Genomic DNA, 103237 nt, shown 5'->3' on the forward strand with positions numbered 1-103237 from the left:
ATGCAAGTAAGCTTCAGTTTCAGGACGTACGTGTACGAGTAAGCACTGATCGCGTCGTGCAACGCTGGGGTTGTTGGATGCTGCTTTCTGGAACAGCGTCCAAGATTCGTTGAACATTTCTTTCTGCATTCCAGAGCAGCAGTAGCGCAGCGAGATCGCTCTAGCGAAAGCTACCTGAAGCTATTTCCACCGTGTATGCAGTATGCTTTAACAGTAAAGCTCGTTCCAGATATTCAGCAGGGTCCTGTTCTTACCTTTTCACATGAAAATGATATGTTCCCACTTCGAAGATCGAGTTGCGTAGCGAAGGTTCAAGGCTACAGACTACTTCAATTCACAGACATTTGCTTGGGTTTCGAACAATCTAAATCCAATTTAAAAAATAACTCAAGCATCAAATCGATTTAGTCAAGCTCGAATTTATGCTTTGCCGAAATGTGAAGATTAGGATTGAGTATTGGCGAATAATCCTGAACTGCCGGCTTAATTGTTTCAAAACATAACAAGAGAATACGAACTTTAAGATTGAGTTAGGTGGCCCAGTTCCACTCCATGGAAGATAAACTAAGAATTGACTTGCATGCATGCATTGTTATGCCAAGCTGAAAAATGCTCGTTTTCTCAGTTTGCTCTGATCAATTTGTGTGCCCAGTCTATGGATGACTAAGAATTGACGTGCATTATTGTATGCAATGTTAAGCTGAATCTATAAAGCCCAATTCCTCTGTTTTTTTTTCTGAACTCTGATCGATTTTGTTTGTCTTCAGGCGGAAGCAAAAGGACCGACGGGCGCACCAACCCCGGCATACAATTGCTGCCGTGTAAAGCGCACAAGATGATCTGCATATCGGATAAGAGATTAGGCACTAGTATATCTCAGACCCCTCCTCTTTTCATCTCGCGTTGCACCTTTTCCTCTTCGTCTCTCTTCTGTCGCACAGAAGAAAAATGGAAAGGAAAAGAGGAAAAAAATCTCCTCGTGTGTCACTCTCCACTGTTCTCGAACTGCATTGGCATTGCCAAAGCCCAAGCAGGAGAGGAGTCCACCATGGCGAGAGAGCAGCAGGGCCCAGCTTTGTATGCTCCAATCCATCTCCTCTGCATATGGTTCGTTTTACGTCTCTTCAGAATCTGTCTCTCTGGACCAAGCACAGTGGATGATATCCGATCATTTGCTTGTCGAGGAGGAGAAATGGGACCGAGACCGAGATTTGACCTCCAAATAGTCGTCCACTCCTTTGTTCTTGGACGCATGGCAGGGGAAAAGATAAGAGGATCAGATCATCAAAAGAGTGTAGTGAAAAGAGAGAAATTCTGCTAGCTTCTTATTGCGAGCAGCACAGCACATGCTTTTGCCCTTCCACTGTTTTACCTGACCTCTGAACGTGGCAGAAGTCAATGCACCAGTGCTGCTGAGGTGGAGTCCATGCTGAAACCGATGTCGACATGACTGCAGCAACAGGTAGCCAAACACACTTCGAGCACGAAATAATAAATCTTACGGTTACTCCCTCACTTTCGTAATATTTATCCATAATCTCAGAAGTATATGTCTCAAATTATTTATCTATTACGGTAACAAGGATGTTTTATGGTTTATTTTCCTGCTATGCCTTTGAGTGTATGCATGTCTTTACTCGAACGTTGTTGAGTTGTTTGCTCTCATCCTTACATTGATTAGGGGTAGCATGGTCATCACTATGTATTTTTTACTCGATTTCAGTATTCTTTGGTTTGTACGTAATAGTGGGCGTGGATAAATATTGCGAAACGGAGGTAGTATCCAGTAATCTATATTCAGAACATAGGCGGACCGACCATTGGACGACTGTCTTACCTTTTAAGTGGCGAGATCTTCGCATCGACTAGATCTTCGCATCGACTATTTTGTATAGTATTTTTCATCTCTAGTGACATTAATTTATAGTTGAATGACTGACTGTTCTATTTATATTTTTAGACCGGATCCGCTACGGTCCAGAACAGCGTTAAGCATGCATGCTCATTCAATTCCTGGAAAATATATTCTTTTAAAAAATATTTCTGGACAAAATTATTCAGTTTCTAGATAAAAATTTACAGGCTGTGCGTGTCATGTGGTAGCTAGAATGCCTGCAGCTTCTGGTGAGCTAATGATCGAGAGCACGAGACAGGGATAGATGCGTCATGTCAATGCCATGTCATGCAAAGCGATAAACCAAGTCAAGTTGTATGCTAAAGAAATCTAAGTGTGTGTGTGTATGCATGGGCCAGATGAAAAAGAAGCAAGATTTGGGAAAACGCTTTTCGCCGAGATACAAAGCGACTACGTTTGCCATGTCGGCATTGCACATTTGCATTCCAGTGCAGCCGCTTTTGCATTCCAGTGGATGCTCTTACTTCATGGTGGAATGAAGAATGGAGTCATTGCGACTTCACTTCACCATGAGGTTAGATTGCAGATAAATAGGTAGAATTTGATGCTACATTAATTTTATAAACAGTAAAATTATTATACTGTTTTTTGCAATGTTCATCATTAGGCTACTGCTTATCATCTCACGAATCACTATTTATCTCTGACTTCAGGTGAAGCTAGAGGATTTAAGGTTTATTTGTGTAGGAACGAGAACGACGACTAGAGGGGTGAATAGACGTCTCAATAAATTTCTTTCGAAATAGATGATCTTTTACTATTTCTCACCCAACGTACATCAAAACGCTCCAACAGAAACAAAAGAATTAAAGAGACAAAGCAAAAAATACTACTTCCATGACAGCATGGCTCCACAGATGGAATATGAACCATATGTTTTATTCAAGATCATTTCATATGTCTTTATACATACAAACTCGTAACTTCCAAAGAAATTAGATAAGATGGACACCAGACAAGGTTATCCTCTAAGATAAAAGTCTAGTGGCAAGGGGACTCAAGATCCGCTCAAACACATAAGTATGTGAGTGTTTAAACCACTAACATAAAAAAAAAACAACCATACAAAGATGAAAAACTGCAGCTCAAAGAAAAGATCTCCGAGCAAGGAACCTCTCCAAGTTAATAATCTAGAGGCAAGTCTACTCAAGACCCATGAGCATACACTCGTATGTGAGTTTTTATATCTCTAGCAACAAGAAGAATGATCTCATAAGTGCTAAAAATTCAGCCAAAAAAATAAAACAAAAATCAAAACCAAAAATCGAAAAAATTGCGAACTTGGAAAGGAACCAATAGAGGGAAACTAGAAAGAGAGGAATTCAAAAATATACAAAAACATAAACTAAATTACTCAAAAAAATCAGCTCTATTTTAAACGGATTACAAAGATTTATCTCTCAAAACTCTCACCTATTACATATGCTAAGCACTCATCATGCTCTCCTCTAAAATTTTAGCTCTAAGGCTCTCAAATGTATGGCACAAAGGGGTTCAAGTGACTGGTTCAAAGTTTTTTTCTAGCTGTACCCCTCTATTTATAGGCCTAGGAAACTTGGTCCTTAAGTTTTCTAGCTTTTCCCCCAAATACCCCTATTTTGTAGTGCACTTCTAACTACCACCGATAGCATTTTGATCCATTTTCTTCTCCATTAATCGGACGGCTGCGACGCCTTCACGACTTAGCTTCGACTCGACGCAAGCTTTGCGATGGTGCCACATACTCCTCCAGTCCTCCCACGGTTTTGAGGCCAAACACGAAACCGCCTGCACGCTTCTCAAAGCGTGACTCACCGCTTTGCTTATACCTTAAGCAAGCGCTTTGATGTTGACGCGTGTATTTCGTCATGCAATCCGATCGCCTGCAAGTCTCTCCCGCTCTCGATCTCTCGGGTCACCTTGTCACTTACATTGGCATCCCATTCGTTTGACTTTATCAACACACCGTCTCTATCCACGTTTAATATTTTGCTTGCCCTCCACGTGTTCATCTAGGATCATCTTTGATCCCGTTCAGGCTCCTTAATCGTCTGGCATCAAGCACTCCGCTTGAGCTCGATCATCCCGCCGTCGACCGCCAAGTTGCATCCATCACGTGCACACCATGAGACAAGTAAACACATATCTTTCAATTAATTCTATAATCATTATACTCAAATAAAATCTCAAATCAATTCAAATCACATTAAAACTAATACAAAATTGAAGATCATCGAATCAAATAAATAACAATATCAATCACTCGTTACCAAAAAAATTAAAGCACATTTCAACATGGTTCTCAATTTGGTTCAGCGGCGATGCTCGTCCCGCCAATCGTTGGCGTGCCCACGCGATTTAGGCCGCCGCTTGGCTGGGAGCCCACGCGTTGGCGAGCCCATGCGTCGTCGAAGGAAATGCGCTCACACTAATTCATTTTCGCGCTCACACGCCGGCGAGACCAGGGCGGTAAAAACGTCCGCCAAAACGCGGGCACGCCTCGGCCGGGCACACCTTGATCCGCCTGGACCTCGTTGGTCGCGGCCGTTTCTAGGTGCTTGCCGTCGCTGGTGGGGGCGATGGGGGTGTCGGCAGCATGTTGATTTTTAGTTATCCGGCCTCTCCCTTTCTAATATTCTAATAATGGATCCTGCCATGGATAGATGCTGGCAAGCTGGAGATAATCTAGTTTATCTGTTAGATGCTGCTGATCCACAGGGCCCCGGCCAACTTTTTGGCTGAGTGCCTCGCTCTTTTTACCTCTTCATTTTGCAATTTTGCTTGCTGATCCGAGATTTGTCGTGGAGCAGCAGTCGTTGTAGTTCTTGGTAATAAAAGACTGCAGCTTGTTTGGTTCGTAGGGTTCCTGGGAGCTTTGGAGGGTTTTCCTCAAGAGGGAAGACAGTGGATTTTTTAACTTATATTTCTTAAATAAAAATTGTAAAAATAGGTGTCTATTTTGGAAAAAAAAACATATCTAGACTCTTGTCGTCCGTTAGACTGTCAACGGAGTCCAACGGACGATAGGTTTAAAAATAAAAAATATTACTTTTCATTGATTGCAAAATTCAAAATAGAAAACACTATAGAAACTGTCAAAAAAATTCTAAAAAAAACTTTATGGTGTATAGGATACTATGAATTAGCTATCAAAAAAATCAGATAAAAAATTATCCTTTTTGTTTCTCATTATATAAGTATATTGTTTGAGTTGAATTTTTTCGAAGAGCTAGATTATAACATCATCTATGCTATATGCTTTTTTAGAAGTATTTTGAATTTTAAGTGTTGCATTTTTTTAACATTTTTTATTTTTTAAATATGCCATACTTCCAACATGTGATATGAGTGTAGATTTGTAATTTTTTTAAATAGACGTCTAATTTTATAATTTTTTGATTTAAGAAATATAAAAATAAAAAAGTTCGATGACAGTGTGTGTGGATGCCTGACGATGAAATGCAGAGAGGAGGCCCAGTAGCACTTGGGCCACTGGTATCTACATTGGGGCCCAGCTGTTACATTGCCCTATCTCAGCTTGTTTCTTCTTGTCAGACTCTTTGGCATGCTTCAGTTCTCAAACAAGTTGTACTTGTGACTTGTGAATGTTTAATGGAAATTAAACACTTGAAAGTACTCCAGTAACTACAGGAGTGAAAAATACTATAGTACTAGTAACTTCTGGATGTCATTGACGGTAAATACTACGTATTTTGTACTGTACTACCTGTGCAAGAAGCAATCACAAAAGAATCAGCATCTGCCATGCATGCTCTGATGAGGTGGACCCAGACACTACCCAGCTTTTCAACTTTGAGACAGACTAGCCAGTAAGCAAATTATATATAATTCTGTTCTAAAAAAGACTCTCTTTTCTGTGATGATACGTGTTTACTCATTCTCTCTTATTTTAAATCCAGCTATTGAATCACAGAATGAATGACGTGAATAATATCTCACGAGAATTTTTTTGATAAAATTCTACAAAATTTGCTTTTGGCTAGGCTGCCTATCTGCTGGCAACCTTAGACCATAACCAACAGAACCAGAAACAGTGAGTCAGTGACCACTCGAAACTTGACAGTGCCATCAGATTTCACAGGCTGCCCAGATATTACAGCTGTTCCCGGTTGAGGAGTCTCGATGATTAGTAAAACGATTGGAGTTGAGTTAGTTTGAATTAAGTTGTCTTGATTATATCTCTGCCTTGGTTATATAGTCAGATCCGATTATATAGTCAGATGAAGAGGAGTTATGTCTTACTCAGAATCAAACATAATCGACTTAATTTGTATCTCCCGTGGTATATGAGTCATTTTGATTCTTTATCTCGAGATTCTTTTCAAGTACATAGATCTTGTTTTTAGAGAACGAGTTAATGTTATACGTACGCTTCTAGAAACCTCTTTATATAGAAATTAGACACATACACGATGAAGATTTCATCCTTACAATATATTGTATTTCTGCGTTATCCCTCCTCAAAAACGAATCAATTGATGCAAGTTGGTTGCCGCAATCTCAATGTGGAGATGCTCTCACTCCATCGTACTTAACCAATCAAGCTCTGCACTGATTCTACCTTGCTTTGCTTGCAAAATCGTACTGCTACAATATACTAATAAATAGCCCTCTCCTCCCCGATCCACAACGATTAATCTATACAATCAGAACTACGGCCCCAGGTCAAAGCGCCCGGCACATGGCGGACGCAGGGCGCTCGCGCGGCTGGACGAGCGGTGCCGTGCCCGCCGGCCCTGCCCCTGGGCGGTGCACGCAGGCATACGCAGGGGACAGCGACCGCGCGCGCGGGGCCGTGGCCCGTGGGTTCGCTCTACAACCGCAGGCGCTGCCACCCGCTGCAGAGGCAAAGCCACGTGAGCGCGGCGGCCGCGAGCGCCGGCAGCGAAGACGAAGCGCGTCTTGGCGCCGATGCGTACGGGTACGGGTACCCGCCGCCCCGCCTGGCGAAGGAGACCGTGTCGTTGACGAGAGGCAGGCCTGAGCCGGACGACGGGTTCGTGCTGCTGCTGCTGCTGCTGCTGCTCACGGACGACTTGAGGCTGGAGGAGACAAGAGCTTAGGTATTAGAGATTTAGAGACAAGATTTGCTGATGACGAGCTGTGTATAAACTGTACCAACGAACTATGTGTCACCGATCATGTGCATGTATTATCATTGATCAACGACCATCTGTTCCATTCATGCAATTATACATGTTCTGATGTTCATGTTAATGATTCACGTCTGCATGGGCCTTCAAGACAGTGGTCGGTACACGACACTAGCTAGACTAATGGGATGAATCTGTATTAGGCTGGATCGACTGAATTACCTGGAGATGCTAGGGCAGAACGTGATGAGGTAATTGGCTGTGCCGGACGAGCAGGTGAAGGTGGAGGTGGCGTCATCGTAGGCGTAGCTGTAGGCGCGCGGGCACGCGTTCTTGAAAAACTGAGAGCTGGCCGATGGCTGGCACGTCGCGGGGGTGCCGTACGCGCCGCTGCAGCAGTCCTCGGGCCGGCCGTACGCCCCGCAAGCGCTCTTGCACGCGATGCCGGCGCCGTCGGCGCCCACCACCTTGAGGTCGGAGGGGCAGGGCCCGTTCAGGTCCACCAGGCACCCCGTGGCGCCGCAGCTCGCGCCAGCGCCGCCCTGCGGCACCACGACCATCGGCAGATTGGACCCGTCCACGAGGCTCACGTCGTAGAAGTCGTTCCCGCCGGCTCCGTTGAGTGTGAACTCCGCTAGCGTGGCGGGAGGCGCGGCCCCGCCGCCTGCGCACTCCACCGTACCCGAGCCACACTCGCCCGTGGTGCAGGAGAACCTGCCGGAGCTCTGGCCCGCGGCGCAGAGCGTGCGGCCCCAGATGCGGCCCGACCACGCCGCGGGCGCGTCCACGGAGCGCGACTCCCCCGGCGCCAGCGGGAAGCCCGTGGTGGACAGCGGCGGCGAGCCCGTGCTCGACAGCAGCCCCGGCCACACCATGGAGCCGCAGGAGTTGGTCAGCGTGAACGTCGTGGACACAGCCCCTACACACAGCGAACACGACGTCGTAAGCAACATTTTACACCCGCGTCATCGACCGCCATGCATGCAAAAGCAGGTAGTCATCAAGAGCGTCGTACCTGAGAGTGAGTTCAGAAGGAGAGACATGGAGAGCAGCAGATGAATCGCCATTGCAGAAAGCAAGAACGCTAGATAGATCAGAGGGGGGCCGCTTGGTGTTTCGTTCTTGATTTGATTGGACTTTTGGGGCTGGGCGATGCAACCATGTGCCGACTTTATAAGAGGAGGGCTCGGACATGGAAGCTCGTGATGGACGGTGGTGCGTGTTGGGGGCGCAGTGTGCGGTCAACAGGTTGTCTGTCTGCAGTCCTGTGGCTGTTGCTGCTACAGTGCTGCATCGGACAGCGCTCTCTCGTGGCGCCTCTGGCACTGGCCTTGATGAGCGATGCAGCTGGCACAACGTTCGAGTGAGGAGCTCCCAATCGGAGGCATCCGCATGGTTTTGCGTCAGTTGTCAGCAAGAAACAATCAGATTCTCATGTGCACACCCATCAGCTGGAGGGAAAGATGGAAGATAAACCCGGTACCAAGCATGCATGATTACCGATCAATCTGCTCTGCGGTCTAGTTCTAATGATGATCATTTGCAGTTTTTACCATGTTCACTTGTCACGGACTTGGGCCTGGGCCAGGTCTTGGGCTGGTCAGCAATCAGGAGGCGTGGCCCACTTGGCTTGGAGCCGCTGATACCAAGCAGAGGCACGCACAGGAAGGGGCATGGAAGAACATTACATAATAGACTCCTTCTCGTAGCTCTATCTATATCCTCCCCCGAGTGCTTCTCTCATATCTCATTCCCCTGCTACTGGTCTCCATTCCGCATCCCCTTCTTCTAAACTTGCTATTTTCCCCATTTGTGCTGCTCTCTCTACAAACTTGTACCCATACTGTGTACTCAAATTGCGTTGGACAATATATCTCTTTGATGCTTAAGGTGAATTGAGGTGTTCATGTGTTGATTTGTGTGTTTGATCAAGCGGGATCGTGATAATTAGTATTAGAGCCATTCAATATGAGGAAGTTCGTGCTATGGAGAACCATTTCACCGAGATTTCTACGAGTTTGGCGGCGTTGCAGGAGTCCACGACGATGATTTTGGCATAGACGCGTGCTCTCGTGGTTTCTACAAGCACTCTAGCGACTTCATTGGCTACCACTTTGGCCCAGAACTCCAACCCCGCCACCGAAGTCACACACCACCATGCCCACCCTCTAACAGCGACGAACACCGCCCGATCTCACCGACGCCAGGCACGCCGCCCTCTCTACCGCCGCCGACAAGAGCTGCACTAGCACCCTCATCGGTGACCCCTCCCTCAGCCATCACCCCCTACATCGTGTCGCCCAAGGAAGCCCCATCAACTGCTGTGTCGGGATCCACCATCGCCGCATCTTCGGCCACGATATCTCCAATCGTCTTCGGTGCGTGCGCCATCGACTCTGCGTCGACAGCTCAGGACCAGTTTGGAGCCGCCTCCGCTGTGGAAGCCTTTGGCTCTGTCTTTCCTGGCACCGATGATGAGGGACCCATGTCTACAATCGAGCAGTTTCTTGATGACATAACGCATGAGATTTCCCTTCGGATCCCATGGGAGGTGGACCACGACCGTGTGCCCCTTATCTGCCGCACCTGGTGCAAGTCGCTTGAACCATTGGCAGTCCTACCCCTTTCGCTGCAGCTCCTGTGGCTTATATGCCCCTTCGATGGTGGGCCCTCCTTTGTCTGCATCCTCGGTGAAAAAGACGCGGGAGGCACCATCCACCACCTGCGCCTCTCAGAAGACATGCGCACGCTGCCTGATCGACAGCCTCTGCCATGACAGCCCGTTTGGCCAGCTACACCCATACCTACCCAATATGCCGATCTCGCTAACTGCATCGCAATCATCAACCTTCCCGGGCAGACGGCATCCAAATGCTTAACGAAAAGTTTCAACTGCTTCACCAAGCGCCCATGCATGGTGATGACTTCGGGGCGCCTCGATGATTCCACGACGTTCTCGACGTCAAGCTTGCACGCCATCTTGTGGCCAACCAGATTCCCAAGCTCCCGTCAACGTCCATATACTTCGACGAGTCGCTCCTACGTGACCAGGTCATGGTATTCCTTTATAAGGTTGAGGAGGAACAGGGCTGCACCACCGTCACTTTCGTTAAGCTCACGCGCATCTAGGCGCTCCTCGGCGTCTCGAGGTTTCCCACGCAGCTCCTCGTGCCCACGCCGACCAACACGCCACAACTTGGGTCTGTCTTTGAGGCCAAGGAAGGTCTCCTGCTGCCTAATGGATCAACGATGATGCAATGCTTCCTCGAGAATGTGGAATTGCTGCTTCTAAAGCTACATGTCATTGTTGTTTCCTTACCTCTACTGGCTGCAGAGGAAAACATCGATGAGTCCTAGTTGCACCGTGCCTTGGTGTTCGATGACTTCCCTGGGAAATCCCTCAAGTTCCACGAGAGAAGCAGAGGCATGGGCAAGGCATCGTCATCTGGGGATGATAGCTCCTTGCGTGTGGTCCATTCAGGTCCATGCCAGCTCCGAGAAGGGTGATGAAGAACTTGGCGAAGGCACCATGGAGGAGCTGGGAGAGTACATGGAGGAAGAAGGACTAGTCTGGAGTGTGCTCATCAATATGTTTATGGTGCCATTAGTAGAATTTCTGTAGGAGGACAATGAACACACTAAGATCCATATTCATGAGCAATTGGAGATGAATGAAACTATTGAAAAGGGTAATCTTATATGTAAGATTGATGTCTTCCTCAACAAGGTATCAATGGTCCATGGTGATGCAAAAGTTCGGGCGATGCTAGTTACCATTACAGATTTGTTGCCACATGAGAAAGTTTCAGTCTCATGCAGCTTCCTTTTAAAGTTACTGCAGGCAACAATTTTGCTGAAATGGAGAGAAGCTATTGCCATTATAGTTCTCATGTGATGGTAATATGGATACTTGATGTATTTGCTTAATCCTGTGGGATGTACTGATACAGCTGAAGAAACCCCAAATAATGATCCCCAAAATGATTGGTCATTGTCACGACACTTGGATCATCTTACTAAGCATGCTGACAGTTTGAGCAGTCCTTCTATAATTACAATGCACAGAGAGCAAAGGGTACAAGGAAGCAAAGGGACAAGTTATACATACAATTCACTGATGATCTCATTTGTCAAGAAGGGTTATTTAAAACAGGTGTGGGCTATTCTTCACGAGAAGAGTGGACAACTTTGTCCTAATGATATAGCGACATGTATTTTGATCATTCAAGGTCTTGGCCAGGTGGGAAAAGCATAGGTTTATTGCTCAATTATTGACCAGTTGCCAAAGAAAGGTGTTTATATGGACATGATCATGTCTAAACTTTGATCAATCAGTTGAGGAAGATTGCAAAGGGTGCAATAGCTATTGGTTTTGATGTTAATGTCATTGGTGATGTGGCCACTTTTCCCTTGAAGATGTACAATGAGTTTAGGAGAGTGGAACATGTTGACTATGCTAGGAAATCAGCCGAGCAAGTTGTCAAAGCAATCAAGGGCAAGGATAAGATAAAGGTGGTGCATGTAGAGTTGAAGCCACATCCTAATTGGCATGAGAATTGGAGCAACAAAAGCATGGTGGAAAGTCCTAGGGGTTGTGAGGGTTCTCTTATGGAAGATAGTAGCACAACGAGGTTGTTGAAGATCAAGGGCTTAAACTCTCCACTTCCTCATGAGAATCAGCTCAGCACCATGCAAGGTGAAGTAGAGGCGATGTTAGCCCATAGGCTGCATGATCAGTTATTCATCAAAGCTAGTTTCTCCTGTGTATGTCTGGCATGCAACACAGCATATCTATCCAAGCTGTATGCATTGAGGCACATTGTCTGGAAGGTCACAAAATCTCTTGTTCTTGTTACGAAGGCGATCCAAGTGTTAGACCTCCTCAAAGGGCATCTAAATGTGGTCACACCAGTGTCCCATGATGTCTTTGACATGAGCCATCCAAAGGAGGTATTACTTGTGATGGAGTTCTGGAATGAAGATTTTTGTGTTCCTGGCCATGGTGGGTATGTCGAGTGCTTGGTGGTGATGATGACAGAGAAGAAGATTTGCATTGGTGATGCAAGCTCTCTGGTGGGGTGCTGTTTATGTCAAGTTGAGGGAAAGCTGAGACTTAAGGAGGAGGGAATGCATGGACTTAGGACTAGGTCAGGTCATGGGATTATCGGTGTAATAGGTAAGGGGGTGCCTCACCAGGCAGACCCACACTGCCAAGTGTCAACCGACGGGTGGATGTCTTCAAGACCATGGTCTCATCTTGCGACCAGGACAAGGCTCCTTACAAACAGCCCCTGCTGGTCACATGGCAGGTACTCATCTAACCAGTTGAATTATATTTAAGGCTACTCACTCAAGTGTTTTCCAGTTGGCATGCTATGGAATCGGGAGGCGTGGCCCACTTAGCTTGGAGTGGTTGATATAACGTAGAGGCGCACACAGGAAAGGGACATCGGAGAACATTACAAAATATACTCATTCTTCTACCTTTATCTCTATCCTCCTCTGAGTGCTTCTCTCCGATTCCCTTTCCCTACTACTGATCTACATTCCTGGTCCCCTTGTTCTACTTCAGTCTAGACTTGCTATTTTCCCATCTATGTTGCTCTCTCTATAAACTTATATCCGTACTATGTACTTGGATTGTGTTGGATAATATATTTCTCTGATATTTGAGGTGAATTGATGTGTTCATGCGTTGATTTAGGGTGTGTTTGGTTCAGGAGATGGGGGGTGGGATGGGAGGGGACAATCCCTGTTTTTATATTTGGTTCAGAGACAACAGGAATGAGATACCCGAAATCCCCAAAAAAGAAGAAATAATTCCTCATAGGGAATATTTTTCCAATATACTGGATGAAGCTATCTCTCCAAATCGGTAGGACAAAGTCATCAATCTCTGCTAATTATACTTATTAGTATAATGATTAGTAATATTAGTATGTTTATATTACTTATAAGTATATATTACTAGAAGATTAGAATTGGTAAGGGTTTATGTGCTAATTAGTGGTAATTATTGAGCTGATTAGAGTATGATTAGGGTTAATTAGCATATTTCATTGTTAATTAGTAATGATTATGGTAAAAATAACATTAATACGGGTGAGTGCATGTTGATTAGTGTATTATTAATAATTATTATTTAAAATTAAAAAATATAATTAGTTGATAATTCTCGTCCCTCAAAAAAAAAAAAGACTCGTCTCATCTATAAAAAAAAATCATCCTAAGATAATAATATTTACTTTGCCTTCTAACCAAATATACCCTTAGGTGTTTTATCAAGTGGGATCGTGACATTACTTTACGCTAGATCACCGGCAATCTTCTCGGCTTTGCAGTAGCTTGAAGCGAATGCTTTGAATTGGGAGAGGAACAGCAGCATCGTGAATCTAGAGGAGATGCGCCATGCCTTTCATGCCAGAGACATTCGTCATCCCAGGGCGGCCGCTAAGCGGGATTCGCGGTGAAGAATCTCACTTATAGCTCCGAATTCGCTGCCGACTGCGTGCGCACCTGCATCTGCGTTTGCTCAAAGTCACGCTTCATCCCATCTCCACCATCACCACATGTTCCTCTGATTATCAATCGTAAATCTGCAGTACAAAATTGTGTTGCTGCTTGCCTTGAGTTCAGATGGACGGCTCATCTGTTCGCGAGGGTGTATGGATTGGATACATGCGCCGCAGACAAAATGAAGCAACCGTACAGTTGTATTGGCAGTATGCTGCATTGTTGCAAACACTGCCTCGCAGGATTTATACTACATAATTGCGAGATTCTCCTGCTATACCCAGAATTTTCTATGATGCGTTTCAGTCGATGAGTATTTGCGTGCGATCTCCCGCTACCAGGCCGGAGCAATTACTTTTTTCCCACCCTCCCCGATGTCACACTCTGAAACAACACTTTACCGGATGTTCTCTCCCATTTACCACATGTGCCATACGAATATACTGTTAGTGTTATGAACAGTACTAAGAGCTAAAAAATATAAAAAAATATATCGATCTTTTATATGCTCTATAATTCATAAACAACCCATTTTAACTAGTTTCACCTAAAAATCTTGTGTAGAATTTAAAATAAAATTTACTAAAAGGTGCTACTTTTACAACTTCTAGCAATTTATAGGCCTCACAAAAATTTCCAAAAAATCTGAAAAAATTATTAATATTCCTCTAATATGATTTACTAATTTATAAAATTATTTCTCACTCTAGGTTATAAGTGAAAAATGACTTCCCACCCTAGGTTACTGATAAATAAGTATTACGAAGGAACTCATTTTTTCACTTATAACCTAGGGTGAGAAATAATTTTATAAATTAGTACATCATATTAGAGGATTAGTAGTAATTTTTTTTAGATTTTTTGGAAATTTTTGTGGGGCCTACAAATTGCTAGAAGTTACAAAAATAGCACCTTTTAGAAAATTTTAGTTTGAATTCTATACAAGATTTTTAGGTGAATCAAGTAAAATAAGTTGCTTATGAATTATAGAGTATATAAAAAAATCGACACATTTTTTTAGTATATTTTTTTAGCTCTCGGATACTGTTTAAACCGTAACAGTGTATTTGCGTAGGCCCGTGATAAATGAGGAAAAACATACAGTAGAATGATGTTTCGGAGTGTGCCATCCCGAAGAGTGGTAAAAAAGTAATTGCGCCCGCTACCACGGGTAGGGCCTACCCTTGCCAGCCAAGACCAAGCTCGATTTGAGATGATTCTACACATCTCGTTTGAGATAGTGAAGTAACATTCCCACTGCTCTGTCTCTCTCTCTTTAGAGGATGGCACGATAACATTTGAAAATAACATCTTCGAACGCGCCCAGGCCATTGAGTGGTCCACGTAGGCAAACCCTTGTTGCAGCCGAGGTTCAGCTTACCGACCGAAGCTCGGTAACTGAGTTTCGACGGTAATCGAAAAATCACAGTTACCGTGATTACCGTCAAAATTTCAAAAAAAATCGAATAAAATTTATTTAAAAAATGAAAATTTGAGGAAAAAATTGTAATTTTGCCCGCTTGGTAACCGGTCAAATTTGACCGGTTACCGAGCGGTTTGCGGTAAATCGAGCGGTTTGATCAGTAACTGAGGGATAAAAAATAGTCCGAATTACTGTGATAACTGAACGATTTTGAGCGATTACCGAGCGGTATGGACGCATTATCAAATAATTGTGTAGGAAAATCATAAAAAACAAAAAATCACCAATAAATCATGAAAAAAATAGTATAGTACCATGGTATGTTTGTAATATCATATAAAATTTTTGCATGACCTTTGCTCTATTTTGGAAGTTTCGAAGGTAACAAATAAATAGTAATAGCAATTCGAGTACGAACATATACTTGTTGCTTCGAATATATGTGTACATTACATATGCAGCGCCTGAAATTAATAAATATATATCGAATTGTCCGTAGTAAAGCTAAAAACGCAATTACATCCCATCCTTCAGTACTTACCATGGTATCCACGCCACATGCAACCTACGAGATGAAAAAAATTAGTGTAATAACATGGTATGGAAATAAAGTAGTTGCAAAAGGTAAATTTACATCACCTTTATAACCACCAGCTTGGGGGGCGATTACATTCGGTCATATTGTACTCATCGGTGGACATTAACATTAGTCATCGTGTCGATAGCAACTCTGCCTTAAACTCAGCTCATGTTTACCCTGTCCATGTAGAAGTGGTTGACCATTGTCCTTGTAAAATGACGTATAACTCAGGATCTTGCCACTCATAGACCCACTGAATAGGAGGCTCTGACTAAGCATCGGGGATAGGATAGTGGTATGGATACGATACAAAACTACTCTCCATGCCATAGCTGCTGAAATAGCTCGCACTATCTTGTGGTCCATCGTGGCCACCATGTATTATATGACTTGGTGAGGATGGGGCACCGTGGTCCTGATCCTGTGTGGCATGCGAAAACTGACTCTCACCAGTGAATTGCACGGGAGGAACGATAGAGGATTGGCATGGAGGAACATTACCGCCCTGATCATCATCATCACCGATGTTAGTCTTTGACCTGCTGCCATTCGATTCTTAGTAAGTTGGGATCTTTTGCCCTTGCCCTTAGTCTTCTTGCTTTTCTTTGTATGCGTTATTTGCTTCTTCCGCTTTCCCGTGTGTGTCACCAACCACCGTAGCAGCCCATTGTTGTAAGTCAGGTGTGTTAGATGTGTCTGTCACTAGGTGAGTAGGCAGGGGTACGTCGCTATCTGTGTCCTCCTCGTCAAGCTCAGGGGCTGCATTTGATCTCCCGGTCTCCATCCAGTCCCGGAGCGGATTGTTATTCTCATTCAATGTGAGCTCCATAAGCCGCTGAAATGGATCATCATAAACAGTCGACCTGATACCTGCATCCAAGTTGTTCTGTATTCTCAGGTAAATTCATTACAAACTTAATCACTCACCCCATTTCTGTGTTTCTTTCACTGCAGCGACAAAGAATGCATCGTCCGTCCTTCTATCAGGAATGCCTGAAGTGTGGAAAAATTTGGACCATGCCACACCAATAGCTTCCTTGGCTTTCTTTCCCTTAGCCCTCCATGACCCGGTGTCAATCCTCGGCTGCACAGGGGCTTTTGCTAAAGCAACATTGTAATCTCTGACACTTGGTGGTGGCTCCCTTGTTGAAGATGCTCTTATAAGCATCCTCTTTAACACAGAGCCCCCTCTGTCAATACCACTACCACCTCCATATTCGTAGGACTCGCCTGCCCTCCTCCTGAACTCTTCCTCATCCCTCGATTGAGCCATGGCACGCTGCACCTGTTCCTCTTCCGTGTCCTCATTGTTGCTTGTCAAATCTACCTAAACTCTAGCTTATTCTTGCCTCCGAACCCTCTCCTCAGTCTTTCCCTTCCTCTTATCTCTTGCACTATCTAGCTCATGTCTGAAACAATCACGTACATCTGGAGGCACCCTATCATAATGTATAACATTCGATCCGCGCCCTGCCAAATGTTCTTTCAACCTTGTGGCACCACCGCCTCTCTTTTCCTTATTGCAATAATTGCACCTAAAATCGGGGGCCAAATTATCCCCATGCTGCCACACCACATCTTTATCTGTCATCGCTTAGTTTGCAATTTCTCTGTTAAAAGAAGAAAACTCGATGGTTAGCCTACTAATAAATAACTCCATACATGTTCAAATCGCTAGTCAACTCAATTGAACGAAAATTATCAATTGTTAGCCAACTAATACAGTTATTCGAACGAATATTAGCACCATTTGCATCTAAAATCGATAGTAAATGGCCGATTGTCTAGCACGAATATTACCAACATTCGCATGTATACGGACATTTCAATGTAATAAGGTCCATAACCCAGCGAATCAACTGCTACATGTTCCTAATCGACTACACGACGAACTGCTGCCCTTGTAACATCGCTTACCGAGCATATTACACGAAAAAACGCTAATAAACAGTCCACAACCGAACGCAACACGCACTGCATCGCCGAAATACCATGCAATCTACAACTACCGACCATATATCCTCGATTACCGACCGATAAACATTAAAAATTGAAGTAGTGGCGGCGGTTACCAAACTTTGACCGACAGTTACCGAGGTGTGGCGATAGCTGGCGAAGCGCTGGGTGCAGCCCGTCGGTTACCGCTCGGATGCGGTCGATAACCGACCTTCCTAGCTCGATTACTGGACCTGCCTCGCCGGATTTGCACCGGAGAACATCAGAAAAGGTCGGGCGGTCGCCGGTGCCGCGCCTGGTGCTGCAGGAGGTGGGGTGGGGAAAGTCTGCAGTGCACAGATAGCTCCAAACCGACGCATTCTTATCCACTGACTGTGGGCCGAAAACGGGCCGGTCTGTAATGTTCATTCGGCCCAGTACACAAAACAACCCATTTAAAAGAAATCCAAACTTTGCTCGTCAATTTGGAGCTCCAAACGAGATTTGTTTCAAATTTGGTTTTCACATATACTCTTAAAATTAGCTCTAGTTTTTTATCGATTTTTTTTTTCGATTTTTTGATTTTTTTTTTCAAAATCGGTTTGAATTTTTTGAATTCAAATTCGGTTACCGCTCGACTTTTGAAACCGAACCGGACCAAGAAGGTTGGTAACCGCGGTTTTGCTCAGTAATCGGCGCATTTTTAAACCGTGGTTGCAGCACCTATTACTACACAGGCTCAACTAAGGCTCGGCCCAGTATTGCCGTGTATAGAGAATTTTTTATTTTTATATTTTGAAGATAAAAAATTACAAAACAGGCATCCATTTGAAAAAAAATTGCAAATAGATGTATTTTTATTTTTATTTTTTTAACCTTTCACGGCGACAAGAGCATATTTTTGCAATTTTTTCAAACGAACATCTTTTCTTGCAATTTCTATTTTCGAAATATAAAAATAAAAAAATTCATCTATAGACGATGAGACAGGATGCAATTTTGGGCCATCAGCAAACCAAGCAAGCTAGATTCAGAATCGTGCCGTGATTTCGACAGGCGAGCAAAAAATCATATGAGAAGAATCAGAAGCAGAAGAGGGTAATCAAGTACCCCTCCAATAGCTTGTGAGCATGATTTCATCTGATTGAAACTTTGGCAACGTATCAAAGAGAAATAAAAAAGAAAGAAACATTGGCAACAAGACCAGTTAGGGGGAGCATTTATCGTACGACCGAAACTGCGTGGCTACCTTCAATAACAAGAATCAGGCTTACATGTTTTGCAGACATTTTAATGCAGAACACTGCCAAAGGTGGCTCTTATCTGGGACGAGATCGATCGGTGGTGTGGTGCTGGGGCGCATCAGCTCAGGGCCAGTCCAGAGGTAGGGTCGAACGGTGCAACCGTCTTGGATCTCTAAAATCCAAAGGGGCTATATATATATATATATATATATATATATATATATATATATATATATATATATATATATATATATATATATATATATATATATATATATATATATACTGTGTATATCGGTTTAAAAGTAAATTGAAAAAATTAGATCTGGACGATTTATATTAATAATGAGGCCCTATTTTTAATCTCTCCTCAGGCCACCGAAATGTCAGGACCGGACCTGCATCAGCTGGCTATTCTCAGAGAGCGGTTGCGTCTCTTTGTTCTGTAATTTAATTAGTTGCAGTGTCTTGCTTTTCTGGTTGCTATGTTTTCTTTGTAATTTCCATTCGCGCTAAGCCTATATGACTTGGGCCCGACGAGAGTCGCTGGGTAACTAATTTGTTTCTTCCGTCTTAATAAAAAATACGCAGTTCTTAAAAATACCATGACGACCAGAGTACCAGATGTGAAAACACATCTGATTTGCTTTGTTGGTAGGCACGTCGGCCTTTTAGCTGTCTGCCCCATTTACAATACATTCAGCACACTGAACAATCAAATGACGAATCAAGACATAAACAACTATCAGCCTCACCCACCGAACTAACCGATCAACCGGCGCCAACTAATCCACAAATCACAAGAGCATCATCTTCTCCCTTACAGCAAAAACCATCGATAATTTCCATTTAACATATACTAGTAACCATGCAGTGCGCATAATTTTTGTACACGCAATTTCTTCATTAGCAAATTAATCAGTTTTATCACAATAATTGAAGAGTATGCATTCACATGGCCAGTGTTAGTGGCCCTGTCATTCCTACATAAAGCAGAGGTATAGCGACATTGTAATGTTATTTCTTATACAATAGTAGATGAAAATATATTAACGAAGAAAGGAATTTCTTTCTCAGATCAGGCTTGTCAAATGGACATGTTCACTGATATTTTCATTTGCCATTTTCTCTACAGAAAAAAGGATATTTACACTTGTCAGCAGCCCATACTCACTTCGAGCAGCGGAGAGGATAAATATTTTCAGATTGCAGCGGTGCAGGCTTTGACCATCGACATTCTTTGCACAAGAGATGAAAAACTGTCAAACTGCAAGCCTACAATCAAACGAAAAAACCATTCAAGAACTCAGCCATGTTCAGGAATGGACCACAGGATCACCACATTGATCCGAATAATTGAGTCGACGGTGACAGATCCAAGGAAAGTAGGAAACTATCAAACCACAAAACAGGCCAGACATCGGCACTCTGAAGAATGGAAGAGCTCCACATGGCGATCACGCTACCTGCGCTGATGCACACCCAGCTCCTGCCTGCCTCAGGACCATCTGCTACTGTGGAGTGTGGACAGCAGAGTGGAACCTGACCTGCATGGCAAAGAAAAAGAAAGAAAAACTGAATTATAGAATGATATTGAGATCCAAAATGGATGCATGCACCGAAAAGATATATAAAAGATGAATACCTGAACTTCATGCACCGAAAAAAAGTTCATGCTATCTTGGATCGATACACCAATTATAGGGAAACTAAAAAAGATCAGCTGGCCCTTGTCGAGACTTTTTTGTCAGTAATAATTGATGAAATAGGTCACATAACAAGAAATTGGCCATCTTTTGTTTGGACTGAAGAAATGGATTGCAATACTAGGCAGGTTACATCATAGATCCATCGCACATGGAAGTTCTGAAGCAAAATTACTGTTATTGCACTTTGTATGGAAATAACCAGCATGATTTGAATCAGGGACACTGCCAGACTTCAGAGCCGAAGGCAACTACTTCAAAACTTCAAAAGATTCAAAAAGCAATTGCCGCCAAAATATTAGTTACTCCAAAATCAACATAATCACATGTGAGAAATATGCAAAAGGATATATGAAATAAATGGGTGTCCACTGAATCTCCAAAAGAACAGATGTACCGCATAACAAATAGCACTTTCCAATGTTCTGGCTACATTCCTATAGGCTATTGAAATCAATTTCACCACCTCAGACAATTCCAAGAGATAAATACACAAAAGAATGACCTTGGGAACTGGAACATCAAACATGTAGTAACCTATACTGCAGTAGATTAGTGAAAAAATTATAACCTCCTATTAAACCTTAAACATAAAGGAATGGGTGCATAGCCATCAATTGAACAGGAGAACATAACTGCAGACTTCAGATGCTATTTACAAGTGCAAGGCACTTGGATTGAAGAAAAAAATTCAGATTGATGAGTGAAATGTAATATACACGAATACACCATACATCATTAGGCCAAAGAGAGTACAAGATGCTAATCTCCCGAAACTATACCACCAAGAGCAACTGGAGTTCTGAACATCCAAGCCTACAAACAAAAATTACCTCCCTGTATCGAGACCCAACCAAAGATGTAACTTCAACAACTTTTGCCATGTTGGGGATCAAAAAGGTTTAGCCAGAGTATAAATAGAAGCCGTTCGATGTAATATACAGTACTTGGCCCATGTCAAGAAGAATGCCTTAATATTCTTCTTCCATGCATTTCCACAGCATGTGATCTAATGGTAGCCTTTTGCGCCTCTGGATTGATAAAGTTCCAACCTGATCTTTGCCTCTGGCAACAAATTCTCGATTATTGGGTCTTGCATCATGTAAGCTTGCTTGGAGGCCCATTCGAGCACTGTGAGGATTTCTGCTTGTGCCAACTCCTCGCTGTCTGGGACATTGTGTGCAATGTAGCATACAAGGGTGAGTGCTGCAATCTGAACCACCTGCTCACTGAAATACACAAGTTGAACTAGGTGCTTCGCGCCGCCTGCATTGATGATTGCTTTAGAATGGTCAACATGCAGGTAATTATCCGTGCATGCAAACTTGGTAAGGGAAATTGCTGCCTCTCGAGAGACATCTGCTTCCCTCTCATCAAGAAGCTTCACCAATGGTCCAATAATACGAGTCTCTGTAGCACGGAAAGTTCGGGACAAGCAACCTAACGAGATAATGCAGGGAATTAGGAGATCATCATAATCAGCCTTCTCGACAACACGTAGGAGCTGGTCAACGACAGTCCGGGCAGCAGGAGAGGTTGGCTTGAATGCTGATCGTCGCAGATCGGAATTCTGCTCGGCGACACAGCAGATCTCCATGAGAGCCATCGCAGAATTATATTGCACATCACCTTCACCTTTCTCAAGAAGAACTGCAAAGCAGAGCAGAGCCCTTGACTCTGTAATGCTCTTACAGATAGCTGCATTGCCCTTGGCGAGCTGCCACAACGCCTTAGCGGCATTGGCTTTCATGTATGCCTTTGTCTCAGGGTCCTCAAACTCCCTGGCCCTTGTACTCGTTCCTGACAATGATGCATTGTGCTGCTTCGTTGCCACAACACCACCATTACTAGCTATGTGCTTACCACTACTCCCATTAGACTTCGCAGCCATGGTAGACTGCACCAAACTGTGCATCTCATTCTTGCTCTGGGAGACATGTCCATTCGGGTACCTCATGACGCTGTGCTCCCCGGCATCCATCAAGTCTGGTTGAGCTGCCCCAACGGTGCTGTTCTTTTTGTCCATCACCACGGCATGTATGGACATCTTGGACGTGATGGCGTACTTGGAGTGCTCCTGCACCGTCTCGAACGCGAGGTGCCCGACGAGCAGCCGGATCACGTTGTGCTGCGCGAACGAGTCCTGGCACTTGGGGTGGTTGGCGGCAAGCTCTGAGACGGCCCAAGCCACCATGGCCTGCACCTTCATGGGGCCCTCCTTGAGCACCTTGGCGAAGGCCAAGCACGCCCCGGCGTGCACCATCTGCTCAACGCACTCTGGGTCGCGGCCGAGGAGCCCAATGGCGAGGGCGGCGTTCTCCTGCCCCTCGAGGCGGCCCTCCTTGACCAGCTTGAGCAGCGGCGGTACACCGTCCTCCTCTATGATAAGCTTGGAGTACCTGTCACTGTCGCGTGCAAGCGAGACGAGGCTGGCGGCCGCGTCGGCGCGGGCGTCGAGGTTGCCGGTGTAGAGCACGGCGATCTGCTCCCAGATGAGGAAGAGGATGGGCTCGTTCTGCGCGATGGGCGGCAGGCCGATGTGGGCGTCGAAGTCGTCGTCGTCGCTGGCCGATGAGGAGACGCGGAGGAGCCAGGAGATGTCGCCGATGGAGTTGTCGAGCTGGTTGGTCATCTTTTTGAAGGAGCCGGCAGGGATGATGGTGAAGACGCGGCGGACGAGGCCGTGTGCGCGGCACTTGTCGACGAGCGCGAGAGCCTTATCGAGAGCCTTCTCGGTGTCATCGAAGATGCGGCGGGCCGGGCGCTCGTAAAGGTCGGCGCGCGCGGCCTGGCGGAGCAGCCCGGCGAGGCGCTCGACCTTGGCCTTGAGCTCCATGCACTCCTGCCGCAACGTGTAGGCCTCATCGGACCACTTGATCACCTGCTCCGCGAGCTGGATCGGCCGCGCCAGGATCTGCTTGAGGTCGTCCATCTCGGCAGCCGACGACGCTCCCCCGCTCGCCGCGCCGGCGCGGTCAGCCAACCGAATAGCGGCCGGCCCCAAGCCCTGGCAAGCACCCGACGGGTGGTGGGCGGGCTGTTCGGTCCGGCCTTCCTCCCTGCCTCCTCCGCAGGGTGGGGAATTGGGGGAGCTGGAGGAGGAGGAGAACGGGGAGTGGTGCCGCGGTGGTGGTGGGGAGTTAATTTGGCATTGGTTTTGGTTTTTTTGGGACGGCCGGGTTGGGCGGGCGCGTGCGCGCGCGTGGGCTGGCGGCACCGCTGCAGGCGGAGCCAGTCGCGGAGAGGACGGCAGCAACGGCCTTCGCGTCGCGCCCCGGCACGGTTTTGCGGTGCCCTGCGCTATATTCGCGTCGGTTTCGCGGGTTCCCGCTGTGCGGTGCCGGCGCGGGGTCAATGCGCTGCGCCGAGGAAATGGAATCCATCGGTCCGGGCAGCATCTGATTGCTTGGTTGGCTGGCTTGGTCTTGCTAGCCAGCGGCGACAAGCCGGGCAGATTGTTAGGTGCCGCACCACGTGGATGGAGCCGGCTTGCCGCGTGGGGATCCATTTGGGTTGTACTCCTACTGCACTTCAGGCAGACAGCTTTAGGCAGATCGGATTGATGTTTTGTGATTCAGATGCATGTTTGTTGCATAGTAGTAGTACTTCAACATGTTTGTATTGTCGAGGAGTTTGTGGTGCTTATGATGGAAATGTCGACTATTTCGCTGGCTTGTATGTAGGCCTACGCCTACCTAGATCCAGTTGGCGTTTGGTTAGAAAAAGTGAAGAAGGGGAGAGAGATTCACTTCACATTTTCATATGCTTATCTAATAGTTTACAATATATTCTTTTCCATGAAAATTGTGGGCCATCGCTGTCGCTGGTACTGCGATGCTCCGGATCCGCCAACATTCACGACATTTGATTTGTGCAAATAATTAGCACATCGGTCTTTCCTCATATGAATGACCGGTTTGACTTAAAATACCCACTGAGCGTAGATTTCAAACTTTAAATACCGAGACCGCACCAAATTCGTCTAATTGCATGTTTCTTGTTGATTTGATTCCCAAACTAAAAACCAAATGTTATGTATCATTGCGTGGTTAAACTAGACGAAGTATCGCATGTCTGCAATAGATATGAATTTTAATGTTGCCCATTAAGGATGCGACAACTGCATATGCGCCTTCAATGAATCAAGTGGAAAAATCCATGTCTTTTGGCACCAAACACCTCCAATGAAAACCGCTTTCTATGACACTGTAGAGAGCAGTGCTTATAATCTTTCGGTTGCTGGTAATATTATGTGTAAGCTCAAGTTTATATTATCACCGAATTTCTCCTCACGCTCTCACAACATTTGGTTGCACCAGTCCGGATTTCATAGATGATGAGGTTTTGACTTTTGTTCAAACCTTGGTGGGTAGCGATTTGTCTAGCACCGTGAACTAATGAAATTTCTTTACTTTAAGAAAACCCGATTTCCATCACCAAAACTAAAGTACTTAGCTAGCAGCCCCTTGTAGGTGACCAATGCCAGTATAGACTTATTTTTAGTGAAGGATGGCGAAAATTTAGGAAAACAGCTCATTTTAATTTGCTCATAAGGAACCCACAACAAACATTTTGACAAACTATAAATCCAAGCGAGCCACACAAAGTCTCATTGAACATCGTGTTCTTTCCCTTGATTTAGGTGCATAGCTCTCCCGCGTGTGCCATATTTGGTCCCTCAATTTTTGTCTCGGTTTAGTTTTTACCCTCAACTATTGTTCGAATCAAGCGAAAAACTACAAATTAAGCGAAAAGGGTCCTGTCCTTTTAGTACATTGTTCCCCCATATCGTTAGCATCATCGCTATACTGTTGTTGTTTACTTCCAAAGTCCACACCAAACACAAATTGGCACCACAATCTGCTCCTCGGTTAAGGCAAAAAAGGACACCGGATTTGGACAAATGGACACCACAAGACGCCACTTTTATGGTTTGGCAGGTACCAACGGCTACGTAGGCTCAGGATGAACAACATCTTGGCCTGCCCGCCGCAAGCTTTCTTTTTTTCAAAAGATCCGGCACATTGCCGGCGTGTATATTGATAAAAAGGAAGCAGTTACATGTGCCAGTGACGTAAGAAGTCATGAGCAGATAGAAAGTTTGGCTAGCGGGGCATCAAAACGATGATCCAAGATTTACAACATAGAAAAAAACAACTAGATCTTATTACTCGTTAAGGTTCAAAACAACTAGAGCGGCGAGATGTTTCGCACCCGCCGTGCACCATGTTCTCACTTCATCTTAGATTTAAGAAATTAGATGAGTTGGCGGCTTCTCTTTATTGTTGAAAACCCTGTTATTTCTCTCCTTCCAAAGGGACCATAATGTGGCTATAGTGAGCGATCGAATGCCCTTGTTTGTGGAGATCGAGGAAGTACCAGTTAAGTTGAGATACCAATCACCAATCATGGTAGTCATAAGCTAGTGCGAGGTGACCCGGCTGGAGCAGTGCGCCCAGTTTCTCAAAGCATCCCAGATGGAGCTCACCACATGGCATGTAACAAACAGGTGGTGGGTTGTTTCCAAGGTCCTGCTACAAAAGGATAGAAATACGAGTTTGTCCATTACCTAAACATCAATCATCAATAGTCTAAACCTGGTTTTGCAACAGTAACCAAAGAAAGTACTTGCGTCGTGAAGGCGCGCAAACAGACCATACCGTGGCCGGGAAGATGGAGCTAGTTCCTCCTTCAAACTAGAATAAATACATTGATTTTGCCGAATATTCTCCATTGGATGTGCGTGTCCAGGTTATCACATCATCTTCCTCTGTCATGGGTTGTAAGGCAACGTCATCCAAGAGTGACTATAGCTGGACATACTCTAAAATGAGGCCAACAATGAGATCATGAGAGATATCTCGAATCCTTTGATCATCTGAGAAACCAAGTTGAAATATGTCTTGGTTTACATGTGATGAGTGATTGACGAGATTGTCGATTTGGTTTGTCGAGTTTTGGATTGCTTGAGCCTGGTTTGAGCATTTTGATTATGGACTAACTGGAGTTAGAGTTGGAGAAATGTGTTTGCTTATCTCATGATGTGCAGGTGACGGATGCAACTTGGCAGTCGACGGCGGGTGATCGGGGCTAAGCTGGTGCTTGGTGCCTGTTGGAGGGTTAGCTCCTATCGCAGGGATCCTGAGGGACTCCCTTTTAGATATTCGACCGGGGGGATGATTCTGAATATGTTTGCTGGAGAAATAAATGGATGTAAATGTGATGGCAGGTGGGGTGGAATGATCTGATGCAGAAAAGAGTAAATGCGCTGGGGGAATTTTTAGACAGGTTCGGGCCGCACTACACGTAACACCCTACTCCTATGTGGATGCTATAAATGCCTTGAGAATGTCTCTCAGAAATGTGCTGGTTACAAGAATGTTTGTCTATCCTAGAGCCTCGGGCTCCTTGTTCTTCGGTGGTTACAGCTTCTATGCCTGTACGAAGGTGTTCTTCGATCTCTGAGCAAGGGTGCCTGAGAGTTCGAGCGCCCTCTGTTCGCTTGGATTCGTGTTGGATTGCCTCTACCTTCGATCTGTCTTGGACTCTGTTGGCTCTGTGTGTGCTTGGCCCTCTTTTGTCCGTGCCTGCCGGCCGCTTCAAATACCCGCCGGCGGTAGCGTACCCTGAAAATAGGGGGGGCACGAGTTCCAAGGCACCACATGGCATTTATTAAGGGAGAGTATTTGATTTTATGTTTTTGAGCTTTTATTGCTCTTTTGAGGTTTTTGGTTTGTCTTTGCCTCTTGTAGACCTTATGCAATCTTTCTTATACCAAATGATATGTTTTTGTTCTTTCTTGAGTTTTTGGTCACTTGGATGAGTCTATCTTCTTCAAACCAAAATCTTTGCGCTTTGAGGTATTGTCAATGCACATCAAGGGGAGATTGAGAAACTAAGTTGAAATATGCCTTGATTTATATGTGATGAGTGATTAACAAGGTTGCCGAGTTTTGGATTGCTTGAGCTTACTGATGCTTGGTGCTGGATGGTCAAGGAGGCCAGATAGAGTAAAGGGTGATCCTAACTGTACACGTAGATGTCAAATACAGCATAAAACAGAGGATGAAGACAATATGTTTACAAAGTCAAGCAAAAGGGATGCCAGTGCAAGTGACAAGACGACCCGAGGGATCGAGAGCGTGAGAGACTTATTGGTGGTCAGGATCATAAGACGAAGATGCGTGTCGACATTAGAGCGTTTGGTTAAGGTGTAAACAAGTGGCGAGTCACGCTTTGAGAATCGTGCATAGGGTTTCACGGTTGGATCTCAAAATCGTGGGAGGACTGGAGGAGTATGTGACACCATCGCGAAGTTTGCGTCAAGACGAAGCTAAGTCGTGAAGGCGTCGCGACTGTTCGATGGACGAAACAAGAAATAGATCAAATGCCTTCGATAATAGATAGGAGTGCGATAATAGATAGGAGTGTACTACAAGAGAGGAATATTTTGGTAACAAGCTAGAAAATTTATGGGTTAAATTTTTTAGACCTATAGATAAAGGAGTAGGGCTATGAGAGAGTTTGAACTAGCTACTTGAGCCCATTATACTATCCATTTGAGAGTTTAGTGCTAGGGTTTAGATGAGAGCAAGATGAATGCTTAGCCTATGTAATAGTTGAGAGTTTTTGAGAGAAAAATTCTTATAATCCGTCTAAAATATGGTTGATATCTTTGAGTAATAAAATTTATATTTTTTATATGCTCAATTCCCCTTTTTCTAGTCTCTATCTATTAGTTCGTTTACAAGTTTGCAAGTTTTTTTTTTCGGTTATGATTTTCTGGTTGATTTTTGTTTTTGTCTTTGAGTTACGATTTTTTAATATTGAGAAGTTATTCTTCTTGTTGCTAGAGACATAAACGTTTATATACTCATGTATTTGGTAGGGTCTTGAATCTTGTTGCCTCTAAATCATAAATTTGAAAAGTTGCTTATTTCGGTGACTGTTATTTTGTTTTGTTCTTCGTTCAAGTTTTAATTTCTTTCGCCCAAAGATACATGTAATAATAGTCTTAAATAGAGTTTATGATTTATGTTTTATCTGTGAAGTAATGTTGACTTGAAATTTTATTTCTTGCTTTATCTTCTAAAGTTTATACTTCTGTTTATATGCGTTTTTAAGAGTATTGAATGAATAATAAGTAGTATATTTATTTTAAAAAATTATAAAGTGCCTATTCATCAGCTCTTATCGCTATTCTCGGTCATATATCATGATGCAGTGCTTCACCGACAGTCCTATTCTTCCGCTTGCTGTGCTTGTATAAGGCCGGAAAAAGAGAGGCAGGGAGTGGCCATCAAGCCAGCTCGACCTCCTGAAACTTGCCGTCCGGCCACTGTTTACTTTCACTCGCCCGCCGCAAGCTTTCGTTCAGGCGCGAGGAAGCAAAAGCGATGCAAGTGTCGCATTAGCGGTGTCCAGAGCACCAATCGAGCGTACCACCCGGAGAAGGACGATGGAGACAGGGAGCGCGGATAAAACTGGAAGTCACTGGAGGAACCAAACAGACCGATCGCGAGTATATAAAGAAAGAAAGTGCGTCACATGATGCTATGACTTATACTAACAAAGGATTAGGCTAGTATTACCGGCGAACAAATCGCTGCCCAATTTTTCAGATCCCGATACTGCTCATCACAATTCACACCATGTGCTGGAGCAGTTGTCAAATGTTATTTCTTCGTGCGGCCCGCTTCGGAGCTAGGATCATGGCGATGCGAGGACAGCGGCGAACAGATCAACCATCGCTTACCGGCTGATAAATTAAACCCGTACTCGCTGTCGAGCACGTTTCTTTTTCAAAGGGTGATGAAGGGAGGCAGTAAACCGCACGCCGTGCCGGCCTGGTCAATGCGAGCAAGCCATGGTTTTCTTATCTACGATGGGAGGGGGAGGAGGAGGAGGAGCAGTAGGGACTTGGTCGTTGGTCCATTCAAGGTCGCGCGTGGCAAATGGCCAACGACCGTGCGGCGTTAGCAACCAGCCCCGGCAAGTTGGTTGTGCTGCAACCACAGGGACCTTTGCTTGCCGTCGTGGAAAGGCAAGACAACTAACCGCTGGCATTGACCGGCGACGGCGAGAGGCGCGGCGAGCTTCAGGTCCACTCTGCACTGCACAGTGCACACTCGTCGTTTTCGCCTGCGCGTACTGCAACAGCCCGTTGCTGCTGGTCGCTAGTTTCAGTAGATGCTGTAAACCTATCGCCTGTCGATATCAACTATGAAGGTGGGCCTACGCTGCAATCCCAAACCAAAGCAAGCATGCTGTCGGATCGGCTGGCACCGGCAGATCAATCGACGGAGGACGCTGGATCAGCAGTGTTGGGGGAGAGGGCGATTTTAAATTGGACAGGCAGGTAGCGTTCCTGCAAACATTGCACTACAGTGAGGAGGAAATTCAGTGCTAAGCTACAGAACTGTATCTTTGCTTCTGCCCCATGTCCGTCAACCTTCCCGTCCCAGAGGTGTTCAGCGCATCAGCTGCAGGTCAGCTTTGCCAATGGCATGCTAGAGTGGATGAAGAATTTTGCACCTACTCAAGAGATTTTCATTGGTATCACTGAGTTTTAGGTTTTTTTTCCTTTATCTATTCATCTTCTTAGACCATCTTCAATAATATTCTTTTCATTTCATTCTCTTCTCAGTTCTGATTTATTTTATTTTCTCTTATCTCCAATAATTTTACTTCGAAGGAATTTATGAAGGGAAAGGAAAGAGAATCCCGTTCTGAAGTGAATGAGTTTGAGAATTTTTTCGTGACAAGAGCCGTGAAGAAAAACTATTGAAACGCCGAAGAAAACAAAAATCTCTTCGTGAAGGAATTCTGGACCCTGACGGGAAACAGCTGGAGATGATCTTAGACTTTTCAAATAGATTCATGTTTTTGATTGAGCTTATTGAGAGTTATAGCTAGACTCTATTTAAATGTTAGCTCTGTTTTGATAGTCTAATCCGATCTTGGTAAGCTAGTAGCTCTAGCAGATGTTAAAAACTTTATGATACCTAATTTAGTTTTTTTAAAAGTCTCTTTTCTCGAAAAACGATTTGCCAATGGCTACGACCTTGCAAAGCTGCAGCATGGGATGCAAATTTCCTAAACAGCGAGGTGTTTCGTGCAACGACGTACGAGGTGTTAAAGTGAAGTTTGTCCTTCTTGAATCTCTGCCGTACATTTCCCATCGGAAGGAAGCCGCGAGCCCGCGGGTCGTGACTAGCAAGAGCACCAGTATAATAAGTTAAATTTCATTCCTCATATTTCTATTTAACTATCTATTTAAAAAAAAATTCTCATATTTTTATACTCCAACAGTATAATTAAATATCATTCTCTACATTCTATTTATTTATATTTTATTAGTAACAGTTAGTTTTTTTAAACAGTTATTTTTACCAGGCTGGAGGTGTTTTCACGGGATGGCGAGCCAAGTGGCGAGGTCGCTAGAGCTGCTCTAAGGCCTCGTTTAGTAGAGCTCTGTGAGCTGATTTTACGTTGAAATCGCTTCCAGCGTTACTAAACGGGCTGGTCAGGAAGTGATTATGTACGGGAATCATTTCCCGTTTTGTATAGTGGGATGGGAGCTGAAAAAACTAGCTTCTATCTGATTCCTGATTGATTCTCCTCGATTTTAACATAATATTTTTTAAAAAATCATTTTCACTACTAACATATCAAATAATTTTATAAATAAAATTATTTTTATCACAGAATAACTCTCACTCTATTTCTACCGTAGAATTACTCTCGCAGCAGAATCAGAATTCCAAAAAACAAGCTCTAAGCGGAAGCGGGGCGCCGGTTCGCGCCGAGCCACCGAATCGCTGCCGCCGCCGGCTCGGTTCGGCTCGGGAGTCGGGACCGGTCACTTCGCCCGTGCACCGCACCACACCACACCATCCCCTCCGCCAGCCACCGGCACCGGGGCGGCGTGACTGGCCGTCTTTCCGTCCCGTCCCGTCCCGTATCGACCCCGTGGCCCGAGGGAGAAACGGGAGCTCGACGCGCTCGCGGCGGGAGATGGTGAAGATAGTGACGTACAACGTGAACGGGCTGCGGCCGCGGGTGGCGCAGCACGGCTCGCTCCGCCGCCTCCTCGACGCCCTCGACGCCGACATCATCTGCTTCCAGGTCCGACCAATTGCTGATTCCCCATTCACCAAACTGATCTCGCCATGTGTCGAAACCCTAGCTCTTACCTGCCTGCGCTTATCACTCACTGTTCCACCCCAGTGAAGCCGCAGATATCGCAATATTTATTCGACGAAATGCAAATAGGCCAAGTTTGAATTCCACTGCATTGCCACCCGATTTGGTAACAAATTAGAATGTACCTCGTTCACTGTTGATCAAAAGGTTGTTTCCGTGGTGGGGTGCAATGCATCGTTTGTTCAGTCAAGTGCAGAGTAACTGGGAGAAATGGGTTTGAGCTTGTGATTCATTCGAACTAACTGTATCAATACATACTGTACTGTAGGAGACCAAATTGTCAAGGCAGGACCTCTCTGCAGATGTCATAATGGCTGAGGGATACGAGGCTTTTGTTTCATGCAATCGTTCTTCGAAAGGGCGTGGATCATACTCTGGTGAGTAGCTATGGCACCTGATTAGTATTTTCCGATTTGGCTGATTTGTGTCCTACTGATGCATATCTGTTGCATAGTTCGTTGCCGGGTTGTAGGTGTTCTCTGCTTTTTGCGCCACTTTGAAGATTAAGTTGTTCACCATGACTTTCATCATAGCATGTCCTCATTTAGTTAATTATTGTACTTGACTTCTTTGTAGGTGTTGCTACATTTTGCCGAGTAACATCAGCATTTTCCAGCCAGGAGGTTGCTTTGCCATTAGCAGCCGAAGAAGGCTTTACTAGACTACAGGACTACGTGAAAAACAGTGAAATTGCTGGGGATTTCGTTCTTGAAATGCCTGTAGAAGAGGAGGGTCTTGGTGAAGTCACAAGAGAGGACCTGCTAAGGGTGGACAATGAGGGGCGGTGTATCATCACTGATCACGGACATTTTGGTAAGCAGCTTGTTGCCTTGAAAGGAGCACAACATAACTGCCATGCATTATTTCAATATTTTTTGGTTGCCTATTTGATTTCTTCTCTGCATGTAATGATAATGCTGCACCATTTGTGTAGTTCTTTTCAACATATATGGCCCAGCTGTTGAAGAAGATGATAAAGAGCGTGTTTGTTTTAAGCTACTGTTTTATAAGATATTGCAGGTACTTTGTGTGCATCTCTGTTAATATGCATCTTTGATGAAAATAATTTCAACAATACTTATATTTCTCCAATGTTAATTGCTTAGCTATGGGATGCTTCTTATACTTGCTTCTGCTTTCCAATACATCTCAGAAACGATGGGAACATCTATTGGCTCTTGGAAAGAGAGTTTTCGTTGTTGGTGATTTGAATATTGCTCCTGCTTCTATAGATAGGTGTGATGCGCCACCTGGTTTTGAGAAGCAAATGTAAGCCTTTTTAATTTTATTTTTCTAGTGATATTTTTTTAAAGTATTTGTTGTTGGTTGCTGTACTAATGTATGTGATGCCATAGGATTTGGTGTGGCAATTAATTGATGGAATGTAAATCACAGTAGTTATTGTTTCTCAATTTTAGGACAAAGGAGAAAAATTTCAATATGATATCCCATCTACGCGCACTGCTTATACTTGACATATATCTAGCTTTACTTCCACCTATAATAGCTTGATACACCTTACAGTATGGAGGCTTTGAGCCCAGTAGGATTTGGTTTTAGTAACTACCATTTAAAAGGATGCTTGAAAGTTGAAACTAATGTTTTGGACTAGGATTTCCACTTGTGACAAATGCACTAGTTTAATACGATTGATGAAAATGATCAACTATCCAATGTTATTGTCTTTCTCTTTAAAGAAGTTCTAATTATGAAGCATCTGGGTATAACAATATTGGTTTTGTCATCTTTTCCCTAATTAAAGGTTCCGAGAATGGCTGAGATCCATGCTGAGAGAACATGGAGGTCCCTTTTTTGATGCTTTTAGATCAAAACATCCTGAAAGGTACTGGAATGCTCCATAAATCATTCATGTTTACTTAATGTGCTACTGAGCTTCTCCAACCCTGTGCAAATTACTAGTTGCTCATGTTTACTGGGTACGCGTGCCATCACACTGACCAAATTTAGACCCTTCTTTGCCTCAATTGGTTTTGAGTTTACTCTGTTTCCCTTTTCCATAGTTGACATGTAAACCTATAATAGACTCCTCCCACAGAAAATACTTTCTAACCTGTACTTTGCTATTCTAACCTTGCTGTATTTTTTTGATGCAGGACAGGCGCATATACTTGCTTTAATCAGAAAGTTGGCGCAGAAGAATACAATTATGGCTCTAGAATAGACCACATTCTCATTTCTGGTGCCTGTCTCCATCACTACGATTCTGTGGAAAACCATAGCATTTTTTATTGCCATGTAGAAGAATGTGAGATAACAAATAATTTCAAAAGAGGGAATTCTGAAAATCTGTCAAAGTTAAGAATAGCTGAAACTAATTCTTTTCCGAGAGAAAAGTGGATAATGTACAGGATTTGCAGTGTTACACTAGAATGATTTACTCTATTCCATTGTCTACAGGTGGAAAGGAGGAAGAAGTAATAAGCTAGAAGGATCTGATCATATTCCAGTTTATATTTTACTGAAAGAAATACCTGAACTTCCAGCTCATAATATCCCACCATCAGCTGCAAGATATCTTCCCGAGGTCCGTGGTCGGCAACAGAGTATTGGTGAGTGACTTTTAGTGTTACATAATGTTAGGTGCTGGAATTAATGTTAGTGTTACTGTATCGTCTTGCAGTGTTGTAGCACATGCTTGGTTTGTTGGTTTGAATCAGGTTCGGTTTAGAAGATAAGATAGAGTTTGGTTAGTTTAAATCAAGAGAGAATTAGAGATAAGATTAAGAGATAGAGTTGGATTTAAACTAGAGATAAGTTAGAGTTGGATTTGAATTAGGACTTTGTAGGCTGGCTGACCGGCTATATATACATGGCGCCAGCCGGGATTAAATAATCAATCAAGAAAGAGAAACTAATCTAGTTCCTAGCCCCCTTCATCTATGTCTCCCCCAATGTTCTAAGTCTCCCCAATCTATAGTCCAATCCCTCCTCTAGCATCCAACGCCGCTCAACTATCCTCGCAGCTGGTGTTTACCCTAACATTTGGTATCAGAGATGCCAGGTTTTGAATCCGGTGTTCTTCACGTCACGGTGAGCTACTTGCTATACTCGGTGACCGAGGAGGTGTTTCACCAGGTCTTCAACCCATATGGCGCTGAGGAGGTGCAGTTGTTCGTGGTGGCAACACATGTGAAGGCGCTTGTCCGGTTCAAATCAGCACATGACGTAGGTCGAGCACACGGCGCACTCCATGGGCGCTGCATCTATTGGACATCCAGCACATGCAACCAACACTAGCACCTTCGCCGTCAATATCCTTGCCAGCGGCTGCGGAAGATCACTTGTGCGATTCCCTGACGTCCGGCGAGGGCGCTAGCTCTCAGGCGATCAAAGCTTTAACCAAGCTGGTGGCCGACATGCAGAAGCAACTCGACGAATTAGCGCAATAGGTGGCTGCAATCGACAAGCGTTCGCTAGATATTGCGAGTCAACTGGTCGCGTTGCAAATCTGCCTATTGTCCAATGCAATGGCTCTTTCATTGGCGGAGACCTCGGTGTCCATGGAGGCCTCGGGCGGCACGATAGCTGCCCCGTCAACGCACTCCACCATCACCACCACAGTTGACGCTGTTGTTGTGGTTGCGTCGAGAGCGGACACAATCATTGACACCGAGCCACCTGCCATGTGTTTGACATTATGCCTGAGTGGTGGCAACGACGCCGCCATCGCTACAACCACGTCACCACCAATGATCATCATCGACGTCGACCGCAGCGTGGCTGCTGCTGCTGCTCCAAACAAGGGGAGTTGGTGTTCTCATGTGAAGGGATGCCGACACTACAACCATTTGTCAACATGGGGATTTTAGGAGTTGCAACCATGGCCGCCACCACAGCTGGAATTTCTGTTCACGTGTGGTACTGTAGCATCGCTCGGTACTGTACCATACGTTAGGTTTAGGAGATAAGATAGAGTTTTGTTAGTTTAAATCAGGAGAGAATTAGAGATAAGATTAAGAGATAGAGTTGGATTTAAACTAAAGATAAGATTAAAGATAAGTTAGAGTTGGATTTGAATTAGGACTATATAGATTGGCTATATATACACGGCACCAGCCGGGATTAAAGAATCAATCAAGAAAGAGAAATCAATCTAGTTCCTAGCCCCTTTCATCTATGTCTCCTCCATTGTTCTAAGTCTTCCCAATCTATAGTCTAATCCCCCCCCCCCCCTAGCAACCGACGCCATCCGGCGGCTATCCTCCCGGTTTATGTTTACCCTAACATGTAAGCTCTTTGTTATGACTTGCTTTGGCATCTTCAGTATATGTCCTGAAGCCAGGTCGCATGTGTTGTTTATTATGCTAAAGTAGCTATAGCTGCGTGGAACTGTTCTGTGTCACAGCTTCCAATCAGATGCATGATTAAGTACTTCTTCATTTTCTTAGCTGTGAATATTCTCTTGATTTTTTTTAGTGTACATACCTCTGACACAATCTACAGTTCTTTCCATTAATTTTTGGTTTAAGCAACTACTTATATTTCATAACTTTCCTTGGAGGAAATCATAACTTGTTTCAGGACTGTCTTTCTTATACAATTATTAGGTACATACCTTAACTATATCAATAGAATACTGATCTCTGCAAATTATCTTTCATTTCCTGATGTTCATTGTTGATTTCTGAACTTCCAAAATATGTTGGCACTGCGTTTGGTTTAGTTCAGAAAACAAACCCTATCTTTTTGTCATGCTTTATGGCATCTTTTGCTGTGTATCACTCTTGGTATCGACGTATCGTAGGGCTCTTCTTTGAACATTCAGTTCATCATAGTTTCTAACTTGGTAAGGCAAGCATTCCGGTCTTATATGCCAGCTAAGCAACCCTAAGTTATACTTGGGTGCACTTTGCAGGTAGGAATACTAGTCAAAGTATATTGTGCTTTATACTGACCACTTGCTTATTACAATTTGCAGTATCATTCCTCAAGAAAGGGAAAACTAATGAACTGCAAGATGCCGCAAATTTAAATTTGTCTGAGGATAGAGTTGATAGCTGTTGTAGTGATGGCTTGGAAAATAAAATTATAGCTAAGGAAGAACTGGCAGCTGGTATAACTGAGTTTCCAAGAGGTGGTAACCTTCCTAATTTGATGTTTAAGGGGACAAATCTTGATCAATGGATAAATGAAGGTTCAAGTGGCATCTCCCAAAATAGCAAGAAAGCTCCATTTGCTAGCACCAAGTCTGTGCCAAACAAGAAGATTAAACACGACTTGTCCTCTCAACCAACTATCAAGTCATTTTTCCAACAACCAGGGTCAAAGACAGGAAATTCCAATACCAGTACCTTAGTTACACCAGCGGAAACAGTACATTACGCTAATGAAACATGTCTTCCAAATGATGATAGCCTGCCAGAAAACATGCAGTGCGCAACTTCAGCTGCCAAAGATCAGGATAACTCAAATACATCACGTTCACTTTCAACAGACAAGTGTGACACTATTGCTGCAACATTAGAGTGGCAAAGAATACAGAAAAAAATGAAGATGACCCTACCACGTTGCAAAGGACATCGTGAACCATGCATTCCAAGGTCTGTGAAGAAGGGCTCTAATATAGGCCGTTTATTCTATGTCTGTGCTCGTGCTCAGGTACTTATATTCCCAATTTACTGCTCAGCAGACATAAGAGGAACAGTCAAATAGGCTGTGAACAATGTAAAGCATCTTTTTAGATAATACAAAGTATTATTATCGTTTTTGTGACCACCATTTGTTGTATATTTTCAGGGACCTGCATCAAATCCAGAAGCGAATTGTGGTCACTTTCAGTGGGCACCTGTAAAATCTAAAGAGAAACACCCGTGACAGTTTTTCTTCTATGCTTCAGCTGCAAGAATTCCTTCAGCACTCAGTGTAAGTCTTACCTATTCTGCATGACATACTGTGATGCTCAGACGATTTAATTTAATTTTCTTGTAACTTTCAATTTTAACCAGGAGTTCAGGACATTTTGCCTCCTGTTAGTCTGGTATATCACTTGGTCCCAATGCACTGATGACGTGGTGATGTACTTGTAAAGAGCGAGATGATCTTTTAATCAGCACTAATTTCTTTTCCAAGACAGGTACATATTTAACCCTGAATTTAGTTGGTTGTAACTTGTGACACTAACAAAATGTGGCCTTCCGTATTCCGTTGGTTGGCTAACAATCAAATGCCTCCTTAGAGATCTCTTCCAGTTGTTTTCGTTTCCCCCCTGGTTGTAACCAACATATGAAAATTCTTAATAGAAAAGGCTACTAGTGGAGTAACCTGACGAAATCAACTGAAGTTAATTTTGTAGTATATGTTTTGTATGGCAGACAGTGCTGGCATTATAAAACAAAACGTGTTAGTATTTTATGGTGTTGTTTCCCATCGCTCTCAAGATATGAAGTGCCATTGTGCAGCGAGAGTGACTGATATATTCCCTCTCCAACATTTACTAATAAAAATGTGAAGTATTAATTCATTTCCTATAGGTGGCATGCATGCCATGGTAGGTTTTATTTCGTTTTTTGAAAAGTATAAGTTAGGACATATATTGAAAAAGAATTAACACTGTGTGCCTGATACTGCTTCTGCCCACAACCATTTGGAGTGAATTCAGGTATGTCTTTCCAATTGATGAACTTGTCAGCTAAACGTACACCTCAGCCAAAGTCACAAGCTGTAGTGAAACAGATTTGACATTACCTGATTTAAAGCAACCAAGCATTTTTTACCCCATGCGCTGAAGCATATTTTAGGTAATTTAGTCCCCCTTTTGTCTGTTGCCTTTCGCACTTACATTGACCTGAATTTGGGGGAATATAACTGGGATTTTCCAGGCAATAAATTGTTTCCCTCATTGATGTGGCATTGTGCTAAAAATTCCTGGAAATACGATAGTGTCTACTCCTATATTGCTAAGCCCACGCGGAAGGCATGATGAGCTCGATTACTCGAAATGGCTAACCCCGAGTAACCAACTACCGTTGCATGATTGACTAAGTTATTTGTGTACATCCCATGTGTATCTCATTGGGAGCAGTTGAACGTGGAGCACATGCTGTGATTTGAACATTTGCAAATCAATTGATTAGTAGGTAGCTCCGGTTGACTTGATAGCCACTCCAACCAGCATTACGTTTGATCCATTTGTGTATTCTGTGGTGGGCTTAAGAATTGTTCATGGGATATAACATGATGAACCTCGTGTGGCTTTCACTGTTACACCCCATCTCTCAAAGACTAAAAACCTCTGGGCGAATGGGTGATCCAAATCCAAGCCAAAGCTGGGATGGCGCCTTGCTCGCCCGAATTTCCCCTTATTTTTAGCTTTGCCGATTGTCTGAGCATGGCAAAAAATTTAGATCAAACCAAGTGAAGACCAAATGAGGGATACGGCTAAATTTTGTCCTGGGGCAGTGTTGCTCTGAATCAAACACGTATACTCGTGGTCCATGTTGGATAGGGATCGCACGTCTAACCTGGTTATTAGTAACACGTGATGTTTGAATGGGGCTCGTTTTTTCAATGGTTCCAATCAACTGCAGGCAGCGTGTCTTATGGATAGTTTGAATGGGGCTCGTTTTTTTCAATAGTTAATAAATGAGCTGCACATTTTTCTCTTTTTTTTTCCAAACTTCCTCTACATGAAATATGATGCAAAGGATATTATTTTTGAAAAGAAATTTCACATAAGGTCTTAGAATTATCTCTAGTTTTTTTTAGAATTTTTTTTGTGATTTTTATTTTTTTTAATTTTTTTTGGGGTTGCAACAAAACAACTTTTGGAGTGGGAGTCAAAATCTAAGTGACTTTGGGGGTTGCATTTTTCCCAATAATGGTTCCAATCAACTGCAGGCAGCGTGTGTCTTATGCTCATTTATCGGGCAATCCGGGCTTTACATATGCAAACGAATCATGTGTTAAAGATGCATGTTGAGATGCCCTTTGGGATAAATCGCGATAAGGTTCTTGAATCACTGCTTTTTTGAACCAAATCTTTAGTCACTGCCACTATCCAGTATCCAAGCATCAAGCATGTCTTCCATTACAACACTGTATACCCCTGTTCCTGCATGTCTGCAAACCATGATCACTTCGCAATATGAATCAACAAAAACACCAACGTTTCTTCCCCTCTTTCGTCCATACCACCACACTCCATGTGCTACCAAATACCCCTCCGCCTTCTCGATAGCTTTCCTTGAGACGAAATTACCCTCCAGTTCTTGTGCCCGATTTGTTCCCTCGGTCATCGCCTCCATTCTTTCCGGTCACCACCGCCAACTCCGGCCGTCGTCCTAATGGGTCACGGACAACAGGTCAGGTGCACAACAGGGCGATGAAAACCATGAGCGTGAGGGTGACGACCATGGACGCCACAGTGAGCGCCAGTATTAGCATGTTGGCCACCGCCACCCTCACCTCCCGCAAGTACTCTGCCATCGCCAATGCTAGCATCATCAGCGGGAAAAAGTAGGCCCACCACACCACGTTGAACTGATGCATCGCCTGCTTGAACAAGGTCGGCCGGAATGGCAGCAAGCTCGCACGTGTGAATCCAACTGAGCAAGGGGACCTCTGGGATGGTGGTGAGCTTGCACACGAGGGGGGTGGCACGGGCGTCCGGATGCTTGCGAGCTGGGTGATGAAAGGAAGAAGTCGCTGCGACCTTGAGAGGACGACGGTGGCGGGAATTTGCTGCGACGAGCAGCAGGCGCAGAGGTCCAGGTTCCTCCTCAAATGCATGTGGGAAGTAGGACTTAGATGAAATATTTGAAGTGCTGAACTCGAATTAATCATCTACCAGGTTCTTTGATGGTTGTTAACCGTAATTAATTGACCTAAGTGCTCAAGAGAAATCAGTGCGAAGATCTGTGGTTGAGCCTTTGTATGGTTGGCTCGTCAAAATGGCTGGGGCTGCCAAAGCAACGGCGAATGAGCCTCACGCTGCCGCAGTAGGGGTGGGCCGGCGACGGGAGAGCTCTTGGCTGCCATAAAGATCAGGGAGCTCGCCGCCTCCCTCAGAGGGGTATTTTGGTCTTCACGGTGCATCAGCACAGTGGATGTTGACAGATGGTGACATGGATAAAAAAGTTTTTCCCTTTCTGGAAGAAAAAAAACAACAAAAGTCTTCTCTTTCTGAAAAAAAAACACAACAAAAGTCTTCCCTTCCTGAAAAAAAAGATCAACAAAAGGTTTTTAAGGCATTTGCCCCACAAACTGTTATAACTTCCAAGAACCTGGAACCTTCATCTCCGATCGCCAATAACCCGATAGTACAGCGTCGTCTGTAATGCAACACACATGATGCACCTGTGCTGTTGCCGTCTCTCCAATCTCCATAAAAAAAAGGAAAAAGAAAAATATCTTGCCCGGCCTGCCACAGCCACCACACCTAACGCCAATTGAAGTATTGAAACAGCTAACAAAAACCGAAACCTTAAATAAAACAGCACCGGAGCTCACACAAGAGCATCCCTTTCTTCCTCCTCCGGATCGATGAATCAGTCAAGCTCCCACAAATAAACCATATATCCTCCACATGTTGCTCGGCTAGCTCACATGCTCTGATATTTTCTTCCTTGCTGTCTTGCTAGCTGCTATCAATCTGTGTCGAGCTTACAACGACATCCAGGTCAGAGCTCGAGGCAGCAGGATCCTCTATTTATAATGGCTGCCTCCAATAGCAACGGCTCTGGCAAGAACGGCACCAGCCCGCTGGACGCCATGGGCGCCTTCTTCTCGAAGCAGGTCGAGCGGCGCAAGCTGGTCACCAGCGAGAAGCAGGCGCTGTCCACGCGGCTGTCAGCGTCCGGCGACACTTTCCCGGGCTCGGACCACCGGCCGGGGGACCGGAAGCGGTGGATGGCGGAGCTGGGGGCGGACAAGGTGCGCGTGCACCAGGTGGTGTGGCCCGGCACGCACGACTCGGCCACCAACAAGATCGGCATCCCGTTCGTGACGCGCCCCTTCGCGCAGTGCCAGTCGATGTCCGTGTACGAGCAGCTCGCCACGGGCGCGCGCGTCATCGACGTGCGCGTCCAGGAGGACCGCCGCGTCTGCCACGGCGTGCTGCCGACGTACCCCGTCGACGTGGTCCTCGACGACGTCAGGAGGTTCCTGGGCGAGACCGAGTCCGAGGTGGTCATCCTCGAGATACGCACAGAGTTCGGGAAGGAGGACCCGCCGGAGTTCGACAAATTCCTCATCGAGCAGCTCGGCGAGCACCTGATCCCGCAGGACGAGGCCGTGTTCCACAAGACCATCTCCGAGCTGCTCCCACGGCGCGTCATCTGCGTGTGGAAGCCCCGCAAGTCGCCGGCGCCCAAGCCCGGCGAGCCGCTGTGGAGCGCCGGGTACCTCAAGGACAACTGGATCGACACGGACCTGCCGGAGACCAAGTTCGAGAGCAACATCAAGTTCCTGGAGCAGCAGCGGCCGGTGGCCGACCGGAGGTTCTTCTACCGGGTGGAGAACACGGTGACGCCCAAGGCCGACAACCCGGTTCTTTGCGTGTGGCCCGTGACGAAGCGCATCCACGGGTACGCGCGGCTGTTCATCGCCGAGGTCTTCGCCAAGGGCCTCGGCGACAAGCTGCAGGTGTTCTCCACCGACTTCATCGACGGGGACTTCGTCGACGCCTGCGCCGGCGTCACCAAGGCACGCGTCGAAGGCACCGCCTGACCGCAAAATCAATGGCGCGCGAGGTGAGAACGTCTCGGATGCTTTTCTGCATGTACGACGCACGTACTTCCGATTGATTAGGAGACGTCCTGCATGGGCTTGTAATAGTAACTAGAGGAGTTGCCGCGATTAGAGGACCAGTAATCCGTTGGTGTTGTAGTGTGCAGAGCAGTGTGTGCTCTCGTCGATCGACGTTGTTGTTTGTGAATTCGTGAAGGATTGTAGCGTACGTACACCTCACCTACGTTGTTGGTTAGTAATCCGCAACGCACGGACACTATATTGCAGTGTGTGTGTTTAGAGGAACATGTGACTTGTATCATGTATCCATGGATCATGTGAGTGTACATGTGTTGTGTGTATATATAGTGTGATGAACTGGTCAGATAGAACACGATGTACACATGAATAAACAGAGGGTACGTTTGTTTGGGACGAGTGCCTGCTTATGAATTTACTTACCAATAGCTCTTCCGTTTCTATATATGTGATGGTCCAATGAAGTATTTAGACCCTGTTTATTTTTTATTCCGATTATAAATTCTAACCTCAAAAGCAAAAGTAAAAATAAATAGTTATGATATAAAAGCCGATTCCCACTGTTCATAAGATATATTGTACCATAAAATTTCACAATTTACAATCTAGTGAAAAATATCTTCCACAGATTCTATAGATTAAATTGTATTTTCACAATCTAAATTTAAAATAAACATCGTTACGTTACTTTGAGTGATAGGAGGAGAAGCTTTCAGTTTCAATAGTATAGATTTTTGTAGGCCAGGGTCTTATGATGGTCCAATTCATTAATGCTTCCATATTTGGTTAATCAGTTGATATTATATATGGACAAGCGTTTTTTTTTTCACGAACGAGACTCACACCTTAGTTTCAGAGGACTGAGGACATCTCGAGGGTGAGCGATGCCCACTAAAAATAGGGACGCACCATAAAAAGGTAGTACCCCCGTATGCAAACACCAGGGTTCGAACCCACGACAACAAGCAAGGCTCCACGAGTCTTACTGTAGGCTACGAGCCCGTTTGCATTTTAGGACTATTAACCGGTGAATTACATAAGATAAAAAATGTCTAAGGCCTCACGAGAGAAGTCAACTACTGCACAATGAGTGAGCTCGATATGATATCGGGGTTCAAATAACATGACTCATGGGAGACATCAGACGTGCAAAGAATCAACAATTGGCCAAACACTAGCCACGTCATTTGCACTTTGTGATTTAGGTCCCAATCAATCAACATCCAACATTTTTAAAAATGGTGGCGACATTTTACCTGCCTTTTGAGCAGCAGAAGCTGTATACGCCCTTATCCATGGCGAGCGAAAATGGTGCGCCCAGCCCCCGTGTCGCCAAGCTCGCCGTGGAACACCTCGGTCACGAACTCGCAGCGCCTCCTGCTAACCAAATCTATCTCTGCACATTGTCCTAAATCCAAAACGAGCAGTACGTGAAAGTGATCCTGTACCTGTTCGTTGCTTTGTGGTTTTAATTTTGGGAAGCTTGTTCTGGAGTGCAAATGTCACTCAATTTATGTGCAAGATGTACTGGGCATGATGTTCCTAGCATTTGCAATTTCTTTAGCCATTGAATCCCCCCCTCCCACCCACAAAATAAAAGAGCTGCCCTGAACTGCATTCTAAATTGCTAAAAAAATGGTGTTAATTCTTTTGTACTTGAGTGGCTATTTGATTGTGTTTTCATGATTGTAGGACTTGCAGAATGGTCAGGTTTCACTCACTAATTTCAATTTATTTTGACGCATATGCAGCTCACTCGAATAAGTTTGATATTAGGATTGACCAAATCGATTCAGTGACATGGCGTTACCCCATTGCTAACTTTCTTTCTTTATATATATACAGGGCTAATTTTCTGTATTGTTGATCCTGCAGTATGGGAAACTCATCGACACTGAGGGTCACTATGTATGGAACAACATTGAAGGGAAGTTTGCTGCACTTTGTGAACATTGTATTGACTACTGAAATACAGAAACGTTATATGAGACCCTCTAGTCGCTGCATGTACCAATTTAATCATGCCTCTGGTTTGTTACTTATTGTTGAGTGAAAACTATTGTGAATGTATGTATCTTCCGAAAAAAATTGCATGTCCTAGTCCTGCCATTTTGAATCGAACAAAAGTAGATAGCGGCATAGCCCGCTTCAAAAATATATGATTGAATTTCAGGTTGGAAATGATTGAACTGATTTCACGAATGTATTCAGGAGTCAACATGTGCTGCAAAAAAAATGGCAAATTTGACAGGAAAAAATAATGATAATATAATGCTTCTTGGCATGGTTCACCAATGCGTTTGATCACCGAAAACCACCCGCGGGCGGTAACCGCACAATAATTCGGTGAAAACAGAATTTTGTCAATTTTTTGAATTTTCTTAAATTTTGAATTTGAGTTTGATCGAAAACCGGTCAACTTATGAATATGATGCGGATCAAATCGACAGGTAATCAAGCGGTTACCAACGATTTTTTGAACCCTGCTTTCTGGTGGCTACTTGCACAAACAGAAAGCATTTTAGTGCAGCAACTTGCCATTATCTGGACTACACACCAAATGCACACATTATGGTCACCATCTGGATTCGCTAGCTGGCGCGGCTCGTACCCCGCTTCCTCCTCACCTCCTGCGACGCACGCAACTGGCCGAGCCGGGTTGGTTCAAGCAGTTGAGCGTTCGGCGGACGCGCACGAGAGAAGCTAGACGCAGGCAAAGGGCACAGAAGAAACAGACGCCCGTTGGCGCGCCAAGCCAAACCAAACCAAGCCAACCTGGACATCGGCGCACGCGCCGGGCGCGTCTGGATGGTGCCCAGTCCAAACCGTTGGCTTGCCAAAAAATGGTGGAGCATTTGGCCGACGCGATTTCGCGCGTGCGTGGGCGTGAAAATGAACTAACGCGGACGAGGAAGCACAGGCGACACGCGGGCTCGCCAATGGGTTGGGCGAGTGCGGGGTTCTCCACCGCACAAGCACACGGCGCCACAGCAGAACCGGAAATTTCACCCAGCTACGCGAACGAAGCTTCCGGTCGCCTTCCGACCCCCCACCTGGCCATGCACAGCACGCGTCCTTAAAACCCGCCTCGGTCTCACACCAATACAAGAGTCGTCAGTGCCTAGCTAGCTCTTAGACACGGTCACGGTGCAGTTTGTTACGTGGGCTGAGCACTAGCCGTGATCACCATGCGCGCAAGCAGCGGCTGCGCGCAAGAGTACTACCCCGGTCGCCGCTGCCTCGCAGTCGCAGCTGGGGCCTCGCCGCCGGTGTCGGCCTCGGCCTCGGCTCAGTCGCTTGACGCGCAGCGCGCGGACCTGGAGAGGGCGCTGGGGGTGACCACGACCGTGCTCTTCGTCGCCAGCTTGTTGTTCATCGTGCTCAGCACGCTCTACGGCTGCCTCTGCACCGGCAGGCCCCAACAACCCGACGGCGACCCGGGCGCGTTACCGGCGGCGGCGTCTGCCGAGGAGACCAAGCGCGCGCTCGAGGAGATCCCCGTGGTGGTCGTGCAGGTGCGCGACGACGGCGACCGGGGCAGCGAGGGAGGCGTTGAGGAGGAGGAGGCCGGGGAGTGCGCGGTGTGCCTGGCGGAGTACGCGGGCGGGGAGGAGGTGCGCGTGTTGCCCGCGTGCCGGCACGGGTTCCACCGGGAGTGCGTCGATCGGTGGCTGCTCACGCGCGCGCCCACCTGCCCCGTGTGCCGCGCCCCCATCGCCGCGCGCTCCAAGGAACCCGACGCCAAGTGCTGCGCCGGCGGCGATGCCGTGCTGCCTGTAGTCCCATAAAAACGTGAGGGTAAACATACATGTAGCGAGACGTACAGTGCACTAATCTGGTAGTGGTGTTGAGCTCAGTTTTGCTGGTTTTCTTCTTCTTCTGATAAGATAAGAACATTCGATCGATGAGATGAAATGTTATTAGCTAGGCCAGTGATTTTTATTTACAAAATTAGCTAGATCAACGATGATCCATGTGGATGTAGCATCAGGAATTCAGGATTATCCAGCTTTTGAACTCTGCTGGGAACTTGGGATGAAGGCATGTAGCGGTGGGTGCACGTACGGTGGTACGGGCGTGTCCATCCTGATCCGCATTCGATCGTGTCCATGGAGAAATGTAAGACCATAACTGTGATGTACACACCTACTATATGAGTCTTTAAAATATTTTAATATTTAGATTGATAAATAAACCGTAAAAAATCATCTTATTGGAACAAACATATAACTAATAGGAACGTTTATACACTAAAAAAACTAGAAAGTATGACTAAATAAACCATAAAAAAGACATTCCACTGGAACAAACACGTAACTAACCAGAACCATAAAAAAACCCCAAAAATGTGGCTGAATAAACCCAAAAAAAAGACATCCCACCAAAACAAATACAACCGGAACCATAAAAAACTAGAAAGTGTAGCTAAGCAAATCGTTAAAAAAGTCATCCCACAGAATATAGCGTAACGACATATATATTTACAAATCTATCTTTTTCAACACTTCCTTTAATTTGCTTCAAGATTTGTGTAGGAAAATATATGGACAGTATATATAGTGTGCACACACCACATAGTGGAAATTTCCAAAATGTGTCCCTGTCGTGTTTGCCTCACAAAACGCAATCGAGTCAATTTGCGGCGCTGAAGAACGGCTAGCTAGCTCTTGCTCGCACAACACGTCACCAGAACACCTCCGATTCCGTGGAATCGGCCTAGACCAGACCAGAGAGATCATCTTCCGAGCTGGGTTTGCCTCACCGAAAGAGCTGGTTTTGCTCGAGGCTCCCAGCGTGCTACATGAAACAGACGTGAATCTGAAAGTTCATGTGTTCGGTACTTCGGTGTGCTAACGGGCAGATGTCGATGCCGAGGCTGGCAAGGAGATCGAGGTGGTCCGCTGATCTGAATTTCTGATCATGTCATCACCAAATGTCCACATGACAGAGTGAGTGTTTGTTTTTTTATAAAAACAATAATCTTATGTCTTGCCAAATTGCTTAAACTATATTATGCCTGAGAAACTCAGCTGCAACAAGAAACACGGTATTGCAAAAATAACACCTCCATCGAGACTGAACAGTCAACACACATATGGGATGTCTGCGTCAGCTTGGAGATATGACAGAAACGAAATGTCTCAAAGAAATCATTTTGGACTCCAGTCATGTACCTGAAAGGAATGATGTGCAAGAAGGATCAAGTCATTAAACGGACATAAGCTGCAAAAAACCGAACAGGCCATGTGCTAGACCAGCACACAGTTTCATCTGAATGTCCAGAAGCAACGTATTAGGTAGGAGCATGAACAATGCAAATCCCAGTGTCACCCCTCGCCACCGTTCGGCGTGCATGGCGAGCACGATCCGCCCGGCAGCGTCCATTAGGAATTTAATCCCTGTGATTTCTGTACCATCTGAAATTGGAACACATCCTAAGTTTGAAAATTATTAAGTACAGCAAGACTCTGTCATGTTCGACCCATTTCCTGCGGTCCAAAATTCAGTAGGCGCTCTTCGCCGCGTTCAGGAGGTAGTGCGCACTGATCTTGCGCGCGCGGCGCAAGTACCGGGCCGTCCGGCGCGGAGCTCCGTCGGGACGGCGTGCGACGGTCGTTAAGCGAGAAACGCACGTTGTTGCACTATTCTTTGGGATTTCTTCGAACACAAACAGCACATATTCATCACCCACGGGCGATGGGCCATGGCGACGGAGTAGCGCGCCACGAGGACGGGGCTGCAGGAAGAGAAGGCGCTCTGATAGGAGCATGGGACAGCGAGCGCCCGAGAGAGAATGTCAGTGCCTATCTTCGGAGGGACGGCAAGCTGACTCCTGCAGGTGAGTTGGAATCGGACGGGGAATAGGAACCTGACGTAGTATAGGAGACCAAAACAGCAGGTGCTTCTATCCGCAAGCTGGGCCTAGGCCTCCATGCCATCAAAGTCAACCCAAAGTACATTGGGTCCAGTTGGGCTGTGTGAGAAGTGACCCCAAAAGCTATGTAATTGAACACATTGGATCCAGTTGGGCTGTGTGAGGAGTGGCCTCAAAAGCTATGTAATTGGACCTATGTAATATAGAGAGGAGAGGGGGAGGGGGTGAGGCAGACTCGGAGAGGAAGAAGGTGGTGTTCAAACTGGGCGACGGCGGCAATCTTGGTGATCGTCGGTGATGAACATCTACCTTGTATAGCTACTCTACTTAAGTGCTAGTTATCTTGTCGAATGGGTTGTTAACATATGATATTAGAGCTAAGTTGGATCCACCTCACGATCACCGCACGAGATTTCAGTTGTGTCAATAGGTGATGGCTTCGGTGAAAGGGGAGGAGCATGGTGGCGTTGCAGTGGTTGCATTGGATGAAAGGTGGAGATCGAGGATGGACCAATTGAGTCTGGTGGTGAGCGAGATGCAGGGAGTGATGCAACAGATCATCGCTTCTCAAGTTGCTATGGAAGCATGGCAACTGGGCATCGAGACGAAGGTGACAGAAGTGCAGACTTCGGTGTCAAAACTAAGGAGAAAGATTGATAAGTTGTTGATGAAGTCATCCAAGTCATCTCATGAGAAGAGATCATGTGAGGCGTCGACTTCCGCCCACCTGGGAGTTTCTTCCTTTGTGGAGACGTTTGGGCCAGAGGGCCACCGATCTGCTCACAATCACCGGAGGTTTGGAAACAGGGTGGTGACCACCCTAATTCCACCTCTGGTCACAGGTGCGTTGTGCTATGAGTCTTCAACTCTAGTCCCTCTCCTATCAACTCCAGTTTGTCTAGGATAACTCAGGGATTGGGGGCGACTTTTCCTCAATTGAGTTTCCCAAAATTCGATGGTGTCAATCCCAGATTATGGAAGAAACATTGTGAAACATTCTTTGAATTGTATGGTGTTCCAATAGAGTTGTGGGTGAGGTGGGTTTTCATGCATTTTGAGGGAGCTGCTACTCTTTGGCTGCAATCGATAGAACATAGAGTGTCCTTTATGCAGTGGGAGGAATTGTGCACTTCTTTATGTTCTAGATTTGGTAGAGATCAGTACCATCAGCTTATTCATAATTTTTTTCATGTCAACCAAACTGGAATTGTTGAAGAGTATATTGAACAGTTTGACAATTTAGTTCATCAATTAATGGCTCATGATACCAATCTGAATGCTACCTTACCTACCACTAGGTTTATTGATGGTCTTAAAAAAGATATTAGAGTTGTTATCCTAATTCAACACCCCATATATTTGGATACTGCTAGCTCGTTGGCTTTGTTGCAGGAGGAAGTGCTGAGTTAGTCCACCAAAAGAACTCTGAAGAAAGGGGACATTGGAGATTTCATGGGCTAAGTCGGTACCAGTATATTCTGCTCCACAGAATGCTGTAAGGGCACCAGTATTTCCCTTACCAACACCACCAGTAGCAAACAAACCAAGTGCTCAGGCTGTGTCAGATGAGAAGAAAAGTATTTATTCAAATACTAGGTGTATGAAAAAGTCTGAAGACAGATTATGAGCCTTGAGATCATACCACAAAGCCAAAGGATTATGTTATACTTTTGGATAGAAGTGGAGCTATACTCACAAGTGTTCTTCCGCAGCGCCTTTACATATAGTAGAGGAGATGTGGACAATTGTGGCTGAAAATGGAAGTAGTGAATAGATTATGGTAGATCAAGATGTAGCTAAGGTCCCTGAATCAGGTGACCAGTTACTTTCTATCTCTAAACAAGCCATTACAGGCACTGAATCTAGCAATACTATCAGATTATTGGGATATGTGGGCAATGTAGAAGTTTTGATGTTGATTGATTCTGACAGTTTTTCTAGTTTTCTTAGTTCTCATTGTCTAATTGAAATCCCTGGTGTGCAAACATTAACTAAATCAATCAAGGTGAAAATTGCTGATGAAGGGTTGTTAGAGTGCACTCAGGAAATTCCTTGTTGTGGCTGGCTTTGTCAGGGCCATACTTTCTGCTCTCACTTCAAGATCCTACCTCTAGGATGTTATGATGTGGTATTAGGTATGGATTGGCTAGAGGAGCATAGTCCCGTGAATGTGAACTAGTTAACCAAGTGTACGACATTCCCTCATAAACAATCTAGCATCACTCTTCAGGGTATCAAACCTTCTATCATTACTTGTGCTATGGTCACACTGAATCAGTTGGAATTCTTGATGGAATAGGATTCATTTTTGTAGTTTTTTTAGCTGTGTACAATTGAATCAATTAATTCTAACAAGGACATTCCACCTGCTGTCCAATCATTACTGCAAAAGTTTGAGCATATGTTCACAGAACCACATGAACTTCCCCCAAAATGGCAATTGGATCACAACGTACCCTTATTACCAGGAGCTCAACCATTTTGGCTTCGAACTTACAGGTATAATCCTGCTCAGAAAGACAAAATAGAAAACCAAGTATCGAACATGTTGGCCAACGGTATTATTAACCACAGTGTAAGCCCCTTTGCTTCTCTAGTCCTTTTAGTGAGAAAAAAGGATGGTAGTTGGTGTCTTTGTGTGGATTACCATAGGTTGAATGCATATACTATTAAGAACAAATACCCCTTGCCATAATTGATGACTTACTTGATGGACTCTCGGGGGCTGCAATCTTCTGTAAGTTGGATCATTGAGCAGGCTATCATCAAATCAGTATCAAAGAGGGAGATGAATATAAAACATCATTTTAAACACATAGTGGTCACTATGAGTACAAAGCAATGCCATAACAGAAGCCCTAGCTACCTTCCAAGGTATTATGAATTCAGTGTTGTCTTTATTGTTAAGAAAATGTGTAGTTGTATTTATTGATAAAATATTGGGATGTGGGCTTGTTTTCTTAGCTCAAACAGTTTTATTTCTCCGTTTTTACTATGAGTTGTTACTCTGTTTAGTCTAGATGACATATATGAATTTTTTACATAAAAAATTAGGTATATATATATGTACACCTAAGTCTCTTCTTGTGCCCTCCTCTGCTTGTACGTTGTGACCTTGGTTGACTACTGAAATGGCAGCAGCGCTCTTCAGGTAAAGTGGCGCTGGCTGTAAAAGACCAAAGCCATTTCCATGGGTCGCAGTGAAATTGGAACACATTCTAAGTTCGAAAATTAAGTACAGCCAGACTGCGCATGTTTGACTCATCTCGTACAGATTTCGAAACTCAGTTTTCAGTTCACATTTTCAGCCAGCTAATGGTGCATCTAAATGTTCCGAGTTTTGCTACTCTATGTTTCCATCCTTGACACTGTTAAGTATCACCTCAGCTGCAGTGTAAACTCGTGGATTATGCTACAATTTACCAGTTCATACACAAGGATTTACCAGTGCAAAAACAGAAGCATACATACATATGGTACATCATATCCTACACAATAAAATCAGGCAAGCTGACCATAACATGTTTTACACACAAACTGCTACAGTATTTAGCAGCAGAAACGAACCATAAACCAGGATCAAACCAATAACAAAACATAAATGAGATGCCAATCTCTAAAGCGAAAGGAAAAGAAATTAGAAGCCAAAACAGAGAGCCATCAGAGCAGCCAAAGCCACGCACACGGCCACTCTGCCGCGCTCATTTCTTGACCACCCGCCAGAGCTGTCCTCCAACGGCTGCCCTGCGCCGTTCAGCAGCTGCTGCTGGCCGAACACGCCTTGCCCTTGTTGCTGCCCGGGCTGGCCTAAGGGGTGCACGGCTCCCGCACCATGGCCTGCCGGCGCCAGCGCGTCAGGCAGCGGCGGCGAGGCTGCGAAGGGCAAGTCGTGATGCGGCGCCCCGTGCGTGTGCGGCATGCCGACAGGCGATGACGCCGAGAATGGCACGCCACCTGGTGAGCCTGGTTCGCCAGGTGACGCGGTGGTGCCCGAGAATGCTGGGCCGGGGGATGCCTCGCCGGAGACGCCGGTCGCCGGGGCGGCGAGTGGGGCCGTGCCGAAAGGTGGCATTGGCGTTTGAGGGCCAAAGGGAGCCGGAGCGGGTGGCGGCGACGAAAGCAGTGGCTGGTCCGGTGACATGACAGCCGGCGGGGGTGCCAGCGGCTGGTCCGGCAAGTCTGGAAACGTGTAAGCCGGCGGGGGTGGCAGTGACAGGTCGGGTGATGCGTCTGCTGGAGGCGGTGCCAGTGGCTGTTCGGGCGCCGTGTCAAGTGGCGGCTGGGTCGGCAAGTCGGGAAACGTGTCGACTGGTGGCGGCGCCGGTTGGTCTCCAGAAAAGTCCGTGCTCCCCGTACCGGCAAGAGTCGCTGTCGGCGGTGTCACGAGCTTTGTGCTGGCTGTGGACAGCGGTGGGAGCGCTTCCATCGAAGGTGCCGACGACACCGGCAAGGGTGCCCCGCATTGCTGCCCCGTCCAGGGCTCACCGCTCGCCGTCCACACCGTCACACCTTCCTTGCTAACAATCTTCATGTCGCCGCCGTCATCAATGCTCAGCGTCTCCGGATCGGCATCGATCCCGGTGTCCCACAACGAGTGCCCGCCGGCGAAGAGCTCGAGCCCCACCGGCGAGAACGCCAGGTCGCACGCGTCGGCGCCGCCCACCGGGGTGCAGTCTGACTCCCACACGCTGTTGCTGCTGCCGCCGCCCGCTTGCTGGATTTGGACGTAGCACGTGTCCCCGCCGAGGCCACCGGCGCTGTCCACGGCGCGGCGGAGGTACGCTGCGTACGACCCGGAGGGAGAGGTGAGGAACGGCAGCGCGCTCTGGCCGTCGGTGTCCGGAATAACGTCCGGTGCGACGGTGGCGATGACCTGCTGCTCGGTGCTCCTTGAGACGTAGTAGTTTGAAGAGACGGCGATGGAGCCGGAGAAGTGCGCCAAGAGGAGGAGGATGGCAAGGGAAGCCATGGTGAGATGTTATGATCTTGGCAACGGGAGGGGTAGGGTTTTTGAAGCGAGGTAGAAGAGGGTTTGGTGCAGCTTTGTGGAGCAACTCTGGTGTAGTGGTAGTAGGAAAGAGGTGAGCATTGCATGGAGTAGAGGGAATCCTAATCCTAGTCCTGTTTGGGTTAGGTTTCAGGCAGTGAAGATAGCATATCTCTGGCTAGTGGCTTAGTAGTTAGTGCAATGGATTTGGGTGGTCATGGACACATGGCATTCTTATTGAGATCAACTGTTCCAATAGTTAGGGCATTAGGTGACACGCTAATGCAGTCGGTGTATCGAGTAGATGCAGCCTTTCAATCTGTTTCGACAATTCAGGATGACTTGTACTTTGCCGCCGTTGGTTTTATAAACTCGCATAAACAAAGAGGAAACCATTATGCCAACCACGAAGGTTAATATACTTGTAAGTGTGAACCTTTCCAACAGATCAATGACAGTCAATTCACACTGACAAGTAGCAAAGATAAGCCAAACCGACCCCGTCACAGATGTTACTTCGTCAGACTCACGGACGGCAATCACAAATATAATAAACCCATGTATGTAACTATATATGTCATATGAGGTGAATTTGCAAGAGAGAAGTTTGGCATGCTAATAAGTTCAGAATAAAAAATGGAAAACATGCTCAGCAAAAAAGTACAGCTTTCATATCCAACAAGTATCAGATCGTTTGCAAAGGCGGGCAGAATAGCACAAGCATACAGCTACATGTTTGCAAGCAACACTAATTCCTGTTCCACTCATGTTACATTGCATCATTCTCATATCCTTTTGAGTGTTATAGTAATTCCAGACATCCAAAGTACAAATAATTTAGCTCTCTGTGTGTGATGTTCTACACTCTAATCCCCATGGATTGTGTAGCGCTCCCACTTTTTAGTTGGGTCATAGATCTGCAAGGCAACCAAAAGTATTAGTGAATGAAAGAAATTGCTGTCAAACCAAGCATTCCGCTATGAACAGATAGTTAAGAAGCATGAAAGAAAAAAGAGTAAATGTCAAACCTCCCATCTTGAGGCAGGGAATATATGCTTGTTTTTCTCATACCAATGCCTCTCTACAACCTTCCCCGCGTGAGACTGCAGTTGTCAAACATGATATTAGAATGTAAAATGTGGGAACTATAAATGGATGACATTGCAAAACATTAGTCACCTCATCCTTTTCTTTTGTTGCATCAGCAATGGTACGCACATCCTCATGAACATCAAAGTGGAAAAGCTGTGAATACAAATCAGTGTCAGTGGAAAACTCTTAGGTCATGAAGAGTTGGTTCATATGGCAAAACATAGGGATCTCTTAAGAATCGACAAGCAACTAGAATTCTGCCCTTTCATATTAGATTACAGAATAATTCGGTTTCAGCTTCAATATTCTTGAAATTATGAATTAATGAGGTCAAGACAGACAAAAGAAATTGCTATCCTTCTTTGATGCAATCAAAACAGTGATCAGTTGTCAGAATACAAGGATTAAGCAATTTAGAAACACCAACACAAAAGGAACTGCACATTGGTTACATATACAATTTTTCTAATAGCAAGGAAAGGCTTCAGAGCAACCAACATATTTGAGTGGAAAATAATATCCAGGTGTATAAAAGGAACAAAAATTACCGGTCCACTCTTGCCCCTCGCTTTGTTGATAATTAATTCATAGAAGCTGTGTTGCTGTCAAACAAATAAAGGAACATGTAATAAGAAAAGGGTCGAACTTACTTAAACAAAGTTATGTAATTTACAAGAGAACAAACTATGTTTGCATACATGAGGTATAATAAGATCTTCCTTCACGTAAAGTAGGTTCTCAACTGATGTTGTCCGTACTTCACGGAATTCAGGGGCAAGCTGCTGTTGAACAGTCCTTAGGAATTCTCCAATGGTGTCACCTTTACGGACCTGGCATCATAGTAGGCTTTGTTTTAATTGTATGGTCCACATGCTTAGAACAGCTGAACAAGAAGCAAGTTCATCGATGGTTAGAAATTAACCTGGATAGCTCTCCTGTGCCCAGTACCATCCCAGTAACTGTAAGTAATTGAAAGAGGTTCATCTGAAATATTACATATTTGGCTAATCAGTTAGGACGAAAAATTCTATGTAGAAATGTAGGTTGTAGTAGATTGATTAAAGGTGAATAATGCTATCAGAACGTGGCAATACTTTTGATCAATTCCTGCTCATGCAGCCACTGCTTCTTCAGTCGTTCTCGTTCTGCCTGTTCCTCTGCCTCCCTCTCTCTAATGGATCATTCTTAGCAAACAGCTTGCAGGTCAAAACAAAGCTTTGAATGAAGAATCAATCAGCACTCCTAAGTGGTAGTCATAAACTAACAGAAATACCTGTCAGGTAGAAAACTTGTCTCGACAGTTGGATCCTTTCCAAGCTTGACAAGGCCATTTTTCTTTTGAGTTTCCTCTGTAGAGAATAACAAGAATTATGTTATTATTAGCTTTGGTGTAATTCTATTATTCTTGGGTAATTTCAAGTAATGTAAAAGTCAACCGCAAAAAAAAGGGTACTTTAAACGTCTAAGAGATAGCAAGACATTGCTGGTGATAGTGGAAGAGAATTATGCCATTCTGAATTAAGCCCTGAAAATGACTCATTTAATTCGCTTCATCTTATTTCAGTTTCAGTTGTTTCTCTACAGGTCATCTACACATGAAATTATCCAGTTAGCAAGATCATGATGACAACAAGGTCACTGCAATCTTGTGTCAATAAAACTTCACCTCTTCACCGGTTCAGCAATTGACACAAAGTTAAAAGCAATCAGCTCCCACGGAAGTAAGCTCTCAAATTAAAAAATGTTACACAGCGAGAAACACAAGAATTCTCATTGGCCTAAAGCAACACCACAATCCTTCACCATAAATGATCGAACTTGAGAGCTATGATGCAACAAGCATTCATGGGAAGAAGAAAGAAACAAGTACAAGACCAAATAATATATAGATGTGCTACACTGAATATAATTCATCAACTGTGTCTGGGCTATGCTAGTAAATGAAATAAAGTGATATAATAAGCAACAATATGACCACGCAAGTAGGGAACTAACGAAACAAAGGGAAATTCTTGGTCAACAGATGATACAAACTAAAAAGAGATCTGCTTGAGAAATGCCCATAAACAAGGTAGGGAAAAGTTAGAAAAGTGATAGGCCATGGATAGGTTAGAAGGAGCATACCATTCTCAAAATCATCTTCATCACTTCCGTTCTCAATTTCGTCACAGAAAGATAAGCGTGGATCACCCCTCACTCTCCTCTTTTTCCTTTTCTGCATTTGCAATTCTTCTTCCCTAAAACAAACAACACATCATTGTTTGGTTGAGGGCAAGAATACAGCGAGACTTATGGTAGTGCCAAGCTAGGATTCAAAGTTCAAACTCACTCTTGTTGCAACTTTTGAAGCTTCTCTTTCTCTTCCTCCTCGATCTTGGTTCGTATGTTAACCCTCTGTTCAGGCACATGGACAATAAATTAGATGAAATAAAAAAAATCAACAAATGTGCCGGCGAATACTAGTGTATGCACAATTGGCTAATTACCTTCTCGACATACTGCTCCCTTGTGACCAGACCAACTGTTTCCTTCTTAAATGCGGTCTCAAGAATCTGAAATAACAGCTTGTAATGTTAGTTTGTACAACAAAACTCAATAGTATATACCACATAAAATGGCATCACTGCTTTCAGAAACTAAAAAATTGGGAAACGTGTGAAGAAGCATATATATGTTGTAGAACTGAAAAGACAGAAATCAGCCTATGACTGAGAACACACAAAATCCTATTTCTTCGTCAAACCCCCAATATAAGTAACTGTATCGAAATACTCCAAATTAAATCATGCACGCACAAATTAAACAGAGCATAAATCCTGCACAAACAAACAATAGCCACAGAAGCTGGTTTTGCTAGCTCCTCATGGAAACTGACAAAGCATAATCAGAACAGAACTGAGAGTATCAACGAAAGGCCAGTTCCCGCGACACTACTTTCAGTCAGTACTTTAAACTAGAAGAGAGTAATCTAGCTCAAGTAGAACTAACTACGCAGTGAAATTACAGCTGATTATAAGAGACGATTCCTGGGCAAGACTAGCGACTAATCAGCAAATTACGAGGACACCGAAAGGATTGACAGAGTTTGGTGGACAGCTAGAGATGCAGAGGAGCGGACAAGGGAAGCGAAGCGCGCCGTGACGGTGATTACCTCGGAGGTGCTGGAGCCGAACTGGAGGAGGCCGGGCTGGCCGTCGGAGGACTTGTTCTTGAGCTCCTCGATCTTGCGGCGCTCGGCCTCGCGCTGCTTCTCCAACCGCCGGATCTTCACCGCGTCCTGCGCCGTACCCACGTACCCATCGCCGAACCCCGACATCCTCCTCACCTCCCGTGAGGGAGCCTTACCCCCTTCACCCTTCGCCTCCTAGGTCAGCGGACAGTTGCGGACCGGGAGAAATTTGCAGCCGACGGACGGAGGGCGGAGACGGCCGCCGGCGCGGGGTTGGGGCAACGAGAGCGGAAGGCGGAGGCGACAGGGATTTGGAGGTCGCGTCGGGTCGCGACTCGCTGCTGCGGCACCGGTCAGGCCTGCCGAGGTGATGGGTGGGCCGAACCGACTTGTTGTTTGAGCCTAACAAGTAGTTGGGCCACGTTTCAGTCGGATTGATTGATATGGTAACGTAGTATTTGGTTATCCGAATTTGTCTATTTTACGGAAAAGCGTACTTGGTTATCTGTGTCTATTGCTTTAATCTGGTCTGAGCATGAAGCTCGATTGCAGCTTAATCCGGTGAATACAGGTTCCTGTATTTACTTGTATAGATGAACTTATCTGTTAATGTTATAAAATTATCTTTATATGAGTAATCAATTATAACCTTAACTTATATATCATATTCAAACGACATCAGATTCGATTAACTAATAAAAAAATTCAGCTCAGACTATCTAAACATATATGACTAATATAATATTTTTTTTCAATAAATATAACTATGTTTAACATGTTTTAGCTCAATCTGGATATATGATTTGCCAGACATATTCAAGCAACCAAATACCCCATATATATTCGTCAGGTTTCAAAGTTTCAGACCACTGACGGCTTACCTCTTAACATGTGAGCACAGTTCAGTGAAGAGCGGATACTTGTGCTCCGCATTGCAGATTTGTTTTCAAACTTTGCGATTCTCGGCATGTGCGCTCGCATGTGGTATGTGTAGACTGTAGTAACTTTTGTTTAAAAGAAAACACCTGTACAAAAAGAAAAAAAAAGCACTATTTGTCCAAAATGACAGAGGAAAAAGGTTTAGCATGTTGAGAGTTCATCTCATAACAAAACACAGGGAAAGTCTAACAATCATACAGGTTGGTTTAGACATAGGCTTAAGAGCCACACAAGTACAAGTCCAATTCAGCAATGCTCCCTAACTTACTAGGGTACCCGAAAACAAACAGAAATCATTCAGAATCTTGATGTCAATAGACAACATGCGACGGCAATCATCGACGAAGTAGTCAGCGCCTTGACGACTCAGATCGTTCATTGGTGCCGTCTGGAGTTCCTCGAGCAGCTGCAACAAACCAAAACAGCAAGACGATATTCAGACTCCACAGTTCAGCTGTTACTTGGCAACGTAGCTCGAGGAGCGATCAAGCACCAAACCGAGCCCCAGAATTTTTTTCTGAAAAGATCTAGAGTATCTGGTACCTGCTAGTTTCTCGGCACGACCTCTAGCGGCGGCCTCCTTTTTCTCGGCCATCCTCCTGCTGCGCCGCTCCCTGGCCTCGGCCGCCGCAGCTCGTTCGCGGCCGCGGCCGCGGCCACCCACGGCGCCAGCGCCAAACGTCTCCGGGGCCCGCACCGTGCCAAGGCCGAGCTGCTGTCTGCTCGGCCCCGAGGAGAAACCCACCGCAGGAGCCAGCCCAGTTTCCCCGGCGCCGATCAGCAGGCCGTCAAGCTCCACTGGGCCCGACTCCGCCGGTCCGTCTCCCAGCAGATCGTTAAGAAAAGTATCGTCGAAAACGCCATGGTGCACGAGAAACTCCTCGAAAGACATCTTGACCGGCTCGGCGTGCCCACCAGGGCGCTGCAGGGGAGAAGCCCAGCTTGCCTGCCCACCAGGGCGCTGTACGGGAGGCGCCCAGCTCGTGGCGCCGTGGCAGTTGGGCCCAACCACGCTGTTGCCGTTCGGCGCCATGGCAGCCATGGGGCGAGGGAGGAAACGCGCGTCCTGGCGCGGCGGCGGAAGGGGCAAGCCCCACCAACCGGCGTTGTCGCTCCGTTGGACGGGCTGCGACGCTGGGTGGCGCGGAGGCTGCGGCACGTGCTGTAGCTGCAAGGGCCAGCCGAGGTCGTGGCCGTTGGGCTGGAGAGGCTGGGACGCCAAGGCTTTTACGGCCGCCACGCGCGCCGCCAACTCCTTGCCGTGCAGCGGCTGCACCGCCGCGCCGCTGAAATTCTGAAATGCGTTCGGGTTTGGGCCACGAGGCTGCGGCACGGTCCGGCGGAAGAGGTTGCTGTCGGGCTGGAAAGCCTGGGGCGCCACTGCCGGCGGGACCTGCACGATGGCATTGGGATGGCCGTGCCACGTCGTCGCGCGGCTGAACTGCTCGGACTGGTTGGGTCTGAGAGGAGCCTGGCTTACCTGTGCGCCGTTGATGGTGTATGCGGCCGACGCCGGGGACACTGGCCTTTTGCCACGAGGGTGGCCGAACCACGTCGCCGCTCCGTTGAGAGGCTGGAACTGGTTGCCTTCGAAGGGGGCCTGGCTTACCTGTGCGCCGTTGATGGTGTATGCGGCCGACGCCGGGGACACTGGCTGCTTGGCACGAGGGTGGCCGAACCACGTCGTCGCTCCGTTGAGAGGCTGGAACTGGTTGCCTCCGAAGGGAGCCTGGCTTGCCTGTGTGCCGTTGATGGCCGGAGTCGAAAAAGACGGAGCAAAGTGGCCCAACTGGGTGCCTGGACGGGCCTGGTTTCTTCCAACGTCTCCAGGATGCACCATTTCTCCAGCTTCGAGAGCTTGGTTCAGAGACTGCGAAAAGACAACAAACACCTTATATTATTTTTTTCCCACGAGAATACGCAAGAGAGCACTATTTTCAGTCAAGGAGGACAATAAATATTGTATCCAATTTATCTGAAAACAGACCTCTAAGTTAAAGAACTCACCAAGAAATAGAATATGAAACAAAACACGTAACAAAGAATTAAAAAATACTTAAAAAATCGAGGTTTGCAAATGGTACCATCAAGCACCCTGCACAGTTGCTTTCTAACTCGGGTACCGACATCCTTCTAGAACTAAATTATAGAGTTCCTTGCTAAAATCTAGAAAAACACTACTACAATTATGACTAAAACGTACGATAGAATTGCTACCTTAGTATCAAACAGTGGGCATGCTAAAGAATTAAGAGGTTTATGCTGCAGCCGCATGAGATATCCATCCAGATCGTAACTCGGTCCTACAAGTCGATCGTATGTGTAGCAATTTGCAATCTAAAAAGAGCTAATAAAAACCCTTGGAAGTGACTGCGAGAGTGCCTAAAGTACCATATAACCAAAGTCTTCAGTTTCAAAAGATTTTTGCGTGCTTTTAATGTATGCCCAATTTCTAGCATAAGAATTCCGTAGTAGCTCTGCGGGATGCATATCCATTTTAGTAAAAAGGCCAAAACTTTCCGCGTGTTATTAGTGTATGCCTAACTTTGAGGGCAATTTACAATCTAAAAAGAGCGAATGAAAAACCTTGGAGGTGACTATAGGGGTGCCTAAGGTACCGTATAAATAAAGCCTTCCGTTTCAAAAAAATGTGTGCTTTTAATGTATGCTTAATTTCTAGCACAAGAATTTGCGGAGATGCATATCCATGCCAGTATACAAGTCAAGACTTTCCGCGTGTTATTAGTGTATATCTGATTTTGAGAGCAATTTCCAATTAAAAAAAGCAAACGAAAAACCTTGGAAATGACTGTGAGAGTGCCTAAAGTTCCGTATAAATAAAGCCTTCCGATTCAAAATATTTTTGTGTCCTTTTAATGTATGCTTAATTTTTAGCACAAGAATTCCGTAGTAACCCTACGGGATGCATATCATTTATCCACATGATCCCTATAACCTTTGATGACGTAGTCATCTTTACAATGACACAAGCCTTCTTCCATCATTGGGATTTGAGATTTGACAACCAATTATTCCTTTAAAGTTATGACGGGAGCTATTAGTTCCCTTAAGAAGTGGCGGATACCGGGAGTCGAGCCCAAACAAATGCGGATAGAACTCTCGATGGCACAATCTACCAGCCGAGCAAGGTTCGGTCAATAGGATTTACATGTCTACATCTAGTCTCGAACGAGAACAGTGCACTTTTACAACAATCTTACGGGATTTACACTACTCCCTGAGAAACCCCTTGTAGTATTCAGCAATCTGGTAGCCATTGCGACAGTAGAGAACTTCTCTCACCATTATGGACCCCAAGGTTTCGAAAACGAAAACCTCACGTGCATGCAGACCGAAAAAGCAACAGATAATATTCGTGGGGCTAGAGGCGAAGCTAAGCCAAAGTTCTCAGTGTACACTTCAAAAAAAAAAAAATATATATATATATATATATATATATTAAAATCGAAATTCACACTTACACAGTCGCATAGGGACTGTACAAACGCTCGGGGCAGCGCCGGGGCTCGAACCTGAGTCACTCCCCCGACGGCAGCCTCAAAAACCACTCGGCTCGGCTGCCGCCATCACTTAAAAGATAAAATTGAATTACTAATGACTATAGTTTATTTCCAAGTGCCAGTACACTTGGATGGGGGTACCGTAGCTTCGCCCCTGACCGGGCGCAGCCTAAAAAGATCGTAAGCAATGACTTAAAACGCAAAGAGAGAAAGATCATAACATACCGGACTGCAGAAACCTCGTCTTGCTCGCCCAAATCGGTCGCCTTTCCCTCTGGTCTTGTGTGATTTTTTTTTTCAAGAGGAGAAATGAGGGATAAACGGAGATGATGCGCTTCTGAATGGAGGATCAAGACTTGTTTTATACAGGCTCTGCACGTCGGGTGATGCACCTGCTTGCTGCCAATTAATTTCACTTAGTTTACATGCAAGTAAATGAGTTGAAACGGAGCGCGGGCCACGGACCTCGCCAAGTCAGAACAGGGCTTTTGACCGTCCGATGGCACAAGTCATACCATCCAACGGTTGAAAAAAAAACATCCACGCGTGAAGACAAGTCTGATATCATTTTTTCCACTGATATTTGCATCCAAAGAATGAAGACCCACCAGTGAGGCAAGCACATTGTTTAACAGGCAGCAGCCAGCAACAGTTAAAGAGTGCTCTCAAGGCTGACCGCCTAACCTCAGTATTGTTGATTTTTTTGAAATAATATTATTTTATTAAAAAATACAAAAATATAATTTAAAATGATAAAATTGCATATATATAGATGCTAGACGATACTCCAATTGCCAACTAATCCCTTACTGGTAATTGGATAGCCTATCAGCATTCATATGCCAACAAGTGACATATTAGCATACTAATTGCTAACAAGTCATATATCACATACACGATATTGAAAAAAAAAATCATATTTTTTTATATAATCTCGGATAGAGATGATGATTTTTTATATAAAAATTATACATATTGACGTATCTGCAACTTGATAGTTGAAACACTTTTTCATTTAAATCTATTTAAATGCCCAAAAAGTAACTGAAAATTTCATATCTAATTTTAAACAAAAATATATTCAACTATAAAGTTATAAATATCATCAATAAATACAATTTTCATACAAAGATCATCTTTATCCGATATCATATAAAAATAATAATTTTTTTAAATATTATCTACATGATATATGACCTATCAGCAATTGGTATGCTGAGACGACAACGGACTGGTCGGCAATTGAAGTACCATCGGACACCTATATCTAAAATTTTTCATTTTAAATTATATTTTTACAAATTTTCAATAAAATAATATTATTTAAAAAAATCAGTGTTCTTTACTACCCGTCCAGAAATCTCTCCACAAAAGTGTGTGCAATAAGCTTTGCTGGGAGTATTTATTCCATAATATATCCTATATATCTAGCTCTAGCAATCAATTTTCATTGTGTAAGTACATCTCAGTGCATTAGTTTGAGATTATCTAAGTATATCTCAGTGCATTAATTGAATATTTTCTAATTATACCTCATACATTAGTTTGATATTTCAATGTATGATCTCCCTTGCAGTGGATAATCTTTCAATCTCCCAAAAATTGACAGGACCGACTTCTAGTAGTTGTAAATATTGTTTCATTTCCCCTTTTACATTTTCAAACTGTCAGCGTGTTCACGATCACCCAACACATAATATGTAAAATCATGTATGCTATGGGAAAAAAAAACAGTACCAGCATTTAACAAGCAAAATATTTACCATAATCACGCAGTCAGTAAAAGAATGAGTAATAATATAATATAATTGGCGCATTTTATGGATCATACAACAGCCATAAGGCGTCTGAATATAGAGCATAGCAGCAAGGCAAAGAAAGTCCAGTGAGCAGAGCAAGAAGAGGACTTGAGAATGATAAGAGGATTATTTTCTGATCTCCTTGCATGTTTGTAAAACTTTTTTGCTGCTTTCGTTTCAACAATACATATGCTACAGTGATGCCGCTAGTTATTCCCATCAAGTGCCGACAATAGCCATAAGAGTCCCTCATGCTTCCTTGTTGCCCGGGGTTGAAACTTCTGCGCTACACATAGGACATAGCTGCACATAATCAGGGATATGTTGTCAATTTTTGGGCAAACTGATAGTGCTGTTCGTTAGAAGTGTGCGCAGAGATTGAAAAACATGCTGAAATTGCCGCAAGCCAGATGGTACGGAAGCATAGTATAAATTACTTTGCAAGGCAAGGATTGACATGACATGATCTGCCGGTAGGGAATGCTGAAACGGATTAACAGTATGTATACAGCTACAGCCTATAGCTACTCACTGAGCTCAGGCAGTAAGATAACAAGAGTCAAGCAGACCAATATCAGCAACTACAGTTGTGTAGCAACTACAGCAGTTTTGCCAAATGCCATGAATAAATAAAACTTATTAATCTGTCAAGGGCACTAAGTTTTCTCGGTCAATGTACAGAGTATCACAGCGTAATACTGACAAAATATTAGCTCGCTAATTAAATAAAGACATAACTGTTGCAAACAATAATTAGGTTACTACTACTAATCAAATGTTTTTAGCATACACTAACAGAAAGATGTAAAGGCTTTGACAGGCTGGATTGATCGAGGAACAGAAGGTCCATGAAAACATCCCTCCTTCAGGTGCATTCGTGAGTGACAGCCCGAGAGACTTCACCACAGCATTTAAGGATGGACAAGTAAAAAAATAAACTTCCTTGCCATTCAAATATGTGGAGCTTTAGAAGGGCCGTTACCTTGTTTATTTGTAGCCACTGGTTTATGCATTCAGGATGGTATGAGTGCTTGCAGGGAAGTGCAATCAAAGATTCACCTTCCTCGAATTCCACACGGCAAATTACACATCTATCAACAACAATGATACATGATGACTTCAATGAGTATAGACCATAGATTATTGTAAAGCTATAAAACTTCAATTATTTGAACATACTGCTCTGTATTGCCATCCTGAACATCTTGTGTCTTGTAAGTTACTGAAGGCAAAGAAGCAAGTGTATCAGCAGAGAGACCTCTGCTTTCTGTACCAACTACTTCGCCCAATGCAACTAATTCCTGAAACCAATATGAGAGCCGTTAATATTGTATATTGACTTTTGAAGATTCAAATGCAGGGCTTGGCGAATTAAGGATAAGACAAAAAAGAAATGCAACTTGCCTCATAAGAGTACTCATCTGGATCAACCTCCTGCCATGCCTCCTGTGTCATGATAAATGCATATAAATGCGTAAATTGTCTATTGTTCATCAAGGTTGGCTTATTATAAACAAGTATGCAAGAAAGTAAGACCAATATGTGAACCACGATATAGATTCTCCATATAGAATTTACAAGATTTGTTGCAGACTAGGAGCTAATATGCCACAAATCTAGATGAACAAGGAGAATGGAAGAACTTGACAAGTTATCATGAAATTATAGATTCTAGGCTGCTTCTGGATTTTATTGCTAGAAGGCTAGACAATTCAGGCTATATTAAGGAAAACCCAATCATAACTCAAACAACCAAACTAGGTAAGATTTTTTATTTAAGTCCTGAACTCCAAATATGAATGGAATACTCACGAAAATATGCTTATCATTTAAAGATGAAGACAAGCACGAAAGGCAGATCTAACTGAATAACAATTAATCCATGTTCAATTTTGGTAGAACATAGGTATCCTCAGGAAGGAACCTGGTGCACTTACTGACAGCACTTTAAATGGCTGAGATAACAAACTATGTATCTCCATAATTATGATTATTCCAATAAGGTGTTGGGCTAGTATGATTTTGTTTATCATCAATTTTATATGCTGCCATTTTCATCGCAACATCATTTTGTTTGAAGTTAAAATTAAATTAGCATATCTTCAAGTAAATGAATATTCCCTTGGGTAAAAAGAAAAGGTGGCACCCTAGAATATGCAATCAAACTGCATCAATTTTGACCAAAACCGGCACCTGTGTCAGTAGCAAAGAATGTCAACAATCTATCCAAGGAAAGCATTGTGATATTTATAAATTATAAAGTCGGAGCTATTTTAACTGCATCAATACATTATGGAGCCAATCATGCTCACTTAATGAAATAACTTCATCTGTCTTTGTATTAATCAAACAAAAAGAAGGATTCATGGGTTTACATGCGTAAAATTTAACAGATAGAAAAAGACGGTGTAAGCATTTTGTTTCACAAGGTCATTACTTGCAAACTCTGTGATCCTCAGATGCAAACTAAGGTAAAGTTCATCAAAATATGAGATGAATCACAACCTGTGGATCATTCGCATGCTCCTCCTCATGATCCACATCCACTGCTCGCCCTGCAAAAGAAAACCAAAATTGTAAACCAGGAACCATCTAAAATGTGAACTGAGCTGGGGCGAAATGATCCATTTGTACTCACAATCGCTGAGGCCAGCGAGAGCCATGAGCCGGGCAGCAACCTCACGCTCCTCAGCATCCTGCAGCGCACGCGCATAAGCCTCATCGTCCTCAAACTCGGCAGGATCTACCTCTGGCTCCACTTCCTCATCCTCTTCGAACTCCTCCTCGTAGTCGCTCCCCTCAGGGCCCACGGCACCCTCGCCCTCGCCTTCACCATCGCCCACCGGGTGCTCGTGGTGGTGGACGCGGAGGTGGTGCTCCAGCTCCTCCTCGTAGTCCTCCTCGCCCTCCTCGTCGTACTCGTAGCTCCCGGGCTCCGAGCTCCCGTAGTCGCTGCCCTCGCCACCGCCCCCGTTCATCCGAAGCAACATGTACGCCCGCTCCTGCACCGATCCGAAGCACTGGTTAATCACCGGGGTCAGGGAACCCTAGAAACGGCCGAGGGCCGCGAGATCCCGTTGTCGCTTGCCTGCTCCTGCAGGACGCGGGCGAGGGCGAGGTCGGCCTCCTCCTGGCTGAGGGCCGTGAACGGCCGCCGCGCCGCCTCAGCCGCGGCCGCGGCCGCGGCGCCGCCGTCGTCCCCGGCCTCGACAGCCGCCGCCGCCGCCGCTGCCAGGGGCGGGTTCGGGTTAGGGTTTGGCTCTGCGCTGGGCTTATCGGCGCCGCCCCCGCCGCCGCTCGCCTTCGAATCTTCCATGGCGGCGATCGAGATTAGGGACGGGGCGAAACGAGAAAAAGGATTAGCACCTCGAGTTCGGGTTGTTCAGAAACCGCTGATAGAGTTTAGTTTAGCGATTCTCGAAAAAATAATTATAAAGAAGAAATAATAATGAAAAAACTATTTATTTTATATTCATCTATATTTATTATGAAAGATATTACCTTATATATATAATATCAAAAATTCTTAAGAGATATAATCGATCTATAAGAGATAAAGACCAAATCTTTAGAGACCGAGAGGAGTCTAAATTATGTTGTAAAACTCCAAGTTTATTAATACTATCTCTTTCTCTCTTGAGCACTTCTCGCGAAATACATATATCTTATCCAAATTTCTCAAAAATACAGTGGGAAAATTTGAGAAAAAGAGTACATAACTCACGATATGGTCACACGAATTGCCTCGTTAAAAATCTTAATATGAGAAACTTTAAAACAACTCATTTAAGGAAAAAGGAGTATAATTCACCAAAATATTTCAAATAATCTTCATGATTAACTTTGGACACTTAATCTTCTTAACTAAGATTTAATTCTTCATACCGTTATTATGTAAAAATTCTCCACTAAAATGTGCAACTCTCTTAATCTCATCATCACAATACCATAAATACATCTTTCAAAACTAGATGTAAGGAGAGACTTAGTGGAAAAATCTATAAAATTTTCACATGACTTGATATGTATTAACTTTATTTCGTTCATCTTATGCAATTTATGAGCATTAAAAAACTTGCGGTTGATATACTTCGTAAAGTTGTTTTTCACATATCCCGATTACACTTGTATAACACATACATTATTATTTTCGTAGATAAACATGGTCAAATGGGCCATCCGGGCCGGCCCGGCACGGGCCCGACTCGGCACAGCACGGCTCATCTACTATAATGGGTCATATCGTGCCGACCCGCGTGCCTTCTCTCAGCCCACGGCACAGCCCGTCGGCGACCGTGCTGTGCCGGGCCGACCCGGGCACGATTTCGACCCAGCGGCACGGTCGGCCCGGCGGGCCGAAATAGATAAAAAATATATATAGAAAATGAATATATATATATATATAATATAAGATATATATAGAAAAGAATATATAGAAAATAGATAAAATATAAAAAAAAGATAAAAAAATAGCTACAAAATTAAAAATATATTTATAAAAAAAAATAACCAGGCATATGCGTGCCGAGCCAGATCGTGCCGTGCTGGCCCGACTAGTCTCGAATCGGACCGTGCCATACCTGGGCCGTGCCTACAGTGCTGTGCCTCAGGCTGGCCCAGTAGGCACGGCCCATTTGGACATCTTTATTTATAGATAATGGTAAATGTGTTAGTAGTGTTCAAACCACATGACTGCTGGATATGATTGATCATTCTTCTAAGTCATGCATATTCTCGTACAGTTTCATATAAATCTATTATTTCTGAGTGGTTTGTCAAAGTAGATATAAGACTTTGCTTCGATGATTTTCAGGATATTACAGTTTCACCACATATCAAAACATAGCTAATTTGTGATTTCGCTATATGTGGGTCTGACAGGTACTCAACATCTGCATATCCGACCATACTTAGATCCTGATTCTTTCTGTAGAACAAACTCAGATCTTTGATATCTTGCAAGTAGCGTAGAATATCCTTCAAGCTCTTCCAATGCTTTTTAGTGGGCTCTATATTATATCATGCAAGTAGGTTTACTGCAAACACTATATCTGGCTCAGTGCAATTAGCCAGATACATCAGTACACCTATTACACTTAAGTACGGGAATTCTGATCCCAATACTTCCTCCCCCTCTTCTTTAGGTCTATAAAGATCTTGATCTGCTTGCAATGACCTTCCGACCATGGAGGTTTTAGCAGAAAATGATTTTCAAAGCCAAACCGCTCTAACACCTTCTGAGTATAGTTTGACTGATGTACAAAGATTTCATGTGTCAGATGCTCTAGCTGTAGGCCCAAGCAAAGTTTAGTTTTACCTAAATCTTTCATTTCAAATTCAAATTTCAAATAAGAACTTGCTTCTTCTATTTTTTTCTTCTATACCAATGATATTCAGATCATCTACATATATGGATATTATTCAAAATCCATTCTCGAACCTTCTTATAAAGACACATGGACAATCTGTGCTATTTGTGTAGCCTTATTTTCCAAGAAATTCATTCAAACGATTATACCACATTGTACCTGACCGTTTCAATCCATACAACGACTTCTTCAATTGTACGCTATAAATGTGTCTATTTCCTCCATCCAGATTCGGCAATAGTATTCCTTTAGATACCTTCGTATAAATGTTTGAATCTAGGCTCCTATAAAGATATGCGATCACAACATCCATCAATTTCATTTTTATCTCCAGGTTGACTGTCATTGATATTAAATATCTAAAGGTAATGTCACCTATCATCGGGGAATATGTTTCTTCATAATCAACGTCTGGTCATTGAGTGAAATCTTGTGTCACTAGTCGGGCGTTGTACCTCACAATTTCATTTCTTTCATTCCTCTTACAAACAAACCCCGCTTGTATCCTACTGGTTTGATGTAGGGAGGTGAGCGGCATACTGACCTAAAAAACTCTCTTTTGTCCAGTGACAACAGTTCAATTGTTATTTACCTCTGTTGGTCTTTTCAATTTGGCCTCATTCTTCATTCAATGAGCTATGCAGGCTCAGGGTCATGATATATGACTATGGTAATTTTATTACGAAGTATGTGTCAACTATTATGGTTGCCCTATTTAAGGATTCCACTTTCATTATGGGTCAACATAGTTTATTGTTATTTCATCATGGGTTGCACTTTCATATGCTTTTATATCTTGTTCTTCATAATTTTTTTCAGGTGCACTTTCATGTGCTTCTTCATTAGTTCTTACTATCGGAGCAAGATCTTTTAGTTTACCAGCATCAATTTCTATTTCAGTGTGCTCATTTTCACTAGTTTCTTCATACCTAGGAAGATTCAAATCTAGTATGGCTACTTCCTGAGGTTCCACACCATCCCTATGTCTCAAGTGGCTCTCCTTTATTTTTTCTTGGGCCATGTTTATGATCGATTGTGGTAAGCTCCTATTTTTCACTTTCGTCAGACATCTCTACATATTTATGACTTGAGAAACCGAATTTATTGTCCTTTATTTATTTTTTGAGCTCATAGGATAAGATGATGGGTATCTTCTTTTGGTACTTCTACCCTATCCGGTGCATTTTGTACAGGCGCATGCGACTTAGTTAGCTCTTCAAATCACAAAACTGATCAGGCGGATCGTTTGCTAATTTCTGCAAAACAATAATTTTCTATACTTCATTATTTGCTTAACTAGTGCGAGGATCATGTGTCATAGTTCCTTCGGCCTGCTAAATAATCTTTTGTCTTGAGGTAGAACCACTCGTCCCTTCAGCCTGATCATGACGACTTGAGGCTCATATTGAGGTAGGAGCCCGCAATGCTATCATGGAGTCAAAACCCGTAGCTCCCGGTGGTCGGCCTAATCTATAACCTGGCCGTGTAGAAGAGAAAAGACCCCTATAAAATTATCGCACATGTGAGCATAAGCACTCATCATGATGATAGAATTAGGGTTGATTTGGAGGCGGGAGATGTCATATAAGGTGATAACATTGATGAAGAATTCAGAGAAGGATGACACGAGGCTAGCTAGGAAGAAGGAGGTGAACATAACGAAGCAGGCGCATCTTTCCTAGGGTGATAACCCAAAGACAGGCGACAGGGGAGCAGATGGTTCTTGCGTATCTGACTCATCTTCATCGTAGTGCACTTGGACTTGGGGAAGTTAGGTTCTTTACTAAGCATAGTGCCATTGAAATGTGGTAAAGGCTATGACGAGAGCACGAACAACAATAGTGCAGAGGGGATCTAAGCACAAGGGCTAGAGGGCTTGGAGAATGACAAAATGATTTGTGGAGAGCCACTGATGCCCCCATTTATAAGACGGATGCAGTATCTCAACCACCACAGGGCCCAACTAATTTGAAATTGGAAAAGCCGCGTAGGAGAAGCAGAAATTCCCTTGGGTCCGATAGCCATCATTGTCTCTCTCCCCCACGTTCCCCCTTTTCTCTCTCTCCCACGGTCTCTCTTTTTGCTTTTAACCTCCCCTCAGGATGTGGTTTCCTGGGCTCACCACGAGAGAAGATTGTGTCGATGACCACTCCCAGGATAAACTCTTGTTAACCTAGACCCCAAGTGGTGCGGCCACGTCCGAGCACACCACAAGGTGAATTGCACAACCGACCACATCCGCGAGGAAGTTTGGGGGCTACTATCGGTGTATAGAATAAGGGAGTCCCCTGCCAGGGCAGTCTGCACAAGGGAGTGCCAACTAATGGTAGATATTTTTTCAAAGAACGTGGCCCAATCGTGTGACCAGGCTAGGCTCTCGCGACCAGCCCCTGATCGCGGAGGTAAGCCCTACGACCAGTACGACCAAGGTATATATTTCATCTTAACCTATTAAGTCGCATTAAATGTTATCTATTCAAGTAATTTTCCTTCCCTAAGTATCCCCTCCAGCGAACAAAGTCTTGGTCAGCGCAGATGTGCTACGGGATGGCGTTACAGACAGGCGTGGCGCCGCACGATAGATGGGACAGCACCGCAAGCGGGTATACGCACGTGGGGCGATGAGACAAGGCAGGTCGGTCGATCAGTGTAGGGTCTGCATACCTACCTTAACTAGGGGTAGTTGGTTTTATCAGAGTTAAACCGGCCACGTTGTTGGCACGGTTTGTTTGTATGTATACCACTCCTGCTATATAAATAGGGGGATCGGGCTTGTAAGAAAAAAGAACACATATGTAAATAGTTTTATACTATCTATAAAAGAATACACATGACGTAGTTTGTTATCCCACGGAAGATCTGAACCTGGATAACTCTAGTGTTCTTAAGTTCATACACACACCGAACACATAGATCATGCACCCATCGTCTGATATACCTCGAAAGTATTGTCAGGGATTAACTCTTGACACCACCTATCAGAGCTCGGGTGACGGGTGGCAGGACGTCCTACCTGATACGGGAACCACTACGTATTTTTTTAAGTAGTAGAGAATGGAGTCCTAGACGGCAAGAAGGCTAGCCTCCTGTAGATCCGCCTCCACCACTATCGATGGTCGGCGGGAGATCACCGTCCACGAAAACAGTGAGGACGGGGCTAGGGCCCACTGTGTACCTACCAGAATGTGTATCCAACTTTTTTTAAGAAGCCAGGTTGTATTTCATATATATATATATATATATACACACACACACACACACACACATACATATATTACATTGCAGAAGTATTACATTGTAGTTCTTACAAAGACACCTATAAAAAATACAATAACTACACCTGATCTTTGCAAAGAACTCTCGATTGTCTTCGTCACCGGCGATTGGAGCTTGCAGCCTGAAGCCGAACACCTTGCCAACGAAGAAATTTTTAAAGTTTTTCTTTGCAACAACAATAAGCACATCAGACATGACATGCTCTTGAACCGCTGACCCAAACACTTCATTATAGCCATCGGTCGTATCATCGCCGAGGGATGAGGGATCAGATGCCTCAAGCAACGCAACCACCTCAAGCTATCGAATGACTAAACAACTCAAAATAACAACACCTCTATCCATAACAACGTCACAAATGAAGTGCCAAACTATAACTTTGATGCTACCAATATAAGAACCGACAACCCAGACACAAAAGCCCACACTTACATACACATACTACCCAAACAAACTAAATTACGAAAACACACTAAATACTACTACCAGAGGGTGGGCCACCCTCCATCGACGCTGACAAGCCGACGGGGCAAGGGCCGACCGAATCGCTTGCGTCGCCTCTGGAGTTGTCTCTCTCAAATCTCCTCTAGAACCCTCTTGGACCTAAAATGTGTATCCACTCTTATTTTATACATCGATAGTAGCCTCTAAATATGTATCCACCTCTCACAGGTACGTGCACACTGACGCACTGGATCCAAACAAGAAAGAAATTCCAGGACCCAGCGCTAAGGCCGGTCGCTCTCGGTTAGCGACCCAGCTGGGCCGGCCCAGGCGAACCCACACGCCCCGCCCTGGTATCTCCGCTCCACTGCGGCACGGCGTGAACGAAACGTGGCAGAATCCGCGGCCCTCGGTACCCTATCCGTGGGCCGATAAGGCGCGGGGCGGCCAACAAAGCCGTGGCCGGAGACTCGCGCACGGGTCGCCGTCCCTCGCCTACCCCGTCCCTGGCCCCTCCCGTCCCCGGTGGCTGCGGCTGCGCGCGTCATCCCACCTCGCACAGCAGGACGGTAGGTGGAGACGCTAGTCTCGAGCCTCACCGCACCTCACCTCACCAACCACAGTAGCAGCGCGCGGCGCAGAGAGACTAGCGCTAGAATGGCGGCGCCTTCGTCCCTCGCCTCCTCCCACCTCTCCCGCCTCGCCGACCTCCGCCGCGCGGCGGCGGCCGCTCCCGCCACCCCTCAGCAGCTCCGCCTCGGGTGCTCCCGCCGCCGCGCGCAGCGCGTCGTCGCCATGGCCGGATCCGGCAAGGTGCGCCGCCGCCGCTTTTTCACATGTGCACTTGCCACCCGTGATTTCTGCTGCTCATGCTCCTGTTTGCTTCTCCTTTGCAGTTCTTCGTGGGGGGCAACTGGAAGTGCGTAAGTGCTCGCTCTCTGCTTCAGCTTTTCGCGCCTTGGGGACCTTGCGGTATCAGTATTGATGAGCAGTAGGGTGCTGATTGGAGATGATGCGGTGGTAACTGTATGACCTTTTGGTCGTTGCCGCCTTGGAGATTCCAACGGAACTGGGATGGGATTTTATCGTGATCCACGCATCGTGATCTACGGTCGTTTGCTAGAAATAGAATCACTTGTGTGCTGCCTAGCTTAGCTTGGCCTACCACAGGCATTTTGTTGGGTATATAGAAAGGGTTTCTTGGATGTTGCATTTTTCGTTTTCTCTGTCCGTAGCAAACTTCGTTTGGTCAAATTTCATTAAGCTGAGATTTTGGAACGTCTAAAGTTGAGAAGACAGGGAATGCTATCAGTTCTTGTGTCCCCAGGGTAAAGAAGCCACGGTGCTTTCTCGATCCTGTTTACTAAGCTTGGAGTGGAGAAGCCTGGAGGGAGGAGAGGGAATGCAGAAAAATGATGGATGTTGTGAACTTTTGAGCTGTGATGGTATATTAGTAATAGGTCTAAAAGTTTCATCAGCCCAAAGTGAAGCTTGAAATTTGGAGGTTCATTTTTTGAGGTCATCTTTAGACTAACTAACCCGAGGACTCATTTGTTTTGGAGAATCATCTTATTTCATTTGTGCAGCTTCTTCAGTTAGGGAGCTAATGCTAACAATATTAAGTTATATCGCTTACTGTTTTGGTCAGACATCTCAGAATTTGTGGTGTTAATATCTGTTTTTTTTCTCTCCCTTCTTTTCCATTGCTTCAGAATGGAACAAAGGACTCCATTAGCAAGCTTGTCTCTGACTTGAATGCTGCTACACTCGAATCTGATGTAGGTAAGCCCATTTGTTTTGTCGTCACATATCCTAACCTTCCTCTCTATACAATGTGTCGATGTGCACATTTGGTGCATGCATATGAATGGTATATCTAATGTTTTCCTGTTACACAGAGGTTCCCATTAATCTTCCTTTAATATGGATACCTTCCTGAATATTTGTGATTTTTTTTGCTACCATCACTTATTTGCTTCATGTGTACAGTGGTATCAGTCCAATGCTAATTCCAACATGTTTGGATCTTCTGCTCAAGTTTTTTTTTAAGTAGGGATGGCCCGTTTTGAGCAAAGATACATCTATGTAGTAGAGATGATTTTTTAGAAAATTCTATGCCACTTTGCTGCTTGTTCCTCATTTAATACAGAAAGCATATTGAGGTGTGTAGCTATGGCAATACTGCAGATGTTGTGGTAGCACCTCCATTCATTTATATCAATCAGGTCAAGAATTCACTAAATGATCGCATTGAGGTATCCGCTCAGAATGTATGGATTGGAAAAGGAGGAGCCTACACTGGAGAGATCAGGTTGGGTACTGGTTCACTGGGAGCTAAAGTTTGTTTCCATTTTCTTTCTTAGTACATACATGGAGATAACAACTATTGGCACAGTAATGATTACAAAAGCAGCGTTATGTTGTGTTTGTTTTACTACATGATATTTGTATGGTAGGTAATGTAGGATTAGGAATTTATTTTTTTACTTCTGTCTTTGCTAATAGAATTTTGTTTTTCCCTTAAAAAAATTCCAGTGCAGAACAGTTGGTGGACATCGGCTGCCAATGGGTTATTCTTGGGCACTCGGAACGTAGACATATTATTGGTGAAGATGATGAGGTAATTATTATATCGCTATATGCAACTTGATCGGTACTTCTCTTACTTGTTCATGCCCTAACATTCTTAAGTTGCTTTTGAGATGCATGATTGTTGTTGCCATGCAGAAACATAGTTTATTATTGTAATATAAAAAGTTGTTCCAATGCAGTTTATTGGGAAGAAGGCTGCATATGCATTGAGCCAAAATGTTAAGGTTATTGCCTGCATAGGAGAGCTGTTGGAAGAGAGGGAAGCAGGGAAAACTTTTGATGTATGTTTTAAGCAGATGAAGGCTTTTGCAGGTGAAATTTTTTTCATGTCAAGTAAAACTTTTTATGGACATTCTTCAGAAGAAATTGTACAAGACTGATTTATATTGACGTGTTGATGTATGTGCAACATGTATCTGCTTTCAGATAGTATTTCAAACTGGGCCGATGTGGTAATTGCATATGAGCCCGTTTGGGCTATTGGAACTGGAAAAGTTGCTACTCCTGAACAAGCCCAAGAAGTTCATGCTGCTGTACGCAGTTGGTTGAAAACCAATGTATCACCTGATGTTGCTTCTAGCATTCGAATAATTTACGGCGGTTAGTTTCTCATGTCATATCTCTATATCAGGATCATTGTGATTCTCTGCTTTCTTTTCCACTAATGAATCTGATGACAAAATTGAACTTAGGAACCATGATTTACTAATTTAGTATGAGAAATAGTAACTCGTAAAGCTTCTTCATAGAATCATGTTGCAAGCTATGCTACTCTGGATATCTCTTATATTTGGAAATATCTTGAAACCCTATCCTGAGATGTTCTCAACTACCGATTCGGGACCTGCCAAGGCCTGTGACCTTGGCACTAAAGCTAAAATATCTCTACAGATGCTCTGTTGTATATTATTTCAGTGTTGTTATGGTTGTTTAACATGACTTAAAAGACTATATGATATTGCCATCTTCCTATGCTTCTGTTGCAGGTTCTGTAAATGCAGCCAATTGTGCAGAGCTAGCAAAGAAAGAAGATATTGATGGCTTTCTTGTTGGCGGTGCCTCTTTGAAGGTATGATAAATTAACATCAGATCTTTAAACATAATGTCCTGTCTTCTGTAACCTCTATTGTCAGTGGCTGCTGCTTTCAGCTCTTGAACTCATCTTGCAACTTTCATATGCGTTTATTTTCAATGGTATTAAATAGGACTATGCATATTGATCTCATGTTCTGTAACCTCTGTCATTACTTGCTGCTACTATTAGTTATTATACTCCTCTGCCTGCAACGCTCTTGCACGTTTGTTCTGATAATAGGACTGTATATTGATCTCTCAACTTCATATGCAGCATATTTGCTATAAAAACCCTTAACCAGCAGTCGAAATTTTGAACCATGAATGTAGCTGCTATATCGTCTCTGATCTGCTATGTTGTAACCGATATTTTGGTGATTGCAGGGTCCGGATTTTGCCACCATTATCAACTCAGTGACTTCCAAGAAAGTTGCAGCCTGATGCACCCTGTTAGAAATAAATGATCAGAGAGGCAGCTCGGCTGCCATATGTAAAGCCTGAGGGAGGTGCTCCGTGTGATCGTGTGCACTCACCTCCTGGTTTTACTGATTTGTAGCACGAAGAAAAATAATGCAAGATGTCACCATCTTTTTTTTCTCCTCGTAGACCTTTTGTTCGTGACGGGAGTTAATTTGTACGTGAGCGAGTGGTCAGTAACACAGGTTAAATAATATACGCTGCCATCCTTTGTAATGTCGTGCTGTGATCCTTTCAAAATCGATAGTCAAGGAAAGATAATAATCGCAATGATTGAGGAACCTATATATAATCCAGGATCTTGTCTTTCTTGCGTGAAGAAGTATTATGCAGAAGTCTGACAGAACCTGCGTGAGATTGTTCAAAGAAGATATTACTACCGTTCTGAAATAGAATTAGAATACGTGCAGTTAAATTTTAGAAACTTTAACCATTAATATACATAAAGCTATTAGGATTTAGCACATAATAATAAATTTATTATGAAAAATACTTTAATATTATTTATTTTTTATCGAGAGATAGATGTTAAAAATAATAATTAAATGTGCTTATTGAAGAACGTGTTACTGTCCCTAAACGACAAATAAAAGAAAATAGAGATAGTAGAAAAGAATCTCTAGGACGATGAAAAGGAGCTGTTCAAGTGGTGCGAGAGGATGTCAGCTGGCATTGCCGGCTTAGCTAACATCATAGCTGGACTGCAGATTGCCGATTGTTACCCCCCACGGCTGCACCCCCAGACAGACTGCCGATGCAACCAGCCGACCAGTTCAACGGGCGTCATGGACGTCTCCGGCAACCCCCAGTGCCCCGAGCGGGCGGGCGCCTCATGCGAGTATGTGACCTGTGAGGCTGCCAAGCCAACCAAGGGCCGCCCGTGCGCCTGCTGGGCGGATGGCACGGCACGAGCGCTTCCTCCGCTTGCGTTGCCGCGGGGCCGCATCCACTGGGCACTGGATGGCCCCACACTCCCCCAGCGCAGTGCGCAGCGTCCTCCACTGGCCGCAGACCAAGCATGCACGATAATCGTCTGCTCTCCGGCTGCTGAACCTTTCCATTGGCTATTGTTGACGATACTACATGAACCGAAACACTCCTCCAAGGTTCGACCTACGTTTAGCCTCACACAGCGTTTTGTACAAAGTCTGAATGAAGATGAATACAAATCAGAGCTTAAGAGGGTGCATACCATTTCAGTTAAATCTAGTGCTCGCCCAGATCTTGGTTGATATCTACATTTGCCTCCCAACCCCACAGGGAGTATCCGAAAATGAAAACTTGGCTATCCCACAATTCCTTACGAGGTAGGTAATGTACGAAACTCGGCAACTCGGAGATGGAATTCGATCTGATGACTTCGCTTCAGGACAAGTTTGTTCTCATGGGTCCATCCACATAAAATTAAGCGCGGCAGCGACACATTGCCCGGTACAGTCACAACCAGGGACAACATCACTGCTCTTTGACAAATCTAATCCCGACTTACGTAATAAAAGAAAAAATAGAGGATAGCTTCTTAAGGCGTGCAGAGATTCTTCAGGTCTTCCTCCTTGGCATATGTGTTTGGAATGAGCCTTGAAGCATAGGGATACAGATCCTTGTAAGAATTTCTGATGGTGCCTTCTGCCACACCAGTAGCCAAAGAAATATCTGCAACAGAGTCTCAGTGTTATCATCGATGTCAGTTGCAAGGAGAAGACGGAATGGGGCAGCGTTTCAAACCTTTAAGTGGTTTCTTGTCCTCTGAGAGTTGAGTTATCATATAAATGACAGCGGCTGCAATTGAGATAGGGCTCCTCCTGCGCAGCAGGTTGAAAGGAAGTGTCAACATATATTTTTTGGTCAAGAACGTGCACTACAACACTGACCAATTATGCTCATGTCTAGGAGTTGAAGAGTAGCATCTGTGTCCTTCCCCAATGTAACATAAACACTAAAATTGCATCCTCGGTTTGCACCAAATTTCTTTGTTGTGGACTGTTGTGTATAGATTAGCTATCTGTGCAATTAATTTATCTGACTAGTTCCTCCAATGATATAACTGGCCTACACATGAGCTTATGCACCAGTGATTCAATTCAAAGGCCACAACCAGACCAAAACAACAATACTGAAACCAAACAGGCGAAACTTTCATGGCACACAATGCCCTAGCCACGATCAAACAAAAATAGATAAAGATCAGAGTGTAGAGTCGAAAATGTCAAACCGTATATCAAGCTCCTCTGAGCGCTGAACCGCCTCCTGGGCTGCTTTAACAGCTTGATTGTTCATCCCAAGAGTTGAACAGAAACGTCTCTGCAATATTTATTAGTTTATAAGCTGCAAACTTGAACTTCACAAGTTTAAAATTTACCAGCATTTCCAATGAATACAAGCTAAAACATAATCAAAACCAACAAACCAAGAAATCTCCAGCATGTATGGTTCCCATCTCCATAGATTGACCCATCTCAACTTCCAGTTGCTTCACAATAAATTCTTTTGCTCGGCCAATTTCTTTCTTTGTGGCTCCATTAGCAACTGAACATATTTCTGAAACAATCCGACACAAAAAAAACAAAGAGAGAGAAAGAGAGAGGGAAATGACATCAGATCCATGCATGAGTCTTAATGTACACAAAGCTCGAGGCTTCTCAGAACACAATGTACCTTTTACAGTTCTAGGCCTATCTTCTTGTCTACAAGCAATATACAGACAAGCAGCTAATATGGCATCTTGATTTCTTCCCCTGATAGACTTGAGATCTTCCACCTTCTTATAGATTTCATTGGCTCGGTCCTTTAGAAAAAGAATTACAAAAATAACATGATCACTACAAAGCAGCGACGAACCAGTATTATGTTGATGTTACTGTATGGAACATTTGGCATAGCAATGAACCTTGACAATAAGGGCGATAAGGTATGGACATACATGCGCAACATACACCAGGTATTCAGAAACATGTTACTAACTATTTTTGATAGAATGAAAATGTTACAGTACAGATCATGGACTCCAACTCTTTTATATGTTAGGCCAAAAGTTCATAAAATACCCTACAAGCAACTGGACTAACTTCAGATATTGCTTCGGAGTGAGCATACAAAACTGAGAGAGTACTGGATTTCAGTACATTTACGACAGGTTATATAGGACAAGCCTGCATGCATGATCAGACACCAACTTAAACACACTTAACCAAATGATGAATCACACCCAATACTAGCAAGCAAGTAAAACTAATTAATGATAGCAGGTATTTAGGTAGTCAATTCAATATAATGGACGATAATTGTCCAATTCTGTACCTTGATAGTAGCCACAAGACCCAACCTGCAAATGAAATATATTAGTGTATTATCAAAATCCAGATATATGTAGGTAAAGGTCCAAACTGATTCAGCAGTGAATTGAAGTACTCATCAACATAGCTTTGAGCACTGGGCATCTATTCGTTCAAGTCAGATATATGTTGCGACTTTTTATTGTATAAGCAGGAGGCTTTCACAGCTGCACATGCCTTGTCACAAAATGATCTTTCACTAGGCCATCAGCTGCAAGGTCTACTAAATGGCAAAATCACATGCCTCAAACAACTAGGTACTATAGGCCGTCACCAACAGCTCAGAGTAACATTGTCACCTAGAGGTGTGACGAGCCCATCTTATCAATTGTAACAGAACCTATTGCGTGCCCAAATAAAAACCTAACCTTTCATAGTTCCTGGCGGGATTAATCATATTAGGTCGATTTCCCTGCATATAAAAGGTGGAACTTCCCCTAGATCCAAGCGAAAACCATCCAACAATTAAGTTACCACAACACAACACAACGCTAGTCTTCACGGAGCAATCAGACGTTCTAAATCTAGCCCAGAACTACCCTGAAATCCCCATCACACTCCTCTTCACGTCTAAACCGATCCCCTCAAACACGAATCAGGCAGCGCCACACGCACACATGATCAATCCCACATCTCTGAAAATCGGCCAAAAGCACGGGCACCACCTCGCACTTCGATGAAATCGAATCGAACCGAACGTGTAAACATAGGATGATTGCGGCGGAGAGGTGAGAGTGGAAGGGAGGGGGACCTGTCAGCCATGTTGGCGATGGTGCGGAAGGCGAGGATGAGGGATCGATCGGGGTTGGAGCCGCGGTTCTGCCACCTGCCGAGGGACGAGGAGAGGAACTCGCCCTGCGCGCCGTTGGGCTTGGCGATGACGGTGGAGAGCCCCCCGTCGGTGAGGAGCGGGTTGGTGGGCCCCCCGACACGGACGGGATCGTTGTCGTTGGACTCGTTGGCGAAGGTGCGCCACTCGGAGGTCTCGTCGACGGAGTGCGCCTCGAGGACGAGGCCGCACTCGGTGCACACCGTGTCCCCCGCCGAGTGGTCGAACGCCACCTCCGTCTGCTTCTTGCAGTCCGGGCAGAACGAGTCACTCATCTCGCCCGACCGCCGCCTCCCCTCCTCCCACGCGCCGCTGCTGTGCTCTTGGTTCTTCGAGAAGGGGGCGGGGCGGGGCGATTTGGGGGGGGGGGGGGGGGGGGACGCAGCACGGGGAGGAGGAAGGGGGAGAGTTGGAAGAGAGACGGACGGGAGGAGAGGGGAGTTTGGGTTGGGCTTTTATGAGTCGGGCGAGAGTTTCGTGTTCGGTCTGCGCCGGTTTTTGTTTGGGTCGCGTCGGGTCGGGTCGGGGACTCGGGGTGCGGTGCTGCTTTTGACGGTAATGGGCACGGTTTATCCGTGTATCCGCGTGTCAAAACGTTAATGAATGTATGTTTGAGAAGTACTTACTACTTCTTACCAATAAGTCTAGATATGTATTTGATATTAAACCTAACGTGTTGAAATAAATATGTATTGTGTTCGTGTCTACATATCCACTCTAAATATTTAACATGTAGATTTAGATCATTGGTGGCATATAAATTGGCATCGTGTGCCCGCCACAGGGCTGTCCTCACTGCGCCAACCTCCACCCCCCCTCCCAACATGTGGATGATGATTCTTACCTATTCCGGTTAATAGATAGGTATAGATATAGGTTTAAAAATTAACTTGCGGGTATAGTTTTGCATAGCTTCTGTCTGTCGGTATTGTGCCCGTTGTCATCTGCAGTGATGCTGCTACTGCTGCGATGGCGTGGCGTACGGGCGTGCGGTGCTTGGAGAGTTGGGACTTGGGAGTTTGGGAATGGGTCCAGCCGCGGCTACGTGAGACGGGGGGCAAGAGGGCCCGACCGACTAGTCGACTCGCTTGCGTCGCCGCGCTTGGCTTCACTTGGATTTCTCCTCCTCTTCGATTTTTCCTAGTAGGCGACGGGATAAGGCTTCGCCGATCGATTTCACGACGTCACAGAAAAGAAGTTCCGGACCTGGCCAGAATACGGGGCAGTAATGGAACGCTTAAAACATGGCACCAGGAGATTAGGTTCCAGCACCAGAAGAGAGCATTCTTGTCGTGGCAAGCATGGCAAAGTTTATCGAGGACATTCTCGACGTGAAAGAAAGAGACCGACCCCCCGAGGGGCGATCCATGTCACACTTGAATTTTAACTTCAATCACACTCATCTTTTCGCTTTTCAGACCCAACCGGCAACAGCAAAAGACCCATCGAGATTCAAGGCCTCTCAACACAAGGCGGAGCGCGGACGGCTTCCACTCCAGCACAACTTTGCCATTGCTGTTTGGTCAACAAACGGAAGGAATTGCAAACGGAACTGGCGTGAGGTGCGGGCAAGAACGCATGAGGCAACTGCTATCCTTCCGAAATTCAACCAGACAATTTGCACAAGATTAGAAAATCTTGCTGCTCAGTATTGAAGATCTCTAGTAGTGGGCCAGAAAGGAACAACTAGTCCTGATAATCCTAGTGTTATGTGAATACGACTTGATGATCTTCGTCCCAAGATTTTCACATTGCAAATTTGGCATAGCTCAAGCTCGATTTATTTGCGGACAAAAATATCAGAAAGCGTACGAGGATTATAATCCAAAAGACACCATTACTTCCGGATTCTAAAATCATGACAGACATACAGAAGCTAAGTACTCAGAGGCTAAGTACTCAGAAGGTAGGTATCAGGACATGCTCACGTATAAACAGTCACAACGACAACCTATGTTTTAAGACGACCCCTGCTCCAACTTTCTCATAAATAGTCATAACTCAAAATATCAACAAAAAAAAAAGCTCCGGTCTCACACGATTGATACGAGACGCAAAAGGTCGGGCACTAGAGCATAACTATTATTCGGAGTACATAAGAATTGCGAACCACTAAGTTGTGTATCCTGCTCCAGTTCTTACACCACCCCTGAGGGAAGACGTAGCACCAGTTGCCCACCAACAAGACTGTACCACCACAACCACCCGTTAGTAATGTCCAAAGTATCAATCAATTAAACTTAACAGTGGCACTGAACATACCTCTTCACATAATAGTAGCAGAAATCTGCCAGGATGAATGTCTGCACGATTTCTGACAGAAGCACCATAGACGGCCACAAACCATAGCCCAGAGCTGTCAACAGACGGCCACGCGTGTCCAAAACCTACATTACAGAAATTGTTGCTCAGATGATCAAGAGTTTGAATCCCACGTGCCTTGGATGAGTGTAACATTCAGTGCCATGAACAGGCCAGAGAATTGAATCTGAAGGTAAATCATGGCTAGGGGAACAACAACCGTCAATAAGAGTGCGATCACAGACTGGCTTCAATTAAACCCCACCACCCAGAAACAGAAATTTGATTGTTCAACAACAACGGACCTAAAAACACAAGCATTGGTAAAACTAAAAGAATCATCACCCAACGACATGGACTTTGCAGAAAATTCTGTTGGGTATAAACAACAATAACAGTGGAACAAATGCTCCTACGAAATCATACAGCTGTGTACAAACTGCTGTATGCACTTACCAATGCTAATACAAAGGAAAGTTACGAGAGAAATATAAATATACAAGAAATTAACTTGAGGGTTGATTTAAAAAGACGAACCTGTAGAACCCAGTGGGCACAGCTAAGAAACCTCGCAACTCCCAATGCAAATACATAGTGAGCTGTGAATGGTTCAACAATCTGCAAAAGATGGAAAACTGAAGTCAGAATATTTAATCCTGCAATCAAGGGAATTGAAAGGTAGGATAAATCGATCTACCTTGGTGTTTTGCATCAAGCGTAATTGTGGCAGCACCGAAACAGCTTCCAGGTAAACACAGAACGCCCAGCTGATCCGGTTCACAATGTTGTGAGATGTTGATGGATGAATAAGTAGTGCTAACGCGGCACACGGTACCACCTTAAAAGAAAGTAACAAAACCCCATTACAACAATGGCATGTTACAACTAAGATGTGCGAATGTTGTGACGAAACATGCAAAACTAGGCGGTATAGGTCTAATGCTTTCTGTTAGCAGAAGCTATAGCAAAACTAGTGGTAGAAATTTAGTTGATAGCCTTACGTGACTTCAGCTGCAAGCTATAGCAAAACTGGGAACGGCAATTGTCAATGCAATTACACCCGTACATAATACAAGTAGAGCTTTTAATATCCAGAAAAATTCTAAAAAAAACAATGATACAAATTTCAAGTTGTAAAGGCAGTTCTAGATTCATGTAAGGCACATCAAAATTAATTGTAAAAAAATACCACTGTAGCTTGAAATACAAGATAGGACAACATGACCTCAGCCAAGCAGATTAGCCAAATATGGTACATGGAAGCATGGCTAGCCTAAAAATTATTCCAATGGTCTCGCGAAACAAAAGTAGTATGCACAAAAATTGAGGAAAACCAGTTACTAAAAAGCAACATGATTTTCAAAGACGTCACCAAATGACTTAAGAAGTACATGGTAATCCTTTTGATGTGCACCCTAATCATATAGCTCTGACAGCCTCAACCTTACTTAACAAATGTCGGCAGAAAGGAAATATGTTGATGAAATACTAACAATGTGGATCTATGGTGCTATATTGGACAACTCCGATTTAATACCATAATCTAGAGCTAAGTACAGTTCCTGATCTAAACTCCTAAAAATGTTAAGATACAATTTCGTAGGTTCTTACCACATAGTACAATGCAAAGTTGTCCTTGTCCACCATATAAGTTGACCTCAATTTGAACCGTATCATGTAAATAACAAACAGTGTAGCCACAAGTGTAGCAGTGTCCAGAATTGTATGTATGTCATACTCCATGACAAAGCTGCAGTACAGTCTAACAGCTAGAAACAACGCAGTTAAATCCTGAGACTTGAGGGACAGTCCTGCAAGATTAAGATTGAATGCCTTATGACTCTTCGACTCTTGGTAAATCAGGCCATTAGTACATAAAGATGGAGTTCTTAAAATAAATGCCGACATCACTAGGCTAGGTTATCTTCAGACAGAGTGACATGCCAATTAATTCCCTGGTAAATCAAATAGAACATTCACATAAATGTACTATACAATTATAAACAAAGTGAACATACCAAAAAGAGCATATACATTAGACGATGAATTTTGAGGCATTTTTCACAGCTTGAAATGCAATAATTTGTATGTCCCGACCAAATGATAACCATAACACTTGATCCAAGTAACAGAACGATCACAGGTTAACCATGTGCTGCACAAGATAACTTACTCTATACAAAACACGTCAATTGCGCATATCAACGATCTGCAGATCTCTGGCATGATAATTCCCAAATCCAAATTCTAAACCATGCCAAGTAAACCACACAACCGGTTGGTATCAAAACCTATGCATGGAAGCTGCTAGAAAGACCCAAAACTGGACAACACAGAATTCGATTGAAGAGCTAATTTCTCTAACTTGTTTCAGTTAAACTCACCACACCGCACCACCCTTAGAGTGCAGACTAACAATCCTATTTGAACCTTCCAGCCAAATCAAAGCAATGATGTAATTAAACATATTCACAATAATTCTGCAACTTACTAACATGGCACAACTTGCAGCCCCAAAACATATCTGACCAGCAATTAGATATGTCCCCCATACGAAATCCCGAAACAAAAAACTATCAACATGAAAACCCTAAAACATAACAGTGCTACACATCTGTCTAGCTCCAATACAAATCTACACGCAGAAACTAGAACAAAAACATAAGCTCCAAAGACCAAATGGATCAACATATATTCCACCGCCGCCCCTGCCGTCTCCTAGATGTGCCCATCAATTCACCGAATTTTTTTTTGCAAATCATGCCCGAAGAAACGTCTCGGGAAACGATGAATCTAGGGGTCAATTCCTACAACATCCTAGTCCCCAGCGGCGCTGGCACGGATCGAGCGATCTCGACAGATCGGGAACGGGAGCCAAAGAAGGGGTCCGAAAACGAACCGGCGCAGGTCTTCTCCTTGGTGAGCTTGTAGATGAGCACGCCGATGCCGAGCGCGTGCGCGGCCTCGGCGGCGACGAAGAGGTTGTCGTGGTCGTGGACGATGAAGCGGATGAATACGAGCGCGGCCATGCCGGTGACCACGGCGAGGAAGGCCTTCACCTTGGGCGGCTGGCGCCGCACCCACGACGTCACTGCGCCGAGCGGCCGCTTCGTCCCCCTCATCTCGCCTCCCCTCGGTCGCCTCGCGTTCGCGTCGCCTCACCACCACCGCACCACCTCCGGTCGAAGGACACGGGATTTTTTTTATTTTTATTTTGTTCCTCTTTTCTCTCTCTCTCCCTGCGCGAGTATTTTACGGGGCGACGGATAGATCGGAGCGGAGTTAATGGGAGGCCCGTGCCCTCACAGATTTTGGCCCAAAAGTTTTCTCTAAGGCCTGTTGGTTTGGTCTTCTATTTATGATTTCTTTAAAAAACTATGTTTTTAACTTTTTTAAAGTTGTTTTTAGATTTTAGCTGTTAATTTTATAATAATTTTTTTGGCTTCTCAGCATATTATTTCTCAGAAAAGTTACTCTCAGCTAACTTCTCAGCTTCTAGTTCATTTACTCAGAAGCAAACTTCTGATTTCTCCAGAAATCACTTTTCAGCAAACCCATTTATTTAGACTTCTGACTTCTGAGCTTCTAACAGAAATAAAAACCATAAATAGCCTGAAACAAACAGTCTCTAAGCCTCACCAGCATCGATGGAGTATCCGTGCGTTACAATGATTTTTAACTTGTATACACACTGTTAAATAGTATGTCATTGTATCTACTCCTTATATAATCGAAGTAAGAAATACAAAGGTAAATGAATCGTGCTGTATAAGAGCACAAAATGGCATAAGAATTCTATGCTCTTAGGTAGATGATAAATTAAACCGTAGGTTGATCAGTTTAGATAAGGAGATGGCATCGAGCATGTAGCACAACTCACGGGTGCTACTCATTGATCGGTCTACCAAGTAGCGATTCCCTAGCTCTGGCCAGATTGGAACTTCACATAATTTTTATGAATATGCACATTAAAATTTTCCAATATTATCTGAGAAGCATCGAGGATCAATGATCATGTTTGAAATCTGCAGAGGGATAAAGTTGCCCATGAATTGAGAAAACGCATTGAAGAGAGAAAAAATGCGTACAAGAAATCAGTACTTTTCACCAAAGAAAATCTTTTGATAGTAATTGATTTAATGAACCACAGCTAACAGGTGTATGTTGAGGACTACGTGCCTCTGCTTCCTTCAAGATCCTGGACAGCCCAAAACGTTAGTTAGAAGACGTCCGTGAGGAGGACAAATATGAAAACAATTGGTAATGCTATCTATCGCTGTTGATGGTGATCAGTACCTATGTATATAAGATACAAGCGTAAAGAATGCATATATTCATTTTAAACACATGAGTAGATATCGATGAACACAAAACAACATACGTTCAACTATGTGGTGTGCATTTTATCTGAAGTATAAACTTCTCAACCTCACTAATGTCCAATCCAACGCTATATACACATGAATATCATGATTTGCAGAAAGCTATATTTTTTTTTCACGAACGAGATCCACTCCCCCCGCTTTAATTTCAGAGGGCTGAGAGCATCTCGAGAATGAGCGATGCCCACAGGAGCAGGGACGCGTCACGAAGGGACAGCGCCCCTGCGTGCAAACGTCGAAGTTTGAACACACGACAGTAGATAAGGCTCCACCGAGCCTTACGATTGGACTACTAACCCACTGCAGAAAGCTATATGAAATAATAAAACATTACTGCCTAAATTGTAGCAAAAGCTAGGAATGAAAGCTAAATATTGAGATGTGCTGTCAGGCATATGTACTCTATACAACCGTGTCAAGTCAATCATCGAAGATGAGGATGATCTAAACCTGCGAAATTCATTCACTATATATCAACAACTGGACCAGAACTAGCACAGCATACATCCTGAACTGATCATTTGCAACAAATTTTGATTACAGAACATGCTTCAAGCGACAACTAAAGCACTGACGGTCATGCATGCAGGTTGCAGGCCATGAAGTCGTCGGCCTCCTTTTCTCGGCACGATGACACGCGGAAGGGCGCCCCGGCGAGAGCACAGAGGTGGCGTGCCAGCGGTGACATAGCCCGACGCGTGGCGTGTTCTTGGATCGAATTACACGTGACCCCTCAACGCTGGCTTTCGTCAGTATTTTGGTGGCATTGCGTGTGAGATTTTGAAAGGAGTTTTGAGCTGGAGAAACTAGCTGTTCTGAAGATCCGTAGTATTTTCATCCAACACATCCATTTACTCAATTACACTGGTTATGTGCTACATGCCATGCCTGCTATAGAAAAGCTGACAGAAGATCTTATCCATCTTGCCATTTTGGGGTCCTCTGGCCACAAGTTGGCATTGGCTGGCATTTGTCAATTTTTGTATGAACTAAGCCACAGCCTCTCATTTATTTTTTTTCTTTCCCTAAATTATCTTATGAGTGGTATGTTCATGCATGTACTAGTCTACTAGATATGTAACTTGAGAAATTTTGGGTTCCGGAGGGAGTATAATCGCAAGGTTGAAATTTATGGGAATCAACGGAAGGGCTTCATTAGGTGTGGAGCCAGTGGCTTAATTTGACTCAACACGGAGAAACTTATCAGGTTCACACATAGCAAGGAATGACAGACTGAGAGTTTTTTCTTGATTTTATGGGCGGTGCTTAGTTGGTAGAGCAATTTATCTGGTTAATTCAGTTAACGGACAAGATCTTATCCTGTTAACTAGCTATACAGAGTCATCCCTCTGTAGCTAGTTTTGTAGAGAGACAAGGTCTGTTTAGGCCACACAAGTTTAAGATAATAACATGTATGCGATGTCTTACATGTGGTACACTGATGTATCCAACGACAATTCAAACTAGTGTTATATAGAGAACCAAGACTTGGCTCGAATGGTTAGTTAAGGTAGTTGTACTTTCTACTTATCAAGGATTAAACATTGGTTTGTTCCATGTGTATCTCACTAAGAATGAATTTTTTTTCCAGTGATAGGCAATGTATAACGAGACGTGTGTGATAACTTCATCAATTTTCAAGCTCTACATCTTCGATTTTAAGTAAACGTTATGTGAGTATGCGCGTGTGGTGGTGTAAGTGTGTAGGTGCGTCTACGAGTTATACTGCGTGTTATCTAGCCATTTTTTAGGAAAGTATCCTAGCTTTTTTATTACCCATATTGTTGCTTAAGGTATCTCTAATGAAAAAATCTACATTCACAATCTACAAACAATAAACAAGTTCTGGATAGGAAAATAATATCATTCAGTGAAATATTTAGACCATTGAGCATTACATGAAGTTCTAAAAAAAATGCAGCATTGAAACCCTTTTGAAAAAGAAGATTACTAATATAAGCTCTATTTGGGAACACATAATTTGCACATGAATTGCCTAAAGTATGCTAAATTTAGCACGTTTCATTTCCAATGAAATTTTTAACGAATCCCCTCACTCCATACTTAATCTAAGCATCTACAAATTTACCAATTTAACATTAGAAAACCAGATAATAATCGAGAAAAGGAAAGAAATAACTCAAAAACGTGAGGTGGTAACCGAAAAGTACCTGCCCATCCCTCTTCTCCCACCGGCCACGATTCTTCCCTCTCTACGAGACCACGAATCCTCCTCCTCCTCCTCCCCGATGCTTCTACACCGCCACCTCCTCGTCCCCATTCCGTACGACCACGATCACCCATCCAACAGATCGCTCGCCCATGGACGCCGACGACCCCTCCGCTGCCGCCTCCGCCTCCTCCGAAGACACCTTCGTCGACGCCCTCGACTCCCTACCTTCCCCTCCCCCTTCCCACACCCCCTGCTCCTCCACCCTCCGCCGCCGCCCGCGCCGCGCAAAAATTCAAAAACACCCCGACCCCATCCTCTCCCCTTCTCCCTCGTCCTCTGCAGCCGCCTCCACCGTCACCGCCGTCGACGACGAGCCGCCCCTCAAGCCTGACCCCTCCGAGGCCACCAGCGCTCCACATCCTCCCCCGCCCCCCGAGGACGATTCGCACGAGAGGGATAAGGATGCGCACGCGGACGTGGAGGTGGAAGCGCGTGCTCCTACCGCAACGCCGACGCCGAGCATTCTCGAGTACCTCGCCATGCTCACCATCAAGGCGGTGGTCTTCCAGGTCAGCGCACTCATCAGCTGCCTCGCGTTCCCGGTTCGACTGCTGCAATGGTGGTTCCTCTTCATGACCGACCCGCTCGGTCTGGCCCGGGGCGCGAGGGCGTGGGCGCTCGGGGTGGCTGGGGATGCCGCGGGCGCCGTGACCGCGCGGCTCGGGGTTGGAGAGGGCGTTGGGAAGGTAGCGCAGAGGCTGGTGTGGGGGTCACTCTGGGCCGTGTACGTCTGTGTGGTTCTGTGCGCGCTGCTGGCTATGGCATTCCTGGGAGGGGGCCTCTTGGTGGGGAGAATCGTGGAGGAGCCTGTTCAGGTGACGGAGACCCTAAATTTTGATTACACCAAGCCTAGCCCGGTGGCCTTTGTGCCGGTGCCGCGGTTGGTGCCGCCGAATCAGCGGATGCAGCTCGAGGTGTCCCTGACACTGCCGGAATCGGATTACAACCGGAGACTCGGTGTTTTCCAGGTATATTTCCTGCTGATCCTTGTGAAAGCAGCTTTGCATGATTATTCCCTTTGAAAATATTCATTTGCTACCAAGAGAAAGAGTGACATCTGATTGAAGCATTGTAAATGAATTGATATCGACAATGTAGGCAGAAGTATGTCTCTGCAATTCATCTCATAGTTGCATAGTGAACTTGATTGATGATAAGATAGCTACTATGACCTCTGTTTTGCATTGAGATAGTCTATTTAAATGTCTGATGAAAAGATGCCTGGAGCTGAAAATTTTGTGTTCTGTTCTGTACTTAGGCCTGCATTTTCAACAAGACACATTACACTCACTTCTAAATTTCACGCCTGGTTACATTGATGATTATCTCAATCTAATCTACCTTCCTCCATTGTGCTCAGGTAAAGGCAGAGTTTCTATCTGCCGATGGACAAGTGATCTCAACTTCCAGCCAACCATGCATGCTTAAGTTCAAGAGCGTTCACATGCACTTCATAGAGACTTTTCTCCGAAGTGTCTCTCTTTTGTCTGGTTATTCCTCGGAATCCCAGGTTATTAGACTAAAAATGAGGGGTATTACTGAGGGTTTGGAACCAACAACAGGAGTAAAGATAATCCTTGAACAAAGAGCAGAGTTTAGTCCTGGTGCAGGCATCCCAGAGATATATGCTGCATCACTAAAGCTTGAGGCTGAACTTCCTCTTTTCAAGAGAATACTCTGGAACTGGAGATGGACTCTTTTTGTTTGGAGCAGTATGGGGTTCTTTGTCTTTGAATTGTTATTTTCCCTTGTTTGCTGTATACCTTGTAGATTTCCAAGGAGTGGACATACTGCTGCTGCTCCTTAGGCTAACTCATGTAATGTACAACTCCGAAATAAATGAAAAGACGACGTTGATGTGGTGCAATGAATTACTAGACACGGATGCAGCTATACTTGATGTTTTGGCACCGAAGTTTTGCACCGGACGGTAGCATTGATATTTGACAGGGCTGGTAAGTCTCATTTCTGTTAGTTTTGGAATTTTTCGTTTCTGTTTTGTTTTGGAAATTTTTGGTGGATGATAAATTGGCGACATTCAGATAACTGTAATGTGAATGTGATCAGTGGGCATACGGGGTTGAAACATCTGAAAGAACAAAAGGTGCTGACCATGCAACGCAAAACCTCCACAACATTAGGGAAGCACTGCCTGAGCTGTAGGATGAAGCTCGGAAGGATGAAGATGTCAAGAATTCGAGCAAAGTCGGAATCGAGTCATCGGTGATTGCGTGAAATGTTGGATGAATGTGTTTTGCTGTGGAGAACACCATGAGATGATGGGATCATTTTTGAGAGGCCATCTCGGCAGTCTGTCACTCTCTGTAGCCTCAAAGTAGTACTACTAATCAGGATAGGAAATCATGTTGTAATTCTCCTCAAGGGGAATGACTGATGCCACTGATGTTACTTTCCCTGTACCATCTAGTAAGAAGTACTTAGAAATTAAGTTAAAATAATTTTTGATTTATACGTGATAAATGATTAATAAGATTGTCGATTTGTTTTATCGAGTTTTGGATTACTTAAGTTTGATTTGAGTATTTTGATTATAAATTAACTAGAGTTAGAGATGGAGAAATGTGTTTACTTGTCTCATGGTGTACAGGTGATGGATGAAACTTAGCGTTTGACGGCGGATGATCGGGGTTAAACGGGTGCTTGGTGCTGAATGATCAAGGAGGCAGGACGGAGTAAGGGTGATCCTAGCTGTACATGTGGAGGTCAAGCAAAACATAAAACGGAGGATGAAGATGATGTGTTAATAAAATCAAGCAAAATAGATGCTGGTACAAGTGACAAGGCGATCCGAGAGATTGTGAACATGAGAGACTTGCTAGTGGTCAGAATCGCAAGACGGAGTACATGTGTCGACATTAGAGCGTTTGTTTAAAGTGTAAGCAAGTGGTGAGTCACGCTTTGAGAAACGTACAAAGCTTTTCGTGGTTTGATATCAAAATTGTGGGGGGACTGGAGGAGTATGTAACACTATCGCAAAGCTTACGTCGAGACGAAGCTAAGTCGTAAAGACGTCGTAGCCGTTCGATAAATTAAAAAGAAAATAGATCAAAACATCCTCGATGGTAAGTTCAAGTGTATTATAAGATAAGAGTATTTTAGAAAAAGTTAGTAAACTTATGGATCAAATTTTTTACATCTATAAATAATGGGGTAGAGGTATTAGAGAATTTGAATCAGCCATTTAAGCTTATTGTGTCACTTATTTGAGAGCCTATTTCTATGGTTTTAGAGAAGAGAAATGATGAGTGTTTAACTTATATATTATGTGAGAGTTTTGAGTGAAAAATATTTATAACCCGCTTAAAATATGGCTGATCTCTTTGAGTAATAAAGTTTATGTTTTTTATATATTTGAATTTTCTTTCTTCTAGTTTTTCTCGTTCCTTATAAGTTTGTAAGTTTTCGATACTTTATTGTGATTTTCGTTTTGATGTTTAGTATTTTGGCGATACCCTACGTCAGGCACGAACCTTGTCTTATCCTGCACTGTTATGCACTTGTATGGCCAATGTATTTTCCGTAGTTAGCGGTTGGATTCATTCATCTCCTCTCCCCCCACCCAACCCAACCAGGTCTCTGGTGGCAACCATCAAGAAGTGAGCATCTGTACGTGATGTGAGATACGCACAGGGCCGGAGACGATAGGAGCACGTAAATGTGGAGGATCTTCCGTGCAAGATGTAATTCACGCATCAACTCCCCGCTGTCGCAACACTAGCTAGGCTTCTCCTATTTAACAGCTAGCCTTTCTCTAAACCTTTTCACCACGGCACTGCATCTGCATAAACACCAATCTGCATCTATTGGTAGCACCAGGCAAGAGCAGCTTGAAAGAACAGGAGAGGAGAGGAGTGGCAAATGCTGAAAGAAAAGGATAGGTGTGTTGATGAGAAGTAGCAATGGAGGGATGTGAGGGAGCGGGGGAGAGAGAGGAGGGAACGGGAGGCGTCGGGAAAGAAATGACCACATTACATATGCTATAGACGAGTCTTAGTAGTCAAACTAGTTTATGTTCACAAGGAGCCAGAGATCTTCGCACAGGTAGACTGAAGACTCTATTTGGACGGTTAAAATGGTCAGGTTCTATATCCTGCGATCAACTGTTATCATGAGGTGTGGCGTAGCGTAGAGGTGTAAAGTGGTTAGGGCAGCTAAACCTCCAGCAAATTGACATCTGTAACAAGATTTTCTACTTGAAATATTGTCATTCAGATCAATTAAGCTCTACAAAATATGAACTTCTTATCCTGAGTTGGACAAATGTACGGTTTGGTGGTGTAAAGTAAAAAAAAAAAAAGATAAACAGTTATTTTTTGTGTTTTCTGTAGATTCGACTTTGCAATGAATCGTGATAAAATGCATGCACACTTCAATTGCATATCGACTGGAACATGGATCTTCTTTTCTCGTTAGCATTTACCGCCTTTGAACTAGTAGCAGTCCTGTTCCAACTACAATTCGAATGATGGCAGGCATGGTGGTTGTGGCTGGAGCCAGGATGATGCAGGATCAGGTAATCATCCAGCTGGTGAGCATTAGTGCGTAAATGCATACTTTCTAATCATAAGTTTTTTTAAGACTATCTTTAATAGCTATCTTAAATTTTCATTCTTAAAATACTATTACAGCATCCCCTATCACTATTACAGTATCCCCTATCCTAACACTATAGCAGCATTATATCACTAGATAGAGGATCTGTTAGAGATGAATTTTCAGTGCTATAGTAGACCGTAAAGTACTGTAGCACTAGAATTTGCAGATTTGAGGATTCCGTTGGAGATGGCCTTAATCCATACAATTGACTTTCAACCCTTCTTTTATATACGGTATGCATATGTCAAATTTTGTTGGTTTGATCCTTAATCAGTAGTAGTACCAATCAACCAGCATGCAGCAACCAGCGAAGGCTAGCACCGCACCATGGTTCGTGCATCGGTAAAACTGATATGTCGAGGTGGCGTCCAATCTCTCTCCAGGCGAACTACCACGAAGTCACATATCAATGTCCCAACCTTACCTGAATCATCACAAAAAAGAGCAACCTTTCCTGTCCAACTGTACTGGTATTGCGACGATTGTTTTGCTCTGTGCAGGGAGGACAAGTGTGTCTGGGGACATCACCATTGGTGCTCCAGAATACCTAATCTCGTGGTCTGTGCAGATACGATGGTTGCTCCATAACACCAGGATTTCTTGCAAGGGAACGGGAGCTTTGCACACATGTCGCATGTGTTTGCAAGCTCCACCTGTGAGTCTGTCATTGCTAGTGGCAGACGTACGATGAACTCTTTTTCCTCTCCTAGCCCTCTCTTCTTCTTTCCCTCCCTCTTGTTCCATCATATTTCTCGGCTCGTTTCTCTTATGGAGCACCAGCCCTTAAAGATCCGCCCCTGGTCATTGCCAGTATTTTGCTCAGGATGACTAAGACTACGACTACGATGCTAGTCTAGTTCTTATTGGAAGATACGCTTAGAATCACTGTTGTTTCTGCAGAGTTCTCTTCTCTCGATTTATAAGTAATATAATAACATGTCAAATGGTGATATGTTGGGGTTCATGGATGACTACGACTAGATACCTAGTCTAGTTTTTGTTAGAAGAAACACTTAGAATCAGATTCTTGCACTGTTGTTTATGAGGAGTTCTCTTCTCTCGATTTATAAGTATTATAATAATAATGCCAAATGTTGATATGTCGGGTTAGGTCATCTCCAGCAGCTAACTCAAAATTTCATACTCTATAATACTATTACCGTATCCACTATCACTATTACAGTACCATCTTTTTCAACCATCTCCAACAGATACTCTATAAATATAACCTTATCTTCTCTCTCTTTTATTAAATTGTTGTCCTTTTAACCGATCCGTTAACTCCCACGTCAAAAGTCATCTTCCCCTGCAGCCCCCGTCCATCCCCATCCTCGTTCACTCCGCCGCCGCTGCCATGTCTCGCCGCAACGCCGGGTCCGCGCGACAAGAAGGTCACCTCCAAACTTCTCCAGACCTCCTGCAGTCCCCCCGTCCCTCCCCAAACTTGCTGCTTCACTTCGCCGCCGCCGCCATGTCTCGCCGCAATGCTGGGTCCGCGCGAGAAGAATCACCTCCAAGCTTCGCCAGACCTCCCGCTTCGCCGCGAAGATGTACAAGATCGACTTCCACCTCGCCTGCTTCGTCGCTGGGATCATGTCCAACGCCTGCTTCCATCGAGCAATCACTCCCTCTGCGACACCAGGCCGGGCTACACCCAGTTCGGTGGTGGGGGTGCGACGGATTCACCCAGTTCGGCGGCGACCATGGTCGGGATGCGGGCGGCGACCATGACCAGCTTCCCGATGGGGTACTCGGACATCCCGAGCCCGAGCGCCACGGCGGCGGCGGCGTCCGACAGAAGAAGGTAGGCGTCCTGCGAGCTCGGTAACGGCGTCCTGCGGGTGACAGTACAGTGTTGCGGTTCCTGCGTAGCGTCCGCAAAATAGCCGACTCTCTCTCCTCGTTTTGCGGTGCCGTATCACTGTATCGGTGGATAATGGCTCCGCTGGAGAAGAGTTTTTGCGCTACAGTAATCGGCAAACGCTGTAGCGGTGGATACCGGCTCCGTTGCAGATCCTGCTGGAGTTGGCCTTAGGCCCGACGGGGAATCGGCTTCAATTTGCAACTGGATTTTAAAGGTCAGGTTGGACATTGCTTAGATGCTGGATTAGATCATACTCAGGTCAACTGGGAAAAATAAATATTACTGCCGTCCTCTTCATCACCGATGCTGACTGACAGTTTAAGGAAGGCCGAACTGTGAATAGAGAAGATTCCTGCGACTGTGATCACACGCCATGAGCCACCTCAGCTACCAAATTACTCCAGCAATCATGTAGTATATCTGTGGTAGATGATCCGGGATCCGTTGATCTAGGTGCTGCCGACTAGGGGTACGTTTGATTCACTATTATCGATTATTGTATTTTTAGTAAAATCATGTTTAAGATGTGACGAATAAATTATTTATCACAGCTTAAGTAAAGTTTGATTAAAAAATAATCTATAATAAATAAAATTAAAGATTAAAAATTATAGCCCGTCAAAACTATGATAACGAACTAAATAACTACTGGAGAAAATCTAGGAAAGTGTGACAAAATACAGTAACAAACTAAGCAGACCCTATATATACCGTCAGAATAATCATACGTTCATACTAGCACGTCTGGATACATATCCTAGCATCCCAGATTCGGAGCATGCAAACTTCTTGATGACGCTTCAATCATGTGTAGATGACGATTATGATGTTCCTAGGGAAACTGGTAATGTCAACACAATTAAGCAAGCTGATAGTGGAGTTCATTACCGAAATTTCGGTCATTAGCATCTCGCACTCGATTGGTGCAGCCATGTAGTGGCGGCGCTTACACAAAAATCAGCAGGAGCTAATAAAATGGGTGGATCTATAGCGGGAGCCAGATAACATAAATATATAACACATGAGTCTAAGTAGTATTTTATATACCTGTTAATTTGCATACTTGTCTTGTGACGGAGGGAGGAGGGCATGGCCCACCTTGACCACAACTAAGTTCCGTAACTACAACCATGCATGGCAACGACTTTTATGCTCGAGATACTCGGTCACTGTTTGCTACGCATGCAATGGTGCCGCAGTACATCACATCTGCTAGCTTTAGTATGCTTTGAGAGCTTTAGAAGAATTCTTGAGCATAATATTCTAGCTCAATAAATTTATGGAGCTGAAGCGGATGTAATATTGAGTGTTCAGGCTGCTTCTAGAGCTTTATTTTTTAATTATGTCTACGAGGAGAGAGTGAGAAATTGATATTAAAAAATAAATTTGTATGTTGCTTGTTTCTTAAGGTATTTCAAAATAATTTATTATCTTAAGATTATTTATGATTGCTTAAAGAGTTAGTTTTTTTCATAAGAAACAACAACTTCTCTCTCATGCACACATAATTAATATCTAAAAAATTAGTATTAGAAGTGACATTAGGTGAGCAATCTTATTTACTCTAGATTAAAAATAGATATTTAAGCCACTTTATATTAACTAGAAATATCATATTTGAGTGAAGCAGGGAGCTAGAGCCGTGCTATCTCACCCCTTCTCCTCAACATACCGATGCAGACTTAGCTAAGTGGGCCTGACAAACTGAGTTGGCATGACTTGGTTAGAGCATGGTCCGTCAAGCTCAGCTAGCTAATCAGCCGTGCCGTGTTGAGCCAGCTCAGATACGGATGTGGCATAGCTGACCAGTGGTAAGGTGAGGTGGCGGGGCGATTGCAGGGCCGTGCAGCGACTGGCTGGGGCCATGCCCATGCCGGCCCGGCCTGGCTTGTCATGCAGTACCGTGCCTGGCCTGGATCAAAATCACTGTACTGTCGGTCTATTTGGCCCGTTTTAGTTGGCCAGCTTTATACCTGTTCACGGTACGCGTACACCGAAGCCGTCACAGACGATCCGGAACCTGGCCCGTCTCGGTCCTGTCGGTGATCCACTCCTCACCGCTCCCCTGTCGCCACACCGCCCACGCGCTCCGTTCGACTCCACACCATCCTACTCCCACTGCCAGTGGTGCCCCACCGCACCAATCATGCCCACTCGGACCCACAGACAGAGACTCAAACGTTCTACCTCACTCCGCCGCGACCGTGCACCCAACAACTCCTTTTTACTAGTACCCGGAGTCCGCGCACCGCACCAACCCCAGCCAGCCCTCACACCTGGGCCCACATGTCAGCGAGACGAGCCCCGTCCGCCTGACCACGAGCGACGACCCCATCCGCCGCGCGGCGAGCCAAGCCGCTACGGTAGAAAAAGCTCCGAACGAAACGCCGCCGCGGCCGGCAGCAGCCACCAGCAGCGTTCCCGCCCCAGTCTCTCTCGCGCGCGCAACGAAGGAGTGTGTGTGAGGGGGGTTGGCCAGCGAATGCGATAAGGCTGCGGAGATGGGGTCCAAGTACACGCGGGGGTGCTGCGGGTGGCTGATCGTGGCGCTGATTGCGGCGCTGGTGGCCACGGCGGCGATGTTCGCCATCATGAAGCGGAAGCCCGGGGGTCGCCATATCAAGCCGCTCCCCGTGCCGGGACCGCCAGGGGCCATCGACCCCAAGTACGGCGACGCGCTCGGGGTCGCGCTCCAGTTCTTTCAGGTCCAGAAGTGTGAGTAGCTGAACTGCTTAATTGGCCATGCAATGCTTTCGCGATTCGATGGTTTGGGCTTCAAAGATGGCGCATTTTGGCGCCTGAGGCTGGAGCCCCTGCCGCCTCTGAACTTCTGAAGAAGTTTGCTCGATTAGATGTGGCTTTTCCATATTTGGAGGTCGCAAAGTTGGCCATTGACTCATTTCTGGTGTTTCGGTGGACTCCATTTCTGGAATTTCACTAATAATTCCCCAGTAGGGAAATTGTCAGCCCGGTAGATTTTTCGTCAGTTCCAGTGGCCGTGTCGTGATGGTTTTGACTGTTCGAGTTGGAATTATTCCTCTCACTGTGGAATTTGCTCCTTTCTTGGGCTGTTCTGATGTTTGCTGATATCTCATTACCTCACTTGACATTTTTCCCTGGACTACCAAATTGGCCTCTTCGATGTGTGGGCTGCTCGTTTTGCTATCAGATTGGTTCCTTGGTGGCTCCAGGCCTCCAGTTTCTTATTCTATGCCTACAATGTTGCATGAGCAAAATTGTACCAAATCTTTGCTGCTGCTTTAGTTGAAACGCTGGCCATTTGTGTTGCTTCTGTGCAGCGGGGAAATTGGAGAACAACCAGATCCCGTGGCGGGGGGACTCGGCACTGGACGATGGGAAGGAAGCGGGGCTGGATCTTTCCAAGGGAATGTATGATGCTGGTGATCATATCAAATTCAGCTTCCCGATGGCTTTCACGGCGACGATGCTTGCATGGTCAGTCCTGGAATATGGGGATCAGATAAGCGCGGCAAAGCAACTGGACCCTGCGCTCGATGCGCTCAAGTGGATTACAGATTTCCTTATCGCTGCACATCCTTCTGACAATGTGTTCTATATTCAGGTTAGAGTTTCTTATTGTTTGTTTAGATCATCTGGTGTACTTTTAGTATGTGCATTATGAATTACGAGTTATATTTGATTAAAGAAATGATTTCATCCTATCTTGTATCCCAATGATCCTTGATTAGTATGGGATCACCGTTTGCTTTTATTAAGTATAGGTATATTTGGCTGTTTGCCTAAAGTATGGGTATATTTGGGCCTGATGGCATTTCAGTAGAGGCAAAAGTTTGGTTTTTTAGGAAGCAAGAACCCAGGTCAGATACTCAGATGTCATAATGTAGACACCTAATAGTTGGTAGGTACTTCGTTGTCCGACACACATATATATATATAAGAAACTATTTCATTCCCTGAATTAAGTTGTGCTGCAGGCACCGATATGTATATTCAATTTAACCTTCGTTTTTATGAAATCAGATCCAAGCATCAGGGAATTAGGCTAGTGAATTTCTTATTTGTTGTTTCAGTATTTAACGAGGAACTATAATTTAGGTGGGCAAGGTCAGATTCAAGTCCGAGTAGTACGTTATATGTTTATTTAGCAATACTGCAATGCAACAGACACAATTTTCATTTTGTTTAACCATGGTAACTAACTCTTTGAGAATTGTTACTAGGTTGGTGATCCTGATCTGGACCACAGTTGCTGGGAAAGGCCGGAAACAATGACCGAGAAAAGACCGCTCACACATATTAGCAAGAAGTCTCCTGGATCAGATGTTGCCGCTGAGGCAGCAGCAGCCATGGCAGCAGCATCAATGGTCTTCAAATCCAGTGATACTACGTACTCTGATGTGCTTCTTCAACATGCCCAGAAGCTATTTACTTTTGCTGATACTTGTAGAGGCCTCTCAAGTGACAGCTATCCAAAGCTCCAAGACTTCTATAATTCCACTGGTTATGTTGATGAACTTCTATGGGCAGCAAGTTGGCTCTATCATGCCACAGGAGACCAGACATATCTCAATTATGTAACTGTACAGAATGGAAAAGATTATGCTGATTGGGGAAGGCCAACATGGTTCAGTTGGGATAACAAAAATCCAGGCACACAGGTTTGTGTGGACTAAACTGAGTGAATTTGTATTTCAGGATAAATTATTTATCTGATGTTCCTTTTGTATCTTTATAATTCTCTCTTCATTCAAGGACAAGAACTTGAAGTGCACTTTGTCTATTCTGTGCAGGTCCTTTTGTCAAGACTAAATTTCTTTGGCTCCAAACAGATATCAAATGCTGAAAATGAGGGGCTAAAAATGTATAGAGATACTGCTGAAGCTGTCATTTGTGGTCTGCTTCCAGATTCCCCATCAGCCACTGCTAGTAGAACTGGAGGTACGTTGTAATGTCTCTGCTCTTTGATCCGGTATTACCAGGAAATACAAAGAGGTAACTCACATTGTTGTGATCTTCAAGGTCCCTTTTTTACATTCTCATATACTGGAGAGTTTCATGATTTTTGTCGGAAACTGAATCTGTAGAGTATGTATTACAAATGTGTGTAGTTTCATCATATCAGTGTAATCTTTTGCAGGAGGGTTGGTGTGGATAAGCCCGTGGAATTCTCTCCAGCATCCCACAAATGCTGCATTCCTTGCTGTTGTTTACAGTGACTACATGCTCTCATCACGGACAGCAGCAGTGCAGTGCAGTGGAAAGTCCTACAGTCCTACTGATTTACGCAATTTTGCTGCGTCACAGGTGAGCTATGCAAAACCTTGGGAGATACAAAAAATTCTAGATGGGCTTTTAATTCATATGACATTGCTGCTTCCTAAGATTTACCAAGCTACACAGTAGAACTACCCTCCTGTCGATATGACCAGTGACGGAGCTTGGTTGTGGGCCAGGGGGGCCGCGGTTGTGGCCAAGGTGGGCCGCGGCCCCCTTGGCCCAACACAAGCATGTAAATTAAAAGATATATGGAGTGCTATTTAGACTCATGTGTCATATATTTCTGTTATCCGGCCCCTGCTGCAGACCAACCCATTTTACTGGCCCCTGCCGATTTTTGGCCCAAGCTCCGCCACTGGATATGACTGATGCATTCTGTCATGGTTGCTTTTGTTATCATGATTCTACTCTATTTCTCCTCTCTTAATAGCTGAATGATGGAAGATGCTGTATAAGTCTTCAATTTATGTTGCCATGTTATGTGTCAGGCTAATTACATCTTGGGCGACAACCCAATGAAGCTTAGCTACCTTGTTGGATATGGGAGCAGCTATCCACAGCAAGTACACCACAGAGGAGCGTCTATTCCCGCAGATGTGAAAACTGGCTGCAAAGGATTCCAATATCTTCATTCACCCAATCCAAACCCAAATGTTGCCATGGGAGCTCTTGTGGGTGGGCCGTTCCAAAATGACACTTTCGTCGACTCTCGTGACAATGCGCTGCAGACGGAATCCAGCACGTACAACAGCGGCACTCTTGTCGGTCTGCTTTCTGGTCTGGTCACCACTTCCTCTGTGGCACAGTCATTCACCTAGAAACATATATGACGTTTCGACAGTGGCATTGATCATCCTGGAGGTTATGTACAATCACAGTTTTTAGGCGAGGCTGATGGTGATGCGAGATCAGTGTGAGAAGCTTTGTTGGCCATCGTTTAGATGGATGGTTAGCACTTAGCAGTAGCAGTTAGTGATATGCTCCTGTTTTTATAATTGATGATGGTACTGCTCCTGCAGCTATAATTTTCACTGTGTGGTCCTATCTTGTTTGCTGGTGTACCTGTAAGGCTGTAACTACGACTTATGTATTTGTAGGACATATTTCATTTGTTGATTCTGTGGTGAGGTGGTTCTTCAAATCTTGTACCAATGAATTGTAACGCCTCATATGGAATGCACGTCGAACATGTGAAATCTCAATTGGAGATGAGGGACACGTATTCGTACAGTTTTTACAGTCTGTTCATTCTAAGAAAACAACCTGTTACAATGTAGGGAAGTAAAACATGTCTGATAATAGCCTACCAATGTATAATTGCTAGTATGTGTTTTATGGTTACTGGTGAAAAAGCAGCATGGTCCACCGTGAGACGTAATGAGAGGTTTCTTCCCTTTTTGTTAGAAAAGAACTGGAAGCTGGTGGAAATGATTGCTATTGTTCGTGCTCACATGCTTGGTACAGATG

At 44.5% G+C, this 103237-nt stretch overlaps 13 protein-coding genes across 17 annotated transcripts; 6 read left to right on the plus strand and 7 right to left on the minus strand.

The window, feature by feature from the left end:
- Positions 1-6376: 6376 nt before the first annotated feature.
- LOC133901923 (thaumatin-like protein 1b) lies at positions 6377-8145 on the minus strand. Its single transcript, XM_062343458.1, has 3 exons — positions 8024-8145; positions 7231-7927; positions 6377-6957 (listed from the first exon to the last, which is right to left on the minus strand). Exons 1-3 carry the CDS (start codon positions 8073-8075, stop codon positions 6729-6731), a joined length of 978 nt encoding a protein of 325 aa, XP_062199442.1. The 5' UTR covers positions 8076-8145; the 3' UTR covers positions 6377-6728.
- Positions 8146-21086: 12941 nt separating this feature from the next.
- LOC133902482 (uncharacterized) lies at positions 21087-23940 on the minus strand. Its single transcript, XM_062344080.1, has one exon. The coding sequence runs from the start codon at positions 23915-23917 to the stop codon at positions 21419-21421; it is 2499 nt and encodes an 832-aa protein (XP_062200064.1). The 5' UTR covers positions 23918-23940; the 3' UTR covers positions 21087-21418.
- Positions 23941-31186: 7246 nt separating this feature from the next.
- Positions 31187-37816, plus strand: LOC133902035 (DNA-(apurinic or apyrimidinic site) endonuclease 2-like). Of its 5 annotated transcripts, none has more exons than XR_009906819.1 (11): positions 31187-31536; positions 31883-31991; positions 32191-32427; positions 32549-32634; positions 32768-32883; positions 33377-33457; positions 33729-33929; positions 34033-34184; positions 36554-37175; positions 37372-37497; positions 37581-37816. XR_009906819.1 is itself a non-coding variant. In XM_062343607.1 (11 exons), the coding sequence occupies exons 1-10, from the start codon at positions 31426-31428 to the stop codon at positions 37447-37449; spliced, it is 1851 nt and encodes a 616-aa protein (XP_062199591.1). In that variant the 5' UTR covers positions 31187-31425; the 3' UTR covers positions 37450-37497; positions 37581-37816. The 5 variants fall into 5 exon arrangements, 3 of the variants coding, with proteins under 3 accessions (XP_062199591.1, XP_062199592.1, XP_062199593.1); XR_009906820.1 differs by having other exon boundaries at positions 37589-37816; XM_062343607.1 differs by having other exon boundaries at positions 36554-37233.
- Positions 37817-40745: 2929 nt separating this feature from the next.
- On the plus strand, positions 40746-42738 carry LOC133902126 (uncharacterized). The gene has a single exon (XM_062343716.1). The coding sequence runs from the start codon at positions 41287-41289 to the stop codon at positions 42298-42300; it is 1014 nt and encodes a 337-aa protein (XP_062199700.1). The 5' UTR covers positions 40746-41286; the 3' UTR covers positions 42301-42738.
- Positions 42739-45462: 2724 nt separating this feature from the next.
- LOC133902006 (RING-H2 finger protein ATL66-like) lies at positions 45463-46514 on the plus strand. Its single transcript, XM_062343574.1, has one exon. The coding sequence runs from the start codon at positions 45528-45530 to the stop codon at positions 46125-46127; it is 600 nt and encodes a 199-aa protein (XP_062199558.1). The 5' UTR covers positions 45463-45527; the 3' UTR covers positions 46128-46514.
- Positions 46515-51672: 5158 nt separating this feature from the next.
- On the minus strand, positions 51673-53366 carry LOC133902129 (uncharacterized). Its single transcript, XM_062343720.1, has one exon. It carries the CDS (start codon positions 53181-53183, stop codon positions 51852-51854), a length of 1332 nt encoding a protein of 443 aa, XP_062199704.1. The 5' UTR covers positions 53184-53366; the 3' UTR covers positions 51673-51851.
- Positions 53367-53850: 484 nt separating this feature from the next.
- Positions 53851-57833, minus strand: LOC133902243 (protein XAP5 CIRCADIAN TIMEKEEPER). The gene is made up of 12 exons (XM_062343852.1): positions 57445-57833; positions 56780-56845; positions 56623-56687; positions 56418-56530; positions 55567-55642; positions 55388-55464; positions 55216-55277; positions 54992-55123; positions 54842-54895; positions 54381-54446; positions 54230-54304; positions 53851-54118 (listed from the first exon to the last, which is right to left on the minus strand). The coding sequence occupies exons 1-12, from the start codon at positions 57607-57609 to the stop codon at positions 54068-54070; spliced, it is 1002 nt and encodes a 333-aa protein (XP_062199836.1). The 5' UTR covers positions 57610-57833; the 3' UTR covers positions 53851-54067.
- A 5869-nt stretch (positions 57834-63702) lies between these two features.
- LOC133902083 (E3 ubiquitin ligase BIG BROTHER-related-like) lies at positions 63703-67121 on the minus strand. Its single transcript, XM_062343659.1, has 7 exons — positions 66810-67121; positions 66360-66723; positions 66227-66276; positions 65126-65167; positions 64901-65022; positions 64704-64812; positions 63703-64024 (listed from the first exon to the last, which is right to left on the minus strand). Exons 1-7 carry the CDS (start codon positions 67035-67037, stop codon positions 63971-63973), a joined length of 969 nt encoding a protein of 322 aa, XP_062199643.1. The 5' UTR covers positions 67038-67121; the 3' UTR covers positions 63703-63970.
- A 6138-nt stretch (positions 67122-73259) lies between these two features.
- Positions 73260-77275, plus strand: LOC133901616 (triosephosphate isomerase, chloroplastic-like). The gene is made up of 9 exons (XM_062343036.1): positions 73260-73623; positions 73707-73733; positions 74523-74592; positions 74998-75121; positions 75346-75430; positions 75582-75714; positions 75829-76002; positions 76389-76471; positions 76861-77275. Exons 1-9 carry the CDS (start codon positions 73468-73470, stop codon positions 76915-76917), a joined length of 909 nt encoding a protein of 302 aa, XP_062199020.1. The 5' UTR covers positions 73260-73467; the 3' UTR covers positions 76918-77275.
- Positions 77276-78289: 1014 nt separating this feature from the next.
- LOC133901893 (transcription initiation factor IIB) lies at positions 78290-81494 on the minus strand. Its single transcript, XM_062343428.1, has 7 exons — positions 81037-81494; positions 80251-80275; positions 79609-79738; positions 79361-79491; positions 79166-79254; positions 78679-78755; positions 78290-78606 (listed from the first exon to the last, which is right to left on the minus strand). The coding sequence occupies exons 1-7, from the start codon at positions 81387-81389 to the stop codon at positions 78473-78475; spliced, it is 939 nt and encodes a 312-aa protein (XP_062199412.1). The 5' UTR covers positions 81390-81494; the 3' UTR covers positions 78290-78472.
- A 1512-nt stretch (positions 81495-83006) lies between these two features.
- On the minus strand, positions 83007-86649 carry LOC133901660 (uncharacterized). Its single transcript, XM_062343096.1, has 6 exons — positions 86315-86649; positions 85027-85226; positions 84113-84253; positions 83953-84033; positions 83377-83501; positions 83007-83301 (listed from the first exon to the last, which is right to left on the minus strand). The coding sequence occupies exons 1-6, from the start codon at positions 86535-86537 to the stop codon at positions 83253-83255; spliced, it is 819 nt and encodes a 272-aa protein (XP_062199080.1). The 5' UTR covers positions 86538-86649; the 3' UTR covers positions 83007-83252.
- Positions 86650-89905: 3256 nt separating this feature from the next.
- On the plus strand, positions 89906-92460 carry LOC133901659 (seipin-2-like). Its single transcript, XM_062343095.1, has 3 exons — positions 89906-90998; positions 91391-91985; positions 92098-92460. Exons 1-2 carry the CDS (start codon positions 90120-90122, stop codon positions 91835-91837), a joined length of 1326 nt encoding a protein of 441 aa, XP_062199079.1. The 5' UTR covers positions 89906-90119; the 3' UTR covers positions 91838-91985; positions 92098-92460.
- Positions 92461-98771: 6311 nt separating this feature from the next.
- LOC133901897 (endoglucanase 24-like) lies at positions 98772-102972 on the plus strand. The gene is made up of 6 exons (XM_062343435.1): positions 98772-99226; positions 99811-100094; positions 100714-101151; positions 101284-101431; positions 101631-101797; positions 102259-102972. Exons 1-6 carry the CDS (start codon positions 99013-99015, stop codon positions 102586-102588), a joined length of 1581 nt encoding a protein of 526 aa, XP_062199419.1. The 5' UTR covers positions 98772-99012; the 3' UTR covers positions 102589-102972.
- The last annotated feature ends 265 nt before the right edge of the window (positions 102973-103237 follow it).

The sequence above is a fragment of the Phragmites australis genome, chromosome 20 (genome assembly GCF_958298935.1).
Source record: "Phragmites australis chromosome 20, lpPhrAust1.1, whole genome shotgun sequence".
NCBI classification, from domain to species: Eukaryota; Viridiplantae; Streptophyta; class Magnoliopsida; order Poales; family Poaceae; genus Phragmites; species Phragmites australis.

Excerpts from the sequence above, each read along its gene's own strand:
- LOC133901923 (XM_062343458.1), bottom strand. The coding sequence starts at position 8,075 with ATGGCGATTCATCTGCTGCTCTCCATGTCTCTCCTTCTGAACTCACTC. Across the intron at positions 7,928-8,023 it reads CCTTCTGAACTCACTCTCAG|GGGCTGTGTCCACGACGTTC; the intron begins GTACGACGCTCT and ends CGCTGTGTGTAG. Across the intron at positions 6,958-7,230 it reads TTCTGCCCTAGCATCTCCAG|CCTCAAGTCGTCCGTGAGCA; the intron begins GTAATTCAGTCG and ends TGTCTCCTCCAG.
- LOC133902482 (XM_062344080.1), bottom strand. The coding sequence starts at position 23,917 with ATGGATCCCCACGCGGCAAGCCGGCTCCATCCACGTGGTGCGGCACCT.
- LOC133902035 (XM_062343607.1), top strand. The coding sequence starts at position 31,426 with ATGGTGAAGATAGTGACGTACAACGTGAACGGGCTGCGGCCGCGGGTG. Across the intron at positions 31,992-32,190 it reads AGGGCGTGGATCATACTCTG|GTGTTGCTACATTTTGCCGA; the intron begins GTGAGTAGCTAT and ends ACTTCTTTGTAG. Across the intron at positions 32,428-32,548 it reads CACTGATCACGGACATTTTG|TTCTTTTCAACATATATGGC; the intron begins GTAAGCAGCTTG and ends CCATTTGTGTAG.
- LOC133902126 (XM_062343716.1), top strand. The coding sequence starts at position 41,287 with ATGGCTGCCTCCAATAGCAACGGCTCTGGCAAGAACGGCACCAGCCCG.
- LOC133902006 (XM_062343574.1), top strand. The coding sequence starts at position 45,528 with ATGCGCGCAAGCAGCGGCTGCGCGCAAGAGTACTACCCCGGTCGCCGC.
- LOC133902129 (XM_062343720.1), bottom strand. The coding sequence starts at position 53,183 with ATGGCTTCCCTTGCCATCCTCCTCCTCTTGGCGCACTTCTCCGGCTCC.
- LOC133902243 (XM_062343852.1), bottom strand. The coding sequence starts at position 57,609 with ATGTCGGGGTTCGGCGATGGGTACGTGGGTACGGCGCAGGACGCGGTG. Across the intron at positions 56,531-56,622 it reads CTTCAAAAGTTGCAACAAGA|GGAAGAAGAATTGCAAATGC; the intron begins GTGAGTTTGAAC and ends TGTTTGTTTTAG. Across the intron at positions 54,305-54,380 it reads CAACAAAAGAAAAGGATGAG|TCTCACGCGGGGAAGGTTGT; the intron begins GTGACTAATGTT and ends TGACAACTGCAG.
- LOC133902083 (XM_062343659.1), bottom strand. The coding sequence starts at position 67,037 with ATGGAAGATTCGAAGGCGAGCGGCGGCGGGGGCGGCGCCGATAAGCCC. Across the intron at positions 66,724-66,809 it reads CCCGCGTCCTGCAGGAGCAG|GAGCGGGCGTACATGTTGCT; the intron begins GCAAGCGACAAC and ends GGATCGGTGCAG. Across the intron at positions 65,023-65,125 it reads CAGATGAGTACTCTTATGAG|GAATTAGTTGCATTGGGCGA; the intron begins GCAAGTTGCATT and ends TATTGGTTTCAG.
- LOC133901616 (XM_062343036.1), top strand. The coding sequence starts at position 73,468 with ATGGCGGCGCCTTCGTCCCTCGCCTCCTCCCACCTCTCCCGCCTCGCC. Across the intron at positions 75,122-75,345 it reads GCCTACACTGGAGAGATCAG|TGCAGAACAGTTGGTGGACA; the intron begins GTTGGGTACTGG and ends AAAAAATTCCAG. Across the intron at positions 76,003-76,388 it reads CATTCGAATAATTTACGGCG|GTTCTGTAAATGCAGCCAAT; the intron begins GTTAGTTTCTCA and ends CTTCTGTTGCAG.
- LOC133901893 (XM_062343428.1), bottom strand. The coding sequence starts at position 81,389 with ATGAGTGACTCGTTCTGCCCGGACTGCAAGAAGCAGACGGAGGTGGCG. Across the intron at positions 79,739-80,250 it reads GTCTTGTGGCTACTATCAAG|GACCGAGCCAATGAAATCTA; the intron begins GTACAGAATTGG and ends CTTTTTCTAAAG. Across the intron at positions 79,255-79,360 it reads TACATGCTGGAGATTTCTTG|AGACGTTTCTGTTCAACTCT; the intron begins GTTTGTTGGTTT and ends TAAATATTGCAG.
- LOC133901660 (XM_062343096.1), bottom strand. The coding sequence starts at position 86,537 with ATGAGGGGGACGAAGCGGCCGCTCGGCGCAGTGACGTCGTGGGTGCGG. Across the intron at positions 85,227-86,314 it reads CAAGGAGAAGACCTGCGCCG|GACTGTCCCTCAAGTCTCAG; the intron begins GTTCGTTTTCGG and ends TTAATCTTGCAG. Across the intron at positions 83,502-83,952 it reads GTGCCCACTGGGTTCTACAG|GTTTTGGACACGCGTGGCCG; the intron begins GTTCGTCTTTTT and ends TCTGTAATGTAG.
- LOC133901659 (XM_062343095.1), top strand. The coding sequence starts at position 90,120 with ATGGACGCCGACGACCCCTCCGCTGCCGCCTCCGCCTCCTCCGAAGAC. Across the intron at positions 90,999-91,390 it reads GGAGACTCGGTGTTTTCCAG|GTAAAGGCAGAGTTTCTATC; the intron begins GTATATTTCCTG and ends CATTGTGCTCAG.
- LOC133901897 (XM_062343435.1), top strand. The coding sequence starts at position 99,013 with ATGGGGTCCAAGTACACGCGGGGGTGCTGCGGGTGGCTGATCGTGGCG. Across the intron at positions 101,152-101,283 it reads ACAAAAATCCAGGCACACAG|GTCCTTTTGTCAAGACTAAA; the intron begins GTTTGTGTGGAC and ends TATTCTGTGCAG. Across the intron at positions 101,432-101,630 it reads CACTGCTAGTAGAACTGGAG|GAGGGTTGGTGTGGATAAGC; the intron begins GTACGTTGTAAT and ends AATCTTTTGCAG.